Below are 144,179 nucleotides of genomic sequence, written 5' to 3'. Positions count from 1 at the left end.
CAGCTGTCCCAGAAATGGCGCATCCGTAGGATGCGCCAAATCTGGCACTTAGCCTAGCTCTTCCCACTGGCCTGTAGCGGTGGCAGTGGGGTAATAGGGCTGGGGTTGATGTCAGCTTATAATGCCAGCTGACATCAAGCCCAGGTTAGTAATGGAGAGGCGTCTATAAGACACCCCCATTACTAACCCCATAGTCAAAGTTAAAAGAAAACACAAACACCCAGAATAAAGTCCTTTAATTGAAATAAACACACAATTCTTTATTGTTCTAAATTAAACCATACTTACCATCACGCCCATTCCAGCTGAAGCCAACGATCTCCTGCAATAAAAGTAAAATAATAAACCAACATCATCCTTACCTTTCCATGGTTCCCACGACAGCTTCAGCTCTGCTACATCGAGATGACAGGCTGGACCGCAGCAGAACGCTGCCATCCAGCCTGTCATCCCGCAGACACTGAGAAGCGCAGGCTTGCTTGCGCTCCTCAGTGTCTGGCTGTGACGGCATAAAGATGAGCCGAGGTCATGTCCAATGAGCTCGGCTCACCTCATGCACGTCACTGACAGCGTGGGAGAATTCTCACGCTGAAGCGCTGAGTGCAGGAGAATTTTCCCACGCTGTCAGTGACGTGCATGAGGCTGATATTTAAATTTGGAGCACAAATCGGTGATTGGTCGCGGGCAGCGTCCGCGATCAATCAGCACAGTAGTGTTTAACTTTGGCGGCAAGATCAGTTATTGGTCGCGGTCAAGACGGCGACCAATCACCGATTTGTGCGGCACATTAATATAGCGGCCGCGACCAATTGGATGTCAGCGCCGCTCCCCGGTCTTCCCTTCACGCCCTAGCCGCATGGATGTCAGCGGCGCTGCCTGTGTGGATACTTCCGCTGCGAGAACCTGGGACATGAGCGGGCGCTCGGAGCAGAAGTATCCCGACCCGCAGCGCTGCTCCCCGGTCCTCCCTTCACACCCTAGCCGCTGATGTCCCCACAGTATCCGCATGGTGTTACAAAGGTCCGGACATTTGTGTTAAAAATCGCTGATTGGTCGCTGGCGCTGCCCGCGACTAGAGATGAGCGGTGTTCGACTAGAACTGTTCGCCAATCTCAAATTCGAGCTGTTTTGGGCGGTGTTTGAGTTGTTCCACGAACCCGAACGATTTGCAAAAAATTCGGCTGTTCGAGGTTATGTTCGATAACTGTTCGTGCACCAAAAGCGTGTCCTGCATGTCTGGCGCTATTTAGAGCACCAATCATGCAGGGATTGTCTGCCACTCACTGTAATGCCACAGCCATGGTGGTTGTGGCATTACAGTGATTGCCCAAATCAATGGGAACAGTGCCAACAGTGAAACATGAAAAGCCGGCAATTCAGCAGCGGCATACACCGGTACCCGACAATTTAGAACCGAAAGAATAGTGCTTCACACATAGATTAGATAGATATAAACATGTCAGCCACATATATACGAAGTACAGTGATAGTGTTGATTACTGTACTTGTCATTTAGTGTAAAGGATTTATTAAAAAAAAATAATAGTGTTTTCATGCACCGTCTCTTTAAAAAAGCTGGCCGGCAATTCAGCAGCGGTACCCAACAATTTATAACAGACAGAATAGAGCTTCACACATAGATTAGATAGATAGAAACATGTCAGTCACATATATATGAAGTACAGTGACAGTGTTGCTTACTGTACTTGTCATTTAGTGTAAAGGATTTATTAAAAAAAATAATAGTGTTTTCATGCACTGTCTCTTTAAAAAAGCCGGCTGGCAATTCAGCATCTGTACCCGACAATTTATAACAGACAGAATAGAGCTTCACACATAGATTAGATAGATAGAAACATGTCAGTCACATATATATGAAGTACAGTGACAGTGTTGCTTACTGTACTTGTCATTTAGTGTAAAGGATTTATTAAAAAAAATAATAGTGTTTTCATGCACTGTCTCTTTAAAAAAGCCGGCCGGCATTTCAGCATCGGTACCCAACAATTTAGAATAGAAGGAATAGAGCATCACACATAGATTAGATAGAGAGAAACATGTCAGTCACATATATATGAAGTACAGTGATAGTGTTGATTACTGTACTTGTCATTTAGTGTTAAAATAAAGGATTTATTTAAAAAAAAATTGGCGTGGGGTTCCCCGTAATTTTAGGCTTTTGCGGAGGTTAAGCAGACGGCTGGGGCAGATGTTTGAAGCCTGGGAAGGGGGTAATACCCATGGAGCTTCCCAGGCTACTAATATCAGCTCCCAGCTGAATACCTAGCCTTTACTAGCTATTAAAATGGGGGACCCCCCCCAAAAAAATGACGTGGGGTCCCCCCTATTTTAATAGCTAGCAAAGGCTAGGCAGACTGCTGGGGGCTGATATTAATAGCCCATGAAGGGTGCCATGAATATTGGCCCCCTCCCAGGCTAGAAACACCAGCCGTCAGCCGCCCCAGAAATGGTGCATCCATAGGATGCGCCAATTCTGGCACTTAGCCTCGCTCTTCCCACTGCCCTGTAGCGGTGGCAGTGGGGTAATAAGGCTGGGGTTGATGTCAGCTTATAATGCCAGCTGACATCAAGCCCAGGTTAGTAATGGAGAGGCGTCTATAAGACACCCCCATTACTAACCCCATAGTCAAAGTTAAAAGAAAACACAAACACCCAGAATAATGTCCTTTAATTGAAATAAAGACACAATCCTTTATTGTTCTAAATTAAACTATACTTACCACCACGCCCATTCCAGCTGAAGCCAACGATCTCCTGCAATAAAAGTAAAATAATAAAGCAACCTCATCCTTACCTTTCCATGGTTCCCACGACAGCTTCAGCTCTGCTACATCGAGATGACAGGCTGGACCGCAGCAGAACTCTGCCATCCAGCCTGTCTTCCCGCAGACACTGAGAAGCGCAGGCATGCTTGCGCTCCTCAGTGTCTCGCTGTGACGGCATCCAGATGAGCCGACAATGAATTCAGCGTGAGAATTCTCGCACGCTGTCAGTGACGTACATGAGGTCAGCTGAGTTCAATGGACATGAATGAGCTCACCTCATGCACGTCACTGACAGCGTGGGAAAATTCTCACGCTGAAGCGCTGAGTGCAGGAGAATTTTCCCACGCTGTCAGTGACGTGCATGAGGTGAGCTCATCCATGTCCATTGAACTCAGCTGACCTCATGTACGTCACTGACAGCGTGCGAGAATTCTCACGCTGAAGCGCTGAGTGCAGGAGAATTCTTCCACGCTGTCAGTGACGTACATGAGGTGAGCTGAGTTCATTGGACATGACCTCGGCTCATCTGGATGCCGTCACAGCCAGACACTGAGGAGCGCAAGCAAGCCTGCTCTTCTCAGTGTCTGCGGGATGACAGGCTAGATGGCAGCGTTCTCCTGCGGTCCAGCCTGTCATCTCGATGTAGCAGAGCTGAAGCTGTCGTGGGAACCATGGAAAGGTAAGGATGAGGTTGCTTTATTATTTTACTTTTATTGCAGGAGATCGTTGGCTTCAGCTGGAATGGGCGTGACGGTAAGTATGGTTTAATTTAGAACAATAAAGAATTGTGTGTTTATTTCAATTAAAGGCCTTTTTTCTGGGTGTTGTGATTTTTTTAAATACTTTACTAGAAATTCATAGTGGTCATGTCTAATATTGGCGTGACCTCATGAATTTCGGGCTTAGGGCCAGCTGATAATGCTTCTATGAACGCGCCATTTTCCGGGGTGGCTGCGGACTGCAATTTGCAGCTGGTGGGGCCCAGAAAGCTTGGGCCTCCCTGCGCTGCAGATTCCAGCCCCCAGCTGCCTAGTTGTACCTGGCTGGACACAAAAATAGGGCGAAGCCCCACGTATTTTTTTTTTTAATTATTTCATGAAATTCATGAAATAATTAAGGAAAAAAGGGCTTCCCTATATTGTTGTGTCCGGCCAGGTACAAATAGGCAGCTGGTGGTTGGGGGCAGCCGGTTCCTGCCTGCTGTACCTGGCTGGACACAAATATAGTGCGAAGCCCCACGTAAATTTTTTTTAAAATTATTTCATGAAACTAGATGGTGGCCCGATTCTAACTCATCGGGTATTCTAGAATATGTATGCGGCAGACCCGGCGCAATCAGCAGAGCGGTGTTTAAATTTGGCGCCAAAATCGCTGACTGGTCGCGGCCAGCAACCGCGACCAATCAGTAAAGCGGTGTTGAAATTTGGCGACTATATCACTGATTGGTCACGGCCGGCAGTCGCGACTAATCAGCAGAGCGGGGTTTAAATTTTGCGCCAATAATGCTGAGGATATTTAAATTTGGCTCCCAAATCGGTGATTGGTCGTGGGCAGCACCAGCGACCAATCAGCGATTTTTAACACAAATGTCCGGACCTTTGTAACACCATGCGGATACTGTGGGGACATCAGCGGCTAGGGTGTGAAGGGAGGACCGGGGAGCGGCGCCGCGGGTCGGGATACTTCTGCTGCGAGCGCCCGCTCATGTCCCGGGTTCTCGCAGCGGAACTATCCGCACAGGCAGCGCCGCTGACATCCATGCGGCTAGGGTGTGAAGGGAGGACCGGGGAGCGGCGCTGACATCCAATTGGTCGCGGCCGCTATTTAAATGTGCCGCACAAATCGGTGATTGGTCGCCGTCTTGACCGCGACCAATCACTGATCTTGCCGCCAAAGTTAAACACTACTGTGCTGCCTGCGACCAATCACCCATTTGTGCGCCAAATTTAAATATCGGCCGCGACCAATCACCGATCTTGGATCCACATTTAAACAACGCTGTGCTGATTGGTCGCGGCCGATATTTAAATGTGGCGCCCAAATCGGTGATTGGTCGCGGTCTTGGTGCGCGACCAATCACTGATCTTGCCGCCAAAGTTAAACACTACCGTGCTGATTGGTCGCGGACGCTGCCCGCGACCAATCACCGATTTGTGCGCCAAATTTAAATATCAGCCTCATGCACGTCACTGACAGCGTGGGAAAATTCTCCTGCACTCAGCGCTTCAGCGTGAGAATTCTCCCACGCTGTCAGTGACGTACATGAGGTGAGCTGAGTTCATTGGACATGACCTCACCTCATGCACGTCACTGACAGCGTGGGAAAATTCTCACGCTGAAGCGCTGAGTGCAGGAGAATTCTCCCACGCTGTCAGTGACGTGCATGAGGTGAGCCGAGTTCATTGTCGGCTCATCTGGATGCCGTCACAGAGAGACACTGAGGAGCGCAAGCATGCCTGCGCTTCTCAGTGTCTGCGGGATGACAGGCTGGATGGCAGCGTTCTGCTGCGGTCCAGCCTGTCATCTCGATGTAGCAGAGCTGAAGCTGTCGTGGGAACTATGGAAAGGTAAGGATGAGGTTGCTTTATTATTTTTCTTTTATTGCAGGAGATCGTTGGCTTCAGCTGGAATGGGCGTTATGGTAAGTATGGTTTAATTTAGAACAATAAAGAATTGTGTGTTTATTTCAATTAAAGGACTTTATTCTGGGTGTTTGTGTTTTTTTGTAACTATCACTATGGGGTTAGTAATGGGGGGTGTCTTATAGACGCCTCTCCATTACTAACCTGGGCTTGATGTCAGCTGGCATTATAAGCTGACATCAACCCCAGCCCTATTACCCCACTGCCACCGCTACAGGGCAGTGGGAAGAGCGAGGCTAAGTGCCAGAATTGGCGCATCCTATGGATGCACCATTTCTGGGGCGGCTGATGGCTGGTGTTTCTAGCCTGGGAGGGGGCCAATATTCATGGTACCCTTCCTGGGCTATTAATATCAGCCCCCAGCTGTCTGCCTAGCCTTTGCTAGCTATTAAAATAGGGGGGACCCCACGTCATTTTTTTGGGGGGGTCCCCCATTTTAATAGCTAGTAAAGGCTAGGTATTCAGCTGGGGGCTCATATTAGTAGCCTGGGAAGCTCCGTGGGTATTACCCCCTTCCCAGGCTTCAAACATCTGCCCCAGCCGTCTGCTTAACCTCCGCTAGAGCCTAAAATTACGGGGACACCCACGCCAATTTTTTTTTTAATAAATCCTTTATTTTAACATTAAATGACAAGTACAGTAATCAACACTGTCACTGTACTTCCTATATATGTGACTGACATGTTTCTATCTATCTAATCTATGTGTGATGCTCTATCTTTCTGTTCTAAATTGTCGGGTACAGATGCTGAATTGCCGGCCGGCTTTTTTAAAGAGACGGTGCATGAAAACACTATTATTTTTTTTAATAAATCCTTTACACTAAATGACAAGTACAGTAAGCAACACTGTCACTGTACTTCATATATATGTGACTGACATGTTTCTATCTATCTAATCTATGTGTGATTCTTTATTCTTTCTATTCTAAATTGTCGGGTACTGAATTGCCGGCCGGCTTTTTTAAAGAGATGGTGCATGAAAACACTATTATTTTTTTTAATAAATCCTTTACACTAAATGACAAGTACAGTAACCAACACTATCACTGTACTTATTATATATGTGATTGGCATGTTTATATCTATCTATGTGTGAGCTCTATTCTTTCTGTTATAAATTGTCGGGTACCGCTGCTGAATTGCCGGCCGGCTTTTTTAAAGAGACGGTGCACGAAAACACTATTATTTTTTTTAATAAATCCTTTACACTAAATGACAAGTACAGTAAGCAACACTGTCACTGTGCTTCTTATATGTGTGACTGACATGTTTCTATCTATCTAATCTATGTGTGATGCTCTATTCCTTCTTGTCTAAATTGTCGGGTACCGGTGTATGCCGCTGCTGAATTGCCGGCCGGCTTTTTTAAAGAGAGCGTCTTCTGAGCAGTTTGTCAGCTTTTGGACACCTTTGAAGGTGTTTTCTACGTGTTTCTATGTGTTTTTGTTTGCCTGCCATTGGTTTTAACGGTGTTCGACGGTGTTCTAAGGTGTTCGACGAACAGTTCGACGAACAGTTCCTCGAACATCCCGGTGTTCGACGAACCGAACCGAACCCGAACACTACGGGGGTGGCTCAACACTACCCGCGAGCAATCACCGATTTGGGCGCCAAATTTAAATATCGGCCGCGACCAATCACCCATCTTGGCTCCACATTTAAACACCGCTGTACTGATTGGTCACGGACGCTATTTAAATGTGGCGCCAAAATCGGTGATTGGTCGCGCCCAGCGTCGGCGACCAATCAGCACAGCGGTGTTTAAATGTGGAGCCAAGATCGGTGATTGGTTGCGGCCGATATTTAAATTTGGCGCCCAAATCGGTGACTGGTTGCGGGCAGCGCCAGCGACCAATCAGCGATTTTTAACACAAATGTCCGGATCTTTGTAACACCATGCGGATACTGTAGGGAGATCAGCGGCTAGGGTGTCAAGGGAGGACCGGGGAGCGGAGCTGCGGGTCGGGATACATCTGCTGCGAGCAGTCGCTCATCTCCCGGCTTCTCGCAGCGGAAGTATCCGACCAGGCAGCGGCGCTCCCCGGTCCTCACCAATACGATTCGCTGATTGGTCGCGCTCTCCGCACGCGACCAATCAGTGATCTTGGCGCTAAAGTTAAACACCACTCTGCTGATTGGTCGCGGAAACTGCCCGCGACTAGTGTTGAGCCACCCCCGTAGTGTTCGAGTTCGGTTCGGTTCGTCGAACACCCGTGTGTTCGCCGAACTGTTCGTCGAACTGTTCGTCGAACACCTTCGAACACCGTTAAAACCAATGGCAGGCAAACAAAAACACATAGAAACACATAGAAAACACCTTCAAAGGTGTCCAAAAGCTGACAAACTGCTCAGAAGACATAACTAACACATGGAAAAGTGACAAGTACATATAGTCATGCGAAAATAAAAGAGGTGGAGGAGTAAAAGGAGGGGGAGACACAGATATAGGCATGTCATGCCCTTTTAAAATCCAAAAAGTGAGAAGCCGACACGGCCAGTCCGCTCCTGCCCGTGCCACCTCCGTGTCGCCGGGTTTGTGCCAGAGCCGCGGTGAACCCTGACGGCCAGCCCCCCTCTCCCAATACTGGTGCCTGTCCGCTGGTGGGTCGAGCGAGCCCCCCTGTGGTGGAGGCAGCTCTAAGCTTTTTAATTTAAATTGTCTCTCTAATTTGAATGAATACACTTTAAATCCATTTACAAGGATCTATTGGAGGGCAAGTCTCATGCCAGCAGCCGCGGCAATTCCAGCTCCAGTAGCGTCCACTAAAGCTGCTGCAGTTAAAAAGCTTTTATAAGGATCGAGCTCGGCTGTCCACCGCAAGGCATCCTACTGCCAGTCCCAGCCCCTATGCCTTGGGGTGCCTCCTGATGCTCTTCACTAAGTATCCCATGGTCCCGAAGCATTTCCTTTGAAAAAATTAAGTGTCTAAACTACAGGTGGTGCAGCTTGCTTAACAGCCGGGATAATCCGCTGACTAGCAGACACTGCTACTAGGCACAAAGTATTTCCTGGGCTAGATGCAGTTAAAAATTTGTAATTAGATACTCTTGTTGGATGCTGAGAAAGCATTCCATAGAGTCTCCTGGCACGCCATATATGATTCTCTTAAAAATCTTGGGGTAGGGGTCTAGGGGACCCTTTTAAAGCCAAAATCACGGCCCTGTATCGCAATACGTCACCTAGGCTGAAGATAAATGGAACTGTAGCACCCTGAGGGCTCGGTTGCTACAGACGTATTGCACCTCACCCAGAGGTGTGATATCTCACTCTCAGGTAAGGATGGAGTGTGGATCAGGACCCGACACCTGCATGCATTACATCACATTGCCGTGGGGCAGGGCGACCAATATGCCCCTGAGATGGGCACGACAGTCCCTGTCCCTGGCTGGAGTGGGGGGAGGGAACACTGAGGAAGGGGAACCTTGTAGTGCAGGAGCAGGGAGGAAGCAGTTCCTGGGTGCATTGAGAAGGGAGTATAAAAGGTGGGCACCATCTTAGTTCAGTGCAGAGAAGTCTGAGCAGAAGTGGCAGGGAGCAGGGGCTCTGCATGAGCTCTGCTCCGGAGGCGGGCCTAGTAACAGAGGCCCAGGCCTGGAAGAGGGAGAAGGAAGGAAGAGGAGCGGAGAAGGCTCCAGGAACGAGGAATGAAGGGATCCCAGGGGTGCGGACGGGCGAGTCGCCACCGCACGCCCGAATCCACCTGCGTGGAGGGGTCAGGCCAAAGGGGGAGACCGGTCCCCGAAACTAGTGGAGGCAGGAAACGACCCTCAGCTAGAAACCGGAGGCTGTGACATTTTATGTGGCGCAGCCCCTCGCTACACCCGCTAGGAAGGCACCACATAGGGTTAGGGAAACTGGCGCCAAGTTTACCAAGAGGAGGCCCGAGGCAGCCGGACAGAAGTGTTGGTAAGAAAGGCCAGACAAAGGACACACAAAGGGGGTCCTGTGAAGTGCTCCAAAGTTATCTGGGAGTTGTCTGAGCCCCTCACCTGGTGAGCACAGTACGACGTGGGCAGCCGTTACCTGCAGACGTGGTCTGGATAATAAGAACTGTGAGTAAAGGCCCTGAACTGCATCACTGACTCCGTGTCGTTACTGCTGCTGCCCTGCACCATCACCCCCATCCTCCGCATACACTGCCCTGAGGCTATACTCCTCCCGTGGGGAGTTATGCTACGCTCTGCTGCACCCACAACACCAGCCTCAGCGGTCTGCCCTGTAGCGGCGGTTCACTCTGACCGCAATCCACGGGTGGTGTAGTCGGACATTTAAACATCAAAACCACATAAATAGTTCCGCCACTGGTTTGACCGCCCTGAGCCACGGAACCGGGTCGCCGCCACGAAGACTACAACCACCAGCATCCACCAAAAAGGGTCCGGCTCCGGGTGTCCCAAGGCCCAGGGGGTGCGTCAGAACATTTTCATCACCTTTCACAATCACCAATGGGACAAGGCAGTGATGTCCTCTGTCCCCTCTCTTATACATCCTAGTGACGGAACACCTGCTCTCATCAATTCGCCATAACCCCAATATTAGGTGGATTGAGGTGGGAGGCACCGAGTACAAGTGCTCTCTATTTGCTGATGATGTCCTAGTATATATCACTCAATCACATATATCCATCCATGCTGTTATGGCTGAAATAGATCACTTTGTTACATGGTAAAATTTTAAAATCAATGCAGCGAAGTCTGAGGCCCTCGATGTCTCCCTCCCCAAATCCATATAGGAATCCATCCAGTCCAACTTTCCCTTTGCCTGGCCCTCACAGGGTATCAAATACTTAGGAATTCCTATTCATAGAGACCTCTCCCATCTATGTTATCTTAATTTTGGGCCCTTTATTGAACAACTCCATAAAGACCACGGTTGGCAAGTTAGAACTGTAAGATTCACTACGTGAACGACTGGTGTTTTGTGGAAAAGCACATGTACACTGCGTTCCAAATTATTATGCAAAAAGTGTTTAGGAGTGATAAGGGAAGAATTTGTTTGTTTGTCAGTTAAACTCATTGATGGTGATGTGTGTCAGGGCTCTTTATATCACTGTAAGCAATTGCAGACACCTGTGCTAATTAGTTTGGCAGGTGTGTCCAATGAAAGGCAAGACTACTTAAGAAGGCTCTCTCACATTGTTAAGCAGCCTACATTTTCTGCCAAAATGGGAAAGAAAAAGGATGTGTCGGCTGCTGAGAAGCAACAAATTGTGGAGTGTTTAGGTCAAGGCATGACTACAATCAACATTGTGCGATGATCAGGATGAAGTGTCTTGGCAATCAAGAAGTAGCTGATTCACAGTACACACGTGTGCGTGCTGATAAGGGCAAATTGAGGACTCTTTCCTACAGGCAATTACGTCAGGTTGAAAGAGCAGCGGCAAAAAAGCCTTGTCATAGCAGCAGACAAGTTTTTGAAGCTGCTTGTGCCTCCAACGTCCCCCGAACAACAAGATGCAGGGTCCTTCAGAGGTTTGCAGCTGTGCATGCGCCATCCTGTCGACCTCCTCTATCCACTTCACACAAGCAGAAACGGCTCCAGTGGGCCAAACATTACATGAAGACTGATTTCAAAACTGTTTTGTTCACGGATGAGTGCCGTGCAGCGCTCGATGGTCCAGATGGATGGAGTGGAGGATGGCTGGTTGATGGACACCCCACGCAAACACGGCTACAGCGCCAACAAGGAGGAGGTGGAGTAATGTTTTGGGCTGGAATCATGGGGAGAGAGATTGTCGGCCCCTTTAGGATCCCTGAAGGCGCTAAAGATGAACTCCATAATGTATGTGGATTTTCTCAAACAGCACTTCCTGCCATGGTTCAAGAAGAAGAACCGTGTATTTCACAGCAAGATCATTTTTCTGCATGATAATGCACCATCTCATGCTGCACATAAAACATCTGCATCTCTGGCTGATATGGGCATAAAAGGGGACAAACTTATGGTGTGACCCCCATGCTCCCCTGACCTCTACCCCATTCAGAACCTTTAGAGCATCATTAAAAGGAGTGTCTATGATGGCGGGAGGCAGTTCACATCTAAGCAACAGCTCTGGGAGGGTATTCTGTCCTCATGCAAAACAATTGAAGCAGAAACCATCCAAAACCTGACAAATTCAATGGACGAGAGAGTTCAGAAGCTCCTTTCGAACAAGGGGTCCTATGTGAAAATGTAACATCACCTAGAATAAAGTTTTGAGTTGAAAACTGTTTGATTTCAGTTTCTAACAACCTGCTAATGCTTATAATTTTAAAAATGACCATTTTTTTGGTCTTTATTAAAATGAAAAGGTTGATCGAAAAGTTTGGGGGATCTAAGAGTGTGGCAACCCAGTAGTCATGATTACTTCGAATTCTGACAATATGAGGGTCATGCTGCAGGTAGTGCAGCAAGAAGGCACTTATGTGCCTTGCGCATCTCGGAGCCCCAAAATTATTTTCCGGGCTAGATGCAGCTAAAAATTATTTTAAATTTTAAATCTGGTGAAGCTTTAGTATAGATGGCCTAATAGGATCAGTGCTGCACACTGCTACAAAGCCCAAATTATTTTCCAGTCAAGATACAGATAAACATGATTAGTAATTTGAAAGCTTAAAACGGTTGGTAGGGTGATTTTAACCAATCATCAAGCTTTTACTCTCCCCAGGATGACACAGGGGTAGAAAAGTCGTTTCGGATCCATGATTTGTTCATCTTTATGAACGTGAGTCTGTCTACATTATCAGTGGAGAGCCACGTGCGCTTATGTGTCAGCACACCACCAGCAGCGCTGAACACACGTTCAGACAGAACGCTGGCTGCGGGGCATGACAAGATCTCCAAGGCGTAAGTGGCTAGCTCTGGCCATTTATCCAGATTGGAAGCCCAAAAAGAGCAAGGGTCCAGTGACACAGTCGTGGCTTCAATGTTTACTTGGAGATACTCCTGTACCATCGTCTCTAGGCGTTGACTATGTGTCAGACTTCTTGTCTCCTGTGGCCTTGCAAAGGATGGGCTAAAAAAGTGGTGAAATGATTCCGCAAAATTGATGTTACCAGCAGATACTGTGGTTCTGTTACGGTTTGAGTGCTGAACACTTGACGGTCCCACGGTTGGCAAGTTGGAACTGTGAGATTCACTACGTGCACCACTGGTATTTTGTGGAAAAGCACATGTAAGATTCTGCAACAGTCTCTGCTGATACTCCTGCATGCGTGCATCCCTTTCTATGGCAGGAATAATTTCTGCAAATTTACTTTTGTACCGGGGATCTAACAGTGTGGCAACCCAGTAGTCAGGATTATTTCTAATTCTCACAATTCGAGGGTCATGTTGCAGGTAGTGCAGCAAGAAGGCACTCATGTGTGTTGCGCATCCAGGAGCACCAAGTCCCTGTTGTGCTGGTGGCGAGGTAACAATCATGCTTCCTTCCTCTGTCCTCTCCCCCCAACCTCGCACAACAGAAATGTGATCAAGGTCTCCCTCATCTGATGAGTCTTCCATCAGTTCGTCCTCCACTTCTTCCTGGGCTCCTGCACCTTCCTCACTAGTTTGGCTGCTACCATGCGCCCTGGTAAAACCATCTCCCCCACCCTCACATGCCTGCCGCCTTGGTGCTGCCGACCGTCTGGACCTTGCAGATGTTAGCCCTTCCGCATACAACTCCTCCTCCTCTACTTCCTCCACCTCCTCTTGTGCCACCACCTGACTCCGAATTCTGTTTAACATGTGCTCCAGCATGTAAATCACCGGAATAGTCATGCTGATAATGGCATCGTCAGCACTAAACATCTTCGTCGCCATTTCAAAACTGTGCAGAAGGGTGCATAGGTCCCTGATCTGAGACCACTCCTCCAGCGTGATTTGCCCCACCTCTGAATCTCGTTGGCCCAGGCTATACGTCAGAACGTATTGTACCAGGGCTTGTCGGTGCTGCCACAGTCGCTGCAACATGTGCAGAGTTGAATTCCACCGGGTAGGCACATCGCATTTTAGCCGGTGAAGTGGCAGGCCCAACGACTTCTGTAGAGATGTAAGTCGCTGAGCTGCGGGATGCGAACGGCGGAAGTGAGCACACAGCGACCGTGCCCTCTGCAGAAGGCCATCTAGTCTGGGATAGTGGGCTAAAAATTGCTGGACAACCAGGTTCAACACGTGAGCCATACAAGGCACGTGTGTGACATTGCCCCGGCGAAGGGCCGCACCCAGGTTTGCAGCATTGTCGCACACGGCCTTCCCTGGTTTCAGGTCCAGTGGAGACAACCATTCATGAAATTGGTTCTCCAGAGCTGACCACAACTCCTCAGCTGTGTGACTCACATTTCCCAGACATTTCAATGTAAAAACCGCCTGATGCCGTTGAGCCCTACTGCCAGCATAGTAAGGAGGTGTGCAGGATCCCTTCTGCGCAGTTTGAAAGCTTGTGGCATGACCAGACAGGCTTTGGGTGCAGGTGGAAGACCGAGAGGAGGTTGAGGAGGCAGAAGCAGTGGAGGAACTTTGACATAAAGAGGATTGACGCACAACTCGTGGGGACGGCAAGACTTGGACAGCAGCCCCTTGTCCTGCTGTCACCATAGTTACCCAGTGCCCAGTCAGCGACATGTAACACCCCTGTCCATGCCTACTCGTCCAAGTGTCTGTGGTGAAATGCACCCTGTCACACACAGAGTTTCTCAAAGAAGCGGTGATGTTATGTGCGACATGCTGGTGGAGCGCAGGCACACCTTTCTTTGAGAAGTAGTGCCGACTGGGCATCTGGTACTGGGGCACTGCGACGGACATAAGGTCTCGAAAATCCTTTGTGTCCACCAGGCGGAAAGGCAGCATTTCTGTAGCCAAGAGCTTGCAGATGGTGAAATTCAACCTCTTAGCTTTCTCATGGCTAGGAGGAAATGGTCTTTTACTTGTCCACATCTGAGGGACCGAGGGCTGGCTATTGTGCTTAGACGGGGTTGATAAGGGTGTCCCCGGCAAACTGCCGGTCTGTGAGGAAGATGCAGGCGGACATGTTAGGTTGCCTTGATCCAAAGGTGGTGCTATCGATGTCGGACAGCGCTCAACACCAGCTGGTGTTACCACCTCCAAAGAAAATGATGACCTGCCAATCACGCTGGCTGTTGCGGGTAAAGAGGTGGCAGGTCTGCGCCCCAAAACAGGTGTGACTGCTGTCCCCCCAGTCACAGAGGATGAAGAGGCCGCGGATGCACAAGATATGGCAGACGGTGGTTGGCCCGGCCGGCTAGGCCGCATTGTAGCACACTGAGCTTCCCACTGCAACTTATGCTTCATGTCCATGTGCCGGTTCATGCATGAAGTACTCAAACTATGTATTTTTTGGCCTCTACTTAGCTTTTGCTGACAAATGTTACAGATAACACGAGTTGGGTCATCTTTATCGATCTGAAAAAATGCCCAGGCTATGCAAGGCTTAGCACCCATGCGACCTGAAGAGCCACCACGACTTGTGGTGAGAGGCAGAGTTGTGTTTGAGGATGCAGTTGTTGACGTGCTTCCAGTACTACGTCTCTGTCCAGGAAGGCGCAACCTGACCTCGTCGTCACTAGCATCTTCCTCCACCTCCTCTGCTGACCTCATCTCTTGGCTGACTGTGGGTTGACAGTAAGTGGGATCTCCTACCTCATCATCATCACCCTGTGCGTTATCACACCCGTCGTCCTCAGAGCCAACCTGTTCCTGCCCTGACAAAAAACTAAAGTTGTCGCTCCAATCAGGTATTTGAGTCTTATCATCGTCTTCCTCATTGTTTCCACCAACAGGAGTTACAGTTTGGGAATGAGGGTCTACATTATGGTCAGAACCTTCTGCGTCTGGTCCTGGATCCGACTCATAAAGATTCTGGGCATCAGTGCAGATCATTTCCTCGTCTGGATTCACAGAAGCGCTGGAGTCGACCTCTGATTCCCAGGCTATAGTATGAGTAAACAGCTCTGCAGACTCAACCATCTGTTCTACCTCATACTCAGACGGGCAGCTGGAGATTTGAGAGCTGTGAGGAAGCAAGTGCGATTTGGGTGACACCTTTGAGGACTGGAGTATTTGTGATGTTGAAGTTGATGTGGAGGAGAGCCCACTTAAAGGAGCACTTGATATCCGTTGAAGCACCTGCTGTTTTTGTGCCTCATCTGGAATTTGTAGCGATTGGCGTGGCCGTAAGAAAGGGATCTTATCACATTGTCCGCTAAAAGAAGTAGACATTTTAGTTTGGCTGGAAGATGGTCTTTCTTCTGCAGATGTTACTGTTGCTTTAACACCTACCCCACGGACACAACCTTTTTTCCCCTTCCCAACATGCCTATTCCCCTTTCCACCAGCAGCAGGCCTTTTTCCACTCATTTTGGTGGTTAACTAATTCACAACTCTGGAGTTGTTTGCACAAAAAACAATGGATGGTAACCGAGCAGAGCTGAGTGGCCAAACTGTGGTATTAGGCCAAAACTATTGGCTGGGTTAGATGCAGAAAAAAATTATTTTGAATTTGCAACCTGATGGAGGTCAGTATAGATGGATTAATAGAACAAGACCCACACACAGCTCGAAGCCCAATATTTTTTCAGAGGTAGATGCAGGAAAAAAATATATTCAGTTTGCAACCTGATGGAGGTCAGTATAGATGGACTAATACAACAAGTCCCACACACAGCTAGAAGCCCAAATATTTTTTCAGAGGTACTGTAGATGCAGATAAAAATTAGTTTTAATTTGCAACCTGATGGAGGTCAGTATAGATGGACTAATAGAGAAAGTCCGACACACTACTAGAAGGCCAAATATTTTTTCAGAGGTAGATGCAGAAAAAAATATATTCAGTTTGCAACCTGATGGAGGTCAGTATAGATGGACTAATAGAGAAAGTCCGACACACTACTAGAAGGCCAAATATTTTTTCAGAGCTAGATGCAGAAAAAAATTATATTCAGTTTGCAACCTGATGGAGGTCAGTATAGATGGATTAATAGAACAAGACCCACACACAGCTAGAAGCCCAATATTTTTTCAGAGGTAGATGCAGAAAAAAATATATTCAGTTTGCAACCTGATGGAGGTCAGTATAGATGGACTAATACAACAAGTCCCACACACAGCTAGAAGCCCAATATTTTTTCAGAGGTAGATGCAGAAAAAAATATATTCAGTTTGCAACCTGATGGAGGTCAGTATAGATGGACTAATACAACAAGTCCCACACACAGCTAGAAGCCCAAATATTTTTTCAGAGGTACTGTAGATGCAGATAAAAATTAGTTTTAATTTGCAACCTGATGGAGGTCAGTATAGATGGACTAATAGAATGATGTTATGCCCAAAAGATTTTACTTCACTAGGTGCAGTAAAAAAATTGGTATTCTATACACACGTGGTATATCTTGCAACACAGATAGGCTACTCCACTGACTAACACACTCTGCAATAGGCCAAAAAGGATTAGCTTTGCTAGATTCAGCCAAATGCTGTGAAAAAAACTTGCACAGCACTGGCACAGACCTGCCTGGCAAAAACTGATAGGAACTGATGTAACCTAGTCCTGAAAAGGACTCCAATTACAATTAGTCTTTACTCCCACAACCTATCTATTTAAGAGCACAGATCTCCCTGATAAAAGTCGTAGGAAATGCTGTAACCTAGTCCTTAAAAGGACTGCAATCACAACTATTCCCTACTCCCAAGCTATCTGTAGATTTGTGCGAAAATTGGCTTGAAATTAACAAGGTATAGCGCACACAGCAACAGCGGTGCCGTCTAACACGCAGCTGCAGCAGTGAGAAAATGGTGGCGACGGGGAAAATGGCTTGGTCTTATAGGGCAAGGACATGTGACATACACTGCCAATGACACATGCCCTTGCTTGTGTGAAAAAAAGCACTTCGCTCCGTGTGTGCGCTGCTGATAGGCTGACAGATTGCACCTCCCCACTGCAAATGCGGGAAAGAGAAAAAAAAATGGAGATCTTCATTGTTCCTGCAGAGATCCATCCCCTGCCCCTCCCCCCACCCCGCTGTACACTCAAACTGCGTATTAACATTAATCTTCATCATTACTGAGAAAAAATCCAGTTATGATTTTGGTGCACGAACAGTTATCGAACATAACCTCGAACAGCCGAATTTTTCTCAAATTGTTCGTGTTCGCCGAACGGCTCGAACACCGCCCAAAACAGCTCGAATTTGAGATTGGCGAACAGTTCGAGTAGAACAACGCTCATCTCTACCCGCGACCAATCACCGATTTGGGCACTACATTTAAATAGCGGCCGCGACCAATCAGTGAGATTGGTGCCAAATTTAAACAACGCTCTGCTGATTGGTCGCGGACTCCAGCCGCGACCAATCAGCGAGATTGGCGCCAAATTTAAACCCCGCTCTGCTAATTGGTCGCGGATGCCGGCCGCGACTAATCAGCATTATTGGCGCCAAATTTAAACATCGCTCTGCTGATTGATCGCGGTCGCCGTCCACAACCAATCAGCAGTATTGGCGCCAAATTTAAACTCTGTTCGGCTGATTGGTCACGGTTGCCGGCCGCGAACAATCAGCAGTATTGGCGCCAAATTTAAACCCCGCTCTGCTGATGGGTCACGGTTGCCGGCCGCGACCAATCAGCGATTTTGGCGCCAAATTGAAACACCGCTCTGCTGATTGGTCGCGGCCGGCGATTGCGACCAATCAGCATTATTGGCGCCAAATTTAAACCCCGCTCTGCTGATTGGTCGCGACCGCCGGCCGCGACTAATCAACATTGTTGCCGCCAAATTTAAACACCGCCCTGCTGAATGGTCGCGGTCGTGACCAATCACCGTTATTGGCGCCAAATTTAAACACCGCTTTGCTGATTGGTCGCAACCGCAACCAATCAGCATTATTGGCGCAAAATTTAAACACCGCTTTGCTGATTGGTCGCGACCGCGACCAATCAGCATTATTGGCGCAAAATTTAAACCCCGCTCTGCTGATTAGTCGCAACCGCCGGCCGTGACCAATCAGCGATATAGTCGCCAAATTTCAACACCGCTTTGCTGATTGGTCGCGGTTGCTGGCCGCGACCAGTCAGCGATTTTGGCGCCAAATTTAAACACCGCTCTGCTGATTGCGCCGGGTCTGCCACATACATATTCTAGAATACCCGATGCGTTAGAATCGGGCCACCATCTAGTTTCATGAAATAATTAAAAAAAAAATTGACGTGGGGCTTCGCACTATATTTGTGTCCAGCCAGGTACAGCAGGCAGGAACGGGCTGCCCCCAACCACCAGCTGCCTATTTGTACCTGGTTGGACACAACAATATAGGGAAGCCCTTTTTTTCTTAATTATTTCATGAATTTCATGAAATAATTAAAAAAAAAAATACGTGGGGCTTCGCCCTATTTTTGTGTCCAGCCAGGTACAACTAGGCAGCTGGGGGCTGGAATCTGCAGCGCAGGGAGGCCCAAGCTTTCTGGGTCCCCCCCGCTGCAAATTGCAGTCCGCAGCCACCCCGGAAAATGGCGCGTTCATAGAAGCGCCATCTTCTGGCGCTGTACCCAACTCATCCAGGGCCCTGGTGCGGTGGCTCACTGGGTAATAAAGGGGTTAGGGCCAGCTTGGCATTATCAGCTGGCCCTAAGCCCGAAATTCATGGGGTCACACCAATATTAGACATGACCGCCATGAATTTCTAGTAAAGTATTTAAAAAAAACACAACACCCAGAATAAAGTCCTTTAATTGAAATAAACACACAATTCTTTATTGTTCAAAATTAAACCATACTTACCGTCACGCCCATTCCAGCTGAAGCCAATGTCTTCTGCAATAAAAGTAAAATAATAAAGCAACCTCATCCTTACCTTTCCATGGTTCCCACGACAGCTTCAGTTCTGCTACATCGAGATGACAGGCTGGACCGCAGCAGAATGCTGCCATCCAGCCTGTCATCCCGCAGACACTGAGAAGGGCAGGCATGCTTGCGCTCCTCAGTGTCTCGCTGTGACGGCATAAAGATGAGACGAGTTCATGTCCAATGATCTCAGCTCACCTCATGCACGTCACTGACAGCGTGGGAAAATTCTCCTGCACTCAGCGCTACAGCGTGAGAATTCTCCCACGCTGTCAGTGACGTGCATGAGGTGAGCTGAGATAATTGGACATGAATGAGCTCACCTCATGCACGTCACTGACAGAGTGGGAAAATTCTCACGCTGTAGCGCTGAGTGCAGGAGAATTCTCCCACGCTGTCAGTGACGTGCATGAGGTGAGCTGAGTTCATTGGACATGAACTCGGCTCATCTTTATGCCGTCACAGCGAGACACTGAGGAGCGCAAGCATGCCTGCGCTTCTCATTGTCCGCGGCATGGCAAGCTGGATGGCAGCGTTCTGCTGCGGTCCAGCCTGTCATCTCGATGTAGCAGAGCTGAAGCTGTCGTGGGAACCATGGAAAGGTAAGGATGATGTTGCTTTATTATTTTACTTTTATTGCAGGAGATCGTTGGCTTCAGCTGGAATGGGCGTGGTGGTAAGTATGGTTTAATTTAGAACAATAAAGGAATGTGTCTTTATTTCAATTAAAGGAGTTTATTCTGGGTGTTTGTGTTTTCTTTTAACTTTGACTATGGGATTAGTAATGGGGGTGTCTTATAGACGCCTCTCCATTACTAACCTGGGCTTGATGTCAGCTGGCTTTATAAGCTGACATCAACCCCAGCCCTATTACCCCACTGCCACCGCTACAGGGCAGAGGGAAGAGCGAGGCTAAGTGCCAGAATTAGCGCATCCTATGGATGCGCCAGTTCTGGGGCGGCTGACGGCTGGTGTTTCTAGCCTGGGAGGAGGCCAATATTCATGGCACCCTTCCTGGGCTATTAATATCAGCCCCCAGCTGTCTGCCTAGCCTTTGCTAGCTATTAAAATAGGGGGGACCCCACGTCATTTTTTTGGGGGGGGTCCCCCATTTTAATAGCTAGTAAAGGCTAGGTATTCAGCTGTGGGCTGATATTAGTAGCCTGGGAAGCTCCATGGGTATTACACCCCTCCCAGGCTTCAAACATCTGCCCCAGCCGTCTGCTTAACCTCCGCTAGAGCCTAAAATTATGGGGACCCCCACGCCAATTTTTTTTTTAAATAAATCCTTTATTTTAACACTAAATGACAAGTACAGTAAGCAACACTGTCACTGTAGTTCATATATATGTGACTGACATGTTTCTATCTATCTAATCTATGTGTGATTCTCTATTCCTTCTATTCTAAATTGTCGGGTACCGCTGCTGAAATGCCGGCCGACTTTTTTAAAGAGACAGTGCATGAAAACACTATTATTTTTTTTAATAAATCCTTTACACTAAATGACAAGTACAGTAAGCAACACTGTCACTGTACTTCATATATGTGACTGACATGTTTCTATCTATCTAATCTATGTGTGATTCTCTATTCTTTCTATTCTAAATTGTCGGGTACCGCTGCTGAATTGCCGGCCGGCTTTTTTAAAGAGACGGTGCATGAAAACACTATTATTTTTTTTTAAATAAATCCTTTACACTAAATGACAAGTACAGTAAGCAACACTGTCACTGTACTTCGTATATATGTGGCTGACTAGTTTCTATCTATCTAATCTATGTGTGATGCTCTATTCTTTCTGTTCTAAATTGTCGGGTACCGGTGTATGCCGCTGCTGAATTGCCGCTTTTCATGTTTCACTGTTGGCACTGTTCCCATCAATTTGGGCAATCACTGTAATGCCACAACCACCATGGCTGTGGCATTACAGTGAGTGGCAGGCAATCCCTGCATGATTGGTGCTCAAAATAGCGCCAGACATGCAGGACACGCTTTTGGTGCACGAACAGTTATCGAACATAACCTCGAACAGCCGAATTTTTTGCAAATCGTTCGGGTTCGTCGAACAACTCGAACACCGCCCAAAACAGCTCGAATTTGAAATTGGCGAACAGTTCTAGTCGAACACCGCTCATCTCTACTTATGAACAGCATTTTCACCTTAAATTTCCAAGATTGATAATTCTGATTGGTGTGACTTTGCACTGAGAACTTGCAGTGATCCCTGCTTGTGGACATCTTCTCTGTTGCTCTGTGCTGCTTTTGCTTTGGACTTCTGTTACTGTATTACTCTTCTGTGTCACTCCTGGGGTTTTGTGCCACGCTGGAGTTCAGTGTCACGCTGGGCCTATAACCTGTTGGCAGCGGATCATTCACAGGAATGGAGTTGTTGCACTAAACATATTCCAACACTTGAAGCTTTTATTTTCTCAAGTACAGAAATATCAATCTTGTTATAAGTGACATGATCTCAAAGAACACAGATGCCAAACTGGATCTCTTAAGTGGTGCTAAACAACTCAGGCCTTATTCTGCTGAATAAACAACATATCTGTATTTAACTTATTTTGTGTGTTTATACATCTATACATAAATATTAATGTTTGTGTATATGTGTGTATTCATATATATTTATATATGTATACACACATATACGCAAACATTAATATATGTAAATATAGTGTTTAGTATAAATGAGTGTGCTGAAACAGATTTGTTTTATATAAGCAACATTATTATGACATTGCTTTTATTAAGGGCACCTTGTGCAGCAGGAGGTTAGAGAAAAGGGAAGTCTTCAGAGATATTCCTGTAAAAAAGTCATTCTGGCATCTGGACCAGATGGAGACTAAAAAGATGAGATTGACTCCAATCAGAAAAAAACATCACCTATACGGTACATTGGTGTAACTGTTTATTTATAAAAGTGACTGCATCAATTCAGTATTATGTTTCCTGCCTTGTCCGCAGTCTATGGAAGGTTGTTACCAACAACTCCTAGAATTTCTTTAACATTGTTAATGACATACAGGGAGTTATAGGTTCATGTGATATAAGTGTATATAGCAGAGATTGACCTGACATTTCAGTTGATCACTGTGATGTATTCATGTACTGAGAGAGATAAGCGGATCAGTCAAAATTCTAAATTGCCAAATAGCGCAGCCTTTACCAGGAACCTTGATTTGTAGCCAAGTTATTCTCCACAATTTAAATATTACATATTTTGCTCTAGGGTCTCTCAAGAACTTAGAGCATATTAAATACAAAAATTAAGACACCACTGAACAGTTTTCTATTGGAAAGCATGGAAAGACTGGTGGAAAGCATGCCAAGACGCATGAAAGCTGTGATAAAAAATCATGGTTAGTCCACCAAATATTGATTTCTGAACTGTTCCTGAGTTAAAACATGAGTAATTTGAGGTCTGAAAGCACTGTTTCTTTTTTAGTATTTTGATGCTTTATCATTTGCTGCAAATGAATACAAAATTTTTAGCTTTGAATTTCGGAGACATGTCAGTAGTTTATAGACAAAAACAACAATGTACATTTTACAGAAAAATATACCTATAAAGAGAAAGATCAGAGAAACTGAAAATTGTGCAGTGGTCTCTTAATTTCGCCAGAGCTGTATAAGATGTCAAAAGAAAAAAAAACTCATATTCACTTCTTAAGCAGCACTACATGTAGTGATGTCACTGGGCCTGCTTGCGGCCAGAAGTCCTAGCCCAGAGTGAACACTGGGCCGGAGATGCAGGATGATAGAAGAGCAAATAACTAAGCAGGGAGCAGAAGGGGTGGGGAGAGCTGAACAATGAGTTATGTATTTTTTTTAACCTTTCACTGGTCGTCTATTGTTCAGCAAGATTATGTCTGCAAGTGACTGTCATTTTGCTGATTTTGCGCTAAGCGAAATTGCAAAAGAATAATAATATCCAAAATGTGTATTCTGCATAGTATATTTTTGATCATAATTCAATTTCATGTGTATACATTATCCCATCTCTGTGTACTGATACTGGATCTAGTGATGTATTCAAGTACTGATGATTTTTCTGGTGTTGTATTCATGTACTGTTGATGGCTCTGGTAATGTATACATGTACTTGTAATTTATTTATATATTGATGTTTCAGGTGCAGTATTCATGTACTGTTGATGGCTCTGGTAATGTATTAATGTACTTATGATGGAACTGATGATATATCTATGTACTGATCATGGTTTTGGTGCTGTATTCATGTACTGTTAGTGGATCTGGTTCTGTATTCATGTATTGATGGTGGCACTGGTGGTGTATTCATATACTGATAATGGTTCTGGTGATGTACCCAAGTATTGATGGTGGATTTACAGTGGCATGTAAAAGTTTAGGCACTTCTGGTCAAAATTATTGTTATTGTGAACTATTAAGCAAGTTGAAAATGAATGATCTCTAAAAGGCCTAAAGTTAAAGATGACACATTTCCTTTGTATTTTAGGCAAAAAAATATATAAAGTCTTTTTTTTTTTTTTCATTTTAAAAATTACAAAAAGGAAAATGGGCAGATGCAAAACTTTGTGCACCCTTGAAGTTTATTTGCTCAGATAACTTTGACCAAGGTATCAGACCTTAATTAGCCAGTTAGGGTTATGGATTATTCACAGTCATTGTTAAGAAAGGCCAGGTGATGCAAATTTCCCAGCTTTACAGAAACCCAACCTTTTCTAACCTTGTGCCAAAAATTAGCAACCACGGATTCTTCTAAGAAGCTGCATAGCACCCTGAAAATGAAAATAGTTGAGGCCCACAAAGCAGGAGAAGGCTATAAGAATATAGCAAAGCGTTTTCAAGTTTCCCTTTCCTCAGTTCAAAATATAATTAAGAAACGGCAGTTAACAGGAACAGTGGAGGTCAAGATAAGGTCTGGAAAGCCAAGCAAAATTTCAGTGAGACCTGCTCATAGGATTGATAGAGAGGCAACTCAGATCCCTCGCTTGACTGCAAAATACCTTTAGTAAGGTTTAGCAGACTCTGGATTTGTGGTACATTGTTCTACTGCTCCGAGACACCTACACAAATATGGCCTTCATGGAAGAGTCATGAGAAAAAAATAATAAAAAATAAATGATAATGTTGAGCTTCACTATTCTCACGATTTTATTCTGTGCATTTCAGTGTTCTTTGTGGACTTTCTGTTCCAGCATAGGGCCAGCTACATTAAAAATTGGATAAAGAGTTTTAAATGTGCAATACCTTAGACTTCAACAGGGACTTTTATTCTGCTCTTTTTATAAACGTTTTACAACACTTTTTTTTACTCTGCTATGAAAATTCTTTTTTTAACATTGTCAAAACACTTTTTATTATGTTTTTCTGTAGATGTAACAATAAGGGCTTTTTTTTTGTGTGTGGGAATATAGATAATTGTTATTGGCACTTTTTTTCAGCATTCAAAATTGATTGAATCAATTTTATTACTTTTTTGGGGTTGGGAGAGATGAAAAAAGAACATAATTCTGTCATATTACTTTTAATATTGTTCATAACGGTGAATAAATATCAGCATATGTCAAGTTCTTGACCTTGAAACGGACTCACAAGCCAAGCTACCATCTTTCCTGATTATTGATGGCTGATTTAATCAGCCATCATCTGCCTCTAACAGCCACAGGTGGAGTTGACCTCCGCCCACGACTGTTAACCTGTTAAATGCCACTGTCAATCTCTTTAACATTCGCCGGCAGGGGGATGCACCATTCTACGCGCCCATTGGCGCACCTGTGACTTGATCGCAGGGCACCGATGGGTTGTCATGACAACCGGGGGTCTGCTGAAGACCTCCATGAAAGTCAGTGTTTAGCAGTTTATTTTTTTAAATTTTTTAAATATTTTTAAAAACTTTTTTTTACATTTTTTGCTTGATTCTGTAGTCTCCATAGGAGACTAGAATCAGAAATTGTCCGATCACCTCTGCTACATAGAGGTGATGAGCAGATCACCTCTATGTAGCAGAAATGCTCCTGTGCTATGAGCGCCGACCACTAGGTGGCACTCATAGCGATCAGTACATGACAACCACTGGGGTCTGCTGCAGACCCAGGGTTGTCATGCCCACCCATCAGTGACCTGCGATCACATGATGGGGACATCGATGGGGGGGTAAGTGATGCGCTTCCTTCGCGGCGCTGTTAAATGCCGCTGTCAGAGATTGACAGTGGCATTTAACTGGTTAACAGCTGCGAGTGGATCACAATTCCACTTGCGGCTGTTGCAGGCACATGTCAGCTGTATAAATCAGCTGACATGAGCCAGCCAGAGCCCTCACTGAACAGGGGGTGATAGCCTGGTGTGTACTATTACTCCCCAGGCTTTAAAGGGGTTAAAAGTGTAAAATATCAATCCTTTAAAATTATTTTTCATATATTATACCAATATTTAAAAAAAAAAACATTAATACTTTACATTTTTTAAGGATAAAGTTTGCTGCTGTATATTATATCAAAGGCATTCCCTCACCAAGTAATTGTATGACATCATAAAGAAAGAGTTAAAGCAAGCTTTCCAAAATTATACCAATAAAAACAGCAGTTCACAAAATAAACAAGACCTTACACAGGTTCACCTAAGGAAACATTAAAAAGTCCAAGAAAACAGTGATACAAGCCATTTTTATTTCTGATTTTTTTACTTATTAAAGTAAAAACAAAACAATTGTTTTATATCACTCTAATTGGAAAATCATGGTGCCAGGTTATTTTCCCCACGCACTAAATGGCATAAAAATCAATTCACCATACTTAGAATATTTTAAGCATTTTTTTAGTACTTAGTATACGGTAGAATGAATTATGTAATTCAAAACTACAACTCAAGCCTTTTTATGATTATGCTGTCATAAAAATTAAAAACAAAAATAAAAAAAGCTTATGGCTCATAGAAGAGGGGGAGAAGAAAAAGAAATGGCGAAAACTAAAATTGGCCACATCCTTAAGGGGTTAATAGTTGATTAGATCATCAATATTAGAAAAATTCACAGCATTTTTGTTGACATTTTTTATATGTATTTGTTGTTTGTTACTTTAATGTTTTTTTGGGGGGGTTTGTAATTCATCCCTTTTTTTTTTTACAATAGAAGAAAAACAATACTGGGAAGGAAGCAATAGACTGACGGTCCCTTAAATATCTGTCTACTATCTATATATCGATCTATAGATCCATCCATGTGTTTTGTTTTTTTTTTGTTGCAGATTTTGATTTGGAAAGGTTTACAACTGTTCATAAATGTATCTGTTGGACTCATGGTCTTGAATTTCTTTTCTGGACTCTGACTACAAATTGTAAAATATCTACCATGAGTGCCAATTGTAAAAGAAGGTTTAATTCTTCTGCTTTTTAATGATGTTCTATCTTTTAAGTAAGATTAAAACAATACGCTAACATAAAATAATTGCTATTCTTGACTTCATCTATCAGCCTAACAACAGCTCCTCTGCACTTTTACTTTGATTGATGCTTAACAATGCAATTAGAGTTCTACAGTGCCAAAACTTCATTTTAGTTGTAATACCTGACAAAACAAGATTAATTAAATATTAATTTTTACCTAATAACGTTTCACTAGGGAAAAATAATTAACTCCTTTAAACAGAATTTAATCTAAAGTTCTACAAGAGACAAGACAGGCTAAAATAGTAAGACGACTTAAAAAAATATTACATTGAAGAAACGCATAATATCACTCAAATGAAAGTGTCTACATTTCTACTTGTCTTCTTTATTGCTTTTGCATTTCAGTTTCCATGACTACTTGAAGCGCTCCTTGAGGTGATGTCCTTTTATGTAAAATATTTTTAGAACATTAGTTGCCTTAACAACACGGTGCACTTCTAAAGGCACCAGCTGGTCGTTAAAATCAGTTTTCCTTTGTTTGTAAATACGAGATGCGGTTGTTGTGACTTCCTAAATTGTGTTTAAAGTGGGCGTTGTACCGGAACAGTATGGATAGTCTCAATAATGCAAGGAGAGAAAGTGACAAACCGAAACATCATGTTTAATGGACAGTTACTTCACTAGCTTACAAAAAGTTATCTGCTTTCAATATATTGGGTCAACACAATGCTGCTAGTGAATACAGCAGGATTCCTATAAGCGATGTAATTCTTCAAGATACCATAATTAGTAGCAGATCTCTTGGTCAGGCTGATCTTAGTCCTAGTGTTTCATGCCTAGCTTAATGCTACTTTTTCTAATGCTATTATCTCCGGGCTGGCTGGATCATTTAAAGAAGCACTCCTCCTGCTCCTCCCATCAAAGTTTTATCCTCTTAACATATTGCAGTCATCATATTATATAAAACTATGTATTTACAATTGCTCATTGTGCCTTTCTACCCAGATAATTCTTCTCTTTTCCATTAGGTCTATGAAACTACGTGATTAAAAACAGAGTAGATGAATCCTTCTAAGTTCTTTGAAAGTAGTAAAGAACCGTATCCTTCAACATTTATGTCAAAATGATTTTGACACAACTAAGGCAGTGTTTGCTTTAAAGAGCTTTAAAAGACCAAATGAATTAAAATAATTAAATAAAAATAAAAGTTTTTAGGGCAATTTAATAAAAATATGTTTTTAGGGCAATTGGATGCTTTACGCTTTTGGCGATTTGATGAGAATAGCTTACAGAAAAAAAGCAGTATATAAAATGTTAATGCACTAGGGTAGGGGCGCTAGTAGGTGTGACTATTAGGCCTGCAGCAAATGGACAATTATCACAAGTTGTCAAGAAGAAATAACTAGAAAAGTAATAAATAGTTGCGCTGTGTTAATAGATGAGGATATAGGACACAAAGATAATAGAGTAAAAATGTGTACTAAAATTATAGATTTTATTCACATTCATGGAAAAAGAGTGGTAATGCTCATTGTCCGTTAGATCAGATGAACTGGAGTAATCCACATAAAGATTATCAATCGGTGGAGGTTCTAGCGTAGGTAGCCTGTAAGCTATGTTACATATTTGGTAATCCCCTATAAGAAAGACAAAGGTGTATCTCTAAATGTAGGAAAGAATGAGCGATGGCACAGATTCACAGATGCATTGTATAATAGTACCTACATTCATCAAATTTGTGGTGTAGCAGTAGGTAAAGGTGTGTTCAGCAGCGTTACAGCTAAACTGATAGATTAATATGACAGTTAATCGCGTACAAGATGATCACCCGCTGGAGGGTACCAGTGTGGAAGTTTACCTGGTGGAGCGGACTTCAAGGCAGATATTTAATTAATATCTACCTTATTTTTCGATTGTGCCCTATGGTTCATTACTAGTGTTGAGCGAACATGCTCGACACTGCTCGGTACTCGCCCGAGCATCACGCTACTCGGGATGTTCGGCGAGCACCGAGCATTTCCGGGTTTCTCGGGCGGGAGCTCGGGTCTCCGCCCTGCATGTTTGGCGCTCTTTACAGAACCAATGAACATGCAGGGATTGCCAGCCAGTCACTGTAATGCCGCAGCCATGTTGTTTGTGGGCATTACAGTGATTGGCTGGCCGCACAGCGTCACCTCGAGTATTTAAAACCGGGCGCCGCCATCTTGGACACAGTTGCTCCGGATCAGACAGTGTAGGGACAGCGCTGCTGATTTAGGGAGAGATATATCCTGCAAAATAGTTAGTGTAGGGTCTGTAAAGGCTGCCAGATCAAACAAACAGTCCTTCTCAGGACTAATATCCATCCCAGGTATATCAGGCAGGCAGGCAGGCTGTATAGGAGACGCAGTGGTTATACCAGCAAATGCTGCATTACAGTCCTGTGTGCTGCTCCTGTTGCTGAAATTGCTGGACTTAGCTCCAGGTCCCGGGGGCCAGGAAAAATCTTTTTTTTTTATCTAAATCCTCTCTTTTTTTTCCTCCTTCACTATGTACAAATACCCATCTTACTAACCTTTTGGTGTCCCCCCCCCTCCCAAAAAAAAGTGTGCCTCTGATTTTTCAGACACAAATATATCTGTTGAAAATAGTCTGGTGTAGGCCAGAGAAATAGAAGTGTGGTTTTGCAGTTCTATGGGCCATTTATATCTAAAAAAAAAACAGTTTGAGTGTGTCGCTCACTGTTCTGCCGCAAATATATATATTTAAAAAAGTCTGGTATACACCAGTAAATTATTACTGTGGTTTTGATGTTCCACGGTAAAACATCTCTATTATCCTGTTTTTGGCATTTTTTGCTGTATAAAAATAATAATAGTGTCTCCCTGATTTTTCAGACACAAATATATCTGTTGAAAATAGTCTGGTGTAGGCCAGAGAGACAGAAGTGTGCTTTTGCTGTTCCACGGTAAAAAATCTCTATTATCCTGCTTTTTGCATTTTTTGCTGTAAAAAAAAAAAATAATAGTGTCTCCCTGATTTTTCAGACACAAATATATCTGTTGAAAATAGTCTGGTGCAGGCCCGAGAAATACAAGTGTGGTTTTGCAGTTCCACGGTACAAACCTCTGTATTATCCACTTTTGGGCCATTTGTATCTAAAAAAAACAGTTTGAGTGTGTCGCTCACTGTTCAGCCGCAAATATATATATATTTTAAAAAGCCTGGTATACACGAGTAAATTATAACTGTGTTTTTGCTGTTCCACAGTAAAAAAATCTCTATTATCCTGCTTTTGGCATTTTTTGCCGTAAAAAATAAATAGTGTCTCCTGATTGTTCAGACACAAATATATCTGTTGAAAATAGTCTGGTGTAGGCCCGAGAAATACAAGTGTGGTTTTGCAGTTCCACGGTTCAAACCTCTGTATAATCTACTTTTGGGCCATTTGTATCTAAAAAAACAGTTTGAGTGTGTCGCTCACTGTTCAGCCGCAAATATATGTATATTCAAAAAAGTCTGGTATACACCAGTAAATTATAACTGTGGTTTTGCTGTTCCATCGTGAAACATCTCTATTATCCTGCTTTTGGCATTTTTTGCCGTAAAAAATAAATAGTGTCTCCTGATTGTTCAGACACAAATATATCTGTTGAAAATAGTCTGGTGTAGGCCCGAGAAATACAAGTGTGGCTTTGCAGTTTCACGGTTCAAACCTCTGTATTATCCACTTTTGGGCCATTTGTATCTAAAAAAAACAGTTTGAGTGTGTCGCTCACTGTTCAGCCACAAATATCTCTATTTAAAAAAGTGTGGTATACCCCAGTAAACAATAACTGTGGTTTTGCCATCCCACGGTAAAAAATCTCTATTATTCAGGTTTTGGTAGTTTTTTCCGTAAAGAAAAACAGTAGTGTCTCCTGACTGTTGTGACACAGAAATATATCTGTTGAAAATAGTCTTGTGTAGGCCCGACATCCCAGTGTGGTTTCGCAGTTCCATGGGTCAAATCGTTGTACTATCCAGTTTTGGGCCTTTGGTATCTAAAAAAAGCAGTTTGAGTGTGTCGCTCACTGTTCAGTCGCAAATATCTCTATTTAAAAAGTTTGGTATACCCCAGTAAACAATAACTGTGGTTTTCCTCCTCCACGGTTCTAATCTACTCTTTATTACCCTTTTTCCATTGATAGTGCAAGTGTAAGCTATTTTACTTAATTTACAATGGGCAAGGCGCATGGCAAGGGACGTGGAAGTGGATGTTCTGGTGATGGTTCGTGCAGAGGACGGGGCCGTGGCCAAGGTGAAAATGTGCCACAACCAACAGCCACATCTTCTCGCTCCCACTTCTTGACAGAATTACTAGGGAAGCACAGAACAACACCAGTATTGAGAAATGATCAGTGTGAACAGGTTATTAATTGGATAGCAGACAATACTTCCAGTTACCTGGGCACCACCACCTCCAGTCTGTCTTCCACACGGTCAACTCTTAGTAGCCATGAGTCTCGACCGCATACTCCTCCTCACCCTGATGCTCCTTCCTCCCACCATGCCGAGTGTCGTCAGACAGCAAGTGATCCCACACATGGACACTCTGAAGAGCTGTTCACTGGTCCATTTCCATATTTGGGCCCCTCGCCTGATACGCTTGAAGTGGTGGAAGAGGAGATCCCATGTTGCGATGCCCAAATATTTGAACAGCCACGGCAACAGGAAGTCGACGTTGGCAATCTGTCACAAGAGGTGGACGATGACGAAACACAATTGCCAGGAAGTGAGGAGGAGGATCGTGGTGCGCAAGTGGAAGAGGAGGAGGTGGTGGATGATCTAGTAACTGACCCAACGAGGAAGGAGGACATGCAAAGTGAGGCCAGCAGCACACAGGGGGAGGGAGGCAGAGTACCCCAACAGGCAGGAAGAAGCAGTGTGGTGGCCGTAGACAGAAGGCAGGCAACCGTTCCCCGTAACACTAACACGAGGGACGTTGCCAGTACAAGTGGTAGGTCTTCCAGAGTCTGGAATTTTTTTAAAGACTCTGCTGATAACCCCAAAAAGGCCATATGTTCCACCTGCCATGCCAGCATCAGCAGGGGTGACAAAACTACCAGTCTGACCACCACCAGCATGATCAGGCACATGGCAGCAAAGTACTCGACTTTGTGGGGCGAAACCCAGGGTCCACGAACAGTGTCAGAGGGTGTCACCACAGCTTCTTCCACTGTTGTGCGTGCAATAGAACCCCCTGTTGTGTGTGAAAGGCAATCCCCTGTCCATACTGCATGTAAAGATGCCCCCTCCTCTCAGTCTTCACTTGTTATGACAGTTTCTCAAGAAACAGCATCAACGTCCAAGTCCACGTCCCACCGCAGCGTTGAATTGTCCATATCCCAGACTATTGGGATATTGGGACTATTGAACAAAAGCGGAAATTCGCAGCTAACGCCCCACAGGCCACAGTCCTAAATTCGCACATTTCACCACTGCTTGCATTGGAAATGCTGCCTTTTAGGCTGGTGGAGACGGAATCCTTCCGCAATCTTATGGCGGTGGCCGTCCCTCGGTACTCGGTCCCCAGCCGGCACTATTTTGCCCGTTGTGCCATCCCCGCACTACACAAGCACGTGTCCCAATGCATCTGCCGTGCCCTCAACAACGCAGTTACTGGAAGAGTCCACCTGACAACGGACACGTGGACAAGTGCTTGTGGCCAGGGACGGTACATCTCTCTGACGGCACACTGGGTAAACATATTGGAAGCCGGGACCCAGTCGGACCTTGGGACGGAACACATCCTCCCCACACCGAGGATTGCGGGCCCTATGTCAGTCAGAGTTGCCCGCACAGTGTACAGCTCCTGCGCATCCTCCTCCTCCTCCTCCTAATGTTCAGCCTCCATCTCAGATATCACCACATCAGTTACAAGCTGGAAGCATTGCAGTACTGCCTCCGCCAAGCGGCAACAGGCTGTGCTGAAACTCATAAGCTTAGGTGATAAACCTCACACTGCTTGTGAGTTGTGGACAGCTGTGAAAGAGCAGGCAGATCTGTGTCTGAGACCGCTGAACCTACATCCCAGCATGGTCGTGTGTGACAATGGCCGTAACCTGGTGGCGGCTCTGAGGCGAGGTGAGATCACACACATACCATGCCTGGCTCATGTGCTTAACCTCGTGGTTCAGCGGTTTCTTAAATCGTACCCCGAGTTGCCAGATCTGCTCGTGAAAGTACGCCGCCTGTCAGCTCATTTTCGCAAGTCGGCTACAGCTTCCGCCGCCCTTGCTGTGTTGCAGCAGCGTTTGCAGCTTCCGGCACACCGACTGGTGTGTGATGTCCCCACACGTTGGAACTCTACCCTCCACATGTTGCAAAGGATTTGTGAGCAGAAGAGAGCAGTTGTGGAGTACCAGCTGCAACAAGGCCGTCGATATTCAGGTCAGACTCCACACATAAGACCTCAGGAGTGGACCTGGATGTCTGAGATATGTACCATCCTGACAAACTTTGAGGAGGCCACCAAGATGGTGAGTGGCGATGACGCCATCATTAGTGTCAGCATCCCACTTGTCTGTCTTTTGCAACGCTCTCTGCAGAGAATTAACGAGGAGGCATTGCAGCCAGAGTATGATGAGATGGATCAAGAAGTGCGATTACACACCTCCCAGCCTCATCTCATCCCAACGTGCATTGGGGGACAATGAGGGAGAGGAGGAGGAGGAGGAGGAGGAAGAACAGGAGCTGCTATCATGCGTTGTAGACGGTAGTACCTGTACAAGTGTCATACCGTCGGTTCAGCGTGGTTGGCCTGAGGACAGGGGGGAGGAGGAGGAGGAGGAGAGCATGGTCAGTCGTCATCTTGGTGAGGACACAGAAATCTTGCCCGTTACCAGTCTGGCACGCATGGCTGACTTTATGTTACACTGCCTTAACCGTGACCCTCGCGTTGTCAAAATGTTGGGTGACAGTCATTACTGGTTGGTGACACTTGTAGACCCCCGCTACAAGGAGAACTTTCACTCTCTTATTCCTGAGGTGGAGAGGTCTACAAAAATGGGGCAATACCAGAAGGCCCTTGCTGCAGAACTCTTAAAAAAATTCCCATCTGAACACGCTAGCGGCAGAGGTCACAGTTCGTTGCCAAACCAAGGCGTACAGGCGAGAGAGATGCAACTCCAATCCAGCAGAGGCAGGGAAACACTGTCAACGTTCTGGGACAGTTTTCTGACACCCGCCCAGCTTACAGGCCCTGAGGCGCGGGGTACTCTCACAAGGAGTGGAAAGTTTCAAAAGATGGTGAGGGAGTACCTTGCCGATCGTACCAGCGTCCTCCGTGATTCCTCTGTGCCTTTTAATTATTGGGTATCCAAGCTGGACACTTGGAATGAACTCGCTCTGTACGCCTTGGAGGTCCTGGCCTGCCCTGCCGCTAGCGTGTTATCGGAGTGTGTTTTTAGTGCCGCTGGGGGAATTATAACTGATAAGCGCACTCGCCTGTCAACTGACAATGCTGAGAAGCTGACCCTTATCAAAATGAACAAGGGCTGGATTGGGCCAGACTTCTCATTAGAGATGAGCGTTGTTCGACTCGAACTGTTCGCCAATCTCAAATTCGAGCTGTTTTGGGCGGTGTTCGAGCCGTTCGGCGAACACGAACGATTTGAGAAAAATTCGGCTGTTCGAGGTTATGTTCGATAACTGTTCGTGCACCAAAATCATAACTGGATTTTTTCTCAGTAATGATGAAAATTAATGTTAATACGCAGTTTGAGTGTACAGCGGGGTGGGGGGAGGGGCAGGGGATGGATCTCTGCAGGAATAATGAAGATCTCCATTTTGTTTTCTCTTTCCCGCATTTACAGTGGGGAGGTGCAATCTGTCAGCCTATCAGCAGCGCACACACGGAGCGAAGTGCTTTTTTTCACACAAGCAAGGGCATGTGTCATTGGCAGTGTATGTCACATGTCCTTGCCCTATAAGACCAAGCCATTTTCCCCGTCGCCACCATTTTCTCACTGCTGCAGCTGCGTGTTAGACGGCACCGCTGTTGCTGTGTGCGCTATACCTTGTTAATTTCAAGCCAATTTTCGCACAAATCTACAGATAACTTGTGAGTAGGGAATAGTTGTGATTGCAGTCCTTTTAAGGACTAGGTTACAGCATTTCCTACGACTTTTATCAGGCAGGTCTGTGCTCTTAAATAGATAGATTGTGGGAGTAAAGACTAATTGTAATTGCAGTCCTTTTCAGGACTAGGTTACATCGGTTCCTATCAGTTTTTGCCAGGCAGGTCTGTGCCAGTGCTGTGCAAGTTTTTTTCACAGCATTTGGCTGAATCTAGCAAAGCTAATCCTTTTTGGCCTATTGCAGAGTGTGTTAGTCAGTGGAGTAGCCTATCTGTGTTGCAAGATATACCACCTGTGTATAGAATACCAATTTTTTTACTGCACCTAGTGAAGTAAAATCTTTTGGGCATAGCATCATTCTATTAGTCCATCTATACTGACCTCCATCAGGTTGCAAATTGAATATAATTTTTTTCTGCATCTAGCTCTGAAAAAATATTTGGGCTTCTAGCAGTGTGTGGGACTTGTTCTATTAGTCCATCTATACTGACCTCCATCAGGTTGCAAACTGAATATAATTTTTTTCTGCATCTAGCTCTGAAAAAATATTAGGCCTTCTAGCAGTGTGTGGGACTTGTTCTATTAGTCCATCTATACTGACCTCCATCACGCTGCAAATTCAAAATAATTTTTTGTCTGCATCTAGCTCTGAAAAAATATTTGGCCTTCTAGCAGTGTGTGGGACTTTCTCTATTAGTCCATCTATACTGACCTCCATAAGGTTGCAAATTAAAAATAATTTTTATCTGCATCTACCTCTGAAAAAATATTTGGGCTTCTAGCTGTGTGTGGGACTTGTTCTATTAGTCCATCTATACTGACCTCCATCAGGTTGCAAACTGAATATAATTTTTTTCTGCATCTAGCTCTGAAAAAATATTTGGCCTTCTAGCAGTGTGTGGGACTTTCTCTATTAGTCCATCTATAATGACTTCCATCAGGTTGCAAATTAAAAATAATTTTTATCTGCATCTAGCTCTGAAAAAATATTTGGCCTTCTAGCAGTGTGTGGGACTTTCTCTATTAGTCCATCTATACTGACCTCCATCAGGTTGCAAATTAAAAATAATTTTTTGTCTGCATCTAGCTCTGAAAAAATATTTGGCCTTCTAGCAGTGTGTGGGACTTTCTCTATTAGTTCATCTATACTGACCTCCATCAGGTTGCAAATTAAAAATAATTTTTATCTGCATCTACCTCTGAAAAAATATTTGGCCTTCTAGCTGTGTGTGGGACTTGTTCTATTAGTCCATCTATACTGACCTCCATCAGGTTGCAAACTGAATATAATATTTTTCTGCATCTAGCTCTGAAAAAATATTTGGCCTTCTAGCAGTGTGTGGGACTTTCTCTATTAGTCCATCTATACTGACCTCCATCAGGTTGCAAATTAAAAATAATTTTTTGTCTGCATCTAGCTCTGAAAAAATATTTGGCCTTCTAGCAGTGTGTGGGACTTTCTCTATTAGTCCATCTATACTGACCTCCATCAGGTTGCAAACTGAATATATTTTTTTTTCTGCATCTAGCTCTGAAAAAATATTTGGGCTTCTAGCTGTGTGTAGGACTTGTTCTATTATTCCATCTATACTGACCTCCATCAGGTTGCAAACTGAATACAACTTTTTTCTGCATCTACCTCTGAAAAAATATTTGGGCTTCTAGCTGTGTGTGGGACTTGTTCTATTAGTCCATCTATACTGACCTACATCAGGTTGCAAATTGAATATAATTTTTTTCTGCATCTAACCCAGCCAATAGTTTTGGCCTAATACCACAGTTTGGCCACTCAGCTCCCATCCATTGTTTTTTTGTGCAAACAACTCCAGAATTGTGAATTAGTTAACCACCAAAATGAGTGGAAAAAGGCCTGCTGCTTCTGTAAAGGGGAATAGGCGTGTTGGGAAGGGGAAAAAAGGTTGTGTCCGTGGGGTAGGTGTTAAAGCAACAGTAACATCTGCAGAGGAAAGACCATCTTCCAGCCAAACTAAAATGTCTACTTCTTTTAGCGGACAATGTGATAAGATCCCTTTCTTACGGCCACGCCAATCGCTACAAATTCCAGATGAGGCACAAAAACAGCAGGTGCTTCAACGGATATCAAGTGCTCCTTTAAGTGGGCTCTCCTCCACATCAACTTCAACATCACAAATACTCCAGTCCTCAAAGGTGTCACTCCAATCGCACTTGCTTCCTCACAGCTCCCAAATCTCCAGCTGCCCGTCTGAGTATGAGGTAGAACAGATGGTTGAGTCTGCAGAGCTGTTTACTCATACTATAGCCTGGGAATCAGAGGTCGACTCCAGCGCTTCTGTGAATCCAGACGAGGAAATGATCTGCACTGATGCCCAGAATCTTTATGAGTTGGGTCCAGGACCAGACGCAGAAGGTTCTGACCATAATGTAGACCCTCATTCCCAAACTGTAACTCCTGTTGGTGGAGACAATGAGGAAGACGATGATGAGACTCAAATACCTGATTGGAGTGACAACTTTAGTTTTTTGTCAGGGCAGGAACAGGTTGGCTCTGAGGACGACGGGTGTGATAACGCACAGGGTGATGATGATGAGGTTGGAGATCCCACTTACTGTCAACCCACAGTCAGCCAAGAGATGAGGTCAGCAGAGGAGGTGGAGGAAAATGCTAGTGACGACGAGGTCAGGTTGCGCCTTCCTGGACAGAGACGTAGTACTGGAAGCACGTCAACAACTGCATCCTCAAACACAACTCTGCCTCTCACCACAAGTCGTGGTGGCTCTTCAGGTCGCATCGGTGCTAAGCCTTGCATAGCCTGGGCATTTTTTCAGATCGATAAAGATGACCCAACTCGTGTTATCTGTAACATTTGTCAGCAAAAGCTAAGTAGAGGCCAAAAAAGACATAGTTTGAGTACTTCATGCATGAACCGGCACATGGACATGAAGCATAAGTTGCAGTGGGAAGCTCAGTGTGCTACAATGCGGCCTAGCCGGCCGGGCCAACCACCGTCTGCCATATCTTGTGCATCCGCGGCCTCTTCATCCTCTGTGACTGGGGGGACAGCAGTCACACCTGTTTTGGGGCGCAGACCTGCCACCTCTTTACCCGCAACAGCCAGCGTGATTGGCAGGTCATCATTTTCTTTGGAGGTGGTAACACCAGCTGGTGTTGAGCGCTGTCCGACATCGATAGCACCACCTTTGGATCAAGGCAACCTAACATGTCCGCCTGCATCTTCCTCACAGACCGGCAGTTTGCCGGGGACACCCTTATCAACCCCGTCTAAGCACAATAGCCAGCCCTCGGTCCCTCAGATGTGGACAAGTAAAAGACCATTTCCTCCTAGCCATGAGAAAGCTAAGAGGTTGAATTTCACCATCTGCAAGCTCTTGGCTACAGAAATGCTGCCTTTCCGCCTGGTGGACACAGAGGATTTTCGAGACCTTATGTCCATCACAGTGCCCCATTACCAGATGCCCGGTCGGGACTTCTTCTCAAAGAAAGGTGTGCCTGCGCTCCACCAGCATGTCGCACACAACATCACCGCTTCTTTGAGAAACTCTGTGTGTGACAGGGTGCATTTCACCACAGACACTTGGACGAGTAGGCATGGACAGTGGCGTTACATGTCGCTGACTGGGCACTGGGTAACTATGGTGACAGCAGGACAAGGGGCTGCTGTCCAAGTCTTGCCGTCCCCACGAGTTGTGCGTCAATCCTCTTTATGTCAAAGTTCCTCCACTGCTTCTGCCTCCTCAACCTCCTCTCGGTCTTCCACCTGCACCCAAAGCCTGTCTGGTCATGCCACAAGCTTTCTAACTGCGCAGAAGGGATCCTGCACACCTCCTTACTATACTGGCAGTAGGGCTCAACGTCATCAGGCGGTTTTAACATTGAAATGTCTGGGAAATGTGAGTCACACAGCTGAGGAGTTGTGGTCAGCTCTGGAGAACCAATTTCATGAATGGTTGTCTCCACTGGACCTGAAACCCGGGAAGGCCGTGTGCGACAATGCTGCAAACCTGGGTGCGGCCCTTCGCCGGGGCAATGTCACACACGTGCCTTGTATGGCTCACGTGTTGAACCTGGTTGTCCAGCAATTTTTAGCCCACTATCCCAGACTAGATGGCCTTTTGCAGAGGGCACGGTCGCTGTGTGCTCACTTCTGCCGTTTACATCCCGCAGCTCAGCAACTTACATCTCTACAGAAGTCGTTGGGCCTGCCACTTCACCGGCTAAAATGCGATGTGCCTACCTGGTGGAATTCAACTCTGCACATGTTGCAGCGACTGTGGCAGCACCGACAAGCCCTGGTGCAATACGTTCTGACGTATAGCCTGGGCCAACGAGATCCAGAGGTAGGGCAAATCACGCTGGAGGAGTGGTCTCAGAACAGGGACCTATGCACCCTTCTGCACAGTTTTGAAATGGCGACGAAGATGTTTAGTGCTGACGATGCCATTATCAGCATGACTATTCCGGTGATTTACAAGCTGGAGCACATGTTAAACAGAATTCGGAGTCAGGTGGTGGCACAAGACGAGGTGGAGGAAGTAGAGGAGGAGGAGTTGTATGCGGAAGGGCTAACATCTCCAAGTTCCAGATGGTCGGCAGCACCAAGGCGGCAGGCATGTGAGGGTGGGGGAGATGGTTTTAACAGGGCGCATGGTAGCAGCCAAACTAGTGAGGAAGGTGCAGGAGCCCAGGAAGAAGTGGAGGACGAACTGATGGAAGACTCATCAGATGAGGGAGACCTTGATCACATTTCTGTTGTGCGAGGTTGGGGGGAGAGGACAGAGGAAGGAAGCATGATTGTTACCTCGCCACCAACACAACAGGGACTTGGTGCTCCTGGATGCGCAACACACATGAGTGCCTTCTTGCTGCACTACCTGCAACATGACCCTCGAATTGTGAGAATTAGAAATAATCCTGACTACTGGGTTGCCACACTGTTACATCCCCGGTACAAAAGTAAATTTGCAGAAATTATTCCTGCCATAGAAAGGGATGCAGGAGTATCAGCAGAGACTGTTGCAGAATCTTACATGTGCTTTTCCACAAAACACCAGTGGTGCACGTAGTGAATCTCACAGTTCCAACTTGCCAACCGTGGGACCGTCAAGTGTTCAGCACTCAAACCGTAACAGAACCACAGTATCTGCTGGTAACATCAATTTTGCGGAATCATTTCACCACTTTTTTAGCCCATCCTTTGCAAGGCCACAGGAGACAAGAAGTCTGACACATAGTCAACGCCTAGAGACGATGGTACAGGAGTATCTCCAAGTAAACATTGAAGCCATGACTGTGTCACTGAACCCTTGCTCTTTTTGGGCTTCCAATCTGGAAAAATGGCCGGAGCTAGCCACTTACGCCTTGGAGATCTTGTCATGCCCCGCAGCTAGCGTTCTGTCTGAACGTGTGTTCAGCGCTGCTGGTGGTGTGCTGACAGATAAGCGCACGCGGCTCTCCACTGATAATGTAGACAGACTCACGTTCATAAAGATGAACAAATCATGGATCCGAAACGACTTTTCTACCCCTGTGTCATCCTGGGGAGAGTAAAAGCTTGATGATTGGTTAAAATCACCCTACCAACCGTTTTAAGCTTTCAAATTACTAATCATGTTTATCTGTATCTTGGCTGGAAAATAATTTGGGCTTTGTAGCAGTGTGCAGCACTGATTCTATTAGGCCATCTATAATAAGCTCCACCAGATTTAAAATTACTAATCATGTTTATCTGTATCTTGACTGGAAAATAATTTGGGCTTTGTAGCAGTGTGCAGCACTGATCCTATTAGGCCATCTATACTAAGCTCCACCAGATTTAAAATTAATAATAATTTTTAGCTGCATCGAGCCCGGAAAATAATTTTGGGGCTCCGAGATGCGCAAGACACATAATTGCCTTCTTGCTGCACTACCTGCAGCATGACCCTCATATTGTCAGAATTCGAAGTAATCATGACTACTGGGTTGCCACACTCTTAGATCCCCCAAACTTTTCCATCAACCTTTTCATTTTAATAAAGACCAAAAAAATGGTCATTTTTGAAATTATAAGCATTAGCAGGTTATTAGAAACTGAAATCAAACAGTTTTCAACTCAAAACTTTATTCTAGGTGATGTTACATTTTCACATAGGACCCCTTGTTCGCAAGGAGCTTCTGAACTGTCTCGTCCATTGAATTTGTCAGGTTTTGGATGGTTTCTGCTTCAATTGTTTTGCATGAGGACAGAATACCCTCCCAGAGCTGTTGCTTAGATGTGAACTGCCTCCCGCCATCATAGACACTCCTTTTGATGATGCTCCAGAGGTTCTGAATGGGGTAGAGGTCAGGGGAGCATGGGGGTCACACCATAAGTTTGTCCCCTTTTATGCCCATATCAGCCAGAGATGCAGATGTTTTATGTGCAGCATGAGATGGTGCATTATCATGCAGAAAAATGATCTTGCTGTGAAATACACGGTTCTTCTTCATGAACCATGGCAGGAAGTGCTGTTTGAGAAAATCCACATACATTATGGAGTTCATCTTTAGCGCCTTCAGAGATCCTAAAGGGGCTGACAATCTCTCTCCCCATGATTCCAGCCCAAAACATTACTCCACCTCATCCTTGTTGGCGCTGCAGCCGTGTTTGCGTGGGGTGTCCATCAACCAGCCATCCTCCACTCCATCCATCTGGACCATCGAGCGCTGCACGGCACTCATCCGTGAACAAAACAGTTTTGAAATCAGTCTTCATGTAATGTTTGGCCCACTAGAGCCGTTTCTGCTTGTGTGAAGTTGATAGAGGAGGTCGACAGGATGGCGTATGCACAGCTGCAAACCTCTGAAGGACCCTGCATCTTGTTGTTCGGGGGACGTTGGAGGCACCAGCAGCTTCAAAAACTTGTCTGCTGCTATGACAAGGCTTTTTTGCCGCTGCTCTTTCAACCTGACGTAATTGCCTCTAGGAAAGAGTCCTCAATTTGCCCTTATCAGCACGCACACGTGTGTACTGTGAATCAGCTACATACTTCTTGATTGCCAAGACACTTCATCCTGATCATCGCACAATGTTGATTGTAGTCATGCCTTGACCTAAACACTCCACAATTTGTTGCTTCTCAGCAGCCGACACATCCTTTTTCTTTCCCATTTTGGCAGAAAATGTAGGCTGCTTAATAATGTGAGACAGCCTTCTTAAGTAGTCTTGCCTTTCATTGGTCACACCTGCCAAACTAATTAGCACAGGTGTCTGCAATTGCTTACAGTGATATAAAGAGCCCTGACACACATCACCATCAATGAGTTTAACTGACAAACAAACAAATTCTTCCCTTATCACTCCTAAACACTTTTTGCATAATAATTTGGAACACAGTGTACATGTGCTTTTCCACAAAACACCAGTGGTTCACGTAGTGAATCTTACAGTTCTAACTTGCCAACAGTGGTCTGTATGGAGTTGTTCAATAAAGGGCCCAAAATTAAGATAACATAGATGGGAGAGGTCTCTATGAATAGGAATTCCTAAGTATTTGGTACCCTGTGAGGGCCAGGCAAAGGGAATGTTGGACTGGATGGAATCCTATATGGATTTGGGGAGGGAGACATCGAGGGCCTCAGACTTCGCTGCATTGATTTTAAAATTTGACCATGTAACAAAGTGATCTATTTCAGCCATAACAGCATGGATGGATATATGTGATTGAGTGATATATACTAGGACATCATCAGCAAACAGAGAGCACTTGTACTCGGTGCCTCCCACCTCAATCCACCTAATATTGGGGTTATGGCGAATTGATGAGAGCAGGTGCTCCGTCACTAGGATGTATAAGAGAGGGGACAGAGGACATCCCTGCCTTGTCCCATTGGTGATTGTGAAAGGTGATGAAAATGTTCTGATGCACCCCCTGGGCCTTGGGACACCCGGAGCCGGACCCTTTTTGGTGGATGCTGGTGGTTGTAGTCTTCGTGGCGGCGACCTGGTTCCGTGGCTCAGGGTGGTCAAACCAGTGGCGGAACTATTTATGTGGTTTTGATGTTTAAATGTCCGACTACGCCACCCGTGGATTGCGGTCAGAGTTAACCGCCGCTGCAGGGCAGACCACTGAGGCTGGTGTTGTGGGTGCAGCAGAGCGTAGCATAACTCCCCACGGGAGGAGTATAGCCTCAGGGCAGTGTATTCGGAGGATGGGGGTGATGGTGCAGGGCAGCAGCAGTAACGACACGGAGTCAGTGATGCAGTCCAGGGCCTTTACTCACAGTTCTTATTATCCAGACCACGTCTGCAGGTAACGGCTGCCCACGTCGTACTGTGCTCACCAGGTGAGGGGCTCAGACAACTCCCAGATAACTTTGGAGCGCTTCACAGGACCCCCTTTGTGTGTCCTTTGTCTGGCCTTTCTTACCAACCCTTCTGTCCGGCTGCCTCGGGCCTCCTCTTGGTAAACTTGGCGCCAGTTTCCCTGACCCTATGTGGTGCCTTCCTAGCGGGTGTAGCGAGGGGCTGCGCCACATAAAATGTCACAGCCTCCGGTTTCTAGCTGAGGGTCGTTTCCTGCCTCCACTAGTTTCGGGGACCTGTCTCACCCTTTGGCCTGACCCCTCCACGCAGGTGGATTCGGGCGTGCGGTGGCGACTCGCCCGTCCGCACCCCTGGGATCCCTTCATTCCTCGTTCCTGGAGCCTTCTCCGCTCCTCTTCCTTCCTTCTCCCTCTTCCAGGCCTGGGCCTCTGTTACTAGGCCCGCCTCCGGAGCAGAGCTCATGCAGAGCACCTGCTCCCTGCCACTTCTGCTCAGACTTCTCTGCACTGAGCTAAGATGGTGCCCACCTTTTATACTCCCTTCTCAATGCACCCAGGAACTGCTTCCTCCCTGCTCCTGCACTACAGGGTTCCCCTTCCTCAGTGTTCCCTCCCACCACTCCAGCCAGGGACAGGGACTGTCGTGCCCATCTCAGAGGCATATTGGTCGCCCTGCCCCACGGCAATGTGGTGTAATGCATGCAGGTGTCGGGTCCTGATCCACACTCCATCCTTACCTGAGAGTGAGATATCACACCTCTGGGTGAGGTGCAATACCTCTGCAGCAACCGAGCCCTCAGGGTGCTACAGTTCCATTTATCTTCAGCCTAGGTGACGTATTGTGATACAGGGCCGTGATTTTGGCTATAAAAGTGTCCCCTAGACCCCTACCCCAAGCTTTTTAAGAGAATCATATATGGCGTGCCAGGAGACTCTATGGAATGCTTTCTCAGCATCCAACGAGAGTATCTAATTACAAATTTTTAACTGCATCTAGCCCAGGAAATACTTTGTGCCTAGTAGCAGTGTCTGCTAGTCAGCGGATTATCCCGGCTGTTAAGCAAGCTACACCACCTGTAGTTTGGACACTTAATTTTTTAAAAGGAAATGCTTCGGGACCACGGGATACTCAATGAAGAGCATCAGGAGGCACCCCAAGGCATAGGGGCTGGGACTGGCAGTAGGATGCCTTGCGGTGGACAGCCGAGCTCGATCCTTATAAAAGCTTTTTAACTGCAGCAGCTTTAGTGGACGCTACTGGAGCTGGAATTACGCGGCTGCTGGCATGAGACTTGCCCTCCAATAGATCCTTGTAAATGGATTTAAAGTGTATTCATTCAAATTAGAGAGACAATTTAAATTAAAAAGCTTAGAGCTGCCTCCACCACAGGGGGGCTCGCTCGACCCACCAGCGGACAGGCACCAGTATTGGGAGAGGGGGGCTGGCCGTCAGGGTTCACCGCGGCTCTGGCACAAACCCGGCGACACGGAGGTGGCACGGGCAGGAGCGGACTGAACGTGTCGGCTTCTCGCTTTTTGGATTTTAGAAGGGCATGACATGTCTATATCTGTGTCTCCCCCTCCCTTTACTCCTCCACCTCTTTTCTTTTCGCATGACTATATGTACTTGTCACTTTTCCATGTGTTAGTTGTGTCTTCTGAGCAGTTTGTCAGCTTTTGGACACCTTTGAAGGTGTTTTCTATGTGTTTCTATGTGTTTTTGTTTGCCTGCCATTGGTTTTAATGGTGTTCGAAGGTGTTCGACGAACAGTTCGACGAACAGTTCGGCGAACACACGGGTGTTCGACGAACCGAACCGAACTCGAACACTACGGGGGTGGCTCAACACTACTTCTCATCACCACCAAATGACAGCAAAGTAACATAAAGTCAAATCCACTGTGTTATTTCGGGAGGTGTATTCACATGCACCGCTTCACACCCACACATGGGTATACGCTTCCTCGTTTCGGCTGTATAATCTTCTTCTCCTTATCCTCAGCCTTCACCACCACTATATCACCAGGGTGCCAGCATTGCAAGTTCCTCCGTCCTAATTTTTTGGCAGCTTTTGCTGGGAAAGCATAAGCAAATACCATGGGACACCCACTCCCCAATAATGGGACTTATGTTTGTAATATGCTGTACTGCATGGCTCTTGTAAGGGGCATTGCAAGTTGCTCCGTCCTAATTTTTGGCGGCTTTTGCTTGCAAGGCAGGAGCAAATACTATGGGACACCCACTCCCCAATAATGGGACTTATGTTTGTAATATGCTGTACTGCATGTGACGCGCCCCCTGGGCCGTGTGTACACGTGTGTGGGATACCCGGTGCTGGGTCTCAGGGGTCTGTAGTCTCCGTGGTGGTGACCTGGTCCCGTGGCTCAGGCTGGTCAAACCAGTGGCAGTCTTTCTTAGGTTTTGAGGTTAATTGTCCGACTGCGCCACCCGTAGATTGCGGTCAGGGAGTACCACCGCTGCGAGGCAGACCGATGAGGCTGGTGTTGTGTGCGCAGCATAAAATGGGATAACTCCCCTCGGGAGGAGTATAGCCTCAGAGCAGTGAGCGTGGATGATGGGGGTGATGGTGCACGAGCGTAGCAGGAATGACTCAGAGTCTTTGCACTGCAGTTCAGGGTCTTTACTGATGATTATAAGGTAGACCCTCCCGGGAGTACTGGCTAGCATAAGAGGCCTGGTCAGTGTGTGAGCAAGCAGGGGTTCCCCTGGCCAGGTGGAGTTGTAGGCCTCCCCGTCTGTCTGCACTCTTCCTGGCTACCTTGCTGTAAGCGGGTAGAAGTAGCCCACTTCCCTGAGTGTACCGTGTAGTGCTCACCCGTATGGCTGGTGACTTGGGGCCTTCTGTTAGCCTCCGCTCCACGACGGCGGTGCTGGTCCCTTGCTTGTGACTGAGCCTCCGGACTTCTATGGCCAGAGGACCTGAAATCCCCTGCCGGCTGGTTTCTGCTGCTGGATATATAAGTCCTCACAGCTTCGGACTCCTGTGTCCGGTTCCTATTGTTTTCTGCCAGGGCGAGCTCTGCTCAGCTTCCAGCCCCTGGTCTTTAGCTCCTAGCTCCTACAGAGCTCCATGCTGTTACTTTCCCTTGCTCTCACTCTGACTCTGACTGTTCTCTGACTCACTCAACCCCGCCCCAGATCCAGTTTATAAGGGCAGAATTCTCCCCTCCCAGGACTGGGGCAGGAGGATGTTGCATGTTTAAGGGATCCTGACCAGGAAACCTCACACGTGCTCTCCGACGTAATATCTCTATTACTGTGGTGACCAGACCCCTGGGGTGCCACACATGGCTCTTGTAAGGGGCATTGTGGTGCCTAATAATTTTTGGAAAGCCTTCCATTCCCTGCTTAGGCCAACAGTGTACAGGAGACCCAGTTGCTATAAATGGAAAAAACGGTTTAGTTAAGGCCCTCTGACCTCCATGACACTTCCAAGGGGCATTGGAGTGGCTCGAAATTTTTGATAGGCATTTCATTCACTGTATGCCTTATAACTGTGTAGCTGAACCGCTCCTTTTGGTAGAGAAACATATCCTACAAGACATATCTGGTTGACTGGCCTGATATTGATGTGAATGGTCCCTGTTCCTCCTGCTCTTCCTCCTTTGCCACCACCTCATCCATCATTCATCACCTGAAGCTTTGTTTTAACGGGAGTCATAGAACTGGGATAGTAGCAGGAAAACATCCAGCAATCCTCGAAGGAGGTAGAATATGCGCCAAAACGCTGACCACCTCAGGCCTAGCTGCTACTACATGCATGCGCTTGCATTCCAAGGAACAGAAAGCTAAGGAGGTGGATGGCCTCATGATCATGAATAATTTACTCGTTGTGTAGGAGGCCGACCACTGCTGCTGTCTACCTTCTGAACTTTGTGTTGATGCCTGATTGACCCAGGACCCGCAATCCTCTATGTCTGGAGGACGTGTTGCATCCCAGTGTCCAACTATGTCCCGGCTTCCACAATATAAACCCAGTGTGAAGGCGTCAGTGAGATGGACCATTCCTGGCCACATTCACTTGTCCACGTGTTTGTGGTTAGGCTGTCCTTCCCACTAAATGCACTGGGGAGGGCACAGGTAATGTTTTGGTATGCGCGCTTGTGTATAAGGCGCACCGGGACAAATAGGGGCGGCTGGGGACCGTTTATGGACACTCGGCCACCCCCACGCGGCTGGGGACTGTGTGTGGGCACCCGGCCGCGGGGCGGCTGGGGACTGAGTATGGACACCCGGCCGCCCCCTGGAGGCTGGGGACCAAGCGTGGACACCCAGCCGCCGGGCGGCTGGGGACTGAGTAAGAATACCAGGCTACCGACGCAGCCATGACGTGGTGGCCAGATTCCACCTCCACATGCCTAAAAGGCCCAATTTCAAGTGCAAGCAAGCTAGCAGTATGGTATTGCAGCCTGGGGGTGGGTGGGTGGCAGGCTGCATACTTGCGCTTGTATTGCAAGTTATGGGGGAGGTACAATTGAACACTGCCCTGGGACAAGGACTTGCACCGGGATAGTTGCAAGTCTGCATCTTCTGATGCGGCAAGGATTACTTCTGATGGGCACACTTTTAGGCAGTGACCTGGGTGTCAGAAATGCTTCCAGGGGTCTTCCCCATGCTGTTCCCATGTCTTTTTAGCACTGTATGCATGTGTCACACAGCACATGGCCAGATAAGGTTCTAAAATGTTAAAATGACATTTCCCGGTGAATGCATTTGTCACGGTTGAAAGCAATACAAACGTGCAAAAACGCATAAAAAATGCTACTTGTGAACATAGCCCAAGGTGTGGAGGAGTATTTTTGTTTTTGGTTATTTATTTTACCTTATACACAAGTCTTTACCCGGGAAAGGATGTTCCTTAACCCCTTTCCGACCTGGTCAGTAATAGTACGCACCAGGTCGGGAAGGCCGGTTCAGCGGGGGCTCCGGCGGTGAGCCCGCACTGAAGCGAGCACATGTCAGCTGATTATTGGAATCGCAATCCACCCTCGGCTGTTAACATGTTAAATCTCTGACAGTGGCATTTAACTCGCGCTTCCGGGAGTCCTAAGCCCTGCCCATCAGTGACCCCATCACGTGATCGCGGGTCACCAATGGGTGGGCATGACAACTCAGGGTCTGCAGCAGACGCCTGTGGTTGTCATGTCTCAATTGCTATGAGCGCCACCTAGTGATCAGCGCTCATAGCAAGTGAGCATTTCTCCTGCATACAAGCGATCTGCTCATCGCTTGTATGCAGTAGAAGCAATCAGACAACTGCTGCTTCTAGTCTCCTCTGGAGAATATAGAAGCAAGCAGAAAGTGTAAAAAAAAAGTTTTTAAAAAAATAAAAAAATAAAAAATATATAAAAGTTTGTCACCCCCTTTCGCCCCATTCAAAATAAAATATATATATATAAAAAAAAAAACACATACACATATTTGGTATCGCCGCGTTCAGAATCGCCCGATCTATCAATATAAAAGAAGAATTAATACAATCAGTAAACGGCGTAACGAGAAAAAAATTTTAAACGCCAGAATTATGTTTTTTTGGTCGCTACAACTTTGCAGTAAAATGCAATAACGGGCGATCAAAACATCGGATCTACCCCAAGATTGTATCAATAAAAACGTCAGCCCGGCACGCAAAAAATAAGCCCTCACCTGGCCCCAGATCCCGAAAAATGGAGAAGCTAAGGGTCTCGGAAAATGGCGTCATTTTTTTTTGTTTTTTTAGCAAGCTTTGGATTTTTTTTTCACCACTTAAATAAAAAAGAACCTATACATGTTTGGTGTCTATGAACTCGTAACGACCTGGAAAATAATGATGTCAGGTCAGTTTTAGCAATCTGTGAACGTGGTAAAAAAAGGACCCAAAAAATAACTGTGGAATTGTATTTTTTTTGCAGTTTCACTGCACTTGGAATTTTTTTCCCATTTTCCAGCACATGATATGGTAAAACCAGTGATGGTGTTTAAAAGTGCAACTCGTCCCGCAAAAAATAAGCCCTCACATGGCCATATTGAGCGAAATTTAAAAAAGTTCTGGCTCTGGGAAGAAGGGGAGCAAAAAAGGAAAACACAAAAACAGAAAGACCCATGGTCATTAAGGGGTTAACATATTTCACAGGAAAGCACTTTCACTTTCGTTTTTGAACGTTTTATTGTGAGCCTGTAAAAATGGCTTAATACCTCTGACCATGTTGTTGACAGCAGTGACCTGGGGGTCAGAAATGCTTCCAGGGGCGATCCCCATGCTGTCCCCATGTCATTTGAGCACTGTCACTATCGTTTTGGGCACTTTTTAGGCTTTCTACAGAGTGCCGGGGGAGCCGCCGCAAAAATGTTCGGGTCTCCCATAGACTAACATTGGGCTCGTTGCTCGGGTCGAGCACCCGAGTATCACAGTGAGCTCGGCCCGAGCTTCGAGCACCCGAGCATTTTAGTGCTCGCTCAACACTATTCATTACCTACATTTTGGTCCATATGGCAAATTTGAGATACGCTGCTATGGAGTCCACTGTATATCTATGTATACAACCATAGTTTGATGCCTATGTATGATGACTAGATTTAGTTATTAGATTAGTTTTAAAATACATATGAATACTCCTTCTTGATGTGCCTGTTTCTACACATATTATCTGTCTGTATGTGTTCTCTACATTTCCCCACTTGCCTGTATGAATTTTAATAATAAAGTTTTCTATTATTTAAAATTTATGGACTTCTTGATCATTTGTTTAGGCATTCTAGCCCTTCCATTATTGGCAATTTGCAGAAAATCAATTTTTAAAAAAAATTAAAGTAGCTGGTGAATTCAATTTTGAAAAGATTAACTCATCTCTTGCTCATTGACCAACGTGATAATAACACAAATTTGGTAATATATTTAACCATGTCCATGAGAAATAACAAATAAATTGTATAATTCTAAAATAAAATTTTCCCAAACTGTCATTTTCATTGGAATAATACCTTTTAAAAAATCAGACATAACAGATCAGATGAGGGTTCATCTTCAAAATAACAGGAGACCTTACAGGTCCTTTTCCAAAAGGGGGTAGAAAAGTGTCACTTTAAACATAATTAATACATTACATTTTACAAGATTAATTTTGCACTACAATTTTGAAAGCTATCACACAAAGAGGTACAACTTGTCAATATTTTCATTTGTGTAAAGTTGCTGTTCACTCGAGAACTAAAGGGTACACAATGTGCGAACAACTAAAACTAATCAAGTCTCAAAATGCTTACAACGCCATTATATACCAATCAATAAAAAGCATAAACAGCAGGAGATTAATTGCAACATTCAAAAGAATTGCTATGTCCTCCATCTGCTGGCCACTAAGATGAAAGTCTGTGTGCGACCTTTATATTCCTACTTTAACATATAATCATCATTGGATTCATAATTATTCATGAAAACAAGTGAGAAAAAGATAGTTCATCTTAATTTCATATAAACATATATTATCAAGTATGAAGATTAATTTGAATAAATCTGAAAACAAACACATGTATCTTTAACCATAAAACCATTTTTTCTCTTCTTTCTGGGAATCAGAATAGTAGAATTTCCATATTTAATATTCTATGTATTCTTGTAATAAACAAGTTTATACTTGCTGCATTAAACACCCTCATGAGTTATTATCTTTCTTCAAATGTATCTCTTACATTGTATATTGTTGATAAAATTAAATTTGTTAATGCAAAGCCATTCTTATTTTGTAGTGATTACATGGTACGGTATATGATTCATTCAATGACTCTCATCTATGCGCACAAAGATATAATGGAAATTAAATATTATATTGTTACATATTTAGAGGGGTTTACTACTTATAATTTTTTAAAGTCTATCATCTTACTTTTGTATGAAATAACAAAGCTTTTCTAAGATATAGCTGCTCCAGCGCTGGCTTCTGTAATTGTTTGCAGGCTGCAGCTGTGATATCACAACTACAATGCACATGACCTCTGCAGCCAATCACTGGTCTCAGTGGATTTGATGACGTAAATGACATGACGACTAAACCCATTGATTTGCTTAAGAGGAGCTTGTGCGCTATATTTGTGATGCCACTACTGCAGCTAGTAGATCAATGGAGCAGTAGAGGGGGGTCACTAAGTCAAGCTCTGTTTGCTATTTTAAGCAGAGTAAAATAATAATATTAAAGAAATTACAAATTGAAAACTCCTTTACTGTAATTTCTCAAATTGTGTGCTGGAAAAGAGCTCGTTTTTGATTGGTTGGTATACTAAAAAAAATATATATATTTTTTAAATGAGATCTAGTGTCTCAAGGCTATGTTACATAAGGAAGAAGATCCATTACACTTACATCCACTATATTTATTTTAGGTGGAGAACTTTGACACACTAATAAAAATTCTAAGTTAAGATGTAGGTTTGAATTATGCTATTCAATTTTACCATGCAATGTACTGATAAATAAGAAAAAAATTCCAAGACGCATGAACAGTTGAAAAAAAAGCAATTTCACCATTATTTTTTGTGTTTATTTTTATGGAACTCATTATGCAGTTATAATGACCTGGCCCAAGAATTTCCAGATCCATATGATTATGGCAATGTCAGAGATACACTGCTCAAAAAAATAAAGGTAACACTTAAACAACAGAATATAACTCCAAGTAAATTAAACTTCTGTGAAATCAAACTCTTCACTTAGGAAGCAACACTGATTGAAAATCAATTTCACATGCTGTTGTGCAAATGGAATAGACAATAGATGGAAATTATTGGCAATTATCAAGACACACTCAATAAAGGAGTGGTTATGCAGGTGAGGACCACAGACGACATCTCAGTACCAATGCTTTCAGGCTGATGTTTTGGTCACTTTTGAATGTTGGTTGTGCTTTCACACTCGTGGTAGCATGAGAGGGACTGTACAACCCACAGAAGTTGCTCAGATAGTGCAGCTCACCCAGGATGGCACATCAATGTGAGCTGTGGCAAGAAGGTTTGCTGCGTCTGTCAGCGTAGTGTCCAGAGGCTGGAGGTGCTACCAGCAGACAGGCCAGTACACCAGGAGACGTGGAGGGGGCCGTAGGAGGGCAACAACCCAGCAGCAGGACCGCTACCTCCGCCTTTGTGCAAGGAGGAACAGGAGGAGCACTGCCAGAGCCCTGCAAAATGACCTCCAGCAGGCCACAAATGTGCATGTGTCTGCACAAACGGTTAGAAACCGACTCTATGAGGGTGGTATGAGGGCCCGACGTCCACAGATGGGGGTTGTGCTCACATCCCAACACCGTGCAGGACGCTTTGCATTTGCCACAGAACACCAGGATTGGCAAAGTCGCCACTGGCGCCCTGAGCTCTTCACAGATGGAAGCAGGTTCACACTGAGCACATGTTACAAACGTAACAGAGTCTGCAGACGCTGTGGAGAGCGATCTGCTGCCTGCAACATCCTTCAGCATGACCGGTTTGGCAGTGGGTCAGTAATGGTGTGGGGTTGCATTTCTTTGGAGGGCCGCACAGCCCTCCATGTGCTTGCCAGAGGTAGCCTGACTGCCATTAGGTACTGAGGTGAGATCCTCAGACACCTTGTGAGACCATATACTGGTGCGGTTGGCCCTGGGTTCCTCCTAATGCAGGACAATGCCAGACATCATGTGGCTGAAGTGGGTCAGCAGTTCCTGCAAGATGAAGGCATTGAAGCTATGGACTGGCCCACCGGGTTCTCCAGACCTGAATCCGATTGAGCACATCTGGGACATCATGTCTCGCTCCTTCCACCAACGTCACGTTGCACCACAGACTGTAAAGGAGTTTGCGGATGCTTTAGTCCAGGTCTGGGAGGAGATCCCACAGGAGACCATCCGCAACCTCATCAGGGGCATGTCCAGGCATTATTGGGAGGTCATACAGTCACAAGGAGGGCACCCACAATACTGTGCCTCATTTTGACTTGTTTTAAGGACAGTACATCAAAGTTGGATCAGCCTGTAGTGTGTTTTTACACTTTCATTTTGGGGCTGACTCCAAATCCAGGCCTTCATAGGTTTATACATTTGATTTCCATTGATGATTTTTGTGTGATTTTGTTGTCAGCACATTCAACTTTGCACAGATCAATGAGAATATTTCAATGAGAATATTTCATTCATTCAGATCTAGGATGTGTAATTTGAGTGTTCCCTTTATTTTTTTGAGCAGTGTATATACATACATACAGTGGGGCAAATAAGTATTTGATACACTCCCAATTTTGCAAGCTTTACACCTTCTAAGAATGGAGAGGTCTGTCATTTTTATCATAGATACGCTTCAACTGTGAGAGACATAATCTAAAAAAAAATCCAGAAAATCACATTGTATGATTTTTACATAATTAATTTGCATTTTATTGCATGAAATAAGTATTTGATAAAATAGAAAAACAGATATTAATATTTGAACAAAAGGGAATCATTCCGGCACCACACTGCTTTTCACAAATAAATCACTTAGAAACGCCTCAGACTGTGTTCTTTAAGACGGTGATGGTGGTGCACATCCAAGTGAATTACAACTTCAAAAATAGAGTAGAAATAAAGGTAGCACTCACCAAGTCTTTTTAAAAAATCCGTCCTTGATTGTTATAAACAGGACATATCAGCGTGCGGCATTGGACTGAGACCCCGCAGTGTGTGCGTCGTTGTTTTCTCCTCTCCACTGCACACCCGCCGGTGTCTCAGTCTGATGCCGCAAACTGATATGTCCCGTTTGTAACAATAAAGGATGGATTTTTGAACTCAATATTTGGTACAGAAACTTTTGTTTGCAATTACAGAGGTCAGACATTTCCTGTAGTTCTTGACCAAGTTTTTACACACTGCAGCAGGGATTTTGGCTCACTCCTCCATACAGATTGTTCCAGATCTTTCAGGTTTCGGGGCTTTCACTGGGCAACATTGAGTTTCAGCTCCCTCAAAAAAATTTCTGTTGGGTTCAGGTCTGGAGACTGGATAGGGCACTCCAGGACCTTGAAATTATTCTTATGGAGCCACTCCTTAGATGCCCTAGCTCTGTATTCTGGTTCATTATTATGCTGGATGACCCAAAAATCTCGCAATAATGGCCAAAATCTTGCGATATATTACACATTCATCCTCCCTTCAATACAGTGCAGTCATCCTGTCCCCTTTGTAGAAAAGCACCCCCAAAATATGATGTTTCCCCCACCATGCTTCACGGTTGGGATGGTGTTCTTAGGGTTGTACTCATCATTCTTCTTCCTCCAAGCATGGTAATTGTAGTTGATGCCAAAAAGTTATATTTTGGTCTCATTTGACCACATGAGCTTCTCCCATGCCTCCTCTTGATCATCTAGATGATAATGTTTTAGACTGTGGTCCCAGCACTCTCAGATCATTGAGCTAGTTCTAACCTTTTCTCAGAATCATCCTTACCCCATGAGACGAGAACTTGAATGGAGCCCCAGACCGAGGAAGATTGATAGTCATCTTGTGTTTCTTCCTTTTTCTAATAATTGCGCCAACAGTTGGTGCCTTATCAAAAAGCTGCTTGCCTATTGCCCTGTAGCCCATCCCAGCAGGTCTACAATTTTGTCCCTGGTGTCCTTAGTGCTTTGGTCTTGGCCATGGTGGAGAGGCTGCAGTGTGATTGAGTGTGTGAACAGGTGTCTTTTAAGAGGTAACAAGTTCAAACAGGTTCAATTAAGAAAGATAATGACGAATGAGTGCAAAGTTGTAGCGCTTCTTAAAGAAAAGCTAACAGGTTTGTGAGAGCCAGAATTATTAATTATTTAGAAATAATACAATGTGATTTTCTGCTTTTTATTTTTACATTCTGTCTCTCACACTTGAAGTGTTCCTACAATAGAAACTACAGACCTCACAATGAATCAACTTATTTTCCCCACTGTATATCTATCTACAGTTGAAACCATAAATTTACATACACTATATAGAACGACACAAATGCATGTTTTTCTCAATATCTGACATGAAATCAGAATAAACCTTTCCCATTTTAGGTTAAATTACAATGTTTTAAGGTATTTTTTTTTCTTACTGTAAAGTCAAAAGTTCACATACACTAAGATTACTATGCCTTTAAACAATTCTGGACTGCCCATATGATGATGTCATGTGTTTGGAAGTTTCAAATAGGTTTTTTGGCGATAGCTGAGTTAGCTAGAGGCACACATGTGGATGTATTTTAATGCACACATTAAACACACTGCTTCTCTGTGTAGTACCATGGGAAAGTCTAAAGAAATCAGCCAAAATATCAAGAAGAGAATTGTGGACTTGCACAAGTCTGGCTCATCCTTGGGTACAATTTCAAGATACCTGAAGGTGCCTCGTTCATCTGTACAAACAATTAAATGCAAGTACAAACAAGATGGGAATGCCCAGCCATCATACCACTCAGGAAGGAGACGGGTTCTGTGCCCCAGAGATGAACATGCTTTGGTCTGACATGTGCATAGCAACCCAAGGACAAAAGCAAAAGACCTTTGTGAAGATGATGGTGGAAGCTGCTAAGATGGTGTAAATAACCGCAGTGAAATGAATAGGGTATCAACATGGGCTTAAAGGCAACTCTGCCAGGAAGAAGTCATTGCTCCAAAAGAAATATAAAAAAGCCAGATTAATGTTTTCAAATGCACACAGAAAAAAAAACTTTCATTTTTGGAGACATCCTGTGGTCTGATGAAACTAAAATGTAACTTTTTGGGCATAATGACCATCCTTATGTTTGGAAGTAAAAGGGAGAATCTTGGAAGCCTAAGAACACCATCCCAACTTTGAAACACGGGGTGGCAGCATCATGATGTGGGGTTGTTTGCTGCAGGAAGGACTAGTGCACCTCACAAAATAGATGGCATAATGAGAAAAGAAGATTATGTGGCATTACTGAGGCAGCAACTCAAGACATCAGTTGGGAAGTTGAAGCTTGGGCAGAAATGAACAATGACCCGAAGCAAAGTGCCAAAATGGTAATAAAGTGGCTTAAGGATAACAAAGTCAATGTTTTGGAGTGGCCATCTCAAAGCCCTGATTTCAATTCTATTGAAAATTTATGGCCAAAGCTGAAAAGGCAATTTGACCTACAAACCTGGATCAGTTACACAAGTTCTGTCAGGAAGAATGTGCCTAAATTCCGACCAACTATTGTGAGAAGCTTGTGGAATTTTGCCCAAAATGTTTGACCCAAGTCATTCAGTTTTAGGGCAATGGTACCAAATACTAATGGAATGCATGTAAACTTTTGACTTTGCAGTAAGAAATAAAAATGCCTTAAACATTCTCTCTCTCTTATTATTCTGGCATTTGACAAATATTAAAAATTATAGTAATCCTAATTTACCTAAAACAGGAAAGTTTTATTCTGCTTTCATGTCAGATATTGAGGAAAAACATGCATATATGTCTTTTTATATAGTGTATGTAAACTTCTGGGTTTCAACTGTATATATATATACAGTGGGTACATAAAGTATTCAGACCCCTTTAAATTTTTCACTCTTTGTTTCATTGCAGCCATTTGGTAAATTCTAGTTCATTTTTTTTCTCATTAATGTACACTCTGCACCCCATCTTGACTGAAAAAAATCAGAAATGTAGACATTTTTGCAAACTTATTAAAAAGGAAAAACTGAAATATCACATGGTCATAAGTATTCAGACCCTTTGCTCAGACACTCATATTTAAGTCACATGCTGTCCATTTCCTTGTGATCCTCCTTGAGATGGTTCGACTCCTTCATTGGAATCCAGCTGTGTTTAATTAAACTGATAGGACTTGATTTGGAAAGGCACACACCTGTCTATATAAGACCTCACAGCTCACAGTGCATGTCAGACCAAATGATAATCATGAGCTCAAAGGAACTGCCCAAGGAGCTCAGAGACAGAATTGCGGCAAGGGATAGATATGGCCAAGGTTAGAAAAGAATTTCTGCATTACTCAAGGTTCCTAAGAGCACAGTGGCCTCCATAATCCTTAAATGGAAGAAGTTTGGGACCACCAGAAGTCTTCCTAGACCTGGCCATCCAGCCAAACTGAGCAATCGTGTGAGAAGAGCATTGGTGAAAGAGGTAAACAAGAACCCCAAGATCACTGTGGCTGAGCTCCAGAAATGCAGTAGGGAGATGGGAGAAAGTTTCACAAAGTCAACTATCTCTGCAGCCCTCCACCAGTCGGGCGTTTATGGCAGAGTGGCCCGACGGATCCTCTCCTCAGTGCCAGACAAATGAAAGCCCGCATAGAGTTTGCTCAAAAACACATGAAGGACTCACAGACTATGAGAAATAAGATTCTCTGGTCTGATGAGGCAAAGATAGAACTTTTTGGTGATAATTCTAAGCGGTATGTGTGGAGAAAAGCAGGCACTGCTCATCACCTGCCCAATACAATCCCAATAGTGAAACATGGTGGTGGCAGCATCATGCTATGGCGGTATTTTTCATCTGCAGGGACAGGGTGACTGGTTGCAATTGAAGGAAACATGAATGCGGCCAAGTACAGAAATATCCTGGATGAAAACCTCTTCCAGAGTGCTCAGACTTGGCCGAAAGTTCACCTTCCAACAAGACAATGACCCTAAGCACACAGCTAAAATAACAAAGGAGTGACTGCAGAATAACTCTGTGACCATTCTTGACTGACCCAGCCAGAGCCCTGACCTAAACCCAATAGAGCATCTCTGGAGAGACCTGAAAATGGCTGTCCACAAACGTTCACCATCCAACCTGACGAAACTGGAGAAGATCTGCAAGGAAGAATGGCAAAGGATCCCCAAATCCAGGTGTGAAAAACTTGTTGCATCATTCCCAAGAATACTCATGGCTGTACTAGCTCAAAATGGTGCATATACTCAATACTGAGCAAAGGGTCTGAATACTTATGACCATGTGATATTTCAGTTTTTCTTTTTTAATAAATTTGCAAAAAATTATACATTTTCCGTTTTTTTCAGTCAAGATGGGGTGCAGAGTGTACTTTAGTGGGAATTTTTTTTTAGAATTTACCGAAAGGCTGCAATGAATCAAAGAGTGAAAAATTTAAAGTGGTCTGAATGCTCTCCGTTCCCACTGTATGTATATATATATATATATATATAAATGCACTTCAGAGGCGAAAAGGTTCTGAACTTTGAAAAAAAATTGGGTTGTGTCATCATATTTTTCATTTTTTGTTTGACGGACTATTATTAGGGTTTTTTTGTGTGGCAAACTAACATTTTTATTGACACCATTTTAGAATGTGTGGGATGTTGCGAACTTATTGCTTTTTTTAACGTCTTTTCTGTCATAGATGCAATTGTAAAATCTAGAAGACATCTCATAGTTTCATAGGGAATATTGAAGCAAGGCTCGATTAACCTCTATGTGACCATTATGGAGCTGGGATCTCCCATTGCTGTGAAGAGGTAAGTAAAGAGGATTATCTGATGGATCACAGACCAGACACAGCTGACAGAGGAATTTTGGGATGCAACAGAGTCATGGCTGGTAGAGAAAACTTTAGCTTCTGCGTGAAAAGAAAGGCAAGCAAACTGCTTAATTTGGACTCCAGTTGTGAATATTGAGGTTTTTCTGAATGGCATAGATACGACAGATACGAGAGACATATTTTAAGCATCTTGATGAAGTGGCAATCATCACTGGGTAGTCGAGGTAACAAGTCTAAATTGATATTGGTCAGATGTATTACAAATCCATGCCATGTTTCCTATCTATACAGGTTGGGCCATTTATATGGATACACCTAAATTAAATGGGAATGGTTGGTGATATCAACTTCGTGTTTGTGGCACATTAGTATATGGGAGGGGGAAAACTTTTCCAGATGGGTGGTGACCATGGCGGCCATTATGAAGTTGGCCATTTTGGATCCAACTTAATTTTTTTCAATGGGAAGAGAGTCATGTGACACATCAAACTTATTGAGAATTTCATAAGAAAAACAATGGTGTGTTTGGTTTTAACACAACTTTATTCTTTCATGAGTTTTTTACAAGTTTATGACCACTTATAAAATGTATTCAAAGTGCTGCCCATTGTGTTGGATTGTCAAAGCAAACCTCTTCTCCCACTCTTGACACACTGATAGCAACACCGCAGAAGAAATTCTAGCACAGGCTTCGAGTATCCATTGTTTCAGATGCTGCACATCTGAAAGTTGGATCCAAAATGGCCTACTTCAAAATGGCCGCCATTTGGTACAAAAGTCTTGATGATGACAGCTTCATGCGCCACATGTATGGAGAGAAAAGTCACATGAATTGGCCCATTCTTCCACACAAACACTCTCCAAATTCTAAAGGTTCCATGGGCTCCTTCTACGAACTCTGAGCTCTGAGGTGATTGGATGAGCCATCCAAAAAGCTTTATTTTATTTCTCTGAAACCAAATGAGAGTTTCTTTGGATGTGTTTTTGGGATCATTGTCTAGCTAAAATGTCCACCCTCATTTCAACTTCATCATTCTGGTAGATGGCAGCAGATTTTTATCAGGAATGTCTAGGTACATTTGTCCATTCTTCTTTCCTACAATTATATGAAATTTGCTAGTGCCGCATGCTGAAAAACAGCCCTACACCACGATGTTCGCACCTCCAAACTTCATTGCTGGTATGGTGTTTTTGGAGTGCCTTTGTTCTCCAAACATGGTGTGCATCATGTCATCTAAATAACTAAATTTTGGTCTCATTTATTTAGGTCTGGGCATTGGGCTGGTCACTCCATAACCTTAATTTTGTTGGACTGGATCAAAGATTTTGCTCATTTACTGGTGTGTTTAGGGTCGTTGTCTTGTTGAAACGCCTATTTCAAGAGCATATCCCCTTCAGCGTCTGGCTTCAAGTATTTTAATATATGCAAACTGGTCCATGATCCCTGGTATACGGAAAATAGGTAAGGCACCACAGTAAGAGAAACATGCCCATATCATGATGCTTGCGTTACCATGCTTCACTTTCTTCAAAGGGTACTGTGGTTTCAATGCAGAGTTTGGAGGTCATCTGAGGAATGCTGTTCCTCTGAACAATGTCTTGAACGATCCATATTTCTCAGGCTTTCAAGGAGAAATACATGTACAACATGTGCTGGCTTCACCCTTAAATAAGGGCCACCTGATTCACACCTGTTTCTTCACAGAATCATTGACCTCACTAATTGAACTCCAAACTGCTATTATTTTGAACACATCCCCTTTCAATTAATTGTTCAAATACACAGACTCAAAAACATGCAGATCATGAATGCTGGGTCTGTTGGTTTTCTTAGAATCTACTGCACCAACTGGTAAATTGTTTGTCATGTGATAATATAATTTACTAGCTATTGAGCCCGTTTTACGCCGGGGTGGCAAACATTTTTATTGGTATATGGTCTCTCATGCTGGTATGTGCTGCCCCCACCCTGGTATTTGTGTTGCCCCCATCCTGGTATTTGTGCTCCCGAATCCTGTTCCTCCATCCTGTTATGTGCTGCCCTCATTCCTATCCTGGTATGCATGGCACGCCTCATCTCTATCCTGGTATGCATGGCACCCCTCACAACTAATCCTGGTATGCATGGCACCCCTCACCCCCAATCCTGGTATGCATGGCACCCATCACCCCCAATTCTGGTATGCATGGCACCCCTCATCCCAAATCCTGGTATTCATGGCACCCCTCATCCCAAATCCTGGTATGCATGGCACCCCTCATCCCCAATCCTGGTATGCATGGCACCCCTCATCCCCAATCCTGATATGCATGGCACCCCTAATCCCTATCCTGGTATGAATTGCACCCTGCATTCCTATCCTGGTATGTATGGTACCCCTCATCCCTATTCTAGTATGCATGGTAGCCCTCACCCCCCAATTCTGGTATACATAGTCCCTTCACCCCCCAATCTCGGTATGCATGGTCCCCTCACCCCCCAATCCTGGTATGCATGGTCCCCTCACACACCACAATCCTGGTATGTGTGGTACCCCTCATCCTGGTATGCATGGCACCCCATTCCTCATCCTGGTATGTATGGCACCCCTCATCCCCCAATCCTGGTATGTATGGTATTCCTCATCCCCCAATCCTGGTATGTATGGCACCCCTCATCCCTATACTTGTATGTGTGGTACCCTTCATCCCCAATCCAGGTATGCATGGCACCCCTCATCCCCAATTCTGGTATGCATGGCACCCCTCAATCCCCAATCCTGGTATGCATGGTACCACTCATCCTTATCCTGGTATGCATGGTACTCCATCCCTATCCTGGCATGCATGGTACCCCACATTCCTATCCTGGTATGTATGGTACCCCTTATCCCTATTCTGGTATGCATGGTCCCCTCACACCCCCCAATCCTGGAATGTGTGGTACCCCTCATCCTGGTATGCATGGCACCAAACTCCTCATCCTGGTATGTATGGCACCCCTCATCCCCCAATCCTGGTATGTATGGTACCCCTCATTCCCCAATCCTGGTATGTATGGCACCCATCATCCCTATCCTGGTATATGTGGTACCCCCCATTCCCCAATCCTGGTATGTATGGTACCCCTCATCCCCCAATCCTGGTATGCTGGGTACCCCTCATCCCCCAATCCTGGTATGCTTGTTACCCCTCATCCCCCAATCTTGGTATGTGTGGCCCCCTCACCCACCAATCCTGGTATTTTTGGCCACCTCACCCCCCAATCCTGGTTTGTATGGCACCCCTCATCCCTTTCAAGCTGCACACATACAAAAAAAATTAAACACTTTTACTCACCTTTCTTCCCTGTGCTCTAGCGCTGCGGTGTCCTGTTCTGCTGGAGGCCGGGGGAGGAGTGCGGCACCGGAGTATACCGCGCTGTCTGGAGCCATTTTGCTGAAGACACACTGCAAATGTGTCTTCAGTAAAATGGCGCCGGTTAGCGCTATGCGCATGCACCTATTGATTCCGACGCCTCACTCCTGCCCCGGTTTCCGGCGAAGAGAGGCACTGCGGCAATGCTCCTCCCGGTCAAGTAAGTATGTAAGTATGGCGCTGGAGATCTCGGTATGCATTCAGTGTCTACGCATACCGCGATCTCAGGCGCCATACACTCCTCTTACCTGTAACGGCTTCATGCGTGCTTCTGTCTGGAGCCAGACTGCGCAGGCGTGTCGCACTTGTGCAGTCTTTAAGGGCTTCAGACAGAGACATGCATCTCCCCTTATATTATAATAACAGTCTTTCTGAGGACTAATCGAGCTGCATATCTTCAGTGGTGATAGCAGGAGTTAGGCAGGCAGTGTATGTGGCAGACTGCAGTCCTGTTATTATAGGTAATCAACAACATATATATATATAAATATATATATACATATATATATATATATACCCATATATATACCCATCTGAACTAACAGTCCTTCTGAGGACTAATCCAGCTGCTGCTGCTGTAATAATTTCAGATATTTGTAGACATAGCCCCAGATATTAGGGGCCAGGGCAATTTTTTTTATCTTAATCCTTGTTATTTGCTTTAAAAGAAATCCAGAGTACACCAGTACTTTTCCATATTTCAGCGATAAAAATCCAGAAATTTGTTACTATGTGTGTCGGTCAAGCTATTCACACTAGCTGTCAGACATATGACCTATAAGACTGTTCCAAAATCCGACATTTCTTCCATTTTTATTCCGTTGCAGTGTGTCGATCAAGCTATTCACACTAGGTCTCTGTGTAGAATAATATTAGTCAATTACAGGCCTGATATTTAAAACCGTGGTTCTCTTTCAGACATATTACATATAACTGCGGTTCAAATCCAGCCATTTGTAGTGAACATGGAAAATGTTGTCCTCCATTTAAAGATTGTAGCAGTGTGTCAGTGTACACCCTTTTACAGCTCCATTTGCTTGTTCACAGAATACAGACAGATTTTTTTGTTTTATTCATATTACTGTATTGTGGAATCAGAGGAACTTTTTTCAATGATCAGATGCATGTGATCCATATGACTGCCGCAGTAATGCAGAAATTTTGTGGATCGTACCAAATATTCCACTCCTTTTAAAGTCAGCCGACTGTGCTTTGTTGAATTGACACTTGGTCGCTGACAAATACCATACTATTAGGCAACTGCCTGAAACTGTAGTCATCAGACGTTAACCCCTTATGACTGCCCTAATAATCCAGCAATTATTGTGAGCTTGTCAAATATTACACTCCATTTAAAGTATTGCAGTTGAAACCTATTCTCAGTTGGCCGCTGACAAATAGCATATCTGTGAACAATGTTGTCAGAGTATTACGCCACTTTTGGGGACTGACAAAATACATACAAAAAACAAACTAAAAGGAAAAAAATGTTAAGAAACATTCTTTCCAGGGTAATGACTTGTATATAAGGCCAAAGAAATAAAAAAATATATATATATTGACTGTGGAAGACATTTATGTGACCAGAATGAACACTCATGTGTAGCTGGTGATAATACCACCTAGCAGCAGCACCTGTTCCTATTGTAAATGTATCTGACAGCATTATCGATTGGGAATAGAATAGATTTTAAATTTTTTTGGGCAGCACCAGCAGCACGCAGTATAAGGCAATAATACCTGGCTGGATCGGTGTAATACGCTATCCATACTGTGATAACTCACCCGTAAAAGAATTTCATATAAGACAGTTAATATTCTAGTCAGAAAAGGAACGCTGCACTACTGGAGAGGTGCTCAAATAGGGTCCAAACCCAAACTTATATGAGAAAACCCTCAGCACTCAGAACAGTAATTTTGTAATAAGGAAATTTTTAATGCTGTCCAGGAAAACAACAAATGTTTCGGCCAATTTGGCCTTCATCAGTGTAATCTAAATAAACAGAATAAAACAAATGAACAAAAATAAAAATATAGTATATACATAAGTAGTAGTTACAGTGTCTAATTCATAGAAAGACCTCACTACAATGCATCAGGAGTAAGCCCAGTATTACAATATGGAGTAAAAGACCTATCCGACTGCTGAAGAAATTAGGAATAGGGGGGGTGAGGGATACAGTGTCTCTAGTGGTGAGGGTCACACGGACCTATATAGAGGCATAATAGAAATGGCCCATTAGAAGCAATGGTGTCAAGCCAGACTAAGGAGAGGTTGGGATGTGCTGCATACCTGAAACACTCAGGTTAAGGGAGTGTGGGGCTAGAACGCGGCGTCCACCACTTGTTCAAGTGTCTGCCCTGGTTCGTATGCCCGCCAGTGCGTTTAAATAAAAATGAGTGGGACATGCCTAGAAGGCAATAGCCACTTGCATGGAGCCCAGTGAGAGTGGGTGGGACCGGTTTGTAAAGCAACCTATGATCGCATAAGGAGCGCTGTCCCCGTAGTCGGCGGCCAATTACCGCTCCTGTGCACGCTGGAAGAGGTGGGCTTATGGCAGTGATATCACCGGATGTGATGTATGGCGCTGTTGTTCCAGGTTGGCCCCTGGAATGGGTGTATTGCAGTGCACGTGATGTCATCTTGCGTTTCACATCCTGGAAGCATGAGATTCACAGTCAGGAACCATGCGTTCCAAGGGCAGGACGCATGAAGATGAGTGTACAGGACACTAGGGTGTAGAGTCCAGGTTAGGAACGACCCGAGAAGGTGACAAGAGGAGGGCATCACAAAAAGAAGGACCATCTGAAATACAGAAAAAACTTATCAGTAAAAGAACATACGAGATGACAGTTCATATGAGAATGTAATAATTGCATAAGATAGGTACACTCCACATCTTCTAAATTGTAGGTGTATACAGTCGTTGTCTGGATATAGGACAATGCAGCCAGATTTTGACAGTGGACATCTCTCCGATACATAGTCCTCAATGGAGGGTCCATGCCCTTTGTCCCTGTCCTCCTGCCCATGACAGGGACCGCAATCCATTACAGAAGATCATGTCACATAAATGATAGGAGGTCATAATACCTGTTCAGTCCTTTTGATGATGGGGACTGAAGTTCATGAATCCAGTATGCTTCCCAGCATTTAAGGAGGGGTATGCAATCACCATCCCCGGCGTGGTGGAGGGACCTGCTCTAAGACTTGATATTTGAATTGGGAGATGTTGTGTCCTGCCGTGATGAAATGGAGCGGAATGGGTAATAGCATGTTCTTACAGCGTATTGTTGATTTATGTTTTGAGATTCTCTCTTTTACAGGCTGGGTGGTCTCTCCTACATACTTTATATCAGACCACATGGACATTTAATGAGATACACGACAAAAGCCATATCACAGGTGTAAAAATTTTTGATGTAATACTTTTTGCATGTTTGTGGGTGGTGGACTAAGTTACCCGTTAGAACATTGTTGCATTGTCTGCACTGGCGGCATGGAAAAATCCTCATTTTGGGATTTTACAAAAACCTTTGCTGTGGTCCCTGCCGTGTTGTGCTTATATCTGCACAAACCAATGAGTCTTTCAGGATCGGGGCTCTTTTAAAGCATGGTAAAAATGGTTTTTGAAATGAAGTGATAGTGGGGTAACCAGTTCTCAAGATATTCCAATGCCTCCATATAACTTTGTGAAGAATATAGGCATAGGGGTGAAAAGTGTGGACAAATGGGATGCGGTCTTTTGTGTCAGTGCGAGCAGTTAGTTTGGAGTAAAAGTCCGTGGTGAGTACACCAAGTGGATCTTTGATGACCATGGTGTCGAGAAAACTCACCTGATGTCTATGTCCTCCTTGGAGGAATTCTTTACCATCCTTAACTCCTGACAGCCGGACTTAGGGTTTACCATGACTATGGATAGACATCAGGTGAGTTTTCTCGTCTTCTGAAGTGCAGCAGACAAAACTTTATTCCATAAAAACAGATTCCATGGTTAAAACAGGATTAGCTTACGCCGCTCAGATGGGAATTTTTTTTATTGTTATAATTCTTCAACAAGAACCTGAACTTAATATCTCCAAAAATGAACTCCTTCAGTTTCCTTCCTCTACTAACCTACCTATAACTGACTTTGCAATTTCCTTTAGGTGCTGCCACCATAACTCCCACTCGGCATGCCTGCTATCTTGAATCATATTTGACACACAACTTTTCTTTATTCAAATTGGAAAATCACTCAAATCACCTGCACCTTAAAAACTTCTCCAGAAGTGTACCTTTTCTCCCCTTTGATACTGCAAAAACTCTTACTGTCACTCTTATTCACTAGTGCAACTCTCTTCTAATCAGTCTCCCTCTAAACAAACTGTCTCCTCTCCAATCCCTTCTGTATGCAGCAGCCAGGGTCGTATTTCTATCAAGCTGCTTCACCGACGCCTCTATTCTGTGCCAGTCATTGCACGGGTTAGGTTAAACAATCACTACAGAATACAATACCAACTCATCTCTCTCACCCACCAGGCTGTCCACAGTTCTGCACCGGCCTATATCTCTTCCTTCATTTCTGTGTATCACTCCTCCTGTGCCCTCCGTTCTGCAACTGATCTAAGACAGACATCCTCCTTAATCAGAACCTCACACCTCTATCTCCAAGAATTCTCTCATGCCGTGCCAGTTTTCTGTAATGCCCAAAATGTGTACAACGCGATGGTCAAGGTAAATGCAGGAGAACATAAAGACGGTTTTGTGTGCCAGACTGCCAACAGCCAAGACTTCCGTGTTTTCATCAAGAGTATTACTGTCTATGTTCCCTTCCTCCTCCTCCTCATTATCACCCAATCCACGCTGAGATGATACTGGGCAGGGTAGCATCACACTGTACAGTTCCTTGCTCCGCCTGCAATGCCTCCTCTTTAATTGTGCGCAGCGAGTGTTTCAGTAGACAGAGAAGCAGGATGGTGACGCTAATTATGGGGTCATCGCCGCTCACCATCTTAATGGAGTCCTCAAAGTTTTGGAGGAAGGCACAGATATCAGACTGCCCACTCACTAGCTCTTATGTGCCGAGGCTGACCTGAATTCTAACAGATGTGTTGAAGCTGGTAAACAACTTCTCTCTGCTGCTCAAAATCATTCCAAACATCTGCAACATTGATTTCCAACGTGTAGTCACACCGCACACCAGTCAGTGAGCTGGAAGCTGCAAAATCTGCTGAAGCCCTGCCAGGGAGACGGAAGCTGTAGCTGAGTTTCTGAAATGGTCACACACATGGCGTACTTTCACAAGCAGCTCTGGCAGATCCATGTAGATTTTGAGAAACTGCAGAACCACTAAGTTGAGCACATGGGCCAGGCATGGTACGTGTGCGAGATTGCCTAGCTTCAGAGCTGACACCAGGTTCTCTGATACAACTTTCAACAACTCTGCAATGGTGTGTTATTACCAACAACAAGTCAGATTGCTAATGCACTGCAGGATGCCGCAAGCCTCCATAAAGGCTGCCCCCGCCTTTATCATGGAGGCTTGCTGCATCCTGCAGTGCATTAGCAATCTGACTTGGTGTTGGTAAGGCATTATCTTTTGCTGTTTTGTTTTTTGAAATGATGTCCAATGTTAGCCATCTTTAATGTTTAGTGTTAGGACTCGCAAGTATGAGGACCCTTGACGTTGGGTTGCAAGCTTGTGTATTTTGGCCAAAATATCGACCAATACCTCATGTGGTGTATTTATCTTATACACTATTTTTCATATTTTTTTTTTTCACATTTTTATGCAGGATGCGGCCAGGCCTCTTTATTGCTGGCTGGGTGAATTGGGGCTTCTGTCCTGTGGGGGTGCACGTATATAGTGCTGGGCCTCCCGCCTCATCTAATAGTATGGGCGTCAACAATAGGCTGCAAGCCAGACACTGTGCATCACACATATCTGTGTGACTGGCGCCCTAAGCAAATTCTATTGGTGTGCATGTATAATACTACACAGCCACCCCCTCCATGAATAGGTAGGTTAGTGAGTGGCTGTCTGCATCAGTATCCGGCAAATGTGCTGCTCCCGCCTTTATCATGGAGGCTTCCTGCATCCTGCAGCGCATTAGCAATCTGACTTGGTGTTGGTAAGGCATTATCTTTTACTGTTATGTTTTTTGAAATGAAGTCCAATGTTAGCCATCTTTAATGGTGTGTTATTACCACACACGAAATTTAAGTAAATAATCACGAATATGTACTGAAAAAATTAATAAAGTTATGAAGATAGAGGCTGAAGAGGAGGAGGAGGTGATGCAGGATCTATAGAATGTAGGGGTAACCCTGATTGACCCAGTGCCCGCAATCCTCTGCATCAGGAAGACGTGTCCTCTCCCAGAGTCCCACTGGGTCCCGGCTTCCACAATATTAAACCTGTGGAATGCGTCAGTGAGATGAACTGTCCCTGGCCACATTCACTTGTCCACATGTTTGTGGTTAGGTGATCCTTCCCACTTTAGTGCACTGGAGAGGGCACGGGTAATGTTCCGGGACTCGCGCTTGTGGAAGGCGGAGACAATACCGGGAAAAATAGTGGCTGCTGGTGACCGAGTTTGAACACCCAGCCGCCGCCATGAGGTTGCGGAAAGCTTCCGCCTCCACCAGCCTAAAAGGCAACATTTCAAGTGCAAGCTGTCCAGAAATGTGGCTGTTTTTGTATTGCAGCCTGTTTGGCTGGCTGCATACTTGCGCTTGCATTCCAAGTAACAGAAAACTAAGCATATGGTGGCCTCTATCATCATCACGACCTCATCTCGACACTATGAACTCTCCTGAAGGAGAAGCCAGGGCCCACCAGAGGATTCTCCGATTCTCAGGTGGGCCCATCCAACCCTGCCGAGAAGCAGCCCTGGCTAAGAAAAGTGTTTGGGAAGGTTCCAGGACACACTATGGCTGCTTTTTTACTGAGGGGGAAACCCACGCAAGCATGGGGAGAATATACAAAATTTTCTGGGACCCGCTCTTGTGGAAGGCAGAGATGATACCGGGGGAAATAGTGGCGGCTGGGGACAGAGTATGGACACCCGGCCTCTGCTCCAATGGGGTTTTGGAAAGCTTCCGCCTCCACGGCATAAAAGGCAACATTTAAAGTGAAAGCAGCCCAGAAATGTGGCAGTTTAGTATTGCGGCCTGTTTTGACTGGATACTTGCGCTTACATTCTAAGAACTGTGGTAAGGAAAACTGAACGCTGCAAACGGACAAGAACATGGACATTGATGGTTGCAAGTCTGCAATGACAGGTGCAGGGCAGGAGGCATCTTTGCATGCTCCATGGACAGGGGATTGGTGTGCACGCAAAACAGCAGAAGAGGCAGTGGTGTCACCTGCAGGCACTCTTTCTGGACCTTGTTGTTTGGCTCAGATTGTCAGGTGCTTTACTGTCATGCGCTTGAGTATGCTGGTGGTGGTCAGGCTGGTAGTTTTGGTGCTTTTGCTGATGCTGCCTGGCAGATGTTGCAAATGGCCTTTTTGGGGTTATATAAACATTCTTTAAAAAGAGCCAGACTCGGGAAGACCTAATAGTTGTTCCGGCAACTTCCGTCTTGTTGGTGTTCCGTGGAGCAGTTGCCTGCCTTGTGTCTGACTTCCTGTCCAATGTGTCTGATCATTATCTACCTCTTGAGATAGAATTTGCAGTTTCCCACCGTCACCTTTGGGTGACCATGGCTCCTCAAATCGCTACATGTGATTTTCTGTTATCCTGCTCGAAGCCAGTGGGTCTAGAGGCCCAAATTTATCGATGGAAAAGTGAACAGCTCTTGGGTTAACCCTGGACTCTAATCTCTCCTTCAAACCAAATATCCAAGCTCTTTCCACTTCCGAGAGGACCAAGCGAGAGGACAGAACTATACATAGAAAGATGAACAAAACAGCTCTTCGGAGTGTTCAAGTGTGGGATCAGTTGTCTCAGGGCACTCTTAATGGTGTGAGGAAGGAGGATCAGGGTGAGGAAGATGCCAACGCCAAGTAAAAAAAATCTCCAGGATCCACACATTCCTTAACTACAAATCTACAGAAATACTAGTGCATGCACTCATCATCTCCCTTCAAGACGCCTGCAACCTCCTGCTCTGTGGCCTCCCTTCTAACACTCTCGCATTCCTCCAATCTATTCTATTTTCTGTTGCCCGACTAATCCACCTGTCCCCTCACTATTCCCTGGCCTTTCCTCTCCGTCAATCCCTTCACTGGCTCCCCATTACCCAGAGACTCAAGTTCAAAACCCTAATCTTGGAATGCAAAACTATCCACAACCTATCTCCTCCATACATCTGTGACCTAGTCTCCCGGTAGTCACCTGCACGCAACCTCTGATCCTCACAAGATCTCCTTCTCTACTCCCCTCTTATCTCCTCTTCTCACAATCACATACAAGATTTCGCTCGAGCATCCCTCCTTCTCTGGAACTCTCTACCCCACCATTTCTGACTCTCGCCTACTGTTAAAACCTTTAAAAGGAAGCTGAAGACCCACCTCATGTGACATTTATTCTCAAGCTGCTGTGCTTTATTTTGACCCATAATTTCTTTATTTTTAAAGATCATTTTTTTCTCCAGCAACACGGCACAGCCATGGGTGCGGCCTGCGCGCCATCGTATGCCAATCTTTTCCTGGGAGCCTGGGAGAGATCCCTCTTTGGCGACGGGGGTGTGTGGGCCACTAACCATGTGCTGTGCTGGTAGGTACAGAAATATCAACGACATCTTGTTCCTGTGGAGAGGTACTGCCTACCAGCTCGGGAATTTCATGGACAGTTTGAATAGTAATAACAAAAACATTCACCTGACATATAAATTTGATGACACTAAAATCAACAATCTGGACGTTGGTCTTGAGATTGATTCTCATTTTGCCATCCAGACTGATGTCCATAGGAAGTCAATGGCAGTGAACTCACTCATTCATGCTTCTTCTGCCCATGATCCAGCAACTATTAGGGCCTTCCCGGTCAGGCAATTTCGGAGGGTGAGGCGGATCTGTTCCTCCTTCCAGTCATTTGAAACGCAAGCTTTGGATCTCAGGACCAGATTTGAACAGCGGAGGTTTAGTCGGCATTCAATTAAGAAGGGCTATAATAGGGCAAAATCCACCCCACGAGGCCAACTATTATACAGTCACAAAAATAAAACGAAGCTTGCTCAAAATCAAACATGTTTTATTTCTACATATAATACGGAGTGGAACAACACGAGGGCTATCTTAATGAATCATTGGCCTATACTACTTATGGAGCCTTCTCTTGCCATGTCTCTTGGGGAATGGCCTTCCATGACCCCCAGGCGAGTTCAAAATTTAAGTGACCTCATCATTAGGAGTCACTACGTCCCTGCTAACAAAACATTTCATTCATCTTTTCAACCCACGGTGGGATGTTTTTTCTGTGGTCACTGCCTGGCTTGCGCCAATGTCCTACGCACCCAAACCTTTGACTCTGCAGCGGGAGACCGTCAATTTAAAATCCAACATTGGATATCCTGCAATACCACCAATGTTATCTACTATGCTACCTGTGGTTGCCCACTCATTTATGTTGGGCTGACTTCTAGAGAACTCAGAGTCAGGGTGTGCGAGCACGTTAGGGACATTGGCACAGCCAGGTCAGCGACGGACGTCTTGGACATCAAAACACTTTCTCGCCATTTCCGTCAGTTCCACGACTTCGATGCCAGGTCATTAACTCTCCGGGGCATTGACGTCGTCTGCCTTGGGGCTAGGGGTGGAAATGTCAGACGCCTCCTGGCGCAACGTGAAGCCAGGTGGAACGTCACTTTGGATATGCTGGCCCCGAAATGACTCAATGAGTCCCTTAGTTTTTCCTCATTCCTTTGAATTTTTTTATTTTTCCCCAAGCGCGCTCTCCTCCTTTATTCTTTTATAATTTGATATATTCTTAAATTGTCAGTGTTGTATCTGGTAGTCTTATCTGTATATTTTCTTTGCGTCTTTTTTCATTGAGCTCCAGACAGGAAGAGGAAGAGGAGGAGCCTGCTGGTGCTTGGAGTTTGTGCTGCTGTAGGAGCTGGGAAGGAGGGAAAAACATCTCCAGGACTTTTTCATCTGACCCCTTCCCAGCTACGAGTGGACCGGGAGGAGGTGACCGGAGGGACGAGTGCAAGAGAGCGCTGTGATAGCGTGCAGCGCCGGCCGGCGGAGGGCGCCAGGTGGTGGTGACCAGGAGGTGACCAGGAGGACCGGTAAGAGGCGACCGAAGGGGTGAGCGCGCTGTGATAGCGTGCAGCGTCCCTAGAGGAGGTGAGTGAGGGGCAGGAGGCCGCGATAAGCGGCCCTACTTAACCCGAGTGTGTACTGTACTGTACTGTATTGTATTTCTATTTGTATTGTAATTGTATTATATTTAAGTGCTCCCGCCCCGGCCTTATTTAAATTAATCCCCTGTCCATGCTTGATCGATCTCCCCCCTATCCATATTTAATACAACTCCCCTGGCCATCTTTATTGATCCCCCAGTCCATATTTAATTGATCACCCCCCATCCATATTTAAATTGATCCCCTGATCACCCCCCGTCCATATTTAACTGATCCCCCTGACCACATTTAAATTGACCCCCCCGTCCTCATTTAATTGATCCCCCAACCACCCCCGTCCATATTAAATTGATCCCCCCGACCACATTTAACTGATCGATCCCCCCAGCCCATAATCAATTGATCCCCCTTGTCCATATTTAATAGATTCCCCCTGTCCACTTTTACTGATCCCCAGTCCCTATTTATTTGCCTTATCCCCATCCATATTTAATTAACCCCCTGTCCATATTTAATTGATTGATTCCCCAGTCCACAATTAATTATTTCCCCAGTCCATATTTATTGATCTTCAGTCCATAGTTAATTGACACACCGTCCATACTTAATTAATCCACCTGACCTACTTAGCTGATTTCCCCGTCCATACTTGATACTTAATTGATCCCCCGTCCATACTTAACTGATCCCCCACCGATATCTAATTGATACACTTGCACATCCCTAATTGATCCCCGTCCATACACCTATATATAAATAATTGTGTTTTGTACTTGTATATATATACTGACTGTATCCCCATATTTATAATGATGTCCATGTTGGCCGGAGCCGTGCAGTGTACATCTTGCGCAATGTATGCATTCTGTGAGCAACCGCTCGAGGATCCATACAGCTGCGAGAGATGTGAGCATATCGTGCACTTGGAAGCCCAAATTCTGGATCTAAGTGCTCAGATAGCGATACTGAGGAGCATCGACAACATGGAACGGAGTTTGCTGCTCACCGAGCAGACACTCAATGGGTCAATACTGGGGGTGGAGCATAGAGGGGAAGTGCAGGCTGAACAGGCAGGGAGCTGGATAACAGTTAGAAGGGATAGAGGGAAGAAGTATAGGAAGGCTGGTTCAGAACCGGCATTATTGGAGCACGACAGATCCTCTGACCGCCGGGGGAGTGTATGCTCCAGTAATGAGGGGGAGGGGGGAAGTGTAGGGCAGGCAAGACAGGTTCTGGTAGTGGGTGACTCTATTATTAGGGGGACAGACAGGGCAATCTGTCACAAAGACCGGGATCGCCGAACGGTGTGCTGACTCCCTGGCGCTCGAGTCCGGCACATCGCGGATCGGGTTGACAGGTTACTTGGTGGGGCTGGCGAAGACCCAGCGGTCATGGTCCACATCGGCACCAATGACAAAGTGAGTGGTAGATGGAGGGTCCTTAAAAATGATTTCAGGGACCTAGGTAGGAAGCTTAGGGCAAGGACCTCCAAGGTAGTTTTCTCAGAAATACTACCAATCCCGCGAGCCACACAGGAGCACCAACGGGAAGTTAGGGAGGTGAATAAGTGGCTAAAGAGTTGGTGCAAGGCAGAAGGGTTTGGGTTCATGGAGAACTGGGCCGACTTCGCGGTCGGCTACAGGCTCTACCGTAGGGACGGGCTGCATCTCAATGGGGAGGGTGCAGCGGTGCTGGGGAAGAAGATGGCTAATAGGTTGGAGGAGTTTTTAAACTAGAGACGGGGGGGGAAACCAAGGAAATAGGTGGGATGTGAGGCAAGCAAGGGGGAAGGGGAGAAGTGAATATAATGAGGGTGGAGAGGGGGGTGGGGATAGTACAGTTAGATCGTTAGAGAAGAATAGGATGCTAAATAACCCCAAAGTTTTATCTTGCATGCTGACCAAAACAAGAAGCCTGACCAATAAGGCGGATGAGCTGCGGGCGCTTATATCGGAGGAGAGGTATGACATCGTAGGTATAACAGAGACTGGGCTAGACGATAGCTACGACTGGGCGGTAAATTTATTAGATTATAGTTTATTTAGAAGGGACCGGAAACAGGGGAAAGGCGGAGGAGTCTGCTTATATGTAAAGTCATGTCTAAAGCCCAGACTAAGGGAAGATATAGGAGATGGAGAAGAGGGGGTCGAGTCCATGTGGGTAGAGATAGAGGGGGCAAAAAATAATAATAAAATATTACTGGGGGTCTGCTATAAGCCACCAAATATAACAGAGGAGAATGAGAATCTGCTATTAGGACAAATAGACAAAGTAGCAAAACATAATGAAGTGATTGTAATGGGGGATTTCAACTACCCGGATATTGACTGGGAAACAGAAACCTGTAGATCGCAGAAAGGAAAAAGGTTCTTGACAAATATTAAGGATAATTATCTCTCCCAACTAGTGCAGGAACCAACGAGAGGGAAGGCCGTGTTGGACTTAATATTGACTAATAGGCCTGATAGAATAACTGATGTACAGATAGGGGGGCACCTAGGTAATAGCGATCATAATATTATCGACTTCAAAATGCCCTTCAGTAGGGTTATCAATAAGGGAACAACAAAAACATTAAACTTTAGAAGGGCGAAGTTTGATCAGCTGATAGAAAACCTTCAACTTATTGACTGGGACAAAGTACTTAATCAATGGAATATGAATAGTAAATGGGAAACCTTCAAAAGAATTCTGAATACTCAGTGCGAGAGGTATATACCGTATGGGAATAAAAGGGCCAGAAATAAGAGGAAACCAATATGGTTGAACAAGAAAGTAAAAGGGGCGTTAAATAGCAAAAAAGAGGCATTCAAGGGGTTAAAACAGGAAAACAGTAAGGAGGCACTAATGTGTTACAAGGAAAAAACGAGAACCTGTAAAAAACAAATAAAAATAGAAAGGAGGAAACAGAGAAACGTATTGCTAGGGAAAGTAGATCAAATCCCAAACTGTTCTTTACGTATATAAATAGTAAAAGGATTAAATCGGATAATATTGGACCGATAAAAAGTGATGAAGGCAAAATCATAGAGAAAGATGAGGATAAAGCTAATCTATTAAATAATTTTTTTTCGACAACTTTCACAAAGGAAATAGAACTAACAGGAGAAATGAGAAGTGACAAGCTTAATCCTCCACTAAGTATGACTAATCTAACCCAAGCTGGGGTACAGAAACGCCTCAGTAACATTAAAATAAACAAATCACCAGGACCTGATGGCATACACCCACGGGTACTAAGGGAACTAAGTAATGTGATAGACAGACTGTTATATCTTATATTTAAGGACTCTGTTGAGACTGGGTCTGTACCACTTGATTGGCGACAGGCGAATGTAGTGCCAATATTCCAAAAGGGAGCGAAAAGTGACGCCGGAAACTATCGGCCGGTGAGTCTGACGTCCGTTGTGGGCAAAATTTTTGAAAGCTTTATTAAAGAGGCAATTATGGAGCATCTTGATGCTAATAATCTATTAACCCCGAACCAACATGAATTCATGAGGAATCGCTCCTGCCAAACAAACCTGATTGACTTCTACGAGGAGGTTAGCTCTCTAGTAGATCAGGGGGAACCAGTGGATGTCGTGTATCTCGACTTCTCAAAAGTGTTCGATAGCGTGCCACATAATAGGTTGGTATACAAAATGAGAATGATGGGGCTGGGGGAAAATGTCTGCAAGTGGGTAGCTAACTGGCTAAAGGATAGAAGGCAGAGGGTGGTTATAAATGGAATATACTCAGATTGTGTAAGCGTCACTAGTGGGGTACCACAGGGGTCTGTACTAGGCCCAATGTTATTTAATATCTTTATTAACGACATAGTCAACGGGATAAATAGTAAAATATCAATATTTGCAGATGACACAAAGTTATGTAAAACAATTAATACAAAAGAGGACAGTGCAGACCTACAGAGGGATTTGGATAAGCTGGGTAGGTGGAGCATTAAATGGCAAATGAGGTTTAACGAGGAGAAATGTAAGGTCATACATATGGGAAGGAAAAATGGAAGTCACCAGTACTCACTGAATGGGAAATCATTGGGGAATTCAGAGATGGAGAAGGACTTGGGTATCTTGATTGATAGCAAACTAAATTGGAGTGCCCAAAGTCAGGCCGCTGCTGTAAGGGCAAACAGGGTAATGGGATGTATCAAAAGAGGTATAGCTGCAAAGGATGATAACATTGTTCTTCCACTGTACAAAGCACTGGTCAGACGACACTTGGAATACTGTGCTCAGTTATGGGCCCCAATATATAGAAAGGATATAAATGAGCTTGAAAAGGTACAAAGGAGGGCAACAAAACTAATAAAGGGAATGGAGGGACTGCAATACCCAGAGAGGTTGGCAAAACTAAGACTATTCAGCCTGGAAAAGCGAAGGTTGAGGGGGGACATAATAAATGTCTACAAATATGTTAAGGGACAGTATAGAGATCTTGCCCGGGATTTGTTCAAAAGGTGGGATATTACAGTAACAAGAGGGCATTCACTAAGACTGGAAGAGAAAAGGTTTCAGCACCAGCATAGGAAGGGGTTCTTTACGGTAAGAGCAGTGAGAATATGGAATTCACTGAGTGAGGAGACGGTAATGTCGGATTCACTACACCTGTTCAAGCGGGGACTGGATGCATTTCTAGATACCTGGCAGATTTCAGCATATACTTAAAAATAAAATAAAATAGTATGCTGATACAGGGATTTATTCTGACTGCTGGTTTCAGAGTCGAGAGGGAATTTTTCCTCAGGTGAAGATTGGCTAAATCATTTGGGGTTTTTGCCCTCCTCTGGATCAACTTTAGCAATTACAGAACTAACAGGTCGAACTTGATGGACGCAAGTCTTTATTCGGCCTTACAAACTATGTAACTATGTAACTATGTTATAATTTTTTTTTTCCATTATTTTATTTATGTTACATCTGCCCATGCCCGTTCCTTTGCATTCGTGACAGAAACACGGGACCATACTATACATTTATGCAGTTTTGCTTTGTTATATGCATTGTTATATGCATTGTGCCCATATATGAATTTGCATGTGTGTTATCTGATGTTTTTCTTGTTTGTGCTTGGCTCTGCGCGCTATATATATATTTATTCTGTACTGTGTTTCTCACGTCATCTGGATTGTGCATAATTGCATGTCATTTTATACTTTGGTGTCGGTGCTCTGCACCGGTCTAACATTTCCATTTATCTCTGCTGGTCTCGTGGTGCGTGTACACCCGCCGGGCTTGTGTCTCTACCCTTGGATCCGGTGTCTTGTGTCCGTGTCCACGCAGCCTGTTGCTGCACGTCCTCGGACTTGACCGCCGGTTTCAAGGTGGGGGTGCAATTTCCGAGGTGCGCATGCGCCGGTCGCATAGGACCATTGGCTGTGACAAGATCACGTGGTGCACCATGTGACTGGTCACCTGGGTATATGAAGGTCCTTCAGACGAAACGCGCGTTGGGAAGCGATGCCTTTTCTACTTAGCACTCCTTGGGCGTCCTGTTTTTTCAGGGTGTTTCTGGTCTGAGCTAATGTAACTGAGTTCTCTTATCTATTGGATGCTTTTTCCCCGGTCTTTTTTACTTATTTGCCCCTTTGCTCCCCCAATTTCTTCTTTGATATATATATACCACTTTGTTTATTTGCGGGACGAGTTGCAGATTTTTTTTGGTACCCTTTTTCGATATATAAAATTTTTTGATCGCTTTTTATTCAGGTTTTTTACACACAGAATGAACAAAAACCAGCAATTCAGTTATTGTTTTTAATTTTTACACCACTCATCATGCGGTACAAGTGATTAGACCGAAATGTTCATTGTGTTGGTACGATTACCACGATACCAGATTTATATATTTTTTATGATTTGCTATTTTTACACTCTGAAAACAATATTTTACAAAAATGAATTTGTTTTTTCATCGTCATATTCGGAGAGCAGTAACTTTCTTATTATTTTGACAAATGAGCCATGTTAGGGCTTTTTTTTTTTTTTCAGAACTGTTTGGTGTTTTCATTTGTTCAATTCTAGTGATGAGCGAGCACTAAAATGCTCGGGTACTCGTTGTTCAAGTCGAGCAAATTGGAATGCTCGAGTGCTCTGTCCGAGTAACGAGCCCAATGTAAGTCTATGGTAAACTCATAATGACTTATATATAGGGCAAAATAAATATAAAAAAACAAAAATTCTCCTCCACACCTTGGGCTATGCGTTTTTGCACTTTTGCATTGCTTTCAACCAAGACAAATGCATTCACGAGGAAATGTAATTTTAACATTTTACAACCTTATCTGGCCATGTGGTGTGTGACACATGACACATCATCAGACACATCCTGTGTCATTTATGATAGAGAGACTCTGAAAGTCGCAAAGCCTATTTTCATAGGCCCATCAGGCGGCCCTTACCATTCTTACTATTACTATTCTTAAAGAGCCAGCAGTCGGCCTTCACTATTGTAAGAGAGCCATCAGCTGGCTATGCTTTGTTGTTCCTATTATTAACCAGTGAGTCTCCTATACTGTTATTACATATGCAGTGGCTGCAAGAGCTTCCAAAATTTGGACGCAACCTAATACCCCTTTGTAGACACAAAGAGGAGGGTCTCAGTAAAAAAAATGTTCCTATTATAAAGTAGCGGGTCTCCTATAGTGGTAATGCCCATGCTGTGACTGCAAAGGCTGCCAAAATTTGGGATAAACCCCACTAACAATTTAAAGACACATAGAGCTGGGCCACAGTAATGAGTAAGACATGTTCCCATTAGAAAGAAGAGGGTCTGCTATTCAGTTATAGGGTATGCAGTGAGTGCAACGGCTGACAAAATTAAGGAAAAACCCCACTAACAATTTAAAGACACATAGAGGTGGGCTTCAGTAAGGACTTATTCTAATTAGAAAGGAGAAGGTCTCACATACAGTTTGCCTATGCAGTGCAGTGTAGCAACGGCTGCAAAAAATTTGGAGGAACTCCAATGCCCCTTGCAAGAGACGTAGAAATCGGAGTGCCTCCTGAAAACAATGTTCCCATTATTAGCAAGAGGGTTTCCCATACTGTGTGGCTATGCAGTGAAGCAACGGCTGCCAAAAATTTGGAGGAACTATAATGCCCCTTGCAAGAGACATAGAGGTAGGATGTCCTCCTGAAAACAATGTTCCCGTTATTAGGACGTGTGTCTCCCATTCTGTTTGCCTATGCAGTGAAGCAACGGCTGCCAAAAATTTGGAGGAACTCCAATTCCCCTTGCAAGAGACGTAGAGGTTGGAAGGTCCCCTGAAAGCAATGTTTATATTATTAGGAGGTGGGTTTCCCATACTGTTTGCCTATGTAGTGAAGCAACGGCTGCCAAAAATGTGGAGGAACTCCAATGCCCCTTCCAAGAGACGTTGAGGTCGAAGGGCCTCTTGAAAACAATGTTCCAATTAATAGGTAGTGAGTCTCCCATACTGTTTTTCTATGCAGTGAAGCAACAGCTGCCAAAAATTTTAAGGAACTCCAATGTCCCTTGCAAGAGATGTAGATATGTTGATATGGTACATATGGTGGTGATATGTTGGTGGAGGATGCGGAGAAGGAGGAAGACAAGAGCAAATAGACAAAATCAGAAAGTGTATACCTATGTCTGAGTGTGAACCAGAGGTGCATGGGAATAGAGTTAGACCTCCCAAAAAAAAGACACTGCATTTGAGTTTTTGTTAAACTGCTATCATTCGGTGGTGTTGAGAAATCTTGCCCAATCCAGCCCTTGTTCATCTTCATAAAAGTCAGACTGTCAGCATTTTCAGTTGACAGGTGGATGCGCCTATCAGTTATAATTCCACCAATGGCACTAAAAACCTGCTCTGACAAACCACTAGTGGCAGGGCAGGCCAGAACCTCCAAGGCGTAGAGAGCCAGTTCATGCCACATGTCCAGCTTGGATACCCAATAATTATAAGGAAGAGAAAAGCAAACACCAGCTCACCCTCACTCAGGTGTCCTGAAGCCCGGAATAGACAAGGAACCACACGCTGGCAAATTGCAAGAAAAAAAAGAAGGATTTCAGCTTCTAAAGTGCAGCAGACAGATCTTTATTCCATAAAAACAGATTCCGCAGTTACATGATTAGCTAATCCTGTGACTGCGGAATGTGTTTTTATGAAATGAAGATCTGTCTGCTACACTTTAGAAGCTAGAATCCTTCCTTTTTTTCTAATAATTATAAGGCACAGAGGAATCACGGATGATGTTGGTACGGTCAGCAAGGTACTCCCTCACCATCTCCTGAAACTTTTCCCTCATTCGGAGAGTACCCCACGCCTCAGGGCCTGTGCGATGGAAGGGTCTGAGAAAACTCTCCCAGAACTTTGACAGTGTTCCCCTGCCTCTGCTGGATTACATTTGTGTCTCTCTCGCCTTTACTCCTTGGTTGTCCAATGAACTGTGACCTCTGCCGCCAGTGTTTTCAGATGGGAATTTTTTTAATAATTCCGCAACAAGGACATTCTGGCTTTGCCCCATTCTATTAGGCCTGTCCAGCGTGGGAATAAGAGACAGAAAGTTTTCCTTGAAGAGTGGGTCTAGAAGTGTCACCAGCCAGTAATGACTGTCACTCAAAATTTGGACAATGCGAGGGTCATGGGAAAGGGAGCGTAACATAAACTCAGCCATGTGTGCCAGACTGCAAAGAGGCAAGAGTTCCTTGTCCTCACCAAGAGGACGACTGACCATGCTCTCCTCCTCATCCTCCTCCTCTTCCTACCCCTCCATGTCCTCAGGCCATCCACGCAGAACAGATGGTATGACAGTTGTGCAGGTAGTGCCATCTAGAGAGCAGGAAATTAGCTCCTGTTCTTCCTCCTCCTCTTCCTCATTGTCACCCAATTAATGTTGGGATGAGATGAGGCTGTGCTGTGTGTAATCACCCTGTATGATTCCTTGCTCCATCTCATCGTGCTCCGCCTGCAATGCATCCTATTTGATTGTGAGCAGAGAGCGTTTCAGAAGACAGAGAAGTGGGATGGTGACACTAATTATGGCATCATCGTCACTCACTATCTTGGTGGAGTCCTCAAAATTTTGGAGGATGGTACATATTTCCGACATCCAAGTCCACTCCTGAGGTCTTATGTGTGGAGTCTGAACTGAATACCAACCTTGTTGATGCTGGTAGTCAACAAACTTTCTAACGTTGTGAAGTTTGTCACCTAAACATATTAGCTTCAGCACAGCCTGTTGCCGCTTGGCCGAGGCAGTGCTGCAGTTCTTCCAGCTTGCAATTGATGTGGTCATTACGGAGGTGGAGGCTGAAGAGGAGGAGGTTGTGGAGGTGCAGAAGCTTTAGAATGTGGGGGCATCTCTGATTAACCCAAGGCCCGCAATCCTCTCCGTCGGGAAGATGTGTTCTGTCCCAAGATCCGACTGAGTACCGGCTTCCACTAAATTAACCCAGTGTGCCATCAGTGAGATGTACCATCCCTGCCTACAAGCTCTTGTCCACGTGTCCGTGGTTAGGTGGACTTTCCCAGTAACTGCGTTGTTGAGGGCACGTCTAATGTTGTGGGACATGTACTCGTGGCAGGTGGTGCAAATGGCCTTTTTGGGGTTATCTGGAGAGTCTTTAAAAAATAACCAGACTCGGGAAGACCTGACAGTTGTACTGGCAACTTTCGCTGTATTGGCGTTACGAGGAACGCTTTCCGGCCTTGTGTCTGTGGCCACCACACTGCTTCTTCCTGCCTGTTGTGGTGCTACGCCTCCCTCCCCATATGTGCTGCTTTCCTCGTTCTGTATGTCCCCCTGCAAGGTTAGGCCAGTAGCTATATCATCCACCACCTCGTTTTCCACTTCCGCACCCTGGTCTTTCTCCTGACTTTCTGGCAATTGTTTCTTATCATCATCATCATCCACCTCTTTCGCCAGTAATTGCACTTTCCCACTCTCACCTTTGTGTGACCGTGACTGCTCCAATATTTGGGCATTGCTACACGTGTTCTCCTCTTGACTCGCTTGAAGCTGGCCTGGTTAGAGGCTGGAAAAGTGAACAGCTCTTCTGAGTGTCCAAGTATGGGATCAGTGGTCTCCGGGCACTTTGCATGGTGAGAGGAAGGAGGATCAGGGTGAGGAATATGCAGTCCAGACTCACGACTACTGAGACTTGACCATGTGGAAGACAGGATAGTGGTGGAAAAATGACTGGAAGCATTATCTGCTATCCAACCAACAACCTTTTGACACTGCACTGTGTTCAATAGTTTTGCTCTGCGGTCCCCTAGTAATTGGGATAGGAAGGTCGAGTGACAAGACCAGGACCGGATGCTTACACAGTGCTAGCTTCAACTGTTGAAACGCGGTCTCTGTTTCCTCCGTCCTCTTCACCATGGTTGATCTGGTGCCTTTTAGGAGATCTGGCAGTGGCGCGGCCATCATGGCAAAATTTGGGATAAACCGCCGGTAATATCCCACCATTCCTAGGAACGCTCTTACTTGTTTCTTGGAGAGCGATTGAGGCCAGGTCTGGATTGCCTCCACTTTATTGATTTGAAACTTTATTTCACCTCTCCCGATGACATAGTCCAAGTACTTGGCCTCCTCTTTCCCAACTACTCATTTTCTCAGATTTATAGTAAATTTTGCCATTCTCAGCGCATCCAAAATGGCCTGCAGTTTAGGTAGATGACTAGCTTAGTCTGGGCTAAAGACTACAATGTCATCAAGGTAGGCTGTGGCATACATCTTATGTGGGGCTAGGTTCCGATCCATAGCCCTCTGGAAGGTAGCTGGGGCCCCCTGTAGCCCGAACGGCATCCGAGTGTATTGAAAGCACCCATCAAGTGTCGAGAAAGCCGTCTTCTCCTTGGCCGTCTGGGACATGGGAATCTGCCAGTAGCTCTTCGTCAGGTCAAGAGTGGTGATGTACCTCGCCGGTCCAAACCTCTCGATGAGTTCATCAAAGCGGGGCATCGGGTACGCGTCACACTTGGACACCTCATTCAGCTGGCCGTAGCCATTACAAAACCTCCACTCTCCATTGGGTTTTGGCATGAGGACAATTGGGCTTGACCACCCACTCTTTCACCCCTCTATGACCCCGAGGTCTAACATCCTCTTCACCTCAGCCAAGATCACCTTCCGGCGTGCTTCCGAAATCCGGTACGGCTTCAGATTCACTTTTACATGTGGCTCTGTTAGCACGTCATTCTCTACCACCTAAGTATGCCCTGGCAACGCTGAGAAAAGCTCCTGATTCCCTTGTAGTAGTTCTCAACACTGATGCTTCTAGGCCGGCGATAGAGTCTCCGCTATAGTGACCTCCTCCACCTTGCCTTCTAGAGAAGCTCCCAGGCAAGGAGTTTCCACAGGTTTCCGATCCTACCACGGCTCGAGCAAGTTCACATGGTATATTGGGTACGGCTTTCTTCGGCCAGGCTGGTGGACTTTATAATTAGTGTTGAGCCACCCCCATAGTGTTCGAGTTCGGTTCGGTTCGTCGAACACCCGTGTGTTCGCCGAACTGTTCGTCGAACTGTTCGTCGAACACCTTCAAACACCGTTAAAACCAATGGCAGGCAAACAAAAACACATAGAAACACATAGAAAACACCTTCAAAGGTGTCCAAAAGCTGACAAACTGCTCAGAAGACATAACTAACACATGGAAAAGTGACAAGTACATATAGTCATGCGAAAATAAAAGAGGTGGAGGAGTAAAAGGAGGGGGAGACACAGATATAGGCATGGCATGCCCTTCTAAAATCCAAAAAGTGAGAAGCCGACACGGCCAGTCCGCTCCTGCCCGTGCCACCTCCGTGTCGCCGGGTTTGTGCCAGAGCCGCGGTGAACCCTGACGGCCAGCCCCCCTCTCCCAATACTGGTGCCTGTCCGCTGGTGGGTCGAGCGAGCCCCCCTGTGGTGGAGTCAGCTCTAAGCTTTTTAATTTAAATTGTCTCTCTAATTTGAATGAATACACTTTAAATCCATTTACAAGGATCTATTGGAGGGCAAGTCTCATGCCAGCAGCCGCGGTAATTCCAGCTCCAGTAGCGTCCACTAAAGCTGCTGCAGTTAAAAAGCTTTTATAAGGATCGAGCTCGGCTGTCCACCGCAAGGCATCCTACTGCCAGTCCCAGCCCCTATGCCTTGGGGTGCCTCCTGATGCTCTTCACTAAGTATCCCATGGTCCCGAAGCATTTCCTTTGAAAAAATTAAGCGTCTAAACTACAGGTGGTGTAGCTTGCTTAACAGCCGGGATAATCCGCTGACTAGCAGACACTGCTACTAGGCACAAAGTATTTCCTGGGCTAGATGCAGTTAAAAATTTGTAATTAGATACTCTCGTTGGATGCTGAGAAAGCATTCCATAGAGTCTCCTGGCACGCCATATATGATTCTCTTAAAAGCTTGGGGTAGGGGTCTAGGGGACCCTTTTATAGCCAAAATCACGGCCCTGTATCGCAATACGTCACCTAGGCTGAAGATAAATGGAACTGTAGCACCCTGAGGGCTCGGTTGCTACAGACGTATTGCACCTCACCCAGAGGTGTGATATCTCACTCTCAGGTAAGGATGGAGTGTGGATCAGGACCCGACACGTGCATGCATTACACCACATTGCCGTGGGGCAGGGCGACCAATATGCCCCTGAGATGGGCAAGACAGTCCCTGTCCCTGGCTGGAGTGGGGGGAGAGAACACTGAGGAAGGGGAACCCTGTAGTGCAGGAGCAGGGAGGAAGCAGTTCCTGGGTGCATTGAGAAGGGAGTATAAAAGGTGGGCACCATCTTAGTTCAGTGCAGAGAAGTCTGAGCAGAAGTGGCAGGGAGCAGGGGCTCTGCATGAGCTCTGCTCCGGAGGCGGGCCTAGTAACAGAGGCCCAGGCCTGGAAGAGGGAGAAGGAAGGAAGAGGAGCGGAGAAGGCTCCAGGAATGAGGAATGAAGGGATCCCAGGGGTGCGGACGGGCGAGTCGCCACCGCACGCCCGAATCCACCTGCGTGGAGGGGTCAGGCCAAAGGGGGAGACCGGTCCCCGAACTAGTGGAGGCAGGAAACGACCCTCAGCTAGAAACCGGAGGCTCTGACATTTTATGTGGCGCAGCCCCTCGCTACACCCGCTAGGAAGGCACCACATAGGGTCAGGGAAACTGGCGCCAAGTTTACCAAGAGGAGGCCCGAGGCAGCCGGACAGAAGTGTTGGTAAGAAAGGCCAGACAAAGGACACACAAAGGGGGTCCTGTGAAGTGCTCCAAAGTTATCTGGGAGTTGTCTGAGCCCCTCACCTGGTGAGCACAGTACGACGTGGGCAGCCGTTACCTGCAGACGTGGTCTGGATAATAAGAACTGTGAGTAAAGGCCCTGGACTGCATCACTGACTCCGTGTCGTTACTGCTGCTGCCCTGCACCATCACCCCCATCCTCCGCATACACTACCCTGAGGCTATACTCCTCCCGTGGGGAGTTATGCTACGCTCTGCTGCACCCACAACACCAGCCTCAGCGGTCTGCCCTGTAGCGGCGGTTCACTCTGACCGCAATCCACGGGTGGCGTAGTCGGACATTTAAACATCAAAACCACATAAATAGTTCCGCCACTGGTTTGACCGCCCTGAGCCACGGAACCGGGTCGCCGCCACGAAGACTACAACCACCAGCATCCACCAAAAAGGGTCCGGCTCCGGGTGTCCCCAGGCCCAGGGGGTGCGTCAGAACATTTTCATCACCTTTCACAATCACCAATGGGACAAGGCAGGGATGTCCTCTGTCCCCTCTCTTATACATCCTAGTGACGGAGCACCTGCTCTCATCAATTCGCCATAACCCCAATATTAGGTGGATTGAGGTGGGAGGCACCGAGTACAAGTGCTCTCTATTTGCTGATGATGTCCTAGTATATATCACTCAATCACATATATCCATCCCTGCTGTTATGGCTGAAATAGATCACTTTGTTACATGGTAAAATTTTAAAATCAATGCAGCGAAGTCTGAGGCCCTCGATGTCTCCCTCCCCAAATCCATATAGGATTCCATCCAGTCCAACTTTCCCTTTGCCTGGCCCTCACAGGGTATCAAATACTTAGGAATTCCTATTCATAGAGACCTCTCCCATCTATGTTATCTTAATTTTGGGCCCTTTATTGAACAATTCCATACAGACCACGGTTGGCAAGTTAGAACTGTAAGATTCACTACGTGAACCACTGGTGTTTTGTGGAAAAGCACATGTACACTGCGTTCCAAATTATTATGCAAAAAGTGTTTAGGAGTGATAAGGGAAGAATTTGTTTGTTTGTCAGTTAAACTCATTGATGGTGATGTGTGTCAGGGCTCTTTATATCACTGTAAGCAATTGCAGACACCTGTGCTAATTAGTTTGGCAGGTGTGTCCAATGAAAGGCAAGACTACTTTAGAAGGCTCTCTCACATTATTAAGCAGCCTACATTTTCTGCCAAAATGGGAAAGAAAAAGGATGTGTCGGCTGCTGAGAAGCAACAAATTGTGGAGTGTTTAGGTCAAGGCATGACTACAATCAACATTGTGCGATGATCAGGATGAAGTGTCTTGCCAATCAAGAAGTATGTAGCTGATTCACAGTACACACGTGTGCGTGCTGATAAGGGCAAATTGAGGACTCTTTCCTACAGGCAATTACGTCAGGTTGAAAGAGCAGCGGCAAAAAAGCCTTGTCATAGCAGCAGACAAGTTTTTGAAGCTGCTTGTGCCTCCAACGTCCCCCGAACAACAAGATGCAGGGTCCTTCAGAGGTTTGCAGCTGTGCATACGCCATCCTGTCGACCTCCTCTATCCACTTCACACAAGCAGAAACGGCTCCAGTGGGCCAAACATTACATGAAGACTGATTTCAAAACTGTTTTGTTCACGGATGAGTGCCGTGCAGCGCTCGATGGTCCAGATGGATGGAGTGGAGGATGGCTGGTTGATGGACACCCCACGCAAACACGTCTACAGCGCCAACAAGGAGGAGGTGGAGTAAGGTTTGGGCTGGAATCTTGGGGAGAGAGATTGTCGGCCCCTTTAGGATCCCTGAAGGCGCTAAAGATGAACTCCATAATGTATGTGGATTTTCTCAAACATCACTTCCTGCCATGGTTCAAGAAGAAGAACCGTGTATTTCACAGCAAGATCATTTTTCTGCATGATAATGCACCATCTCATGCTGCACATAAAACATCTGCATCTCTGGCTGATATGGGCATAAAAGGGGACAAACTTATGGTGTGACCCCCATGCTCCCCTGACCTCTACCCCATTCAGAACCTTTGGAGCATCATTAAAAGGAGTGTCTAGGATGGCGGGAGGCAGTTCACATCTAAGCAACAGCTCTGGGAGGGTATTCTGTCCTCATACAAAACAATTGAAGCAGAAACCATCCAAAACCTGACAAATTCAATGGACGAGAGAGTTCAGAAGCTCCTTTCGAACAAGGGGTCCTATGTGAAAATGTAACATCACCTAGAATAAAGTTTTGAGTTGAAAACTGTTTGATTTCAGTTTCTAACAACCTGCTAATGCTTATAATTTCAAAAATGACCATTTTTTTGGTCTTTATTAAAATGAAAAGGTTGATCGAAACGTTTGGGGGATCTAAGAGTGTGGCAACCCAGTAGTCATGATTACTTCGAATTCTGACAATATGAGGGTCATGCTGCAGGTAGTGCAGCAAGAAGGCACTTATGTGTCTTGCGCATCTCGGAGCCCCAAAATTATTTTCCGGGCTGGATGCAGCTAAAAATTATTTTTAATTTTAAATCTGGTGGAGCTTATTATAGATGGCCTAATAGGATCAGTGCTGCACACTGCTACAAAGCCCAAATTATTTTCCAGTCAAGATATAGATAAACATGATTAGTAATTTGAAAGCTTAAAACGGTTGGTAGGGTGATTTTAACCAATCATCAAGCTTTTACTCTCCCCAGGATGACACAGGGGTAGAAAAGTCGTTTTGGATCCATGATTTGTTCATCTTTATGAACGTGAGTCTGTCTACATTATCAGTGGAGAGCCGCGTGCGCTTATCTGTCAGCACACCACCAGCAGCGCTGAACACACGTTCAGACAGAACGCTGGCTGCGGGGCATGACAAGATCTCCAAGGCGTAAGTGGCTAGCTCCGGCCATTTATCCAGATTGGAAGCCCAAAAAGAGCAAGGGTCCAGTGACACAGTCGTGGCTTCAATGTTTACTTGGAGATACTCCTGTACCATCGTCTCTAGGCGTTGACTATGTGTGAGACTTCTTGTCTCCTGTGGCCTTGCAAAGGATGGGCTAAAAAAGTGGTGAAATTATTCCGCAAAATTGATGTTACCAGCAGATACTGTGGTTCTGTTACGGTTTGAGTGCTGAACACTTGACGGTCCCACGGTTGGCAAGTTGGAACTGTGAGATTCACTATGTGCACCAGTGGTGTTTTGTGGAAAAGCACATGTAAGATTCTGCAACAGTCTCTGCTGATTCTCCTGCATGCGTGCATCCCTTTCTATGGCAGGAATAATTTCGGCAAATTTACTTTTGTACCGGGGATCTAACAGTGTGGCAACCCAGTAGTCAGGATTATTTCTAATTCTCACAATTCGAGGGTCATGTTGCAGGTAGTGCAGCAAGAAGGCACTCATGTGTGTTGCGCATCCAGGAGCACCAAGTCCCTGTTGTGCTGGTGGCGAGGTAACAATCATGCTTCCTTCCTCTGTCCTCTCCCCCCAACCTCGCACAACAGAAATGTGATCAAGGTCTCCCTCATCTGATGAGTCTTCCATCAGTTCGTCCTCCACTTCTTCGTGGGCTCCTGCACCTTCCTCACTAGTTTGGCTGCTACCATGCACCCTGGTAAAACCATCTCCCCCACCCTCACATGCCTGCCGCCTTGGTGCTGCCGACCGTCTGGACCTTGCAGATGTTAGCCCTTCCGCATACAACTCCTCCTCCTCTACTTCCTCCACCTCCTCTTGTGCCACCACCTGACTCCGAATTCTGTTTAACATGTGCTCCAGCATGTAAATCACCGGAATAGTCATGCTGATAATGGCATCATCAGCACTAAACATCTTCGTCGCCATTTCAAAACTGTGCAGAAGGGTGCATAGGTCCCTGATCTGAGACCACTCCTCCAGCGTGATTTGCCCCACCTCTGGATCTCGTTGGCCCAGGCTATACGTCAGAACGTATTGCACCAGGGCTTGTCGGTGCTGCCACAGTCGCTGCAACATTTGCAGAGTTGAATTCCACCGGGTAGGCACATCGCATTTTAGCCGGTGAAGTGGCAGGCCCAACGACTTCTGTAGAGATGTAAGTCGCTGAGCTGCGGGATGCGAACGGCGGAAGTGAGCACACAGCGACCGTGCCCTCTGCAGAAGGCCATCTAGTCTGGGATAGTGGGCTAAAAATTGCTGGACAACCAGGTTCAACACGTGAGCCATACAAGGCACGTGTGTGACATTGCCCCGGCGAAGGGCCGCACCCAGGTTTGCAGCATTGTCGCACACGGCCTTCCCTGCTTTCAGGTCCAGTGGAGACAGCCATTCAACAAATTGGTTCTCCAGAGCTGACCACAACTCCTCAGCTGTGTGACTCACATTTCCCAGACATTTCAAAGTAAAAACCGCCTGATGACGTTGAGCCCTACTGCCAGCATAGTAAGGAGGTGTGCAGGATCCCTTCTGCGCAGTTAGAAAGCTTGTGGCATGACCAGACAGGCTTTGGGTGGAGGTGGAAGACCGAGAGGAGGTTGAGGAGGCAGAAGCAGTGGAGGAACTTTGACATAAAGAGGATTGACGCACAACTCGTGGGGATGGCAAGACTTGGACAGCAGCCCCTTGTCCTGCTGTCACCATAGTTTCCCAGTGCCCAGTCAGCGACATGTAACGCCCCTGTCCATGCCTACTCGTCCAAGTGTCTGTGGTGAAATGCACACTGTCACACACAGAGTTTCTCAAAGAAGCGGTGATGTTGTGTGCGACATGCTGGTGGAGCGCAGGCACACCTTTCTTTGAGAAGTAGTGCCGACTGGGCATCTGGTACTGGGGCACTGCGACGGACATAAGGTCTCGAAAATCCTCTGTGTCCACCAGGCGGAAAGGCAGCATTTCTGTAGCCAAAAGCTTGCAGATGGTGAAATTCAACCTCTTAGCTTTCTCATGGCTAGGAGGAAATGGTCTTTTACTTGTCCACATCTGAGGGACCGAGGGCTGGCTATTGTGCTTAGACGGGGTTGATAAGGGTGTCCCCGGCAAACTGCCGGTCTGTGAGGAAGATGCAGGCGGACATGTTAGGTTGCCTTGATCCAAAGGTGGTGCTATCGATGTCGGACAGCGCTCAACACCAGCTGGTGTTACCACCTCCAAAGAAAATGATGACCTGCCAATCACGCTGGCTGTTGCGGGTAAAGAGGTGGCAGGTCTGCGCCCCAAAACAGGTGTGACTGCTGTCCCCCCAGTCACAGAGGATGAAGAGGCCGCGGATGCACAAGATATGGCAGACGGTGGTTGGCCCGGCCGGCTAGGCCGCATTGTAGCACACTGAGCTTCCCACTGCAACTTATGCTTCATGTCCATGTGCCGGTTCATGCATGAAGTACTCAAACTATGCATTTTTTGGCCTCTACTTAGCTTTTGCTGACAAATGTTACAGATAACACGAGTTGGGTCATCTTTATCGATCTGAAAAAATGCCCAGGCTATGCAAGGCTTAGCACCCATGCGACCTGAAGAGCCACCACGACTTGTGGTGAGAGGTAGAGATGAGCGGTGTTCGACAAGAACTGTTCGCCAATCTCAAATTCGAGCTGTTTTGGGCGGTGTTCGAGTTGTTCGACGAACCCGAACGATTTGCAAAAAATTCGGCTGTTCGAGGTTATGTTCGATAACTGTTCGTGCACCAAAAGCGTGTCCTGCATGTCTGGCGCTATTTAGAGCACCAATCATGCAGGGATTGTCTGCCACTCACTGTAATGCCACAGCCATGGTGGTTGTGGCATTACAGTGATTGCCCAAATCGATGGGAACAGTGCCAACAGTGAAACATGAAAAGCCGGCAATTCAGCAGCGGCATACACCTGTACCCGACAATTTAGAACCGAAAGAATAGAGCTTCACACATAGATTAGATAGATATAAACATGTCAGCCACATATATACGAAGTACAGTGAAAGTGCTGCTTACTGTACTTGTCATTTAGCGTAAAGGATTTATCAAAAAAAATAATAGTGTTTTCATGCACCGTCTCTTTAAAAAAGCCGGCCGGCAATTCAGCAGCGGTACCCGACAATTTAGAATAGAAAGAATAGAGAATCACACATAGATTAGATAGATAGAAACATGTCAGTCACATATATATGAAGTACAGTGACAGTGTTGCTTACTGTACTTGTCATTTAGTATTAAAATAAAGGATTTATTATTAAAAAAATTGGCGTGGGGTTCCCCTTAATTTTAGGCTCTAGCGGAGGTTAAGCAGACGGCTGGGGCAGATGTTTGAAGCCTGGGAAGGGGGTAATACCCACGGAGCTTCCCAGGCTACTAATATCAGCCCCCAGCTGAATACATAGCCTTTACTAGCTATTAAAATGGGGGACCCCCCCAAAAAAATGACGTGGGGTCCCCCCTAATTTAATAGCTAGCAAAGGCTAGGCAGACAGCTGGGGGCTGATATTAATAGCCCAGGAAGGGAGCCATGAATATTGGCCCCCTCCCAGGCTAGAAACACCAGCCGTCAGCCGCCCCAGAAATGGCGCATTCATAGGATGCCCCAATTCTGGCACTTAGCCTCGCTCTTCCACGCTGCCCTGGTGCGGTGGCAGGGGGTAATAGGGTTGGGGTTGATGTCAGCTTATAATGCCAGCTGACATCAAGCCCAGGTTAGTAACGGAGAGGCGTCTATAAGACACCCCCATTACTAACCCCATAGTCAAAGTTAAAAAAAACACAAACACCCAGAATAAAGTCCTTTAATTGAAATAAAGATACAATCCTTTATTGTTCTAAATTAAACCATACTTACCGTCACGCCCATTCCAGCTGAAGCCAACGATCTCCTGCAATAAAAGAAAAATAATAAAGCAACCTCATCCTTACCTTTCCATGGTTCCCACGACAGCTTCAGCTCTGCTACATCGAGATGACTGGCTGGACCGCAGCAGAACGCTGCCATCCAGCCTCTCATCCCGCAGACACTGAGAAGCGCAGGCTTGCTTGCGCTGCTCAGCGTCTCTCTGTGACGACATCCAGATGAGCCGAGTTCATGTCCAATGAACTCGGCTCACCTCATGCACGTCACTGACAGCGTGGGAAAATTCTCACGCTGAAGCGGTGAGTGCAGGAGAATTCTCCCACGCTGTCAGTGACGTGCATAAGGTGAGCTCATGTCCAATGAACTCAGCTCACCTCCTGCACGTCACTGACAGCGTGGGAGAATTCTCCTGCACTCAGCGCTTCAGCGTGAGAATTCTCCCACGCTGAAGCGCTGAGTGCAGGAGAATTTTCCCACGCTGTCAGTGACGTGCATAAGGTGAGCTCATGTCCAATGAACTCAGCTCACCTCCTGCACGTCACTGACAGCGTGGGAGAATTCTCCTGCACTCAGCGCTTCAGTGTGAGAATTCTCCCACGCTGAAGCGCTGAGTGCAGGAGAATTTTCCCACGCTGTCAGTGACGTGCATGAGGTGAGCCGAGTTCATTGGACATTAACTCGGCTCATCTGGATGCCCTCACAGAGAGACACTGTGGAGCGCAAGCAAGCCTGCGCTTCTCAGTGTCTGCGGGATGACAGGCTGGATGGCAGCGTTCTGCTGCGGTCCAGCCTGTCATCTCGATGTAGCAGAGCTGAAGCTGTCATGGGAACCATGGAAAGGTAAGGATGATGTTGCTTTATTATTTTTCTTTTATTTCAGGAGATCGTTGGCTTCAGCTGGAATGGGCGTGATGGTAAGTATGGTTTAATTTAGAACAATAAAGAATTGTGTGTTTATTTCAATTAAAGGACTTTTTTCTGGGTGTTGTGTTTTTTTTAAATACTTTACTAGAAATTCATGGTGGTCATGTCTAATATTGGCGTGACCCCATGAATTTCGGGCTTAGGGCCAGCTGATAATGCCAAGCTGGCCCTAACCCCTTTATTACCCAGTGAGCCACCGCATCAGGGCCCTGGATGAGTTGGGTACAGCGCCAGAAGATGGCGCTTCTATGAACGCGCCATTTTCCGGGGTGGCTGCGGACTGCAATTTGCAGCGGGGGTGGCCCAGAAAGCTTGGGCCTCCCTGCGCTGCGGATTCCAGCCCCCAGCTGCCTAGTTGTACCTGGCTGGACACAAAAACAGGGCGAAGCCCCACGTCAATTTTCTTTAAATTATTTCATGAAATAATTAAGAAAAAAAGGGCTTCCCTATATTGTTGTGTCCGGCCAGGTACAAATAGGCAGCTGGTGGTTGGGGGCAGCCCGTTCCTGCCTGCTGTACCTGGCTGGACACAAATATAGTGCGAAGCCCCACGTCAATTTTTTTTAAATTATTTCATGAATTTCCTGAAATAATTTAAAAAAATTGAAGTGGGGCTTCGCACTATATTTGTGTCCAGCCAGGTACAGCAGGCAGGAACGGGCTGCCCCCATCCACCAGTTGCCTATTTGTACCTGGCCGGACACAACGATATAGGGAAGCCCTTTTTTTCTTAATTATTTCATGAATTTCATGAAATAATTAAAAAAAATTGAAGTGGGGCTTCGCACTATATTTGTGTCCAGCCAGGTACAGCATGCAGGAACGGGCTGCCCCCAACCACCAGCTGCCTATTTGTACCTGGCCGGACACAACAATATAGGGAAGGCCTTTTTTTCTTAATTATTTCATGAATTTCATGAAATAATTAAAAAAAAAGTACGTGGGGCTTCGCCCTATTTTTGTGTCCAGCCAGGTACAACTAGGCAGCTGGGGGCTGGAATCTGCAGCGCAGGGAGGCCCAAGCTTTCTGGGTCTCCCCCGCTGCAAATTGCAGTCCGCAGCCACCCCGGAAAATGGCGCGTTCATAGAAGCGCCATCTTCTGGCGCTGTACCCAACTCATCCAGGGCCCTGGTGCGGTGGCTCACTGGGTAATAAAGGGGTTAGGGCCAGCTTGGCATTATCAGCTGGCCCTAAGCCCGAAATTCATGGGGTCACGCCAATATTAGACATGACCGCCATGAATTTCTAGTAAAGTATTTAAAAAAAACACAACACCCAGAATAAAGTCCTTTAATTGAAATAAAGACACAATTCTTTATTGTTCTAAATTAAACCATACTTACCATCACGCCCATTCCAGCTGAAGCCAACGATCTCCTGCAATAAAAGAAAAATAATAAACCAACCTCATCCTTACCTTTCCATGGTTCCCACGACAGCTTCAGCTCTGCTACATCGAGATGACTGGCTGGACCGCAGCAGAACGCTGCCATCCAGTCTGTCATCCCGCAGACACTGAGAAGCGCAGGCATGCTTGCGCTCCTCACTGTCTCGCTGTGACGGCATCCAGATGAGCCGAGGTCATGTCCAATGAACTCGGCTCACCTCATGCACGTCACTGACAGCGTGGGAAAATTCTCACGCTGAAGTGCTGAGTGCAGGAGAATTCTCCCACGCTGTCAGTGATGTGCATGAGGTGAGCTCATGTCCAATGAACTCAGCTCACCTCCTGCACTTACTGAGAAAAAATCCAGTTATGATTTTGGTGCACGAACAGTTATCGAACATAACCTCGAACAGCCGAATTTTTCTCAAATTGTTCGTGTTCGCCGAACGGCTCGAACACCGCCCAAAACAGCTCGAATTTGAGATTGGCGAACAGTTCGAATAGAACAACGCTCATCTCTATTTATAATTAACCTGGCTGACTTTCTCCACAACCTAGTAGGACCCTGCCATTTGGCCAGGAACTTGCTCTCGACTGTAAGGATAAGCAACAAAACACGGTCCTCAGCCTCAGCCTCGCCGATCGGTTATAGACCCTTGACTCGGCTTCCTACGCCTGTAGGAGATGCGCTTTCACGATCAGCTTCACTTTCTCTGTTCTTTCCTGCATCTTGGTGACATGTTCAATAATGCTCTGGTGTGGTGTAACCTCAGCTTTCCAGGTTTCCTTAGCGATATCCAGGAGCCCTCGCAGATGTCGTCCATACAGGAGCTCAAACGGAGAAAAACCGGTTGAGGCTTGTGGAACCTCCCTTACTGAGAAAAGCAGGAATAGCAGCAGGTAGTCCCAGTCACGTCCATCCTTCTCTATGACTTCCTTGAGCATCGCTTTCAGGGTCTTTTTAAAGCGCTCTACTGCGGATGGTAAACAGATGTTCGCAGCTGGGTAATCTGGAGGACCTTGCACATCTCGTTCATTACCTTGCTCATGAACAGGTTCCTTGATCTGTTAGGATTTCCTTCGGCAGACCGGTCCTGGCAAATATATGAACCAGTTCCCTGGCTACTCATTTACTCAAAGAGTTCCTTAGTGGTACCGTTTATGGATACCGGGTCGCGTAGACCATGATCTCCAGAATGTATTGGTGGCCTCGAGCTGATTTGACTAAGGGCCCTACTAAGTCCATAGCAATGCTCTCAAAGGGGACCTCTATCACTGGTAGTGGAACTAATGGACTACAGAAGTGGGAAGAGGGAGTGGTTATTTGGCAGGTGGGACAGGACCTACAATAGTTCAAAATTTCCCAGTAACACCCTGATCAAAAGAACCTTCTTAATATCCTCTGTGTTTTTTCTCGACCCCTAAGTGTCCCCCAGAACATGTGAGTGGGCCATATCTAGCACCCTCTGCCTGTATGGCCCTGGGACTAGAAGCTGTTCCACTATCTCACTGCCCCTTAGTATGGCCACCCAATATAACAACTCCCTCTGAACTGCAAAATGAGCGAACCTGGTGTCGGCCCCCGGCTCTTGGGCAACCCCATTACATACAGTAACCTGATCAAACTCCCCCTTTAAGGTCAGATTCCAAACTTGAGCAGTCCCAAAGTTCGACACATCTAACTCAGGGAGGTCAGCATCCTCGGTCACCGTTTCGCCCTCATTGCCGGCAAGGGCGCACAGTGGAAACTCATCCACTTTAGACTTTGTTGGGGGTTCTTCTCCAGGGATCTGGCTTTTGCCCATGCTACTTAGTCTGGTTCCCTTCCCCCAGAAGTCCCAAAATAAAGAAAAATCATGGCCCAGTATGACGGGATGTATCAGGTCCTTAACTACCCCGACCTCGTGGGACTGGGCACCACAGTCTGTTCCTACTATCACTGTGGCCACAGGGTAGTCCTTGACGTCCCCATGGATGCACCGACCGCCCACAGTTTTGGAAGGGACCAACTGGTGGGGAAGTAGCTTTGATTAAAGGTCACCAGACTCCCAGAGTCTAACAGTCCCAGCACCTTTACTCCATTAATGGACACGGCACAGGCCTGCAGCCCCTTGCCAGGTTGACAGTCCACACAGTCGGCAGGCTGGATAAGCATAATTGGAACACCGTCTTCCAAGGCTGAAGTCTATGGCCTCAGGGGACATATGACACTGGCCAGCTAAGTGTCCAGAGTTGTGACACCACCAACAGACTATATCCATAACAACAGTCCTTGCGACACATTCAATGGAAGTGGGTAACCCTCACGTGGTGGCTCTAAACCCCTTCCGTGGTGAGCCCACCCCTTTTTAGGTATCCCAGCATGGGGCAGTGACTATATCTGGTTTCACGAGTTATTTCTCAAACACCTGGTACCTCTCTATCTGGCCAATGAAGTTATCTGCGTTCTGGGGATCTCCCTGGGAAACCCAAGTGTGTACCTACTTGGGAAGGGAGTGTATGAACCTATCAATCACCACCCGCTCGACCATCTGGGCCGGAGTGGAGGACTCTGGCTGCAGCCACTTCTGAACGAGATGCAGTAGGTCAAACATCTGCGCATAAGGGGGTTTGTCGCTGGAGTATGGCCAGTGGTGGACTCGCTGGGCTCTCACCACCATATTCACTCCCAGGCATGCCACATCTCTGTCTTTAGCTTGGCATATTCCTTGGCATCCTGCAGTGCCAAGTCATAATATGTCTTTTGGGGCCACACACTACACAGAGCAAACTACTGACTGAGTATTTAACCCTGCTCAGCCACACCCTGAGGGGAGGTAGGGGAATGGCCTCCCACCCTCTGCTATTCCCATAAAATCACACTCTTTAAGTGAGTTAACCCCCCAGCATATGGGTTGTAGTGAATATTCATGGACCTTATACCAGGCACAATGACCGCCGGCTGTTTAAGGAGCACTGCTGCGGTACAGTGAGCGCGCTATTAAAGTTCATGAATATTCACTACAACCCATGGGAGTAGGTTGTAGAGAATATTCATGGACTTTAATAGCAGGCATGCTGACCGCCGGCTGGTGCAGGAGCAGCGCTGAAGTACAGTGTGCCGGCTATTAAGGAAAATGAATATTCAGTACTCCACAAGCCCATAAGCATGGGGAGCAGTGAATATTCATATTCTTTAGTAACGGGCACAATGTAGGCTGCAGCAGGCGGCTCCTGATTCCTGTGCCCGCTTTACTGCCACTGCCACTGCCACTCCCCACATCACCCACAGCCACCATATATACACCATATACATTCGGACTATAAGATGCACCCCTCACTTTTCTCCCAAATTCTGGAGGAAAAAAGTGCGTTTTTTAGTCCGAAAAATACGGTATGTATGGACATACCTTCTCATTTAAGAATTTTTCTGTATTTTCATGAATTTGAAAATTGTACATTCACACTGAAGGCATCAAAACTATGAATTGTTAAATTAGGAATTATATACTTAACAAAAAAGTGTGAAACAACTGAAAATATGTCTTATATTCTAGGTTCTTCAAAGTAGCCACCTTTTGCTTTGATGACTGCTTTGAACACTCTTGGCATTCTCTTGATGAGCTTCAAGAGGTAGTCACCGGAAATGGTTTTCACTTCACAGGTGTGCCCTGTCAGATTTAATAAGTGGGATTTCTTGCCTTATAAATGGGGTTGGGACCATCAGTTGTGTTGTGCAGAAGTCTGGTTGATACGCAGCAGATAGTCCTACTGAATAGACTGTTAGAATTTGTATTATGGCAAGAAAAAAGCAGCTAAGTAAAGAAAAGCGAGTGGCCATCATTACTTTAAGAAATGAAGGTCAGTCAGTCTGAAAAATTGGGCAAACTTTGAAAGTGTCCCCAAGTGCAGTTGCAAAAACCATCAAGCGCTACAAAGAAACTGGCTCACATGAGGACCGCCCCAGGAAAGGAAGACCAAGAGTCACCTCTGTGTAATACTATTGTAGGAACTCGAGGATTCTGGTAGCGTGGGGCAATGAACAATCAGAGACGGGTTTCTTTAATGCAAATAGTGTATTTGTGCCACAGCAATAACACCCAAAAACAATATACAGATAACTCGTAGTGATATGTGTAGCACCCTGAGGATTCGGCTGCTACAGGGGTATTGCACCTCAACCCAGAGGTGTGATATTCCACTCCCGGGTAAGGATGGAGTGTGGAACTGAGCTCAGTAGGCTGCATGCACTACACACATCCCATTTCCGAGGAACAGACCGATGGTACTCCCACTAGAGAAATGTGCAGGTACAACTGAGTCTGTTCCTGGCTGGAGTGGGAGGGGGGTGGAACATCCCAGTGGTGTAGGAGCAGACAGGGGAGGGACTCTGGGCATAGGTAGGAGCCCATTGGGTGCTGGTCACCTGAGCTCACACATAGAGGGAGTATATAAGGTGGGCACCATCTTAGATCAGGGTCAGTCAGTCAGTCAGAGCCTGTAAGCCAGTCAGACAGTCTGTCTGAGAGCCTGAGAAGCAGAGCAGAGGAGAAGAGAGAGAGACCCAGAGGCGCAGAGGGGACCCCAAGAGCCCATAAGAGAGCTAATAGGGTAAAGGGTCGGCAACAGGGTACCGGATCCCAAGCTGGCAGAGGCTACAGCACACCTTAGCCAGGAACCGGAGGTCGTGGGCAGGATCTGCCACGATCACCCACTAAATCCACCCGGAAGGCAGACCAAGAATAGGGTCAGGGAGCCCAGAGGAGGCTTGACCAACAAGAGGCCCGAGGGAGCCGGACCTAGGTGGATCCCTGGTGGGAACGGCCAGAAGAAGGGAGAGACAGAAAGGAGCTCAGGACCACACTCCGGAGTTGCCTGGGAGTTGACCGAGTCCAGGACCTGGTGGACGCAGCACGGCTTGGGTGGTCACTGCTGTACACAGTGACCCGAGCAACACCAGTAAGTAAAACCCTGGAACTGCATTTTATGCCTCTGAGTCTCCTTGCAGCACCTTCACAACCACCATCCTCCACGGCTGACCCCCTGAGGCTATACCCCTCCCGTTGGGGGTTATACTACCTAAGCTGCACTCACATCATCAGCCTCAGTGGACCCTGCTGCAGCGGCGGCCGTATTGACCGCAAATCAACGGGTGGCGTAGTCGACACAAAAGAACATCTAGTAACATCATAAGGACTGCCACACACTGAGCTTGACACCCTGGGCACGGACCGGGTCACAGCCACTCGGAGACTACAACCCCCATCTGATCCGGCTCCGGGTATCCCCAACAACACTGGCCCAGGGGGCGCGTCAACTTTGGCGTGGTCGGCAGGATAACGTGCCCGCAACAACCGGGTACTGCGTGCCTGAAGAAAAGTACATCGTTACCTTAAAAAGAAGTCTCCTGCCGGTTCCGGAGGGTCCCCGCCATCGGGCCCCATCACAGGTCGTTTCCCGCCGGTTGTCCGCCATTTGCAGCTTTTTCCCGCCATCCATGGAGTTTCCCGCCACTGGGAGACGATTCCCGCCATTTCCGAAGATTTACCGCCTTGGAAGAGCGGACGCCATTATGGGCGTGCCAGAGGGTGGCAAGAGGTCACCTCCCATCGTGGGCCAGGTCAAAGAATGGCGCCAAAAGCGGAAACCGCCCCCACCAACAGAGACTGTGATGCTGGAAGTGTCCATCAGCGTAAGAGAACTGCCCCTGGAACTGACAATCACAAAGTTGCCCCGGGACCACCCTCGATGTGGGCGGAGACAGAAGAAGAGAACAAAGATGGGTGTCGCCTGGAGCAGTCTGGAGAGAGCGCACCCGGAGACAAGACGTCTGGAAGAGAGTCCAGAGAGAGCCTACCCGGAGATGGAGGGAGAGCCAGGCAGCACCGACCCAGCGGTCAGGAGCCTGATGCGGGCCGCCACTCCAGGCAGCACCGACCCAGTGGTCAGGAGCCTGTTGCAGGTCGCCACTCCAGAAGGCCTGCTGGAGATCCTAACACAGCTCCCCCAAAACCGGGAGTGTGCACAGACCGCGCTGGAGGGCCTCGCACGGAGGATGGCCCGGGTGCAACGAGAGACGTTGGCGGAGTGGAGCCGAGAGATGGCCCAGCAGACCGAGACTCGTCAGCGGAGCACGCCACCCGAGACGAGGAGACAGACCGCCTCTGAGGATGGCGCAGGAGGACTGAAGGCCGGAGACGGCGCCGAGAAGGGAGCCGAACGAATGGAGGCAGGTAAAGGGGACGTCACTACCCCGAGCCGGGAAACCGCGTGCCTGCCCCAGCTCCCCGTCGCAGAGCCCGAAATTCCCCCTGCCGTGCCCGTCGCTGCATCGTCACCGCCGCCGACTAGGCCTCAACCGGAAACCGCGGCCGCGACCCCTGTGACGTCACACGCCTCGACCTCGAGCGTGGCCAAGCAGGAAATACCACCGGCCTGGTCGCAAGGCCTAGTACCTCCGGGCGCCGCAATACCAACAGCGCCCCCTACCTCCGCGGAGCCACCGGCCTGGCCGCAGGGCCGAGTAACTACGGGCGCCGCCGTTCTTACGGTGCCCTTTTCCTTTAGCGTGCCCCAAGCCTGGTCGCAAGGCCTGGTCAACCCGGGCGCCGCTACCACCACAGCGCCCATAGCACCTAAAGTACCGCACCTGGGTGAGGACCTGTTCGCCCAGCATACGTGCCCGGATGGGCAGCCCTTCATATGGCCACCGGAGTTTCACCATCCCCGACTCCGGAAAGAGAGACCCCTAGATGAACCCCTGATTCCGGTTCCGAAGCCCGCAAGGAGGACCTCGCCCCCGCTGGAGGAGGCACAGTTCGAGTGGGACCCCACTGGAGAAGACCTCATGGGGTTCACTCAGGAGACTCGGGCGGCCGCAGCGGAGCGTGCAGAGTGCTGCCGGCAGCAGCTCGAGGTCTTCGAGAGGGAGCGGAGAGAGAGGCGGGTCCGGGAACAGCAAGCACAGATAAGGAGCGCGGAGCAGAAGAGCCGGACCAGGAGGAATCCCCGTGCAGCTCATGGTCCCCCTTCCACCGGGACTGTGATAAAATTCAACATGCAGCATGGGTGGGCTTCATTAGAGACCATCATACCCCCGGCGACGTCTTTGTGACCCGCAGAGATGTAGAAAGCCATCTGCCGGAGGGACACAGAGGTCGTGACCTGTATGTAGGGGACGAGGTCACCTTCACCCGGCACAAGTGTGCCAAAGGACCCTACGCCCTCCATGTGCATCGCCTGACGGAGGAGGAGCTGCGGTGTGAGGAGGAGCAAGAGGACCCGGACGGGTCTGAAGAATCTAAAGAAGGAGCAGGAGGACGCCGTCGTTAAAGTACAGTAAAAGAGACTGTACATAGTTACCCGTCAGGGTATAAGAACTGTTCTAGTTAAAATATAGTCCCCGTTGGGACCAGCCAAGAGTGAACTGTTAATCCCGTGTGTCCCTATTCCCACTGACCGAGGACTGAGAGCGGTCAATCCTCCCTAATACCTGGCCGAGGACTGAGAGCGGCCATATCCCCTTGTATATAGTTGCACTTCCTAAAGCGCCCCCTACCGGTTTTATAGGAAACTGTTGTTTCTACTACAAGAGACTGTCGCACTTTACCCGGTCACAAGTTGCACCGTGACCGGAGGAGCCAGAAGCAAGAAAAGTCTACGAGAATGTTATTTATGAAAAAGTTTTATTGCCGATATATATATGATGATGTTTTATATGTTTTATATGTTTATGTTTTATAAAAAAAAAAAAATGTATGTTATGGCTGTTTATATCTTACAGCCCGAGGACGTGCTGTGATTTGCCAGGGGGGAATGTAGCACCCTGAGGATTCGGCTGCTACAGGGGTATTGCACCTCAACCCAGAGGTGTGATATTCCACTCCCGGGTAAGGATGGAGTGTGGAACTGAGCTCAGTAGGCTGCATGCACTACACACATCCCATTTCCGAGGAACAGACCGATGGTACTCCAACTAGAGAAATGTGCAGGTACAACTGAGTCTGTTCCTGGCTGGAGTGGGAGGGGGGTGGAACATCCCAGTGGTGTAGGAGCAGACAGGGGAGGGACTCTGGGCATAGGTAGGAGCCCATTGGGTGCTGGTCACCTGAGCTCACACATAGAGGGAGTATATAAGGTGGGCACCATCTTAGATCAGGGTCAGTCAGTCAGTCAGAGCCTGTGAGCCAGTCAGACAGTCTGTCTGAGAGCCTGAGAAGCAGAGCAGAGGAGAAGAGAGAGAGACCCAGAGGCGCAGAGGGGACCCCAAGAGCCCATAAGAGAGCTAATAGGGTGAAGGGTCGGCAACAGGGTACCGGATCCCAAGCTGGCAGAGGCTACAGCACACCTTAGCCAGGAACCGGAGGTCATGGGCAGGATCTGCCACGATCACCCACTAAATCCACCCGGAAGGCAGACCAAGAATAGGGTCAGGGAGCCCAGAGGAGGCTTGACCAACAAGAGGCCCGAGGGAGCCGGACCTAGGTGGATCCCTGGTGGGAACGGCCAGAAGAAGGGAGAGACAGAAAGGAGCTCAGGACCACACTTCGGAGTTGCCTGGGAGTTGACCGAGTCCAGGACCTGGTGGACGCAGCACGGCTTGGGTGGTCACTGCTGTACACAGTGACCCGAGCAACACCAGTAAGTAAAACCCTGGAACTGCATTTTATGCCTCTGAGTCTCCTTGCTGCACCTTCACAACCACCATCCTCCACGGCTGACCCCCTGAGGCTATACCCCTCCCGTTGGGGGTTATACTACCTAAGCTGCACTCACATCATCAGCCTCAGTGGACCCTGCTGCAGCGGCGGCCGTATTGACCGCAAATCAACGGGTGGCGTAGTCGACACAAAAGAACATCTAGTAACATCATAAGGACTGCCACACACTGAGCTTGACACCCTGGGCACGGACCGGGTCACAGCCACTCGGAGACTACAACCCCCATCTGATCCGGCTCCGGGTATCCCCAACAACACTGGCCCAGGGGGCGCGTCATATGCAATTAAAAAAGTCCAGCGATATTAAGTCTTTGGAACCTATATAGCAAAGTCGGCAAGGTTCTTACGACGGAGTCCACACACAACTGTGATCAAAAGGAACGTCTGACACACTGGTGACGTGGCTTGATTCAAACACTGCTGGTGTAGTAAGAATCAGATCCAGGTATGCAGTAGCCACAGGGAAGTCCAAAAACAAGTTCACACGTTAATCCTAGATGCGGCCTAGATTCAGGGAAGTCCAGAAACAAGTTCACATTTAAGTAATATTCCAGTAAATAGTTCCAGCAGCCCTCACCAGAGGGAGTGAACGAAGGGTTTAAACAGCAACACAGTTCAGAAACACAGTTCTTACCAGGTAGAGTTAGCCAAGGGTTAAAATCCCAAAGTCAACAGGTTAATGATAACACAGTGAGTGTAGCTTACATAAGCAGAGAATGTCCAGAGCCATGGTAGAAGCTCACTGCTGCTGAGAAACACGTGAGGATTAACCTGGTAAATACACAAGGGATTTGGGAGATAATAGTAGGACAAGGCAGCTGGACTGAAGGGAAACGGAAGCAGAATACTCCAGCAAGGAAGCCAGCACCTGAGCCGGGTTTTAAACAAACGAACTTGAAGTAGGGCACACAAGAACAGCAAACTCCATTTTAACAAAGGGCAAAATCATTCACAAGGTTACTTAAAAAACCCGGAATACTGACACTCTGCTTCTGAGGATAAGTTTATCCGAGTCACCAGCCTCAGAAATCGCAGGTTAACAGCAGCTCAGATTAGAGACCAGGTCAATGCAGCACAGAGTTCTAGCAGCAGACACATCTCTACAACAACTGTTAAGAGGAGACTTTGTGCAGCAGGCCTTCATGGTAAAATAGCTGCTAGAAAACCACTGCTAAGGACAGGCAACAAGCAGAAGAGACTTGTTTGGGCTAAGGAACACAAGGAATGGACATTAGACCAGTGGAAATCTGTGCTTTGGTCTGATGAGTCCAAATTTGAGATCTTTGGTTCAAACCACCACGTCTTTGTGCATCGCAGAAAAGGTGAACGGATGGACTCTACATGCCTGGTTCCCACCGTGAAGCATGGAGGAGGAGGTGTGATGGTGTGTGGGTGCTTTGCTGGTGACACTGTTGGGGATTTATTCAAAATTGAAGGCATACTGAACCAGCATGGCTACCACAGCATCTTGCAGCGGCATGCTATTCCATCTGGTTTGCGTTTAGTTGGACCATCATTTATTTTTTATCAGGACAATGACCCCAAACACACCACCTGGCTTTTTAAGGGCTATTTGACCAAGAAGGAGAGTGATGGGGTGCTATGCAAGATGACCTCGCCTCCACAGTCACCAGACCTGAACCCAATCGAGATGATTTGGGGTGAGCTAAGCATCTCTGGGAACTCCTTCAAGATTGTTGGAAGACCATTTCCGGTGACTACCTCTTGAAGCTCATCAAGAGAATGCCAAGAGTGTGCAAAGCAGTCATCAAAGCAAAAGGTAGCTACTTTGAACGACCTAGAATATAAGACATATTTTCAGTTGTTTCACACTTTTTTGTTAAGTATATAATTCCACATGTGTTAATTCATAGTTTTGATGCCTTCAGTGTGAAGGTACAATTTTCATAGTCATGAAAATACAGAAAAACCTTTAAATGTAAAGGTGTGTCCAAACTTTTGGTCTGTTCTGTATAAATATATATATATGCAGCATATATATATATATATATATATATATATATATATATATATATATATATATATATATATCATGTACTGTACAGTAATGTGTGTTAAGACACCCTGCTCATCCTAATTTGCATAAGAATTCTGAAAGCCCAAAATACACAGCAGTTATTAATTAAATATGACTGCAAGGTCAAGTTAATAGCTGAACCAATGCTGAGTAGTAAGGAATGTAATGATATTGCATAATTAACAGTATCAAATTGCCTCCACCACTTTTATCAGTTATTGAAAATCTTGTGTTCACTGAAAAAAATTGTGTTAACCAGTGGCATAATTAGAATCTGAAGGGCAAAAGTTGGACCTGGCCCCCCCAAAAGCATGTTGGTCAGATGTATGTGCCCCCTACAGCATACTAGAGAAAAAGACTACAGATTAAATATATAAATCTCTTAGAAAACACTGTAATAAGATGATTAACTAAGTAATATTTCTAAATAGTGGTCATACAGTTACCAAATAACAAATATCATCGTATAATATCAGAGATAAATACTGCCACACCATGATCGGACCACTTAATGCCATCACATACAGCGGGTGAAATATTTTTTGAACACGTCACCAATTTTCGAAGTAAATATATTTCAAAAAGTGCCATTGACATGAAATTCTCACCAGATGTTGGTAACAACCTATCCTGTCCACATAAACAAAGAAATCAAACCATAGATGTCTATAATTTATGTGTCATAAGGAGAAATACTGAATAATAGCAGAATACTGATCAATATAAAACACAGTACTATGACAAATATTACTACCAGTGACAGTTAAATATAGATGCTCAGTAGATTGTATGATGCATATGGTAAAATCAGTGACTTACTGGTAACACCTCCAATAGGAGTAAATCATTCGATTTTCTTCTTCATGCAGCACAGACCGATATGACTTCTTCCAGCTAGGACTTGTGTCTTCAGAAATGAACACAGATATATTTCCACGTGCATTGAAATTGCAAAAAAAGTGAAATTACACAATAGTTTATTTATTTACTATGTTCACTATATGTTAAAACTGACCTGGTAATATGATTCTCCATCTCAGTACGAGTACACAGTTACTAAACATGTACAGGTTTTTTTTTATTTAATTGGTGAAACAAAATTAGAAATTTATACCTAAGAATCCTATCAGCTTGTCAATTAGCTGAAGGATTAAAAAAATTCCCGCTTATCATGAAATGTAAGAATTACCAAAAAATAAAAACAGAGCAAGACATAAAAAACAGGACAAAGAAGAATCTCCAACAAAGTGGAGACACAAATATAGCTAAATACTAATTAATATGGTGGTATATCCAAGTAAATCTAGGTTGGTATGCCAAATAAAGCATAATTAGCTATCAGGTGGTAACGACTTCTAGGTTATGAAAGTCATTGAGTACTGCAATGGCATATATATATTCAAAGTGCAAGTGCATTAATGCTAGTTAGGTACTAATGCAGCCAAGATAGAGGTAAAAAACAACCCTCACTTATTATAATCCACATACCATGATAACATACAAATATTCAAAGTACAAATGCAATAGTAATTAGTAAAGTGCATAAGCAAAGTAGCCAAATGGCTCAGCCTCACTATTTATTTATTCTTGATACTTGGTTTCCATATACTAGACATAGAAGAAAAATGGATAGCAGCATGTCAAAATAAATGGACATTGCCAAGATATATTACCTAAAGACAAGAGATATTGTACATATAATGACAATGATAGAGTGCAAGTGCAATTGACGCGCCCCTGGGCCTGTGTCGCGCTGCGTTGCGCATGCGGGAGCTTACCCGGAGCCGGATCTCTTCAGGGTTGTAGTCTCGTGGCGGTGATCCGGTCCGTGCCCAGGGAGTCAGACAAAGTGGCGCTGTATTAGCGGTAGATGTTGGACGACTACGCCACCCGTTGAGTACAGCTAAGGAGCTGCTGCTGCAGGGCAGACCGCTGAGGCCGGTGGTAGGATTGTGCAGCGTGATAGTATAACCCCCAACGGGAGGGGTATGGCCTCAGGGCAGCCGACGTGGATGATGGGGGTAGCAAGAATCACTCAGAGACGATGCGGTGTGATTCAGGGTCTTTACTGGTGACAAAGATAGACCCTCCCGGAGTACTGGCTAGCGATCAGGGCCTGGTCAGTCCTTGAGCAGATGGGATCTCCCCTGGCCAGGCGGAGTTGTAGGCCTCCCAAACTGACTGTACTCTTCTGGCTACCTTGCTAGAGGCGGGTATAAGTAGCACACGTCCCTGAGTGTACCGTGTGGTGCTCACCCGTATGGCCGGTGACTCGGGGCCTTCTAGTAGCTTCCGCTCCACGACGGCGGTGCTGGTCCCATGCGTGTGACCGTGCCTTCGGGTTTCTTGGCCAGAGGACCTGAAATCCCCTGCCTGATGGATTCTGCTGCTGGGTAGGAGTTAGTCCCCACAGCCTCGGACTCCGGGTCCGGTAAGAAATCTTCTCAGTCAGGGCGAGCTCTGCAGCTGCCAGCCTCTGACTCTTTGTAACACTGCTCCCACAGAGCTCCTGTTGTTTCTTCCTATGCTGCCTCTCTTCTCTACTTCTGGCATGGCCCAGGAGCTGGGCCCAGCCGGAGCCACAGCTCCCTGTCAGCCCTCCTGGCTGAACTCTCCCTCTCCACTCTCTAACCCTGCCTCAGCCCCAGGTTTATACAGGGGAAGTTCTTCCCCTCCCAGGACTGGGCAGGAGGTGTGGCATGCATAGGATTCCTGACCAAGAGACCTCCCACCTGCTCTCAGACATAACATTGCTGTTACTGTGGAAACCAGACCCCTGGGGTGCCACATTTCCCCCTAGTGAAATTTAGTACTCCGGGACTAAACATATTTTTAAACATAACAAGGTATAAACAATAATAGTACAATAAGAAAAACATATAAAGATGGTCACGGCGTGTCCGCAACCGGGTGCAGTTTTTGAAGAAAAGCAAGGTGTCCATTTCACCAAAACAGGGAGACGTAACCAGGTAGGGGTCTGTCCTGCCCCGAGTCCTTAACAGTCTTTAGTCCATTCCTGGGTTACGCTCCAACCATGTACAAAGGATTCCCGGTAAATCCACCAAAGACTCCCATAAATTACTAGAAACACATAATTATTTACAGGATATGGCCGCTCTCAGTCCTCGGCCAGTGGGGATAAGGAATGGCTGCTCACAGTCCTCAGCCTGGTTTAAGATAGGGGCACATGGGGAAACAATTCACTAATCCCAACGGGGACCATATTTTAATTAGCAGCAGTCCTTGTACCCTTACGGGTAACTATTTACAGCTCTTTATTCACGCTACTTCCCTTCAGTAGCTATGTCCTCTTTGTGCTCCCTCCTGAGGGTAGTCCTCAGACCCGTCCGGGTCCTCTTGGCTTTCCTCGTATTGGTAGTACTGCAGCTCCTCCTCGGTTAGCTGGGTTAGTATCTCTGCGACAGTCCTCCTCCCAGGTGGCCAGGACTTTACCTCCCTTTGGGCTGCCCCGGTTAATTGGGCCACCAGGATGCTCACTTTTTGCTCCTCTGTGAGGGGGTACACCTGGAAGAGGCTATCCAGCTTTTCTCTAAAGTCATGCAGGGTATGTGACTCCCCTGAGTACTGGGGTAGCCAGGCTGCCCCCGGGATATAGGGCATGGTGAAAGGCATGACCGCAACAGCGGTGGCGCTGGCGGGGGTTGAAGCGGTGAAGCTCTCCTCCGTATCCGACATCCTTCTCCCCCCTAGTGGACCGTGGCCTACCTTGCGATGATCCTCTTCCGTAGGCCGCGGCTCCGCAGTGGATCGTCAGGGTTGAGGACCTTCCGTCGCGCTCCTGTGACGTCGGCGTCTGCTGGGCTCCTTCCAGGACCTTACGCAACGTCCGGACGTGAGGCGAGGCTTCAGTTCTCGCGCGCTTTCGGAGTCCACGCCCCTCTTCTTCCCGCGCGGCGTCCTCAAGATGGCTTCCAACGGCGGGAAAACTCCACGGATGGCGGGAAGAAGGCAGAAGATGGCGCCGGATGGCGGGAAAACTTCGCGGATGGCGGGAAGAAGACAGAAGATGGCGCCGGATGGCGGGAATCTTCACCACTGGTAAGTTTGAACAGTCTTTTTCAGGCACGCAGTACCCGGTGGTTGCGGGCACGAAATCCTGCCGACTACGCCAAAAGTTGACGCGCCCCTGGGCCTGTGTCGCGCTGCGTTGCGCATGCGGGAGCTTACCCGGAGCCGGATCTCTTGAGGGTTGTAGTCTCGTGGCGGTGATCCGGTCCGTGCCCAGGGAGTCAGACTAAGTGGCGCTGTATTAGCGCTAGATGTTGGACGACTACGCCACCCGTTGAGTACAGCTAAGGAGCTGCTGCTGCAGGGCAGACCACTGAGGCCGGTGGTAGGATTGTGCAGCGTGATAGTATAACCCCCAACGGGAGGGGTATGGCCTCAGGGCAGCCGACGTGGATGATGGGGGTAGCAGGAATCACTCAGAGACGATGCGGTGTGATTCAGGGTCTTTACTGGTGACAAAGATAGACCCTCCCGGAGTACTGGCTAGCGATCGGGGCCTGGTCAGTCCTTGAGCAGATGGGATCTCCCCTGACCAGGCGGAGTTGTAGGCCTCCCAAACTGACTGTACTCTTCTGGCTACCTTGCTAGAGGCGGGTATAAGTAGCCCACGTCCCTGAGTGTACCGTGTGGTGCTCACCCGTATGGCCGGTGACTCGGGGCCTTCTAGTAGCTTCCGCTCCACGACGGCGGTGCTGGTCCCATGCGTGTGACCGTGCCTTCGGGTTTCTTGGCCAGAGGACCTGAAATCCCCTGCCTGACGGATTCTGCTGCTGGGTAGGAGTTAGTCCCCACAGCCTCGGACTCCGGGTCCGGTAAGAAATCTTCTCAGTCAGGGCGAGCTCTGCAGCTGCCAGCCCCTGACTCTTTGTAACACTGCTCCCACAGAGCTCCTGTTGTTTCTTCCTATGCTGCCTCTCTTCTCTACTTCTGGCATGGCCCAGGAGCTGGGCCCAGCCGGAGCCACAGCTCCCTGTCAGCCCTCCTGGCTGAACTCTCCCTCTCCACTCTCTAACCCTGCCTCAGCCCCAGGTTTATACAGGGGATCCCCTCCCAGGACTGGGCAGGAGGTGTGGCATGCATAGGATTCCTGACCAAGAGACCTCCCACCTGCTCTCAGACATAACATTGCTGTTACTGTGGAAACCAGACCCCTGGGGTGCCACACAATCATAACCGCACATTGGCAAAATCTAACTAAAGATATAGTATTCAATTAATTTAATAGGCAGTTATAACATCAATGGCAGCATAACCATAATGAAACTAGTAAAAGGTATTTTACTTAGGATTTAAACAACCACCAGGAGGGAGGGAAGTGAAGTGCCGTGTCTCCCTACACTTCCTTCTCTCCTTGGGGTTGTTTAAATCCTACCTACAGATATTACATTTATTTGTAATCCTCCCTAATATGATAAAGATCCAACTACTGAGTGATCCCTACAGAACTGGAAGTGTTGGTTTCTATTAAGCTCAGTGATTAGTTATTACATTTTATTACTTCAGGATATTTATTTTAATATAGATGGAAAATTAGGAAAAAAAAACACTTAAAATCAAAAAGACATATATGTTTGACATAAAAGCTAGTAGCTAGAAACATTATTTTCTTATTATTTATTATGTAACCCCTAAAGGCTAGATACGTTTTAATTTTTGCACATTCATTTTTCCTCATTGCCTTTTTTGAGAAATAATTGTTTCCTTTTTCAGTTGACATAGCTGTGTGAGAACTTGTCTTTTGCATGAGAAGTTGTCATTTTGAACGACTCTATTCCTTTTACCATATAATGTACTGAAAAATGGGGAAAAAAAATCCAAATGTGGTGATATTGAAATAATAAAAATAACTTAATCTCAAAATAGTTTTTTGATTTTATTTGTAAAGCATTCATGGTGCTGTAAAAGTGACCTGTCAGGATCATTTTCTAGATCAGTACAATGAAGGCAATACTAAAATTGCATAGATTTTTTTTTAGGTGGGGAAAAACCATCTTTAGTTTGTAAAAATAAAAAGTCTCCTCACCTGACGTGCTTAACACGTCACTCTCCACAAGGAGAAATATTACCCCTAAATACCGGTCTGACGCCTCTCATCCAGCCAAACCAAAACTCACACTTTGCACTGACGAGGGGCAGTACCCCGAAACACAGTGTCTGCAAATTGAGTTTCTGGTCTTGGCTTTTTATTCTAAGTCATGTGATAAGGCTCGTTAAATGGTCACTATTGACTTGTAGGATTGATACTTCCTGTAGGTCGCAATAGAGTTCTAGTCCTCTTCCTCTCTGAAGAGACAATTTAAAAAAAAAATTTATTTGTGTCACGATTTTTTGAGATATATAACGTTTTTATTTTTTGTAGCTGTTTGAGTTTTTTTTTTTTATGTTTTGAGGTTACAAATTTATTGATACCAGTTTGACGCACATAAGACTCTTCGATTGCTTTTGATTGCGATTCTTTTTTTAGGGAAGTATGGTGACCAAAAAAGAGCAATTCTCTATTTTTGTATTCATTAAAACATTGTGTTGTAGGTGTATTTTAATGTATTTATATATATATATATAATTATATATAAACTATACATATGAAATGTGTCAAAGAGTCATCAAGTTTACCTGTATCCATGTTACATGTCCCATTTCTGTATTACTAGTGGTTGGAATCTCTTACTGACCGCAATTGAAAAGATCTTAACTATCTTCTTTTTTCCTTGCTTGATAATTTTACCTTGAAGTATTCAACAATGCTCCATTGACTGACACCTATGCAGATAAAAAGAGAATGTTTTCTTTATACTACGTATATTATAAAACCTTTATCTATAGTATGTAGTTATGCTATAGAACATACAATCACATAGAACAATATTATTTAACTATTATAATAAAACAATTTTTAAAAAATTTAATGAATTAAGGAAAAGAAACCGTATGCAAAACATTGCCACTTAATGAACTCACATTTGCAATTTGTATCCCTGGACATTTGTCTAACAGTCTAACTTTATTCCTGGCTTGAGTTACATCACAGTAGGAAATGCATTAGTTAAAAAAAATTAAATATATAAAAAGTAAATTGCAGTTCAAAAACCATAGGGGATACACTCACGCCTAATGCAACATCTGTGTAATGGGGTTTCAATACAAGCTCGAATTCTATTTGTTTTCTGAAATAATTTCTTAAAAACTGTAAATGTATAATCTAGTAATGCTTTGATTCCAGCATCTGATAGTCCATAACTGCACATCTAACAAAAAATCGTACAATATGCCTAAGTCTAGGCAGTCTTTTTATTTATGCAAATGTTTTATCTCTTTCTGAACCTGCTCCGGTGATGTTTTCCTCTGTCACTAGATGCTGGTACTGCACTCAGTCTGTAGATGGTGCTGATTATGGATGATGCCAAAGTCACTGGCCTGGATAGGCACTATCTAGCCTGAAATACTTTTGTTGCTGGAATCTGTGTTGATGAACAGCCAAGCAGAATAGGTATGTGCGCTGTCCAAGTGCTCAACAGGTGGAATCAGCTCCCTGATGAGGCATATGCAGCCTCACCCTTATTAAACTCCACACTATCCACTGGCAGAAGCCAGCTGTTGTGTTTTATTTTCTTCATACATCTGCTGTCATTCTGATTCTGACCTGGCTTCAACCTTATCTTCTCTGTTCAGAAATCTCTCCTGCCTTGAACCCCAACTCAACAGACTTTGCTTTTGACAGCCTTCCTGGTTTATGACTTTGGCTAATACTTGGTTCATGGTTTTATCTCGAATTTCTGCCCCTGGGTCTATCATTTCAGTTACTGACCTAACTAGGTTGACTATTCTTGCCTTAGGCTTGCTCCTCAGGCCAGCAGCTACTCTGTGGACACAATCCATGGTCCCACTTATAAGTCCAGATACCTGTACAAGGGCTAAAGGCATAATGATGGGGTTCTCTGGGACCTGCTACACAAAGTGTATGGAGCAAGTGTATGGGTTGTTTTTCTGAGCTGACGACCACAAAAAGAGATTATAGCTAATTACTTTTGGGATATGACTGGAGACAAGAAAATATGGTTTAAGTAGTATATTATTATTAATTATGTTTCAATGGGAACTGTAAAGGTGTACTTTTATAATGCTTACATTTTCCACTAGTGAGATTGTGGAAAAACTATTAAACTGGGGACAGGTCTGACAAGGTTTGAATTTGCCAAATTTGCAAATTTTACCATTAAATTTAATTAGCAGAAAATGTATTCACAAATTGAATATACCTAATTATGTTCTTGTGTCTGTAGACAATGCATAGAATAATAATCATAAGATGTAAAAACAACCTCATTGCTCACCTCTCTGACCTCTTGTGCTATTTGGTGTCCACTGTTTGGTCCTCATTTCCTCTTTTTATTGCCTCTGCATCCTGAAAGTCCAAGCCTCTTCCTACTTGACTGCCAAGGCATTGCGATCTTAAGATGTACAAGTGCAAAGATGTCCTGGGGCCTGGTCAATGCTGGAACTCTTGGCTTAGGATGTAGAGGCCTGGGGTGTCAGCATACAGAAGCAGTAAAAGGACTGTACCAATGGAGGTGGCCAGAGAGGTTAGTGGTTCAGAAAAAGGAAAACTGGGTTCCACTTTGTTGAATCTGTGGTGAGCAAATAGCAAAAAAATCTTATTCTGGGGAATATGAATTTTGGGCAAATTCAAGTACAATTTATTTCCACTTGAATACATTTGTGCATCTCTAGTGATCAACCTTCCTGTGGACATGATTGTTATACAAACCTTTTAGTACAGGGTAATCGGCCTTCTGATGGGCATGGTTGTTGTAGAAACCAATATAACGTCACCATAGAGACAGTCCTGGACCTAACAGTAGTTCTCAAGGGTTAAAGCAAGGACTGGAAGGCATAATATACCTGAAGATTAGAGTAGCAACAAAAATTATCCAAACCCAGTTCAGTAATGATTATAACTTTCACATCTTTATGAGCTTGGTCCCATCATCCAAAGCATTTGTCCTTTTTTCAAGGCACTCGTGTAAGTTTATGCTGCCTTTTTTTGCATAACTAGAGTATCCAGCAACATGTCCTAAAAATGGATACCCCTCAGAAGACGCTCATGTGAAACGTGTGTCAGGGGTATTCCTGCAGGACCCACACAGGTTTTAGGACCGCTTATTCACTGTTTCTCCCTATGTAGCTTTGCTCCATATACAGTATTGTATTTTGCAATTCAAGTTGGTATTTGATATATGGGTTGCCTGTAATTTTCCTCCAGTAGTCTTATTTTGTGTAATACTAGTAGCACTGTGTCCACTGATTGCACTATTCTGAACAGGATTTATGGCCTAAATTATATTATTTAAATTAATGATAATAGGTTAAATCATGATTTCTTTCGGCTATATTCACACATGAAGTGACATATGAATAATATGTATTCTGTGCATATATTTGATTATATTATAGCAAAGAACTTCTTATGTGAATACATAGGAGTAAATGTTTTTTGCACTGTCACTTTATTTCTGGGAGATTATTACATCATATTTAGTAGTAAAAATCTGTGTGTGATTATTGCTTCTGTTTGATGTCCCCTTATGTTTTTATTGTTTTTAAATTAATTATTTTATGTATAATACAATTAATAAAGATTGATGTATGTTTTTGAATTGATGTAGCATTCCTTTTTGTAGGATTTGTATGTCCTAAAAATGGTAAAGCAATTTTGGATTCTGGATACTTTATACATGTTTCCTGCTTGATACTGACACACAGCATTAATCCGTGCAGTGCCCATGGGATGTGTCTACATCGTGGTATTTTATCATGGTTGAGCTGAAACCATTTTCATCTTTATTCAATGTTTTTCATGTTAAAGAATAAAGATGTGAAGGTCTTAATGAATGCTAGACTGTGCTTGGATCATGCTTTTCGATTACTGAATCAGCTTACATGTAGCCGATCAGCAGTCGTTTACCGACCACAATCAGTCAGGGTTAATGGAATCTAAGACTGTCTTGCTATCTGTAATACATTTCAGCATAGACGAATTGAGTTGAGCAGTCAAACAGGCACTGATAATGATTTTAAAGAAGCACTCCTTTGAAAGTTTTTATCCTTTAAATATATTGCAGTCATATTATTATACAGCACTGTATACTTATAATTGTTCATTTTGCCCTACTACACAGCTAATTCTTCTCTTTTATCTGCTCTATGTAGAAACTGGAAGTCTTCTTTCCCTGCATTTATCATTCCCCTCTTCAACTCCTGACTAGGCTGCTCCCTCTTCCCCCTGCCAGAGACTTTACAGTGACTTATGACTCATACAGGAAAAATTGACCTCCTGTTTCTACGCAGAGCTTAGAAGGACTCAGCTAGTCAGATTTTAATCATGTGATGTCATAAACCTAGTAGAAAAGTGAAAAATTAGCTGGGTAGAAGGGAAAAATGAGAAATTCTAAGTACATAGTGCTATATTACATGATGACTGCAATATATTAAGAGGATAACAATTTTGATGGGAGTGCTTCTTTAATAGATGACTGGGCATATGGCACTTTGATAGAAAAATGTATCTGAGATAACTAAATGTTTTGATGCATTTCTAAATAGAGCCAGCAGACAATTAAATCCAAAACTGGAGTCACAAGAAAAGAGGGTCCTAAAAGTAAAATGTTGTTTAATTCCTTTTTGTTGTGTATCACTGAAACTAAAAAATATACTCATACAAACTGATCCTCTTGTTGTGGCCAAGTGTTATATTTTTTCTGCTGTGTGAGCTGTTCAGTAAAATTTCCAAAAAAACAACCAATGAGGGCACATTATTTGTAACTAGATGAATTAGTTTTAAAAACCTTGTCTAATTGGGTGGCACACTCTATGGGACAATCACTGTCATTAACATTTAATTACCTTGTAATACATTTGAAACATTTCTACATAAATTAAAGCATAATTTACCTTAACTTCTTGTGACTTGACTTTTTAATTTAATCTATATGATCAAGTTGTGGATTACACCAAACTCTTTAATTTTTGTGTTTAGTGACATTAAAGTAACAAACTACACAGACAAATATTACTACACAGACACATATTATGGTCACATAATTTTAGCCATTTTGTATTATTTTCTTTAATCATTCAATAATTATATTTATCTATATACACAAACACAGAATATTGAATTAAATGTGCAATATAATTTATTTTAAAATGTTAAACAGTTAGACCATGTTTTACCCATTCTAATTACTATTTCATTTATGAAAGTATTTATAAAGTGTAAGGCAGCACTAGTCATCATGCTGGGGGACACTCGCTTCACCCGGTCAATTAAAGCACACCATGCAACACCTTTCCAGTATTTCACAATCCAGCAGTTTATTATTTATCATAACTGCTTATAACCGAGTCCAACTCAGTAGCTCGACGACATACACATATAATGTCCAGGAGCCTTTCAAGAGGCAGACAGGCCCACTTGGTTCCAGTTACAGCCTCCAGCAAAGTCACTTATAGCAATGTCCATATAATGCAGTGTTTTACCTTTGCCGGGTTTTAGCTGCTTCAGTCAGTTTTGTTCTGCCACCACTGTGGCTTTACGGCTTCCCTGATGGGGGTCTCCAGCCCTCGTTCCTTCAAAGGCTACTGGTATGTTGTCTCACCTAACATCCAGCCTCTGCCTTCCAAGCCTCTTGCCCGCCAAGGCTACTGGTATCGCTTACACCTAAGGATCCATCCTCTGCCTTTCAGGCTTCGCCAGGCTTCACTAGGCCTCACTAGGCCTCACTAAGCCTCTCCAGGCTAACGGTGTCCCACACACGGGAACAGGCCTCATGCCTTACACACCTGTCTCAAATCTACCAGTGTTTATATATCCTCTAGTGCACACACAGCATCTGTGCTGATGTCACAGTCATGTGATCAGACCTTCTGTGTGCACAGGACCTGTGCGATGTCACAGTCATGTGACCAGTCACCTGGGGGCGGTACATGGTCGGCCAAAACACACCCTGAACCACTACAGTAATGCCGCAAGCCGCTGCATTACATTACCCCCCTCTGTTCAAACTTGTGGGGTTGAACACATAATATACACAATCACCTTATAACCCACAGTTCACACAGAGACCATGTACTTGACAATTGCGCGGCTCAGCCCCTGGAACATTAGTCATCGACATTAACCCATTCCTTAGGGACCTACCATCTGTCATTGTCACTGACTTCGTCAAGTCACCTTTCCGGGTCGTAACCTTGTCAGACCTCCCCCACTCCCAGCGGTCAGTCGTAACCTTGTCAGACCTCCCCCGCTCCCAGAGGTCAGTCGTAACCTTGTCAGACCTCCAATGCTCCCAGCGGTCCATACAGCAGTGTGACTCACACGCCCTGGTATCTAAGGTCTGGTTAGACTCCGTACTGTCCCGTACACTATTGGGTCGTTTGTATGGGCCTCTCAAACCTGAGTTACTGGAGGTCTCACTACATCTAAACCCACGTCCACTGCTCTCAGGACATCTTGAAAGGTCCCTAACTTCAGCTGTAGCTGTTCTGTTATTTAGGGGGCTCTTTCTCTGTCTGGTCTCACAATTTCTAGACTTCTGCCATCTTCTGCTGCTCAGATGATGCCGTCTATCCACTCGCAGTCTAGCGAGATTCAACTGTTCTACCTCTCGCAGGTAGGTCACCCAGTACTCCATCAGCATGCGTATATATGCAAGACTTTCTTCCGTTCCTACAGCGGAGAATGACACCATGCCGTCTTCATCTGGTATCCAGTCCTGACGATCACGTGGACTGCTTACTTTCTTCACACCAGACTTCTTTACCATCATCTGCATGGCTCGGCCATTTCTCCCAATAAGCTTTCTTACCAGAGCCTGAGGCACCCGGATGACCTCTTCATGCAGACTTTGAGCTTTTCTCATAAGCTCCAGTTGTCTAACTGCTTGTTCCGTCTTCAACCGGAGAAACCACTTCGTGCGAATACATCGCCAGTGCATGTCACTTAGGATAGCCACCCTCTTCACTGTGACTTCGGTTGTGGACAGGACCAGCAGCTGTTTAGATTCTGAGGTCGAGTACACCTTACAGGCTCCCACAGCCTTCTTAAACTCTACATGCACGGACTCACTTGTGCATTCTTCTCTCAAATCCTCGGGTACATCTATGATGCACTTGTGACTAGCCCAGGGGGATAGGGATGACTCGGTACCCGGGCCTTTAGGGATGTCGCGGTGGTCGGCTCCCGGGCCCGTACCCTGGGCCTCTCCTTTAAAAGGGTTGGTGATTTGTTAAGTTTATAAAAGAGTTTGTGACGCCACCTGTGGCTTCTAGTGATGATCACCAGTGCTGCGCAGTCCACTGAGGCCGGTGATAAGGCAGCTAAATGGTATGGCTCACCACAGGTTGAGCTAGGCCTCAGGGCAGTGTATGAACGAGGAAAGCAGGACGAAGAGATCCCGCCGGGTCAGAGCAAGAACAGGGATGGACACAATAGTCACTTCAGTACCTTTTACTGATGGAAATTCAGGCACTCCCCGGAGCACTGTAGGGTGAAGGGTGTATGTCCGGATCCTCCCCAATGAGCGGGTTTTGGGCCTCCTGTTTCTTGACTCTGCATAGTAAGTTTCTGACCTGCCTGGAGCTAGGCCTAACTTTGTCTCTGTCCTGAGCTGGCTGACCTTGAGGTAGGGTCTTCTCTTGGATTACACGCTCCCGACTTACGGGGCCTATGTGTCTCCTGGCTCTGGTACGTATCAGCACTTTAGCGATCTTGGGACTTGTAGTTCTCCAGGGATTCCGGTTTATCTTACTGGGTCATGGAGATCCCAGTAAGCTTCAGACCCGGTGTCCGGTAACTGCTTCTTCGGGGTGAGCTGGTTAAGCTCCTCTGCCCCCTATGAACTAACTTTCTCTACTCGCCTTCAGCCTACTCGGGCCCTCTCTAGGCTACTCACACTAACGGCAGCTTGCCGCGCTTCACTGATCTTATGGTGCCGGCACACCTAAAGCTCACCTCTCTCAGCTACAACTGAGTCTCGATCTGGATAAGTTCCACTGCAGGATAGCAATTGCAGGAGCTGGAACAGGCTTTTGTCCTCTGAAGTAACTCCTCTCAGGCTGTACTGGACTCACTGCTAAACCAGATTGAACTAGACTCTGACTGACTGCTGCCTGGCTCCACCTTCCCTTTTATACCCCTAATGGGCTCCCTCTGGTGGTCTGAGGTGGAAGGTGGAGATGTGTGAATGGTTATGGGGGCCTCTTGTGGAGAAATCCTTCAATACACCCTTCTAGGATTTATGATACCAAGCACAGCTGGGGTTCACACTTGTACCGAGGGGTTTCTGTCTCACCAGTGGTCTCCAAAAGATCATCTAGCTCAGGTTTCAAGGGCAACTGACTTTCAGCTTCTTCACCCTGGATGCTTCCCCTGAGCTGACTCACAGCTACAAATTCACGAATTTTCGTCTTGACCACTTCCATTTCATATTTATCTTCTGTTAACACTCTCTTAGCTCTCCTCAGGTCCACCTTCTCATGGCATAAGGGAGTGAGTGCAACTTGTTTGCCCTTTTCCTTCTCCAAGGAGGCCTCGTTCACTGAGTGATACTTTGCTAGGCGACCTTTGAGCTCGAAAACTTCTTCCTCTAGCTCAGCTACTCGTCTCTCAGCAGCCCATCTCTGAAGCTCTTCCTGCTTCAACTTCTCCTTTAACAGTAGAGTTCTCTCAGACCTCTCTGTCTCAATGTGCCCACTCGGCTCTCAACCACCTGTTTCTCAAGCTTCTCTTGCTTCAAATGGGCTTGTAGCGACTCCTTGAGCTCCTTGATTTCGGCTCCTACATCCACCGAATCATCCGAGCTCGCATTATTCGAGTAGGTATTTGTTTCATACCTCCCATCTCCAGTGGCCAACTCCTGGCCCTGGTCTGAGGCTTCTCCGATAGACTCCTCCATCTTTTTCCGCTCAGCTTCCATCTTGTTGATTCTTTCCTTAAGGCACGTTTCTGCCCTCTGGAGATTATCACAGAACGTCTGCAGCTCCTTCACCTGAGCTTCCAGACCAAGGGTCTTTCTGCGGAGATGACCATTTTCATCACGGGTGTCCTGCAGAGTGGTCTCAATCACTTGGCGCATGTGCTCTGCATCCGCCTTATCATTCTCTAGTTTTTCTTTAACCCTGAGGAGATCCTCATAGTCTCTCTTAATTTGTTGCAGTTCCCCACTGCGTTCACCATATTCCTTCTTGGATTCACACAACTCCTGGTTGAACTGTTCACACAGTCATTCTAGGTTTTGTTCACGCCCAGAAACTTCATCCTGCAGCGCCTCCTTCTCAAGCTTCAGCTGCAAAACCTCCTCCTTGGTTTTGCGGCGGTCCTCCTTAATTTCCTGAAACATTTCCTTCCATTGGTTAATTTCCTCACTGCTTCCCTCCAGGTCTTGCTGTAAGTTCCTCACAACCTGGTATATTTTCTGCCGATCAGACTCCAGGCTCCGCTGGTCTGAGGACACATTCTCCAGGTTTTCCCATAGTTGCTGTACATCACTCTGACACTGCTGCCTGATAGGCTCCAGCTCTTGGTCATGACTGGCCGCCTCCTCTTTCTGGGATGTCAGATCCTGATCCTTCTGTCTCAGTACTGTACCAGAGGTTGCGACTGGCAACGTCACCTCCTCTTCTGCCTCTAAAGGAGGATCCACACTTGAAACAAAGGCACACAGTACTACATTTTCTTTATTATCACTTTCAGCAAAGACTACTGGAGCAACCTTTTTGTGGCCCTTGGGCCATCGACGACGAGAGGGAGACTCTCTCCCCTCGTCTAGCACCTCCTGACTGAACTCTCTTTCTACTTTCATAGTGTCACCGTCAGTTGCGGGGTCTGTGTCACTCCCCATGGTGTCGTGGACCAACAAGTCACCTCCCACCTTGACGTCAACCCCTTCTACTGGAGCTACCCCGTTATCAACGGACAAATTGTCATTTTTAGGTGGTACCAACTAGTGTTGAGCGAACATGCTCGACATTGCTCGGTACTCGCCCGAGCATCACGCTACTCGGGATGTTCAGCGAGCACCGAGCATTTCCGGGTTACTCGGGCGGGAGCTCAGGTCTCCGCCCTGCATGTTTGGTGCTCTTTACAGAGCCAATGAACATGCAGGGATTGCCAGCCAGTCACTGTAATGCCGCAGCCATGTTGTTTGTGGGCACTACAGTGATTGGCTGGCCGCACAGCTTCACCTCGAGTATTTAAAACCGGGCGCCGCCATCTTGGACACAGTCACTCCGGATCAGACAGTGTAGGGACAGCGCTGCTGATTTAGGGAGAGATATATCCTGCAAAATAGTTAGTGTAGGGTCTGTAAAGGCTGACAGATCAAACAAACAGTCCTTCTCAGGACTAATATCCATCCCAGGTATATCAGGCAGGCAGGCAGGCAGGCTGTATAGGAGACGCAGTGGTAATACCAGCAAACGCTGCATTACAGTCCTGTGTGCTGCTCCTGTTGCTGAAATTGCTGGACTTAGCTCCAGGTCCCGGGGGCCAGGAAAAATCATTTTTTTTAATCTAAATCCTCTTTTTTTTTTCCTCCTTCACAATGTACAAATACCCATCTTATTAACCTTTTGGTGCCCCCCCCCCAAAAAAAAAAGTGTGCCTCTGATTTTTCAGACACAAATATATCTGTTGAAAATAGTCTGGTATAGGACAGAGAAATATAAGTGTGGTTTTGCAGTTCTATGGGCCATTTGTATCTAAAAAAAACAGTTTGAGTGTGTCGCTCACTGCTCAGCCGCAAATATATATTTTAAAAAGCCTGGTATACACCAGTAAATTATTACTGTGGTTTTGATGTTACACGGTAAAACATCTCTATTATCCTGTTTTTGGCATTTTTTGCTGTATAAAAATAATAAGTGTCTCCCTGATTTTTCAGACACAAATATATCTGTTGAAAATAGTCTGGTGTAGGCCAGAGAGACAGAAGTGTGCTTTTGCTGTTCCACGGTAAAAAATCTCTATTTTCCTGCTTTTTGCATTTTTTGCTGTAAAAAAAAAAAATAGTGTCTCCCTGATTTTTCAGACACAAATATATCTGTTGAAAATAGTCTGGTGTAGGCCCGAGAAATACAAGTGTGGTTTTGCAGTTCCAGTGTACAAACCTCTGTATTATCCACTTTTGGGCCATTTGTATCTAAAAAAAACAGTTTGAGTGTGTCGCTCACTGTTCAGCCGCAAATATATATATATTTTAAAAAGCCTGGTATACACCAGTAAATTATTACTGTGGTTTGATGTTCCACGGTAAAACATCTCTATTATCCTGTTTTTGGCATTTTTTGCTGTATAAAAATAATAAGTGTCTCCCTGATTTTTCAGACACAAATATATCTGTTGAAAATAGTCTGGTGTAGGCCCGAGAAATACAAGTGTGGTTTTGCAGTTCCACGGTACAAACTTCTGTATTATCCACTTTTGGGCCATTTGTATCTAAAAAAAACAGTTTGAGTGTGTCGCTCACTGTTCAGCCGCAAATATATATATATTTTAAAAAGCCTGGTATACACCAGTAAATTATTACTGTGGTTTTGATGTTCCATGGTAAAACATCTCTATTATCCTGTTTTTGGCATTTTTTGCTGAATAAAAATAATAAGTGTCTCCCTGATTTTTCAGACACAAATATATCTGTTGAAAATAGTCTGGTGTAGGCCAGAGAGACAGAAGTGTGCTTTTGCTGTTCCTCGGTAAAAAATCTGTATTATCCTGCTTTTTGCATTTTTTGCTGTAAAAAAAAAAAAAATAGTGTCTCCCTGATTTTTCAGACACAAATATATCTGTTGAAAATAGTCTGGTGTAGGCCCGAGAAATACAAGTGTGGTTTTGCAGTTCCACGGTACAAACCTCTGTATTATCCACTTTTGGGCCATTTGTATCTAAAAAAACAGTTTGAGTGTGTCGCTCACTGTTCAGCCGCAAATATATATATATTTTAAAAAGCCTGGTATACACCAGTAAATTATTACTGTGGTTTTGATGTTCCACGGTAAAACATCTCTATTAACCTGTTCTTGGCATTTTTTGCTGTATAAAAATAATAATAGTGTCTCCCTGATTTTTCAGACACAAATATATCTGTTGAAAATAGTCTGGTGTAGGCCAGAGAGACAGAAGTGTGCTTTTGCTGTTCCATGGTAAAAAATCTCTATTATCCTGCTTTTTGCATTTTTTGCTGTAAAAAAAAAAAAAAATAGTGTCTCCCTGATTTTTCAGACACAAATATATCTGTTGAAAATAGTCTGGTGTAGGCCCGAGAAATACAAGTGTGGTTTTGCAGTTCCACGGTACAAACCTCTGTATTATCCACTTTTGGGCCATTTGTATCTTAAAAAAACAGTTTGAGTGTGTCGCTCACTGTTCAGCCGCAAATATATATATATTTTAAAAAGCCTGGTATACACCAGTAAATTATAACTGTGGTTTTGTTGTTCCACGGTAAAAAATCTCTATTATTCAGGTTTTGGTAGTTTTTTCCGTAAAGAAAAACAGTAGTGTCTCCTGATTGTTGTGGCACAAAAATATATCTGTTGAAAATAGTCTTGTGTATGCCCGACATCCCAGTGTGGTTTCGCAGTTCCACGGGTCAAATCGCTGTACTATCCAGTTTCGGGCCTTTGGTATCTAAAAAAAAAGCAGTTTGAGTGTGTCGCTCACTGTTCAGCCGCAAATATCTCTATTTAAAAAAGTGTGGTATACCCCAGTAAACAATAACTGTGGTTTTCCTCTTCCACGGTTCTAATCTACTCTATATTACCCTTTTTCCATTGATAGTGCAAGTATAAGCTATTTTACTTCATTTACAATGGGCAAGGCGCGTGGCAAGGGACGTGGAAGTGGACGTTCTGGTGATGGTTCGTGCAGAGGACGGGGCCGTGGCCAAGGTGAAAATGTGCCACAACCAACAGCCACATATTCTCGCTCCCACTTCTTGACCGAATTACTAGGGAAGCACAGAACAACACCAGTATTGAGAACTGATCAGTGTGAACAGGTTATTAATTGGATGGCAGACAATACTTCCAGTTACCTGGGCACCACCACCTCCGGTCTGTCTTCCACATGGTCAACTCTTAGTAGCCGTGAGTCTCGACCGCATACTCCTCCTCACCCTGATGCTCCTTCCTCCCACCATGCCGAGTGTCGTCAGACAGCAAGTGATCCCACACTTGGACACTCTGAAGAGCTGTTCACTGGTCCATTTCCATATTTGGGCCCCTCGCCTGATACGCTTGAAGTGGTGGAAGAGGAGATCTCATGTTGCGATGCCCAAAAATTTGAACAGCCACGGCCACAGGAAGTCAACGTTGGCAATCTGTCACAAGAGGTGGACGATGACGAGACACAATTGCCAGGAAGAGAGGAGGAGGATCGTGGTGCGCAAGTGGAAGAGGAGGAGGTGGTGGATGATCTAGTAACTGACCCAACGTGGAAGGAGGACATGCAGAGTGAGGCCAGCAGCACACAGGGGGAGGGAGGCAGAGTACCCCAACAGGCAGGAAGAAGCAGTGTGGTGGCCGCAGACAGAAGGCAGGAAACCGTTCCCCGTAACACCAACACGAGGGACGTTGCCAGTACAAGCGGTAGGTCTTCCAGAGTCTGGAATTTTTTTAAAGACTCTGCTGATAACCCCAAAAAGGCCATATGTTCCACCTGCCATGCCAGCATCAGCAGGGGTGACAAAACTACCAGCCTGACCACCACCAGCATGATTAGGCACATGGCAGCAAAGCACCTGACTTTGTGGGGCGAAACCCAGGGTCCACGACCAGTGTCAGCGGGTGTCACCACTGCTTCTCCCACTGTTGTGCGTGCAATAGAACCCCCTGTTGTGTGTGAAAGGCAATCCCCTGTCCATACTGCATGTAAAGATGCCCCCTCCTCTCAGTCTTCACTTGTTATGGCAGTTTCTCAAGAAACAGCAACAACGTCCACGTCTACATCCCACCGCAGCGTTCAATTGTCCATATCCCAGACCTTTGAACGAAAACGGAAATTTGCAGCTAACGCCCCACAGGCCACAGTCCTAAATTCGCACATTTCACGACTGCTTGCATTGGAAATGCTGCCTTTTAGGCTGGTGGAGACGGAATCCTTCTGCAATCTTATGGCGGTGGCTGTCCCTCGGTACTCGGTCCCCAGCCGACACTATTTTGCCCGGTGTGCCATCCCCGCACTACACAAGCACGTATCCCAAAGCATCTGCCGTGCCCTCAACAACGCAGTTACTGGGAGAGTCCCCCTGACAACGGACACGTGGACAAGTGCTTGTGGCCAGGGACGGTACATCTCTCTGATTGCTCACTGGGTAAACATAGTGGAAGCCGGGACCCAGTCGGACCTTGGGACGGAACACATCCTCCCCACACCGAAGAATGCGGGCCCTATGTCAGGCAGAGTTGCCCCCACAGTGTACAGCTCCTGCGCATCCTCCTCCTCCTCCTCATGTTCAGCCTCCATCTCAGATATCACCACATCAGTTACAAGCTGGAAGCATTGCAGTACTGCCTCCGCCAAGCGGCAACAGGCTGTGCTGAAACTCATAAGCTTAGGTGATAAACCTCACACTGCTTGTGTGTTGTGGACAGCTGTGAAAGAGCAGGCAGATCTGTGGCTGAGACCGCTGAACCTACATCCCGGCATGGTCATATGTGACAATGGCCGTAACCTGGTGGCGGCTCTGAGGCGAGGTGAGATCACACACGTACCATGCCTGGCTCATGTGCTTAACCTCGTGGTTCAGTGGTTTCTTAAATCGTACCCCAAGTTGCCAGATCTGCTCGTGAAAGTACGCCGCCTGTCAGCTCATTTTCGCAAGTCGGCTACAGCTTCCACCGCCCTTGCTGTGTTGCAGCAGCGTTTGCAGCTTCCGGCACACCGACTGGTGTGTGATGTCCCCACACGTTGGAACTCTACCCTCCACATGTTGCAAAGGATTTGTGAGCAGAAGTGAGCAGTTGTGGAGTACCAGCTGCAACAAGGCCGTCGATATTCAGGTCAAACTCCACACATAAGACCTCAGGAGTGGACCTGGAAGTCTGACATATGTACCATCCTGACAAACTTTGAGGAGGCCACCAAGATGGTGAGTGGCGATGACGCCATCATTAGTGTCAGCATCCCTCTTGTCTGTCTTTTGCAATGCTCTCTGCAGAGAATTAAAGAGGAGACATTGCAGCCAGAGTATGATGAGATGGATCAAGAAGCCGTAGCGGGCGATTACACACAGACCAGCCTCATCTCATCCCAACGTGCATTGGGGGACAATGAGGGAGAGGAGGAGGAGGAGGAAGAACAGGAGCTGCTATCATGCGTTGCAGACGGTAGTACCTGTACAAGTGTCATACCGTCGGTTCAGCGTGGGTGGCCTGAGGACAGGGGGGAGGAGGAAGAGGAGGAGGAGGAGGAGGAGAGCATGGTCAGTCGTCATCTTGGTGAGAACACGGAAATCTTGCCCGTTACCAGTCTGGCACGCATGGCTGACTTTATGTTACGCTGCCTTAACCGTGACCCTCGCGTTGTCAAAATGTTGGGTGACACTTCTAGACCCCCGCTACAAGGAGAACTTTCACTCTCTTATTCCTGAGGTGGAGAGGTCTACAAAAATGGTGCAATACCAGAAGGCCCTTGCTGCAGAACTCTTAAAAAAAATCCCATCTGAACACGCTAGCGGCAGAGGTCACAGTTCGTTGCCCAACCAAGGCGTACAGGCGAGAGAGATGCAACTCCAATCCAGCAGAGGCAGGGGAACACTGTCAACGTTCTGGGACAGTTTTCTGACACCTGCCCAGCTTACAGGCCCTGAGGCGCGGGGTACTCTCACAAGGAGTGGAAAGCTTCAAAAGATGGTGAGGGAGTACCTTGCCGATCGTACCAGCGTCCTCCGTGATTCCTCTGTGCCTTTTAATTATTGGGTATCCAAGCTGGACACTTGGAATGAACTCGCTCTGTACGCCTTGGAGGTCCTGGCCTGCCCTGCCGCTAGCGTGTTATCGGAGCGTGTTTTTAGTGCCGCTGGGGGAATTATAACTGATAAGCGCACTCGCCTGTCAACTGACAATGCTGACAACCTGACCCTTATCAAAATGAACAAGGGCTGGATTGGGCCAGACTTCTCATCACCACCAAATGACAGCAGAGTAACATAAAGTCAAATCCACTGTGTTATTTCGGGAGGTGTATTCACATGCACCGCTTCACACCCACACATGGGTATACGCTTCCTCGTTTCGGCTGTTTAATCTTCTTCTCCTTATCCTCAGCCTCCACCACCACTATACCACCAGGGTGCCAGCATTGCAAGTTCCTCCATCCTAATTTTTGGCAGCTTTTGCTGGGAAAGCATAAGCAAATACCATGGGACACCCACTCCCCAATAATGGGACTTATGTTTGTAATATGCTGTACTGCATGGCTCTTGTAAGGGGCATTGCAAGTTGCTCCGTCCTAATTTTTGACAGCTTTTGCTGGGAAAGCATAAGCAAATACTATGGGAGACCCACTCCCCAATAATGGGACTTATGTTTGCAATATGCTGTACTGCATGTGACGCGCCCCCTGGGCCGTGTGTACACGTGTGTGGGATACCCGGTGCCGGGTCTCTGGGGTCTGTAGTCTCCGTGGCGGTGACCCGGTCCCGTGGCTCAGGCTGGTCAAACCAGTGGCAATCTTTCTTAGGTTTTGAGGTTAATTGTCTGACTGCGCCACCCGTGGATTGCGGTCAGGGAGTACCACCGCTGCGAGGCATACCGCTGAGGCTGGTGTTGTGTGCGCAGCATAAAAAGGGATGACTCCCCTCGGGAGGAGTATAGCCTCAGGGCAGTGAGTGTGGATGATGGGGGTGATGGTGCACGAGCGCAGCAGGAATGACTCAGAGTATTTGCAGTGCAGTTCAGGGTCTTTACTGATGATTATAAGGTAGACCCTCCCGGGAGTACTGGCTAGCATAAGAGGCCTGGTCAGTCTGTGAGCAAGCAGGAGTTCCCCTGGCCAGGTGGAGTTGTAGGCCTCCCCGTCTGTCTGCACTCTTCCTGTCTACCTTGCTGTAAGCGGGTAGAAGTAGCCCACGTCCCTGAGTGTACCGTGTAGTGCTCACCCGTATGGCTGGTGACTTGGGGCCTTCTGTTAGCCTCCGCTCCGTGACGGCGGTGCTGGTCCCTTGCTTGTGACTGAGCCTCCGGGCTTCTATGGCCAGAGGACCTGAAATCCCCTGCTGGTTTCTGCTGCTGGATATATAAGTTCTCACAGCTTCGGACTCCTGTGTCCGGTTCCTATTGTCTTCTGCCAGGGCCAGCTCTGCTCAGCTTCCAGCCCCTCGTCTTTAGCTCCTAGCTCCTACAGAGCTCCTTGCTGTTACTTTCCCTTTCTCTCACTCTGACTCTGACTGTTCTCTGTTCTCTGACTCACTCAACCCCACCCCAGATCCAGTTTATAAGGGCAGAATTCTCCCCTCCCAGGACTGGGGCAGGAGGATGCTGCATGTTTAAGGGATCCTGACCAGGAAACCTCCCACTTGCTCTCCGACGTAATCTCTATTACTGTGGTGACCAGACCCCTGGGGTGCCACACATGGCTCTTGTAAGGGGCATTGCAGTACCTCATAATTTTTGGAAAGCATTCCATTCACTCCTTAGGCCAACAGTGAACAGGAGACCCAGTTGCTATAAATGGAAAAAAAGGTTTAGTTAACGCCCTCTGACCTCCATGTCATTTCCAAGGGGCATTGGAGTGCCTCGAAATTTTTGGTAGGCATTGCACTCACTATATGCCCTATAACTGTGTAGCCGAACCGCTCCTTTTGTTACAGAAACATATCCTACAAGACATATCTGGTTGACTGGCCTGATATTGATGTGAATGGTCCCTGTTCCTCCTGCTCTTTCTCCTTTGCACTACCTCATGCATCATTTATCACCTGAAGCTTTGTTTTAACGGGAGTCATAGAACTTGGATAGTAGCAGGAAAACATCCAGCAATCCTCGGAGGAGGTAGGATATGCGCCAAAACGCTGACCTCCTCAGGCCTAGCCGCTACTACATACATGCGCTTGAATTAAAAGAAAACAAAGCAGATGCTAACTTCTGTCATCATCATCATGCTCCTCACCTTGACACTCTCAACTCCACCGATGGAGAAGTCAGGGCCCACCGGAGGAGTCTGGGCTCGTCCAATGCTGCCTAAAGCAGGCCGGCCTAAGAAAAGTGTGTGGGGGGATGTTCCAAGAAGAAATGGGGGCGGCTGGGGACCGTTTATGGACACCCGACAGCCCCCAGGCGGCTGGGGACCGCGTGGACACTCGGCCGCGGGGCGGCTGGGGACTGAGTATGGACACCCGGCCGCCGGGCGGCAGGGGACTGAGTATGGATTCCAGGCCGCCAACACAGCCATGACGTGGTGGCCAGATTCCGCCTCCACATGCCTAAAAGGCCCAATTTCAAGTTCAAGCTAGCAAGCAGTATGGTATTGCAGCCTGGGGGTGGGTGGGTGGCAGGCTGCATACTTGCGCTTGTATTGCAAGGAATGGGGGAGGTACAATTGAACACTGCCCTGGGACTAGAACTTGCATGGGGATAGTTGCAAGTCTGCAACTTCTGATGCGGCAAGGATCACTTATGATGGGCACACTTTTAGACAGTGACCTGGGAGTCAGAGATGCTTCCAGGTGTCTTCCCCATGCTGTTCCCATGTCTTTTCAGCACTTTATGCATGTGTCACACAGCACATGGCCAGATAAGGTTGTAAAATGTTAAAATTACATTTCCCCGTGAATGCATTTGTCATAGTTGAAAGCAATACAAAAGTGCAAAAACGCATAAAAAATGCTACTTGTGAACATAGCCGAAGGTTTGGAGGAGTATTTTTGTTTTTGGTCATTTATTTTAACTTATACACAAGTCTTTTCCCTGGAAAGGATGTTCCTTAACATATTTCACAGGAAAAAAGTTTCACTTTCGTTTTATTGTGAGCCTGTAAAAGTGGCTTAATACCTCTGACCATGTTGTTGACAGCAGTGACCTAGGGGTCAGAAATGCTTCCTGGGGCGATCCCCATGCTGTCCCCATGTCATTTGAGCACTGTCACTCTCGTTTTGGGCACTTGTTAGGTTTTAAAAGACTGCCGGGGGTGCCACCCCAAAAATGCTCGAGTCTCCCATAGACTAACATTGGGCTCGTTGCTCGGGTCGAGCACCCGAGTATCACGGCGAGCTCGGCCCGAGCTTCGAGCACCCGAGCATTTTAGTGCTCGCTCAACACTAGTACCAACCCACAACCAGTAACAAATTTTGATTTTCTATGCTCCACGCTCTTGTGAAAATCTGCACCTTTTTCTAGACTCAACCCCTTTTGAACAACCACACCGGTAGGGGGGAATTTTTACAAAAAAAATCAGCAATAGTCTTAGGACCCAGTTTACAACATCTCCTACCATCTCCCCGGGCACTCTGGGACAATGCTGGTGCCCCCGGAGAGTTCACAGAATGGTTCACTGCTGACATTCTATACGGTGCCCACAGCTCCTGCCGTTCCTGCACCATGTCCTGTAGACGTTTTTCAAATACCTGTTGTGGTTTTAACCGACATTTTAATCACTCAATAGCTTAATTTTCTTTTGCTGCTCCGTTCACAGCCATCACGGTACACTATTCACACTAGACACTTCACACCGCTCTCCCCGGAAAATTTTCGTGGCCCCGCCGAGCCACAGCAAACCAGGTTTAAGAGCGATGACAATTTTCGTAACCCCACCGAGTTACAGCTAGATGCTTTAATTTTCGCGACCCCGCCAAGCTACAGCAAACCAGGTTTGAGTGCGAAGACAATTTTCGTAACCCCGCCGAGTTACAGCAAGATGCTTTAATTTTTCGTGACTCCACCGAGCCACAGCAAGAAACTTGTATCCACAATCGTCGTCCTGTGCCATTGCCCTTAGCAACCGGGCTGCAGTTGCCTGCATTCTCCAACCACATGTAAGGCAGCACTAGTCATCATGCTGGGGGACACTCACTTCACCGGGTCAATTACAGCACACCATGCAACACCTTTCCAGTATTTCACAATCCAGCAGTTTATTATTTATCATAACTGCTTATAACCGAGTCCAACTCAGTGGCTCGCCGACATACACATATAATGTCCAGGAGCCTTTCAAGTGGCAGACAGGCCCACTTGGCTCCAGTTAAAGCCTCCAGCAAAGTCACTTATAGCAACGTCCATATAATGCAGTGTTTTACCTTGCTGGGTTTTAGCTGCTTCAGTCAGTTTTGTTCTGCCACCACTGTGGCTTTATGGCTTCCCAGATGGGGGTCTCCAGCCCTGGTTCCTTCAAAGGATACTGGTATGTTGTTTCACCTAATATCCAGCCTCTGCCTTCCAAGCCTCTTGCCCTCCAAGGCTACTGGTATCACTTACACCTAAGGATCCATCCTCTGCCTTTCAGGCTTCTCCAGGCTTCACTAGGCCTCACTAGGCCTCACTAAGCCTCTCCAGGCTAACGGTATCCCACACATGGGAACAGGCCTCACGACTTACACACCTGTCTCAAATCTACCAGGGTTTATATATTCTCTAGTGCACACACAGGACCTGTGCTGATGTCACAGTCATGTGATCAGACCTTCTGTGTGCATAGCACCTGTGCGATGTCACAGTCATGTGACCAGTCACCTGGGGGAGGTACATGGTAGGCCAAAACACACCCTGGACCATTACAGTAATGCCGCAAGCCGCTGCATTACAACAGCTACTTGTTTTAGTGATATTGATAGTGTCACTGATTACTATTCTCTAGTTTTCAAATTTAGGTCAAATCTTATACTTAACCTTTTCCAATCACTCCAAAAATAGACTGGTAATTTCTAAACAAAAGTTGGTCTCTTGTTCACCGATGATATGGAGACAAAGAAGAAGACATGTGTTCTCTAAGCATAGTATTTAGTATTAATTAATGGGGGCATGAAAATATAGATGTTTCTTTCTCCTCCTTGAGTTCTGCAAGGGATGGGCACAACTCCAATAATCACATCTCAGCAACCAAATTAATACCCGGGGTTTTGGATGTACTGGAAATCTTACCATTAGTAATGAACGAGCATGCTCGCCACTGCTCGGTACTCGCCCGAGCATCACTGTGCTCGACGAGCTCGGCGAGTATTTCCGGGAAGCTCAGGCGGGAACTTGGGTCCCCTCACTGCATGTTTGGCGCTCTTTAGAGAGCCAAATGAACACACAGGAATTGCCTACCACACACTGTAATGCCATAGCCATGTTGGTTGTGGCATTACAGTGATTGGCTGGCAGCACAGCAATATCAGGTGTATATAAGACCGGGCACCGCCATGCTCGTCAAAGTCTACCCCAGAATCAGGAAGTAGGGAGTAATCAGTGTAGGGAGAGCTGCTGCTGCATCAGGGAGAGGTATGCTTGCTTATGGTTAGTATAGGTATTCCACAACATATATCTACAGTGTATATACATATATATATATGTTGTGAAAAAGTCACTGGCAAAGTACAGGAGGGGAGATATGTAGCACTGAGATTGTTAGCTCCAGTAAGGAAACATCAGGAAAAGGTTCCAGCACACAAAGGAATAAGGAGTTAATCAGCAATCTTTAGTGCTAGGATGATTGAACACCTGTAGAGAGGGAGGAGGTCAGAGGTTAAAATTCACAGCCTTTAGATCATTTGAGAGCATGGAGGTGAAAACTCTGAGCTGTTTGTCTCACACATGCTGGATGTATGGAGATTGCAGGTTTCCTGGATTGAATGTCTTTGTTAAAAGACATGGAATCTGGACTCTAAGCCAGGTGGACTAACCAGTACTACTGTATGGACTTGTTATTTTATGTTTTACCTTCTGCCGAAAAAGGCTGTAGTTACGTTTTCTGGTGACGTGGTTTATGAGAATTGAAATAAACCAGCCGCATTTTAAATAGAAACAGTTCCTGTGTCTGCCTCTTTAAGAAGCCGAGTGAGTCGATCTACCACTATATATATACATATATATATACAGTACAGCCCAAAAGTTTGGACACACCTTCTCATTTAAAGATTTCTCTGTATTTTCATGACTATGAAAATTGTACATTCTCGCTGAAGACATCAAAACTATGAATTAACACCTGTGGAATTATATACTTAACAAAAAAGTGTGAAACAACTGAAAATATGTCTTATATTCTACGTAGATTCTTCAAAGTAGCCACCTTTTGCTTTGATGACTGCTTTGCACACTCTTGGCATTCTCTTGTACAGGCCAGTACACCAGGAAACACGAAGGGAGCCATAGGAGGGCAACAACTCAGCAGCAGGACTGCCACCTCCACCTTTGTGCAAGGAGTAACAGGAGGAGCACTGCCAGAGCCCTGCAAAATGACCTCCAGCAGGCCACAAATGTGCATGTGTCTGCACAAACAGTTAGAAACTGACTCTGTGAGGGTGGTTTGAGGGCCCAACGTCCACAGATGGGGGTTGTGCTCATAGCCCAACACCATGCAGGATGCTTGGCATTTGCCACAGAACACCAGGATTGTCAAAGTCGCCACTGGCGCCCTGTGCTCTCCACAGATGAAAGCAGGTTCACACTGAGAACATGTGACAGACGTGACAGAGTCTGGAGACGCCGTGGAGAGCGATCTGCTGCCTGCAACAACCTTCAGCATGACCGGTTTGGCAGTTGGTCAGTAATGGTGTGGGGTGGTATTTCTTTGGAGGGCCGCACAGCCCTCCATGTGCTCGCCGGAGGTAGCCTGACTGCCATTAGGTACCGAGATGAGATACTCAGACCCCTTGTGAGACCATATGCTGGTGCGGTTGGCCCTGGGTTCCTCCTGAGGACAATGCTAGACCTCATGTGGCTGGAGTGTGTCAGCAGTTCCTGCAAGATGAAGGCATTGAAGCTATGGACTGGCCCGCCCGTTCCCCAGACATGAATCCGATTGAGCACATCTGGGATATCATGTCTTGCTGCATCCACCAACTACAGACTGTCCAGGAGTTGGCGGATGCTTTAGTCCAGGTCTGGGAGGAGACCATCCGCAACCTCATCAGGAGCATGCCCAGGCGTTGTAGGGAGGTCATACAGGCACGTGCAGGCCACACACAATACTGAGCCTCATTTTGACTTGTTTTAAGGACATTACATCATAGTTGGATCAGCCTGCAGTGTGTTTTTCCACTTTAATTTTGGGGGTGACTCCAAATCCAGGCCTCCATTGGTTAATAAATTTGATTTCCATTGATGATTTTTGTGTGATTTTGTTTTCAGCACATTCAACTTTGTACAGAGCAAAGTATTCAATGAGAATATTTCATTCATTCAGATCTAAGATGTGTTATTTCAGTGTTCCCTTTATTTTTTTGAGCAGTATATATATATATATATATATATATATTGTATATATATATATATATATATATATATATATACACACTGTGTGCAGAATTATTACGCAAATGAGTATTTTGATCACATGATACTTTTATACATGTTGTCCTACTCCATGCTGCATAGGCTTGAGAGCCAACCACCAATTAAGTAAATCTGGTGATGTGCATCTCTGTAATGAGGAGGGGTGTTGACTAATGACATCAACACTGTGATGAAAGCCGGCCGGTGGGTGCAGCTCTCTGGCGCCCCCTTACCTCTCAGGTCAGTCAAGGTACTGCACCTAGAGAAAGTAGTGCCAGGTAGCTGCAACCAGCGCAGGGAACACGGTAGTGTGTTATCCCTTCAACGTCACTAAACCGTAACGTCACTACACAGCACAACTCGCTAGCGCCCTCTTAGCCTCAGGTCAGTCAAGGAACTGCACCTAGGATAAGCGGTCGCCAGGGAGACTGTCCTGTAACCTACTGGGTATCGGGGCCCTCTGTAGTGAGGGCGGTATATATATCTTCCTTGGCCGCGCCAGGAATATATATATCTGAACCTCCGACCGTCACTACCAGCCTTCCCCAATCCCCAGTTGGTATGCTGCCACCAGTCCCTATTTTAGATATACGCCCAGTCCGTGAATGGGCCTATATCGGGTCAGGAACCAACCCTGGGTAGCGTTTTGGCTTGAGCCGAGCTCACACGGACGTGCGTTCGTTATGCAGAATAAAAGGCAGGCCCACAATTACTTGAGGTAATTGATTATAATAATACACTAGATACACGATATACAACTAAATATACACAGGTATAAGGTCAGGCTAAACTATACAACAATGGAATACAACACACAGAATCACCACAGCATATCAGTTACCGGTTTCTTGATTTTCTTGTGACGCAGGGAGAGGATTCTGCGATCGCAGGCACGGTTCTTTGTTACAGGCTGAGGCCTACCACCGCATGGTCAAACTGCTCCTCCCCTTGGTGGCCTCAGCTGGTGCTCAGATGTTCAGCACACCACTCTTGGGTCAAGACTGACTTATCTCTTGTCTGTCCTGCTATCTTACCTGCCCTGTCCCGCCCACTGCTGGTGAGGTCAGCTGACTCAGTCTCCACCCTCAGGTCTAACTTCGATCAGAAGCCCAAATTCTAAGGAACCCAATAACTTCTTCTGGGATGGTCTCAGGATACCCACAGGGGTTCCCACGGATTCGGGCCGCCGTAACCGACCTTTTGATATCAATTATGATACCATACGGTCCTCAGGAATGGCTCCGCGCTATATCTTGGCTTCCAGAGCACGTACAAGCGTCTACCGCGGAGGCTTGTGTGCGCAATGGCTCCGGGACGCCGTGATATTTTTTTATTGGCCCATCCCACGCAACATGCGTGTACTATTCATGTTTCTATATCTTATGCCTCCATGCTTGTGACAGACAAAGAAACTAGTCCTATGGGACAAATGGTCAGGTACAGATAGACGAAGCACCCCCCCCTGCTGGCTGTGTTTCCTCTCGAAGTCTTTGAAGCTCCTAGCATTCAAGTGTTAAGTAGGCTTCTTATCTTACAGGAGCCTGGATGGGGGGAAACTATCTAGTTGACGTTTTAACAGAAGGTCCCAAGGGTGGGGGCTGCTGAAGTGTGGCCATCCCTGGATATGATTTATCATTACCAAGATGGCGGCTACAGGTTCATCACACCTCCCCCTATACGAGGGCGCGAGGGGGTAGCACATTCCTGTGTTCCCCCGTGCGTCCTTCTGCACCCTCCCCTTGCCGGGATAACCCGTCAGCGTTACCGTGGTCACGGCCTCTTCTGTGGCGAATGGAGAAGTGGTACTGCTGGAGAGCGAGGCTCCAGCGTAGCAACCTGCCATTCGACCCAGAGACCGTGTGTAACCAGCTGAGGGGGTTGTGGTCCGTCTCCACGGTGAAATGGCTCCCGTACAAGTAGGGCTGCAGACGCTGCAGGGCCCATACAATTGCCAGGCATTCTTTTTCCACCGTGGAGTAAGCCACCTCCCGGGGCAGTAGCTTCCTGCTCAGGTACAAGACAGGATGTTCCTGGCCTGTCGTGTTGACCTGACTTAGCACAGCACCGAGGCCAAAGTCACTGGTGTCGGTCTGTACCACAAACGGCCGGTCGAAGTCGGCAGCTTGCAGTACAGGGGAGCTACTTAGGGCGGCCTTGAGTGCCCCGAAAGCTGTCTCGCAGGCGACTGTCCAGTCGACTGCGACGGGCAGCTTCTTCTTGGTGAGGTCCGTCAGGGGCTTGGCCAGGGTGCTATAGTGTGGGACGAACCTCCTATAGTACCCGGCGGTCCCCAAGAAGGACATCACCTGCTTTTTGGTCCTAGGAGTGGGCCAGGATGCGATGGCATCCACTTTCCCCGGTTCTGGCTTCAGAACCCCCCCGCCTACCCGGTGACCCAGGTAGAGGACCTCACTCATGCCCAGCTGGCACTTTTCCGGCTTGATGGTCAAGCCTGCCCGGTGGATCCGACCGAGCACCTGCCGCAGGTGCTCTAGGTGATCCTCCCAAGTGGGACTGAAGACTGCAATATCGTCCAAGTACGCAGCCGCGTACCCTTCAAGTCCCTCAAGCAGCGTATTGACCATCCGCTGAAAAGTGGCAGGGGCATTCTTCATGCCGAATGGCATCACTGTGGACTCGTACAGTCCAAAAGGGGTGATAAAGGCAGAGCGTTCCCTTGCCGCGGGGGTCAGAGGAATCTGCCAGTACCCCCGGCTCAGATCCATGATGGTCAGGTACTTAGCCCCGGCCATCCGATCGAGCAGGTCATCGATGCGTGGTATGGGGAACGCATCGGTGGCCGTTACAGCGTTGAGCCCCCGGTAGTCCACGCAGAACCGTGTAGTTCGGTCCTTCTTTGGTACGAGGACTACAGGCGAGGCCCACGCGCTGCTGGATGCCTGGATCACCCCCAGCTTCAGCATCTCGTCTATCTCTTGGCGCATGTTTCCCTGCACCTCGAAAGAGACCCGATATGCTGAACGCCGGATCGGCGGGTGATCGCCAGTGTCCACGTCGTGGACAGCCATCTCAGTCCTTCCGGGCAGGCTGCTGAACAGCCCCCGGAAGGGGTGCAGGGTGGTCCCCAGCTGGGACCGTTGGTCCTCCGTGAGCTGGTGGCCAACCCCCACATCCTCGATGGACCCACCCGCCTTGGCTTGGGTGAGCAGATCCAGGAGGGTTTCTACCTCTCCTTCCTCGGGAAGGTTGCACACTGGGTGGGCAGTCGCTTCCCGCTCATGATGAGCCTTCATCATGTTCACGTGGAAGGCCTTCCTCCTTCCACGGGCGTGATCCAGGGTGACCAGATAGGTGACGGCATTGAGTTTCTGGTGCACGAAGTAGGGACCTTCCCAGGCTGCCTGAAGCTTGTTCTGTGGTACGGGGACCAGTACCCACACCTTTTGACCCACCTGGTAGGTCCTCTCACAAGCATTCTGGTCGTACCACCGCTTCTGGTCGGCCTGGGCCTGGGCCATATTGTCCTGCACCAGCTTTGCCAAGGCCATCATCCTGTCCCGGTGGCGCACGACATACTCGATGACCGACACCTCGGGGGTGGCCAAATCCCCTTCCCATGCTTCCTTCACCAGAGCCAGGGGGCCCCGTACCCGTCGCCCGTACAGGAGCTCAAAGGGGGAGAACCCCGTTGAGGCCTGCGGAACCTCCCGGTAAGCAAATAGGAGGTGTGGGAGGTAACGCTCCCAGTCTCTCCCGTGGGAGTCGACCAACATCTTAAGCATCTGCTTTAAGGTGCCATTGAACCGCTCACACAGGCCATTAGTCTGTGGGTGATACGGGCTGGCCACCAGATGTTGCACCTGCATTTGCTTACAGAGGGACTCCATCAGCCGCGACATGAACTGGGTCCCTCGGTCGGTGAGCATTTCTTGGGGGAAACCCACTCTGGAGAAGATCTCCAGTAAGGCGGTAGCCACCTTGTCGGCCCGAATGGACGACAAAGCTACCGCTTCCGGGTACCGGGTGGCATAGTCCACTACCGTGAGTATGAAGCATTTCCCGGAGTGGCTGGGAGTGGACAGAGGTCCAATAAGATCCACAGCAACCCTCGAGAAAGGCTCTTCGATGATTGGCAGAGTTACCAGTGGGGCTTTGGGGCGCGGCCCCGCCTTCCCCACCCTCTGACAGGTGTCACACGAACGGCAGTAGGCACCCACCGCGGCTCCCATCCCAGGCCAGTAGAAATGCTGAGCTATCCTGGCCTTGGTTTTAGCGATCCCTAGGTGTCCGGCCATCGGAATCTCGTGTGCGATCCGCAACAATTCCGCCCTGAACGGATAGGGTACCACTAACTGTCGGTCCCTGGGCCACGCCTCCGGTGAACCCTGCTGGACCGTTACCCGGTACAGCCGTCCCTGGTCCCAGACCACCCGCTCGCAGTCTGACTCCATGGGAGGCTGTGCCGCCTGTTCCTTGAGAGCTTTCAGGCTGTCGTCTGCTTCCAACGCAGCCTGAAATTCCTGACTTGATGTGGCCAGAATCGACGAAACTGCCACATCCTCTGTCAGCCCCTCCGGGCATGTCACCTGGCCGCTGTCTGACCCGGCAGACACTTGGTCAGAAGTGGGGAAGCCGTCGGACCTCTGCAAGGCTCCTTGGGCTCCGGCGCTCCCACTCCTGGTGACAGCGGCTATGACCGCTGTGACCGTGGGTAGTGCCTGCTTCCCCTCTGTTTCTGACCAAGCCGCCCGATCAGGCAGGCTTCCTAGGCCTTTGGACATCTCGGATGTGGGGAACTCCTGCCCTGGGGTCTTACCTGGCGGCTCCTCTCTTGGGACACCCCCACCTCCCATGGCCTGTTCCTCCCCCTGCAGTGGGCCTATACTCAGCAGCCTGGATACCCCTGGGAGCCCTACACTGCCGGTAGCTGCCCCCCTCTCCATCCCTGAGCTTCCCTCTACAGAATCCTGCCCGCCCCCTCCCTCACCGGAGGACAAGAGGTCACGGCACGCCGGCTGAGCACCTCTGCGGGCATCCCCACACTCCCCACCTGCTTTCACTAACCCTGTTTGTGTTGTGTCTGTGCAGGTGTTACCCTCAGGTTTCACTCCCTCCTCCTCAGCAGGACACACACTACATACAACATGGTTGGCATTAGCAGCAGACAAATCAATACACTCTTGGGGGGCCGAACTTGGGGGTTCAGAGGGTACATACTGCGATACTAGACGCCCCAAGTCGGTCCCTAATAAAACATTTGCGGGAATATTTGGCGTTACTCCCACCTCCCGCATCCCCCTTCCGGCACCCCAGTCCAAATACACCATGGCAACGGGAAGTGCCGGCTCCACGCCTCCAACCCCGGAGACGGAAAGAGTCTTTCCTGGTACCAAGTCCTGGGGGGACACCACCTCAGGCCGTACCAGTGTTCGTTCAGCGCCCGTGTCCCGCAGTCCCATGACCGCAGAACGGCCTATGGTGACGGGTTGGATGTTGTCCAGGGACCTACCACCACCCCCTCCCACACACAAAACATTGGGCGCTCTCTGGGACTGGGATGGGGTCTTTTGGCGCTGGGGACACTCAGCCCTAAAGTGTCCTGGTTTGTTGCATAGATGACAACGTCTTACGTCTGGTCCTTGCCTGGAGAGGGCAACAGGGGGATACACCCCTTGTGTTCTAGGGGCCGGGGAAACAGGGGCATGACTGGGCTTACCCCCTCTCCAGGTGCTGCTGGCAGACTTCTTCAGCTCAGGCGCCCTGTTATTGGCATACTCGTCTGCCAGGGCGGCTGTAGCAGAAGCCCCTGTTGGTTTTCGGTCACGGAGGAACTGTCGGAGGTCCTCTGGGCAGTTCCACAAGAACTGCTCCGTGACGAACAGTTCCTGGACCTCCTGGCGGGTAGTAAGCGCTAGACCCGAGGTCCAGTGCTCTGCGGCTCTCAACAGCGCCCGCATATGATCGGTCCAGGTGTCCTTGGGGCCACGCAGCAGGCTCCGGAACTTCTGGCGGTACGACTCGGGAGTGAGGTTGTACTGCCGGATCAGGGCCCGCTTGATGCAGTCGTAGTTCTGTACCTCCCCGGCAGGTAAGTCCCCCAAGGCATCCAGGGACTTACCCCTCAAACGGGGGGTCAGGTATCTGGCCCACTGATCCCGGGCCAGATGGTGCTGAAGACAGGTCCGTTCAAATGCCACCAGAAAGGAGTCCAGGTCCCCATCCTTCTCCAGTAGAGGGAAGTCCTCAGCTCGGACTTTGGACGACTTGGTCTCCTGATGGGTTGGTTGCTCTAGCGGAAGCCCCCGCTGGGCCAGGTCCAGTTGGTGCTGGCGCTCCGCAGCTCGCTCTGCACGCTCCGCAACCTCCCGGCGCTCTGCAGCTTCACGCTCCGCAGCCTCCCGGCGCTCTGCAGCTTCACGCTCCGCAGCCTCCCGGCGCTCTGCAGCTTCACGCTCCGCAGCCCGCTCCGCAGCCCGCTCTGCACGCTCCTCCTCCGCTGCCTTCTCTGATGCTGCCAGGAGGGTTTTGTAGACGGCATCGCCATGAGACTGGAGACCTGCCATAGCCGCTTGTAAAAGGGCTTGTGATCTGGACAGGCTGGGCTGGGTAGGTGGTGGGCAGCCCACTGCGGGACCGTATACTGGGGACTGGCTCCCTGAGGTGCCCGGGCTGGACTCCTCCTCGCCATGAGTAACAATGTCCTCCCCTCCTGCCACACGGACCGTAGCATTAGCCTCCTGCAGGGTCTTGCTCCTGGTGCCGTCTGCCATCTTGGTAACCGACACCGCTGCAACCCTGAGTTTGCACACACCTTGTTATACTTTTAGCCTGACCGTCTAACGTTGGGCTGACCTTAAGACTCCAGCAGTGGAAGTTACCACTGGCAGTCTTTAGTGCCTGGGAGTAGGGGTCCCACAACACTATTATTCTGCAATCCCACCGCTCTGCCACCAATGTGATGAAAGCCGGCCGGTGGGTGCAGCTCTCTGGCGCCCCCTTACCTCTCAGGTCAGTCAAGGTACTGCACCTAGAGAAAGTAGTGCCAGGTAGCTGCAACCAGCGCAGGGAACACGGTAGTGTGTTATCCCTTCAACGTCACTAAACCGTAACGTCACTACACAGCACAACTCGCTAGCGCCCTCTTAGCCTCAGGTCAGTCAAGGAACTGCACCTAGGATAAGCGGTCGCCAGGGAGACTGTCCTGTAACCTACTGGGTATCGGGGCCCTCTGTAGTGAGGGCGGTATATATATCTTCCTTGGCCGCGCCAGGAATATATATATCTGAACCTCCGACCGTCACTACCAGCCTTCCCCAATCCCCAGTTGGTATGCTGCCACCAGTCCCTATTTTAGATATACGCCCAGTCCGTGAATGGGCCTATATCGGGTCAGGAACCAACCCTGGGTAGCGTTTTGGCTTGAGCCGAGCTCACACGGACGTGCGTTCGTTATGCAGAATAAAAGGCAGGCCCACAATTACTTGAGGTAATTGATTATAATAATACACTAGATACACGATATACAACTAAATATACACAGGTATAAGGTCAGGCTAAACTATACAACAATGGAATACAACACACAGAATCACCACAGCATATCAGTTACCGGTTTCTTGATTTTCTTGTGACGCAGGGAGAGGATTCTGCGATCGCAGGCACGGTTCTTTGTTACAGGCTGAGGCCTACCACCGCATGGTCAAACTGCTCCTCCCCTTGGTGGCCTCAGCTGGTGCTCAGATGTTCAGCACACCACTCTTGGGTCAAGACTGACTTATCTCTTGTCTGTCCTGCTATCTTACCTGCCCTGTCCCGCCCACTGCTGGTGAGGTCAGCTGACTCAGTCTCCACCCTCAGGTCTAACTTCGATCAGAAGCCCAAATTCTAAGGAACCCAATAACTTCTTCTGGGATGGTCTCAGGATACCCACAGGGGTTCCCACGGATTCGGGCCGCCGTAACCGACCTTTTGATATCAATTATGATACCATACGGTCCTCAGGAATGGCTCCGCGCTATATCTTGGCTTCCAGAGCACGTACAAGCGTCTACCGCGGAGGCTTGTGTGCGCAATGGCTCCGGGACGCCGTGATATTTTTTTATTGGCCCATCCCACGCAACATGCGTGTACTATTCATGTTTCTATATCTTATGCCTCCATGCTTGTGACAGACAAAGAAACTAGTCCTATGGGACAAATGGTCAGGTACAGATAGACGAAGCACCCCCCCCTGCTGGCTGTGTTTCCTCTCGAAGTCTTTGAAGCTCCTAGCATTCAAGTGTTAAGTAGGCTTCTTATCTTACAGGAGCCTGGATGGGGGGAAACTATCTAGTTGACGTTTTAACAGAAGGTCCCAAGGGTGGGGGCTGCTGAAGTGTGGCCATCCCTGGATATGATTTATCATTACCAAGATGGCGGCTACAGGTTCATCACAAACACCCTATATAAGGTGTGCTTAATTATTAGGCAACTTCCTTTCCTTTGGCAAAATGGGCCAGAAGAGAGATTTGACGGCTCTGAAAAGTCCAAAATTGTGAGATGTCTTGCAGAGCGATGCAGCAGTCTTGAAATTTCCAAACTTTTGAAGCGTGATCACCGAACAATCAAGCGTTTCATGGCAAATAGCCAACAGGGTCGCAAGAAGCATGTTGGCCAAAAAAGACGCAAAATAACTGCCCATGAATTGAGGAAAATCAAGCGTGAAGCTGCCAAGATGCCATTCGCCACCAGTTTTGCCATATTTCAGAGCTTCAACGTTACTGGAATATCAAAAAGCAGAAGGTGTGCGATACCCAGGGATATGGCCAAGGTAAGGAAGGCTGAAAAACGACCACCTTTGAATAAGAAACATAAGATAAAACGTCAAGAATGGGCCAAGAAATATCTTAAGACTGATTTTTCAAAGGTTTATGGACTGATGAAATGAGCATGACTCTTGATGGGCCAGATGGATGGGCCAGAGGCTGGATCAGTAAAGGGCAGAGAGCTCCACTCCGACTCAGACGCCAGCAAGGTTGAGGTTGGGTACTGGTATGGGCTGGTATCATCAAAGATGAACTTGTGGGACCTTTTTGGGTTGAGGTTGGAGTGAAGCTCAACTCCCAGACCTGCTGCCAGTTTCTGGAAGACAACTTCTTCAGGCAGTGGTACAGGAAAAAGTCGGTATCGTTCAAGAAAAACATGATTTTCATGCAGGACAATGCTCCATCACATGCATCCAACTACTCCACAGCGTGGCTGGCCAGTAAAGGTCTAAAAGAAGAAAAAATAATGACTTGGCCCCCTTGTTCACCTGATCTGAACCCCATAGAGAACCTGTGGTCCATTATAAAATGTAAGATCTACAGGGAGGGAAAACAGTACACCTCTCGGAACAGTGTCTGGAAGGCTGTGGTGGCTGCTGCACGCAACGTTGATCGAAAACAGATCAAGCAACTGACAGAATCTATGGATTGAAGGCTGTTGAGTGTCATCATAAAGAAAGGTGGCTATACTGGTCACTAATTTTTTTGGTTTTTGTTTTTGCATGTCA

The sequence above is a fragment of the Phyllobates terribilis genome, unplaced genomic scaffold (assembly GCF_046119375.1).
Source record: "Phyllobates terribilis strain yellow unplaced genomic scaffold, ASM4611937v1 Scaffold_1__5_contigs__length_1240528914, whole genome shotgun sequence".
NCBI classification, from domain to species: Eukaryota; Metazoa; Chordata; class Amphibia; order Anura; family Dendrobatidae; genus Phyllobates; species Phyllobates terribilis.
Note: the sequence above shows the minus strand (reverse complement) of the source record.